The sequence below is a fragment of the Salvelinus namaycush genome, chromosome 15 (genome assembly GCF_016432855.1).
Source record: "Salvelinus namaycush isolate Seneca chromosome 15, SaNama_1.0, whole genome shotgun sequence".
Taxonomy (NCBI): Eukaryota; Metazoa; Chordata; class Actinopteri; order Salmoniformes; family Salmonidae; genus Salvelinus; species Salvelinus namaycush.
The window spans coordinates 17,556,145-17,659,722 of record NC_052321.1 but is presented as its reverse complement, the minus strand read 5'-3'; the positions used below and the strand labels follow the sequence as shown (position 1 = coordinate 17,659,722).

Sequence of the window (103,578 nt, the reverse complement as noted above, 5' to 3'; positions counted from 1 at the left end):
GGTACTCAGATCCAGACTCATTGCAGAGAACAAACTAATGTCCGTGGCGTGGCATAGCGTTTGGCCTAGTGTTTGGCCGGAGCAAGGAGTTCGGGTAGCCAGGCTAATGGATTTAAGGACTGACCATCCATAAGATTAAAATACAAATGTTCACCATGTTTTAAAGCTATACAGCGGTTGTGTACCATTACATTGTTAACAAACAACAGAGTAAAAAAAGCTTAATTTGGGTTTGGATGGGGTATGACATTCGAACTAAGGTCATCAGGCATTTATAAGTTCTATTCTTTAAGAATCAATGGGTATATATAATTAATTAAAAAGTCTGAAAATTGACGTAGTTATTGCAGATGGACCCTTTAAAGATTAGAATATTCCAATGCAGTTAGCCAAAAAAGATGACAAGATAGGTCACACATATATCTTCCAGGGTTGCTATAAACCACATGAGGTTGGTGGCACCTTAATTGGGGAGGATGGGCTCGTGGTAATGGCTGGAGCGAAATAAGTGAAATGGTATTAAATACATCAAACACATGGTTTCCATGTGTTTAATGCCATTCCATGTGCTCCGTTCCAGACATTATTATGAGCCATCCTCCCTTTAGCAGCCTCCACTGCTATAAACAGATATCCCACATTTCTGGTTAGTCCATAACTTGTTTCCTGCTTGTAGCAGGGCACGTTTACAGCAACACAATCTCACACTTAATTTGTGTAAATATGTACAAAAAGTATTTCAGCAGATTTTGTGCGTTTTTTGTTTGGCTTAATTCGTGTGAAAATACACACAATTTTGTGCGACTTAATTCGTAGAAAAATACATTTTGGGAGCAAACTTCAGAACAATCTTTTGAAAGTTATTGGATCAATGCATTTTGGGCAATGGTGTTCTACACTGCCTTTTTTGTGTCCCACATTTATTTATATCAAAAACAAAGATGTTAACAAGTCAATATTGTTAATGTCGTGGAAAATTCTAATCAAGTGAGAAAGACTTTGTCATTTCTTCCTCGATAACAATCCTGTCTCGGAGCTCTACGGACAATTCCTTTGACCTCATGGTTTGGTTTTTGCTCTGACATGCACTGTCAACTGTGGGACATTATATAGACAGGTGTGTGCCTTTCCAAATCATGTCCAATCCATTGAATTTACCACAGGTGGACTCGAATCAAGTTGTAGAAACATCTCAAGGACGATCGATGGAAACAGGATGCACACGAGATACATTTCGAGTCTCATAGCAAAGGGTATTTTTTTATTGTATTTTTTTTTAAATAAATTTGCAAAAATTTATAAAAACCTGTTTTCCCTTTATCGTTATGGGGTATGTAGATTGATGTGGGAAAAAATCAATAAAAATAGGTGAATAAGGCTGTAATGTAAAAAAAATTGGAAAACGTCAAGGGGTCCGAATACTTTCCGAATGCACTATATGTAACGCTCGTCGTTGGAATGAGGTGAGGACCAAAGCGCAGCGTGGTAAGTGTTCATCATTATATTTATTAAACATAGAACACTAAACAAAATAACAAAGGAGAACGAAACGCAACAGTTCTGTAAGGTGACATCCACTACACAGAAAATAATCACCCACAAAACACAATGAAAAACAGGCTACCCAAATATGGCTCCCAATCAGAGACAACGACAGACACCTGCCTCTGATTGAGAACCATACTAGGCCAAACACATAGAAAAGGACAATAGAACAAAACATAGAAAAAACAACATAGAATGCCCACCCTAACTCACGCCCTGACCAAACTAAAATAAAGACATAACAAAGGAACTAAGGTCAGAACGTGACACTATATATCAAATAACCTGACAATGATCCACATCATACGGGTAGACAAATAATGCAACTATTGCTACTCTAGGATGCAAACCAGATATATGAATCATTGTTGATCCATCCTGTTCTGATCTAATGATATGGATGTAGGATTTTCTACGGCCTAGAATTGAGGCCTTTCACAGACATGAAGGATGAAGCTAGGCCGCTCTTGGTTCTTATTGGCGAAGACTGAACTCAAGTTAAGGGTTATATATTAGACTCTCCGATACCACTTTGCCCAACATGCTATACCCCAGAGGTTGTAAATAAACCATTTTTAAGGTGATATAACTTGTATCATTATTATAGGGCTGTGAAACCCATTGCCGAATGGCCTTAGACCGAGCATTTCTTACTGAAAATTGCTGCTGACATTGAACATAGCTTAGGGTTAGGGTATTTAATTCATTTCAGACTCCCCGATACTACTTTGCCCAACATGCTATACCCCAGAGGTTGTAAATAAACCCTTTTTAAGGTGATTTAACTTGTATCATTATTATAGGGCTGTGAAACCCATAGCTGAATGGCCTCAGACTGAGCATTTCTCACCATTTATTTATGGAGAGCAATTTCTGTTTTATAACAGGTAGTGTCCATTTATTTACAGTAGTGTGTTGATTAATTATTGCTTCTTCTGTGGAAATACAGAATAAGTATAAAAATGCCAAATATACCAAAAGCTCATAATCATTACTGAAACATGCAAACTACAAACAATTAACCAGTTAAAGATAATGAATACATGACAACTAGACAACTTGATACAACAAGGGTTGTATAAAAATAAGAATTTGTTCTTAACTGACTTGCCTAGTTAAATAAAGGTAAAAAAAAAATATATATAAAAAGAAAATACAAATATTTTATTTGAAATAATTCATAGCAAAGCCAAGAGTTGGCGATAACATGAGTACAAACAAAGTGAGTGTGTGTATATGTAACAGTATAACTTTAAACCGTCCCCTCGCCCCGGGCGCGAACCAGGGACCCTCTGCACACATCAACAACAGTCACCCACGAAGCGTCGTTACCCATCGCTCCACAAAAGCCGCGGCCCTTGCAGAGCAAGGGGCAACACTACTAATAGGTTTCAGAGCAAGTGACGTAACTGATTGAAACGCTACTAGCGCGTACCCGCTAACTAGCTAGCCATTTCACATCCGTTACATATATGTGTGTAAGTGTTTGTGTGTATTATGGTGTGTATTACAATTTCCCATCATAAAAATGTATCCCCATTTCCCAATCATATATCTTCATCGATACCACAAAAAAAGCGCAAACAGAAACAGCTGTATTTTTCTCCAATCTGGAAACCCTCATATAATTCGACATAACCTTGTAAAAAATTGTTCCCGAAGTTTGCCCTCACCCAAATTATTTTCCTACAAATGAAGTCACACAAAAATGTGTGACTTTTCACATGAATTAAGCCACACAAAAATGCACAAATCTGCTGAAATTGTCAGACCCTGATCTGTTTCACCTGTCCATGTGATTGTCTCCACCCCCCTCCAGGTGGCGCCCATCTTCCCCATTATCCCCTGTGTATTTATACCTGTGTTCTCTGTTGGTCCGTTGCTAGTTCGGCTTGTTTGTCAAGTCAATCAGCTCCTGCTTTTCCCAGTCTCTCTTTTTCTCGCCCTCCTGGTTTTGACCCTTGCCTGACCACTCTGCCTGCCCCTGACTCTGCCTGCTGACCTGTACCTTTGCCCCACCTCTGGTTTACTGACCCCTGCCTGCCCTGACTTGTCTATTGCCTGCCCCTGTTGGAATATTAAACCAATTCCACGTGTCTGCATCTTGGTATTACCTTACCATATTTGCACGAATTGAGTGTGAGACTGTGTTGCAACATTTTACAGCAATCTTTTCTATAAGTCACATGATTTCATGAGAAAAAAATGGTGTGTGTGTAATGCAAGTCAAGGTGTCCTTGATGAATGTCAACAAGATGCATAATCAGCAATGTTAAAATAACTTTTTTAGTTAGGCTAAATCGGACCAAACTAGTTCATGCCCTAAAAGCAGACAATGTTCAAATGTAGTCCATGAAGAGGTATTAGGATTACTGTATGTGCACAGGTATTCTGCTGTACAATTTCAAACAGCATTAACTACACATTTGGTCAAAATTTAAGACCGAAATCAGGCTTTGTAGTATCCGTTTTATCTTGTGACCTAGTTCAATTATCTTCCGTTTCAGAGAAAATGGAGGGTCACATTTGAAGTAACTACAAAATCCAGGTAAAAACCAAGGCAAACAGCAGTGCAATGCAAAATTACTGCACTCTGGCTTTGTTGCACCGTGTTTGACTGCAGCTCGCCATGTTATTCTATCGGGCTCCGAGTTCAGGCGATCCCGATCACGACACACACCGTCACACACACCATGAGAAAGACAGTGATTCAGTTATCACCAGAATAAACAAGTTACAACCCAGCAGAAAAATTATGGTTGAACTCATATTGAAAAGCAAATACCCAGATAATAGTAAGAAATATGGCAAACAAAATATGTAAAAACTAGCTAGTCAAATATTTCTTAAAAGTATAAACATTCTCCGTGATGAAATAGTTCTTACCTTACGGGGAAAAGGCTTAAGGGTTACTTAAATACAACATTCAAAACATGAAATCATAACTACATAAAAAACATTGAATACAGTTGGAATGTAGTTAGAACTTTGTTTCCATCAAATAATTTACAAATACAACAAGAAAGTTTGATCAACACATTTTGCTTTTGCATTGCCCATATATTAATTTAAGGTCATACAATGGCAGAGTGCAGTAACAGTATTTTAGAGGTCAAAATGACTTCATAATAATATATTACATCAGTGTATCATCATTTATCTACCTACACCATTCTTGGCAGGACAGCAAAACAACTTTAAAAATATTTTTCGCAGTTTCGCTGTTTGTATAGTTACTGCTCTTTGCCTTTCTAGGGCAGTATAGGCCTACACTACGAGCTGAATAATTAATTAATTTGAATGCATTCATAATCAAGGCAGATGGTCATATAGACTATGGTAGGCCTACAGTAAACAGTTAGGTTGAAAGAAAGACAGTGGGGCTCATCACAATACAATGCCTGAGGCTAGTGATGCCCAGCTCGCTACCTGGATAGACACGAACATAGCCTCTTGCATTTAAATACACATGGTATGGAATCAGATCAAATCAACTTTAATTTGTCACGTGCTGAATACAGCAGGTTTAGACCTTACCGTGAAATGCTTACTTACAAGCCCTAAACCAACAATGCTGTTTTAAGAAAAATAAGTCTTAAGAAAATATTTACTAAATAAACTGAAGTGACATGCTATTAGGTACTATACTATTAGGTTACAATTTCTCCTACATTAATTCTGTCATCCTCAGAAAGTTGGAGTGGACTTTCAGTCCATTACTACAAGACTGGGTTTTTAAACTATTCACTGGATGTTTCTAAGAATTACATGTTAACTTTGAAGAGCATCCCTTGGGATTTTGGGTCTGAAAGAAGACTGCCAACATTTTCCCAAGGATGTTCCAAAGTATGTCCTGAAGTGTTTGAGGGTGTTTGTTTGGGTTCTGTTCCAGAAAATGAGAGGTTATTGAAATGACTCTAACATGTCAGGACTAGTTCCTATTATACTAGCCCATATTAGACTCCTCTTATCACCTATCAGCCACTCAGGAAATGCTGCAACAATGGGATTTACAGGAAAATGGCTGCATTATCTTCCCCTGCAAGCCCACATCCGGATATACAAAAGTGAAACCAGAGCATATTACGCCATAATAAACCATATGAAATGTTCATGAATGTTCCCCCTCTGTTCGAAATCAAATGTTATTTGTCACATGCGCCAAAAACAACAGGTGTAGACCTTACAGTGAAATGCTTACTTACGAGCCCTTAACTAACAATGAAGTTAAGAAAAAAAGTGTTAAGTATTTACTGAAATAAACTGAAGTAAAAAATAAAAAAATATAATTAACAAATAATTATGGAGCAACAATAAAATAACAGTAGCGTGTCTATATATAGGGGGTACAGGTACAGAGTCAATGTGCGGGGGCATCGGCTAGTTGAGGTAATATGTATACAACCGTTAAAAAGTTTGGGGTCACTTAGAAATGTTCTTGTTTTTGAAAGAAAAGCACATTTTTTGTAATTTCCCCCCCATTTTTTGTCCAGATTCATTAAATAGTACCCGCAAAACACCAGTCTCAATGTCAACAGTGAAGAGGCAACTCCGGGATGCTGGCCTTCTAGGCAGTTAGCAAACCATGCAACTGCATGCACTGAAAGACCAAAGCTCGACAATCTCTGCCTCATTATAGCATGATCAACTGTATCAAAAGCCTTAGCAAGATCAATAAAAAGAGACACAGTGCTGTTTTTTGAGCTTCAGTGATATAATTTAAAACCTTCATGGCTGCTGTAATTGTGCTATGCTTCTTCCTGGAGCCTGATTGGTACATTGATAAAATAGAGTAAGTATATAAAAACTCTTTTAGCTGTTCACTAACAAGGGTTTCAAGTATTTTTGCCAGGGGTGAGTGCTTTGAGATTAGCCTATAATTATTTAAAAGAGTTGGATCCCCCTTTTTAAAAGAGGTAGGACAAATGCTGATTTTCAGATCTTTGGAATTTCATTACATTCCAGGGTTAGATTGAACAGACATGTAAGTGGTTCAGCTATGAAATCAGCTGCCAGTTGTAAAAAGCAGGGAGCAAGAAGATCAGTACCTGCAGGCTTTCTCTGATCTAAGGATTTCAGGGCTTTATGTTCCTCCTGCACTGAGAATGGCAAAAAGCTAAACGTTTGACCAGCTCTCACTGGTTCATCCACACAGGGTTGTACAGAGACAGAGGACACTGAATCAAACAGCCTACCAGATGATACAAAGTGCTCATTGAAACAATTCAGCATTTCAGTTTTGTCATATACAGCAACAGTGTCCTTCAATACACACGACGGTAATTAATTAACATTACTCTTACCAGACAGACTTAATAGACTTCCAAAACGTTATAGGTTCATTCAGGTTATCAGTGGTAACAGACATAAAATATTCAGACTTGGCCTTCCTGAGAAGAAAATACCACTTGGAACTGCCTAAAAAGAAGCCAATCAGCATCAGAACATGATTTCCTTGCTTTAGCCCAGGCTATACTACGTTTATGATTACTACTATGGTGTTGAACGCTGAGCTGTAGTCAATGAATAGCATTCTCACATAGGTGTTCCTTTTGTCCAGGTGGGAAAGGGCAGTGTGAAGTGCAATAGAGATTGCATAATCTGTGGATCTGTTGGAACGGTATGCAATTTGGAGTGGGTCAAGGGTTTCTGGGATAATGGTGTTGATGTGAGCCATGACCAGCCTTTGAAAGCACTTCAGGGCTAAAGATGTGAGAGCTACGGGTCGGTAGTCATTTAGGCAGGTTACCTTGGTGTTCTTGGGCACAGGGACTAGGGTTGCAAAGGGTCGGAAACTTTCCGGTAAATGTTTTTTTTTACACATTTCTTTCTAATCTTTACAGGAAAATGCCACGGGCACTATCTGATGTGTGGAAACATTTCACTGCAGCTAATATAGAAGGAAAAGCTGTGTACATTTGCAAATACTGTGCCAAATCATATGTGAAGAATGCAACAAAGATGCAGAATCATCTGGCCAAGTGCATAAAGTTACCTCAGCGCTCACAACAAGCAACCTCTGACAAAAGTCCCTCTACTTCTGTTCGAGGTGAAAATTATGAATCAGGCTCATGGTCCTCCTGGAATCAGACGTTTTTTTTTACTCAATGGAGGAACGTAGTCATAGAAATGCTGATGAATGTCTTGCCCGAGCTGTGTATGCAACTGGTTCACCTCTGATGCGCACAGGCAATGTGTATTGGAAGAGATTTCTGAATGTTCTTCGCCCAGCATACACCCCTCCAACCATACATGCTTTATCTACTCATTTGCTGGATGCAGAGTTCAACAGAGTTCAAGTGAAGGTCAGGCAAATCATAGAGAAAGCAGACTGTATTGCAATCATCTCTGATGGGTGGTCGAATGTTCGTGGGCAAGGAATAATTAACAACATCATCTCCACCCCTCAACCAGTATTCTACAAGAGCACAGACACAAGGGATAACAGACACACCGGTCTCTACATTGCAGATGAGCTGAAGGCAGTCATCAATGACCTTGGACCACAGAAGGTATTTGCACTGGTGACAGACAATGCTGCGAGCATGAAGGCTGCTTGGTCTCAAGTGGAGGAGTCATACCCTCACATCACACCCATTGGCTGTGCTGCTCATGCACTGAATCTGTTCCTCAAGGACATCATGACACTGAAAACAATGGATACACTTTACAAGAGAGGCAAGGAAATGGTTAGGTATGTGAAGGGTCATCAAGTTATAGCAGCAATCTACCTCACCAAGCAAAGTGAGAAGAATAAGAGCACCACATTGAAGCTGCCCAGAAACACCCGTTGGGGTGGTGTTGTCATCATGTTTGACAGTCTCCTGGAGGGGAAGGAGTCACTCCAAGAAATGGCCATATCACAGTCTGCTGATATGGACAGCCCCATCAAGAGGATCCTCCTGGATGAGGTATTTTGGGAGAGAGTGGTAAGCAGCCTGAAACTCCTGAAACCTACTGCAGTAGCCATTGCACGGATTCAGGGAGACAATGCCATCCTGTCTGATGTTCAGACTCTGCTTGCAGATATAAGAGAAGAAATCCGTACTGCCCTGCCCACTTCACTGTTGCTCCAAGCAGAGGAAACTGAAGTTCTGAAATACATCAAAAAGCGTGAAGACATCTGCCTTCAAGCCCATACACGCCGCAGGGTACATGTTGGACCCCAAGTATGCTGACAAGAGCATCCTGTCTGGTGCAGAGATCAGTAAGGCCTATGGTGTCATCACTACCGTGTCTTGCCACCTTGGCCTGGATGAGGGCCAGGTTCTTGGCAGTCTGGCAAAGTACACTTCCAAGCAAGGGCTTTTGGATGGAGATGCAATATTGCAGTCGTGCCAACATATCTCATCAGCCATGCTTCCATCTTCCAAATCCCACCAACATCAGCCTCCTCAGAGCGCAACTGGTCCTTGTTTGGGAACACACACACCAAAGCATGCAACAGGCTGACCAATACAAAGGTTGAAAAATTGGTGGCCATCTGGGCAAATTTGAGGCTTTGAGCCTGACAACGAGCCATTCTCAACAAGGTTGGAAAGTGACAGTGAAGATGAGGTCTCAGAGTCTGATGTTCAAGAGGTGGACATTGAGGAGGTCCAGGGAGAAGACAAGGAAGCCTCAGAGGAAGACAGCCTAGAAACTAAAGCTTTGGTTATCATTTACAGATGTACAGTATTTTGAAAATGTTTTTGGGAGATGCGATACCAAACATGTTGGTATTACAGACTCGGTCAGGGAGAGGTTGAAAATGTCAGTGAAGACACTTGCCAGTTGGTCAGCGCATGCTCGGAGTACACGTCCTTGTAATCCTTCTGGCCCTGCGGCCCTGTGAATGTTGGCCTGTTTAAAGGTCTTACTCACATCGGCTACGTAGTGTGATCACACAGTCGTCCGGAACAGCTGATTCTCTCAGGCATGCTTCAGTGTTGCTTGCCTCGAAGCAAGCATAGAAGTTATTTAGCTCGTCTGGTAGGCTTGTGTCACTGGGTAGCTCGTGGCTGTGCTTCCCTTTGTGGTCCGTAATAGTTTGCAAGCCCTGCCACATTGGACGAGCGTCGGAGTCGGTGTTCTACAATTCAATCTTAGTCCTGTATTGACGCTTTGCCTGTTTGATGGTTCATCGGAGGGCATAGCGGGATTTCTTATAAGCGTCCAGGTTAGAGTCCTGCTCCTTGAAAGCGGCAGCTCTACCCTTTAGCTCAGTGCGGATGTTGCCTGTAATCCATGGCTTCTGGTTGTGGTATGTACGTATGGTCACTGTGGGGACGAGGTCATCAATGCACTTATTAATGATGCCAGTGACTGATGTGGTGTACTCCTCAATGCCATCGGAAGAATCCCAGAACTTATTCCAGTCTGTGCTAGCAAAACAGTCCTGTAGCTTAGCATCTGCGTCATCTGACCACTTCCTTATTGAGCGAGTCACTGGTACTTCCTGCTTTAGTTTTTGCTTGTAAGCAGGAATCAGGAGGATAGAGTTATGGTCAGATTTGCCAAATGGAGGGCGAGGGAGAGCTTTGTACACGTCTCTGTGTGTGGAGTAAAGGTGGTCTAGAGTTTTTCCCCCCTCTGGTTGCACATTTAACATGCTGGTAGAAATGAGGTTAAACGGATTCAAGTTTTCCTCCATTAAAGTCCCCGGCCACTAGGAGCGCCGCCTCTGGATGAGCATTTTCTTTTTTGCTTATGGCCTTATACAGCTTGTTAGTGCCATCTTAGTGCCAGCATCGGTTTGTGGTGGTAAATATACAGCTATGAAAAATATAGATGAAAACTCTTGGTAAATAGTATGGTCTACAGCTTATCATGTGAAACTCTACTTCAGGTGAGCAAAACCTTGAGACTTCCTTAATATTGGATTTCATGCACCAGCTATTATTTTCAAATGGACACAGACCGCCACCCCTTGTCTTACCGGAGGCAGCTGTTCTATCTTGCTGATGGATCAAAAACTCTGCCAGCTGTATGTTATCCATGTCGTTGTTCAGCCACGACTCGGTGAAACATAAGATATTACAGTTTTTAATATTCTGTTCGAAGGATAGTATTGATCGGAACTCATCCATTGTGTTATCCAATTATTGCACATTGGCTAATTGGACTGATGGTAGAGGGGGATTACTCACTCGCCGTCGGATCCTTACAAGGCACCCCGACCTACGTCCCTGATATCTCCGTCTCTTCTTCATGCGAATGACGGGGATTTGGGCCTTGTCGGGTGTCTGAAGAAAATCCTTCACGTCCGACTCATTAAAGAAAAAATCAGCGTCCAGTATGAGGTGAGTAATCACTGTCCTGATATCCAGAAGTTATTTTCGGTCATAAGAAATGGTGGCTTAATTTGTACTTATGTAAAAAATAAAAACACACACACACAATAGCACAATTGGTTATGAGCCCGTAAAACGTCAGCCATCTCTTCTGACGCCATCATTCTGTTACCCTTGTTTTACAGTTTTTTCAAATGTATGTTAATTAATATAATATATGCCATTTAGTAGACACTTTTATCCAATGCAACTTACAGTCATTTGGCAAACATTTCACGTTTCAAATGTATGTTAATATAATATATGCCATTTAGTAGACACTTTTATCCAATGCAACTTACAGTAATTTGGCAAACATTTCACGTTCAGGTCGTCCCTGGAATCGAAACCAATATCCTGGCATTGCAAGCGCCATCTTCTACCAACTACCATACTGTACCAGACTGGCCAATATAATATTACTATAATGGCCAGTCTGGTACGGTTTACATATAACACATTGACTCCAAAAAGTTTATTTATTTTTTCATTATTTTCTAAATTTTCATATAACAATATCTGAAACTGATCACATTAAAGTCAGGAAAACTATTTGAATATACCAAACTAAAAAACATATAATCAAAATGCTTGCAAAGGTCAATACCTACAATTTTATTTCACAATTATCATTCGAGTCCGTAATAAATTGTTTAGTGCACTTTAACTACACCTCCCATGATGCATTGTTTTCAGGAAGTGGATGCGTCAGAGTTGAAAGTTCAAAACGTCCAACCCAAATGCTACAACAACAAACATCTTCAGGACGTTGATATTACGTTTGTTTTGTTATTTTATTGTAAGAAATAAAGATAAAATGACAGGAAATAAGGCGAAAGACCTTTTGCAGATGGACCTGTATGGTCTACTGGGTATAGAAGGCACAGCGACGGCGAAAGAGGTGAGTGATAGCTAGCTAACTTGCTAAGATTCTAACTAGGCTAGCTAGCCAACGTTAGATTGCTTGCAAATTTTGACGCCTTGTAGCTTATGAGTAGTTTAGCTAGCTAGTTGCTTTGAAGTTGGTACAGTACAAATAAAATGTATTCGTTACATGCTTCGTAAAAAACAGGTGTAGACTACAGTGAAATGCTTACCTACGGGCCCTTCCCAACATTTCAGAGATATAAAATAGATAAATAATTGAAAGTAAAACACGTAACTACACGTTAATTATTATACACAATGAGTAAAACGATAACTTGGCTATATACACGGGGTTCCAGTACCGAGTCGATGTACGAGGTATATATGGTCATAAAACTAGGAATAAAGTGACAGATAATGAACAGTAGCAGCAGTCAAAAAAGTTTGTGCAAAAATGGGTCGGTCAATGCAGATAGTCTGGGGTAGCTGTTTGGTTAACTGTTTAGCAGTCTTATGGCTTGGGGTAGAAGCTGTTCAGAGTCCTGTTGGTTCCAGACTTGGTGCATCGGTACAACTTGCCCTGTGTGTTCTACGAGTAAAATATCTTCAAATGGCCACTAAGTGGCAGCATAGTACCATTCACAATTCTATGTAATTTAGTAGTCCTATGAATGATGACGTTTTTGATTCAGAGCAGTGGTGGAAAACGTACCCAATTGTCATACTTGAGTAAAAGTAAAGATATATTTTCTGTTAAGGTGACTCAAGTAACAGTGAAAGTCACGCAGTAAAATACTAATTGAGTAAAAGTCTAAAAGTATTTGGTTTTAAATATACTTAAGTATCACAAGTAAATGTAATGACTAAAATATACTTAAGTATCAAAAGTAAAATTAAAAATAATTACAAATCCTTTATATTAAGCAAAACAGACGGCACTATTTTATTATATAGATTTATTTACGGATATCCAGGGGCACACTCTAACACTTAGACATCATTTACAAATGAAGCATTTGTGTTTAGTGAGTTCGCCAGATCAGAGGCAGGGATGCTCTCTTGATAAGTGTGTGAATTGGACCATTTTCCTGTCCTGCTGAGCATTAATTATGTAACAAGTAATTTTGGGTGTCAGGGAAAATGTATGGAGTAAAAAGCACATTATTTTCTTTAGGAATGTATTAAAGTAAAATTTGTCAAAAATATACCCCAAAAAACGACTTAAGTAGTACTTTAAAGTATTTTTACTTAAGTACTTCACTCCACTGATTGGGATGCTGCAGGGATCTATTCATCCCGCCGATTCTGTTGCAAAACGTTTCTCAAACGGAAGCAAACGGAACAGGCAGGGACTTTTGATAGGGCTGCGGCGGTCATAAAATTTTGTCTGCAGGTTATTGTCATGCAAAAGACTACCGGTCTCACGGTAATTGACCTTTAATTAACAAAAACACGTTTAGCATCTTCAGGCCTCCACACATACTAGCCGCTGATGTCCACCTTTGGAACATCTGCATTTAAAAAAAGTCTAATCTATTTAATATAAATCCATTATTTATTTCAGTCAGATCTAAAGAAACATGATATAAAGAAAATGTATTTCAGAAGAACAGAAAGAGTTTGCCTACTGTAGGCCTATGTTATCTGGCTATGCTCCCATGCCATAGGCTGTAGGCTTGTTAATTTAGCTGACAAGATATGCTTATAAGTGCTATTATTTTATCAGATTAAATAGTAAAAAGAATATAAATTAATTTAGCTTATTAAAATAGAAAGGATATTTTTCCCTTTACAGAGCGAGTGCGCATATGAAGTGGCTATGTTGATAATTTGACACAGGTCCTATATGCTGGATTTTGAGTTATTTAGCAACTTTAGTTGTGAATTATACAAACCTTAGAATGCCTTAGAAATTAAAACGTATATGGGCTGCATAATGCGACTATAGCCTATTGATGATTTGAGAAAGTAGCAACAAAAGCTTGCACTCTGCTTGCCTCAGGCGGACAGCTGTTCTCTTATCAAGTGATCATATTTTCACCCATCAAACTATTCTCAATTTAATCTTGTCTTTACTAATATGTAAAATAAGTTTGATGGGGTTGAGGTCAGGACTCTGTGCAGGCCAGTCAAGTTCTACCACACTGATCTCGACAAACCATTTCTGCATGGACCTCGCTTTGTGCATGGGGACATTGTTATGCATGCTGAAACAGGAAAGGGCCATCCCAAACTGTTGCCACAAAGTTGGAAGCACAGAATCGTCTAGAATGTCATTGTATGCTGTAGCATTAAGATTTCCCTTCATTGGAACTAAGGGGCCTATCCCAAACCATGAAAAACAGCCCCAGACCATTATTCTTCCTCTACCAAACTTTACCATTGGCACTATGTATTCGGGCAGGTAGCGTTCTCCTGGCATCTGCCAAACCCAGATTTGTCCATCAGACTGCCAGATGGTGACGCGTTATTCATCACTCCAGATAACGCGTTTCCACTGCTCCAGAGTTCAATGGCGGTGAGCTTTACAGCACTCCAGTCGACGCCTGCATTGCACATTGTAATCTTGGCGCTTGTGTGCGGCTGCTCAGCCATAGAAACCCATTTCATGAAGCTCCTGACAAAGTTCTTGTGTTGACGTTGCTTCGAGGCAGTTTGGAACTAGGTAGTGAGTGTTGAAACCGAGGAAAGATGATTTTTACGCACTCTGTGCTTCAGCACTTGGTGGTCCCTTTCTGTGAGCTTGTGTGGCCTATCACTTCACTTCACAGCACCTACAGTTGACCGGGACAGCTCTAGTACAGCAGAAATTTTACAAACTTACTTGTTGGAAAGGTGGCATAATATGACGGTGCCATGTTGAAAGTCACTGAGCTCTTCAGTAAGGTCATTCTGCTGTCAAAACAAATTTGATTGGTCACCTACATGTGATTAGCAGATGTTATTGTGGGTGTAGCGAAATGCTTGTGCTTCTAGCTCCGACAGTGCAGTAATATCTAACAAGTAATATCTAACAAATTACACAACATATACCCTATACACACACATCTAAGTAGGAATGAATTAAGACTATATACATATGGACGAGCGATGTCAGAGCGGAACCGGACTAAGATACAGTTGAATAGAATACAGTATATACATATGCGATGAGTAATGCCAGACATGTAAACATTATTAAAGTGACTAGTGTTCCATTCCTTAAAGTGGCCAGTGATTTCTAGTGTATGCCTAATAGGCAGCAGCCTCTAATGTGCTAATGATGGCTGTTTAACAGTCTGATGGCCTTGATAGAAGCTGTTTTTCAGTCTCCTGGTCCCAGCTTTGATGCGCCTGTACTGACCTCGCCTTTTAGATGATAGCCAGGTGAACAGGCAGTGGCTCGGGTGGTTGATGTCCTTGATGATCTTTTTGGCCTTCCTGTGACATCGGGTGCTGTAGGTCTCCTGGAGGGTGAGTAGTTTCCCTCTGGTAATGCGTTGGTCAGACCACACAACCCTCTGGAGAGCCTTGCGGTTGCGGGGGGGGCAGTTGCCGTACCGGGCGGTGCAGTTGCCGTACCAGGCGGTGATACAGCCCGACAGGATGCTTTCAATTGTGCGTCTGTAAAAGTTTGAGGGTGTTAGGTGACAAGCCAAATTTCTTCAGCCTCCTGAGGTTGAAGAGGCTCTGTTGCACCTTCTTCACCACACTGTCTGTGTGGGTGGTCCATTTCAGTTTGTCAGTGATGTGTACGCCAAGGAACTTGAAGCTTTCCTTCTCCACTGCGGTCCCGTTGATGTAGATAGGGGGGTGCACCCTCTGCTGTTTCCTGAAGTCCACAATCATCTCCTTAGTTTTGTTGACGTTGAGTGAGAGGTTATTTTCCAGGCACCACACTCCCTGAGCCCTCACCTCCTCCCTGTAGGCTGTCTCGTCATTGTTGGTAATCAAGCCTACTACTGTTGTGTCATCTGCTAACTTGATGACTGAGTTAGAGGTGTGCTTGGCCACGCAGTCATGGTTGAACAGGGAGTACAGGAGGGGGCTGAGCACGCACCCTTGTGGGGCCCCAGTGTTGAGGATCAGCGGAGTGGAGGGGATGCTTCCTACCTTCACCACCTGGGGGTCGGCCCATCAGGAAGTCCAAGACCCAGTTGCACAGGGCCGGGTTCAGACCCAGGGCCTCAAGCTTAATGATGAGCTTGGAGGGTACTATGGTGTTGAATGCTGAGCTATAGTCAATAAACAGCATTCTTACATAGGTATTCCTCTTGTGCAGATGGAATAGGGCAGTTTGCAGAGTGATGGCGATTGCATCATCTGTGGATCTATTGGGGTGGTAAGAAAATCAAAGTGGGTCTAGGGTGGCAGGTAAGGTAGAGGTAATATGATCCTTGACTAGTCTCTCAAAGCACTTTGTGATGACAGAAGTGAGTGCTAGTCATTTAGTTCAGTTACCTTAGCTTTCTTGGGTACAATAACAATGGTGGCCATCTTGAAGCATGTGGGGACAACAGACTGGGATAGAGAGAGATTGAATATGTCCGTGAACACACCAGCCAGCTGGTCTGCACATGCTCTGAGGACACGGCTAGAGATGCCGTCTGGGCCAGCAGCCTTGCGAGGGTTTTACTCACGTCTGCCACGGAGAAGGAGAGCCCACAGTCCTTGGTATCAGGCCGCCTCGGTGGCACTGTGCTATCCTCAAAGCGTGCAAAGAATGTGTTTAGCCTGTCCGGAAGCAAGACGTCGACCTCGGCGACGTGGCTGGTTTTCCTTTTGTAGTCCGTGATTGTCTGTAGTCCCTGCCACATAGGTCTCGTGTCTGAGCCGTTGAATTGAGACTCCACTTTATCTCTATACTGACGTTTAGCTTGTTTGATTGCCTTGCGGAGTGAATAACTACACTGTTTATATTCTGCCATATTACCAGTCACCTTGCCATGGTTAAATGCAGTGGTTCATGATTTCCGTTTCGTGCGAATGCTACCATCTATTCACGGTTTCTGGTTAGGGTAGGTTTTAATTGTCACAGTAGGTACTACATCTTCAATACACTTCCTTATAAACTCAGTCACCGTATCCGTGTATGCGTCTAGATTATTTTCGCAAGCTACATGGGACATATCCCAGTCCACGTGATCAAAACAATTCTGAAGCGTGGATTCCGTTTGGTCAGACCAGTGTTGAATAGTTTGAAGCACGGGTACTTCCTGTTTGAGGTTCTGCCTATATGACGGGAGGAGCAAGATGGAGATGTGGTCAGATTTGCCGAAAGGAGGTCGGGGGAGGGCCTTGTAAGCATTCCGGAAGTTTAAATAGCAATGGTCGAGAGTCTTAGCAGCGCGAGTAGTACAGTCGATATGTTGATAGAGCTTCGGCAGCCTAGTCCTCAGATTTGCTTTGTTAAAATCCCCAGCTACAATAAATGCGTCCTCAGGATATGTGGTTTCCAGTTTGCATAAAGTCCAGTGAAGTTCTTTGAGGGCCGTTGAGGTGGGATGTCAACGGCCGTGGCAAAGTTTCCTGCAAAGTTTTCTAAGAGCTAGTCGCGAAGCTGCCATCTCCGTCGGCGCCATCTTCAAAGTTTGTCTATGGAGATTTCATGTCTGTGTGCTCGATTTTTATACACCTGTCAGCAACGGGTGTTGCAGAAATAGCCGAATCCACTAATTTGAATGGGTGTCCACATACTTTTCTATACAGTGGGGCAAAAAAGTATTTAGTCAGCCACCAATTGTGCAAGTTCTCCCACTTAAAAAGATGAGAGGCCTGTAATTTTCATCAAAGGTACACTTCAACTATGACAGACAAAATGAGAAAAACAATTCCAGAAAATCACATTGTAGGATTTTGTATTAATTTATTTGCAAATTATGGTGGAAAATAAGTATTTGGTCACCTACAAACAAGCAAGATTTCTGGCTCTCACAGACCTGTAACTTCTTCTTTAAGAGGCTCCTCTGTCCTCCACTCGTTACCTGTATTAATGGCACCTGTTTGAACTTGTTATCAGTATAAAAGACACCTGTCCACAAGCTCAAACAGTCACACTCCAAACTCCACTATGGCCAAGACCAAAGAGCTGTCAAAGGACACCAGAAACAAAATTGTAGACCTGCACCAGGCTGGGAAGACTGAATCTGCAATAGGTAAGCAGCTTGGTTTGAAGAAATCAACTGTGGGTGCAATTATTAGGAAATGGAAGACATACAAGACCACTGATAATCTCCCTCGATCTGGAGCTCCACGCAAGATCTCACCCCGTGGGGTCAAAATGATCACAAGAACGGTGAGCAAAAATCCCAGAACCACACGGGGGGACCTAGTGAATGACCTGCAGAGAGCTGGGACCAAAGTAACAAAGCCTACCATCAGTAACACACTACGCCGCCAGGGACTCAAATCCTGGAACTTAATTTCTTAATTGGATTTCAAAGTCCCATCCGCCCCAGAGGAGTATGTTGGGGAAGTTGGTGGTTGTGGCTTTGACAGAAAGAGTCCCCGAAATGGCGAGTCAAGTTCTGTGAGGTCTACTGATGGTCAGGATAGATAGTTTGCTGTAGTGTGTACACAAGTGAGTGTGTGGAGACTGGAAGGCCTTAAAAACAAGTGGTGAAATCTATGAATACAGCTACTTTGTCACAGTTGTTTTTGCCCAATGCTACACCAGCAGGACTGCTGTTTATCATTGAGAGAGGAAATACCCCTCCAGGAACATGTTAATGTGGGCTTACCACAACTTGTAAACCATTCCCTGACGTATCCCGGCTTCCTGTTACTCCTCCTGGTTTGAATGATCTGTCGTTATCTCTGGTATCGAAATTCCTCTCATTTTGGGTTGCTGATATTATAGCCAGGGAGCTGGAGTTGGTAGCTCGGAACCTGTTGTTTATGCACGTCACCGAGTGACTCGTTATCTGGACCCAGATTTGTAAAAAAACGTTCTCCCTAGAATTGGTATATTACCCGTAATGTTCTTCTGTTTGAGTGTCCCGTTTTCTGAGTGTTAGGAGAATATTCCATCAATGTCCCACCAAACATACACAGAACGTGGTTGCCATGTTCTCAGAATGTAACATATTTATGTTCTAGACACGTTTCATGGGAATGATGCAAGAACATTTCTGTGTATCAGTTGTCAGGACGTTGCCTGATGGTCCCAAAGACACGCCCCCCCCCCCCCCCAAAAAAAATATAACTACATATCACACCTTATTATCGTTGCCAAGCCCATCAAGACCCTGGTTGGTGAAACACTGATCCATTCAAAGCTTTTTTTTTGACTGTGCAAGGTTAGGGATATACACACACACACACACACACACACACACACACACACACACACACACACACACACACACACACACACACACACACACACAAACAGTGCTTTTAATATAGTCTTTTCAACTTACATATTTGACCCTTTGAGATGCATGATTACGTTGTGCATGTTAATTTATACAGTGTTGGTGGCCTGGGTTCGAGACCCGCTTGGGGAGTCACCATACTTTCACATTCTTAGCAATATACAGTACCAGTCAAAAGTTTGGACACACCTACACATTCAAGGGTTTTTCTTTATTTTTACTATTTTCTACATTGTAGAATAATAGTGATGACATCAAAACTATGAAATAACACATATGGAATCAAACTAATCAAAACATATTTTAGATTCTTCAAAGTAGCCACCCTTTGCCTTGATGACAGCTTTGCACACTCTTGGCATTCTCCCAACCAGCTTCATGAGGAATGCTTTTCCAACAGTCTTGAAGGAGTTCCTACATATGCTGAGTACTTGTTGGCTGCTTTTCCTTCACTCTGCAGTCCAACTCATCCCAAACCATCTCAATTGGGTTGAGGTCGGGTGATTGTGGAGGCCAGGTCATCTGACGCAGCACTCCTTATTGGTCAAATAGCCTTTACACAGCCTGGAGGTGTGTTTTGGGTCATTGTCCTGTTGATAAACAAATGATAGCCCCGCTAAGCGCAAACCAGATGGGATGGCGTATCGCTGCAGAATGCAAGTCTCTTATTCTTATTGGTGTCCCTTAGTAGTGGTTTCTATGCAGCAATTCGACCATGATTCATTCACCCAGTCTAATCTGAACAGTTGATGTTGAGATGTGTCTGTTACTTGAACTCTGTAAAGCATTTATTTGGGCTGCAATCTGAGTCAGAGGAGACTGCATGAATCAGGCCTTCGTGGTCGAATTGCTGCAAGGAAACCACTACTAAAGGACACCAATAAGAAGAAGATACTTGCTTGGGCCAAGAAACACGAGCAATGGACATTAGACCGGTGGTCCAAATTTTAGATTTTTGGTTCCAACTACTGTGTCTTTGTGAGACGCAGAGTAGGGGAACGGATGATCTCGGCATGTGTGATTCCCACCTTGAAGCATGGAGGAAGAGGTGTGATGGTGTGGGGGTGCTTTGCTGGTGACACTGTCTGTGATTTATTTAGAATTCAAGGCACACTTAACCAGCATGGCTACCACAGCATTCTGCAGTGATACGCCATCCCATCTGGTTTGCGCTTATTTGGACTACCATTTGTTTTTCAACAGGACAATGAACCAACACACCTCCAGGCTGTGTAAGGGCTATTTGACCAAGGGGAGTGATGGAGTGCTGCGTCAGATGACCTGGCAATCACCCGACCTCACCCGAATTGAGATGGTTTGGGATGAGTTGGACCGCAGAGTGAAGGAAAAGCAGCCAACAAGTGCTCAGCGTATGTGGGAACTCTTTCTGTCGGAAAAGCATTCCAGGTGAAGCTGATTGAGAGGATGCCAAGAGTGTGTAAGGGTGGCTACTTTGTAGAATCTAAAATATATTTTGTTGAACACTTTTTTGGTTACTACATGATTCCATATGTGTTTTTTTCATAATTTTGATGTCTTCACTATTATTCTACAATGTAGAAAATATGACATCACATCAGAAAATATTTATAGCTAAACTGGAATTACTGAGTGTACAAGTACAGATATCCACTAAAATCTTTACATAAATTAGATCATTAAAAACACGTTGAAATATAGCATTGGGCTGAATTAGCTAGCTAGCTTTCTTACCTAAAGAAGAATCGCCTTGTGGGAAGTCCTCCATGTTGCAATGTGGCTACCGGTTAGCTACCTGGAGATGTAAACATGTTGATCCAGCCTTCCGATTAGCTAGCCAATCACTGGCATTGTAACAAAAAGGCTGGCTATCATATTTGAGTAACATGGCATTGTAGATTTGCAAGCACACAGAGATCATTTCACGCAAGCACAGCTACATTTCGAGAGGGCGCAGGCAAGTATACCGAGAAATGGGAGATGCTGTGCTCTACACTTCATTTCTTGCTCTCAATTCCACTTTCTGGCCAATCAACATTTGTGTCCGAGCTCTCAACTATCTCTGTTCCTCAACATGATCCTCTGCACCCTTAAGATTTTTATCTGAACTTAGAACCCTCTCCACCCGCGCTCAACATTATTTTCCACGTTCTTGACATGCCCCCATGCGAACTTCGAATTGTGAGACTGAAATGACACCATAGTTTTCGCTCACAGGACTGCCACTGACTGGATGTTTTTTGTTTGTCGCACCATTCTTGGTAAACCCTAGACATTATCGTGCGTGAAAAGCCCAGGAGGGCAGCCGTTTCTGAGATACTGGATCGTTTTGCCCATTCTAGCATTCAATCGAACAGTAACTGAATGCTTAGACGCCTGTCTGCCTGCTTTATATAACAAGCCACAGCCACGTGACTCACTGTCTATAAGAGCGATCCATTTTCGTGAATGGGGTGGTGTACCTAATAAACAGTATGGTGAGTGTATAGTGCTAAGAATGTGACAGACTTCCCTAGCGTGTCTCGAACCCAGGCCACCAGCACCAATGACTAACGCCCGAACCACTTTCCCAATAAGGGATATCTCTAGAGCATGTGCTTATTAGGCCAGTATAGTTAGGCACTGTCCAGAAGAAACCCTAACCCCTCGTCCTTAGGCACTTGTGTAGATGTGAAACAACTTGATAGGTGTAAGCAATAGGGAAAATGCACTTTGAAGTGTACTTTTAACAGAGCTGAGATTTACTTAGGGAAATATTTTATTCATAATAGTGATTCAGGAGTATTATTAAAACAGGTTAATATGCCCCACCAACATTGGACAACTATACAGAATTCCCTTAAATTGCTGAAATAAGTGAATAAAATAGTCAGATTTAACTGATACCTTACACGGACATGGTGGCGTAGCAGGAAGTTCAGAGTACCATGAACCAAGAGGTTGTGAGTTCACATCCCAGGCGAGGACATGTTGAATAATAATTATTGATTAATTGAACATGCAAAATGCAATCATGTATATCAAAATGTGTAAAGTATGTAAATTGAAAACACTGTATATTAAGCACTGTGTGTGTGAGTATCAATAAACCTTGCCAACAGAAAAAGACTTATGAATGGATCATTGGTTCACCAATCAGGGCTTTTATTGGCTCGGCAACAGTAACAAGACGTGATGTGTGTATACATACATACTACCGTTCAAAAGTTTGGGGTCACTTAGAAATTTTGGTCCATTAAAATAACATCAAATTGATCAGAAATACAGTGTAGACATTGTTTATGTTGTAAATTACTATTGTAGCTGGAAACGGCTGATATTTAATGGAATATCTACATAAGTGTACAGAAGCCCATTATCGGCAACCATCACCTGTGTTCCAATGGCACGTTGTGTTAGCTAATCCAAGTTTATAATTTTAAAAGGCTAATTGGTCATTAGAAAACCCTTTTTAGCACAGCTGAAAACTGTTGTTTCTGATTAAAGAAGCAATAAAACTGGCCTTCTTTAGACTAGTTGAGCATCAGCATTTGTGGGTTTGATTACAGGCTCAAAAGGACCAGAAACAAAATAACTTTCTTCTGAAACCCATCAGTCTATTCTTGTTCTGAGAAATGAAGGCTATTCCATGTGAGAAATTGCCAAGAAACTGAAGATCTCGTACAACGCAGTGTACTACTCCCTTCTTAGAACAGCACAAACTGGCTCTAACCAGAATAGAAAGAGGAGTGCGAGGCCCCGGTGCGCAACTGAGCAAGAGGACAAGTACATTAGAGTGTCTAGTTTGAGAAACAGACGCCCCACAAGTCCTCAACTTGCAGCTTCATTAAATAGTACCCGCAAAACACCAGTCTCAACGTCAACAGTGAAGAGGCGACTCCGGGATGCTGGCCTTCTAGGCAGAGTTCCTCTGTCCAGTGTCTGTGTTCTTTTGCCCATCTTAATCTTTTTTATTTTTATTGGCCAGTCTGAGATATGGCTTTTTCTTTGCAACTCTGCCTAGAAGGCCAGCATCCCGGAGTCACCTCTTCACTGTTGACGTTGAGAGTAGTGTTTTGCGGGTACTATTTAATGAAGCTGCCATTTTGAGCCTGTAATCAAACCCACAAATGCTGATGATCCAGATACTCAACTAGTCTAAAGAAGGTTTTCAGCTGTGCTAACATAATTGCAAGCGGGTTTTCTAATGATCAATTAGCCTTTTAAAATCATAAACTTGGATTAGCTAACACAACATGCCATTGGAACACAGGAGTGATGGTTGCTGATAATGGGCCTCTGTACGCCTATGTAGATATTCCATTAAAAAACAGCTGTTTCCAGCTTCAATAGTCATTTACAACATTAACAATGTCTACACTGTATTTCTGATCAGTTTGATGTTATTTTAATTGACAAAAAAATAGATTTTCTTTCAAAAACAAGAATTTCTAAGTGACCCCAAACTTTTGAACGGTAGTGTATATTTTTTTATAAACATGCTTTTGCAAATTTCCCAAGAAACGTGTCTAGAATGTTAATATCTTATGTTATGAGAACATGGCAACCATGTTCTGTGTGTGTTTGGTTGGACATTGATGGAATATTCTCCTAACCCACAGAACTGGACACATGAATGTTCTTGCAATATTCCCATGAAACGTGTCTAGATTTATTAGGATCCCCGTTAGCCGACGCCAATGGCGACAGCTAGTTAATATCTTAAGTTCTGAGAACATGTTAACCACGTTCTGGGTAATTTAAATTGGACATTAAGGGAATGGTCTCTTGTAAACATTCCTAGCACATCACTGGAACATTCCTATGAAATTGTTAATTAATAATCTAATGTGACTCTTAAGGGAACATTCTCTAAAGTTGTGGGAATGTTCGTTGTTAGCTTGGGAGTTCCTTTTGCGCAGTTAAACAGGCTAGCTATCACTTTTCAGCCACATTGTCATGCATATCAGCAGGGATAAACAAGTGGCTGTTTTACTTACTAAGAGCAGAAGAAGGGAAAAGACTGGACACAGTTTAGGCACAATCAAATTCAATAAGATTTAGCTACTGTATGTGGCTTGCTGGTGCTATTTCTGTTGGCTAATAAAGCACAATATAGCGTGACTGTTTTATATGTGGACACAATCTAGCTGTCTGAGTTCTGTGCAGACATTCACCAGCAGAAGTCTTTGTGGACGTTATCATGACACGCAGCGATTGCATGTGGAGCTCATTCCTCTCATTCCTATCGCTCTTCGTGTCTGGCGCCCTGACTGCAGTAACGTTTGGGCTCCATGGCACAAACAGCTGTAACTCATGGTACTGTAGCGTAGCTAGCTGAAGGAGTGAGGGGGAATAGAGTGACACTTATCCTACCCTTGTGCTCTGCCGCCTGCATCCATGTAGAAGAAGACACTTTCCTTGGGTGGGTAACTCAGCTGGCCCTTGGCAGGCCCCACTCACGCTAATTGTATCACTGTCCCAAACAAATGTTCCTGTCAGGCGAGCATAGCTCAGTGCACATTTTGGGAGCTGAACTGCAATTATATCTTACTAGGCAGACGCACGCACGCACACACAGTTTCCACTCTATACCCCCATGCTCTGTAGCTCTTATCGTTTTGTTTAGTTTTTCCCTTGTACTCCTTCTCCTTCTTACCCTCCCTCTATCTTTTTCTTTAGCTGATAATTTCCTATAAAGGCCAGATAAGTGTAATTAAGGAGGATGGCCCCATGGCAAAGCAGGCAGCTACCTAATCAACCACCCATGTGGGTCCTGTTGGGGCCCTGCTGGGGCAGTGCTGTGGTTGCTGGGGCCAGTTGTCAGTTGTAATAGTCACCACAGACTGGGGTAATTAGGACAAGGTGTGGGCATGCAGTAAAGACTGTGGCAGGCAGCGGGTGGCAGAGAGTGCTTGATTTCATCAGGCACCAACCATTGGGCTACGGTGTGCCTGCTGGTACTGCAAGTAAAGAACAGTAGCCCACTGCTTAGGAGTGAGGGATGGGCTTGATTCTAGCTTGGGCCTCATTAGTCTTATGGTTCATTGGATCCTTTAAGAGGTCTTTCTCTCATAATTGATTTAGGATATCCAGCACTGGAAAAAACTGTAATGAGCGGTAGGCTCGTAGTTGGCACAGTTATTGACCCTCCTCATTCAGGGAGGACCTGTTACTCAATCTGAGATTTCTACTCTCACTTAGCACTGAATTAGCAAACTCTAAACTTGGATCCTGGTTCTACCTCAATTAGGGCTTGCGTGTTACTGCATTGATGGGAGCAATCATGTATTATTTAACTAAATTCCGAGCTGGGGGAGCAGTATTCATGTGCCAGCAGTAGATGAGGGATAGAGAGATGAGGCGGGGGGAGGTACGCATTCACCAAATGGGCTGTTATTAACACAGAGGGGATCTCTTCCTCCCCCTCCCCCAGGGAGGTGAGGTAGCCACTCTCGGAGGGATTTGATTGACTGGCAGTGTTACAATTTCTAGCGTGAATGCTTTTCAGCACAGCGGCCTTGTTGACTGGTTGCACTTGTTTAAGAGCTCTTTAGATGTCGAGACAGCTGGAGAAACCTACTTTGACCTTACACAATGACAGAGACACGTAATCCTATTAAATTGGTCTGATGATGGCAAAATCCGCTATGTGAGTTGAAGACACGACCTGACCTCTTCAGCTGGCCGGGTGTTTCTCTTGGGCAGTGGCAGTGCTGTGTAACTCAGGAGCTCCTCATGTCGCTCATCTCACTGCTCAACAGGACATCTGCCGCTGACTCACTCCTCGGCTGAGGCAATGTGCTGGCCATGTGCTGAACTCTGTGAAACAGATTATGATGAGAGGAGGGGGTGGTCCAGGAGAGGGGATGAGACAAAAAAAGGCAGCAGAGCAGAAAGTGACTGACTGATTAGTAGAGGAAAGGAAAGGGAATTGAGACTGGAAGTTAGAGCTGGGTGATATGGACGAAAATCTGTATCTCAATAAATTGTCTAAATTGATGAGATAATGATAAAGTGATGATAGAATAACTTTAAAAACATTAATTTGCATCTGTTTTTTAAATTGTATTATCCTTTAAACTACTACTAGTTTGACGGTTGTAGCCATCAATTGTCCCATTAACATCACCCACATTAGCAAACTTACTTAATTTCAAACTTCACATTTCTCTAGTATAGGCTACTTATTGTAATGAATGATATCAGCAAAAGGCCTGCGATAAGTGGTCGGTGTCGATAATTTTCAGTTTATCCCAGTTTCACTGGAAGTCCAGAGTCAGAGGAGAGGGTATAGGAGGCTGAGGGGGAAGTGTTGCTGCTTGAAATAGTTCCACAGAACTGCATATTACTGTATGTAGTACGCTCTCCTGAATGAAGGGCTGTAAGAATGTGTAGCTTCACAACGCCATCCTACTGAACTGGTTCAAAAGTCACCACTAGGAGAGAGACGCATGTATGCTGTTCACTCTGCCAGCTCTGCCCCCATCCACCCCTGGACTGAGGTCTTGTAGGCCTGTTGTAAGGCAGGTCCTCATCAGACATCACTGGCAACAACGACGCCTATGGGCACAAACCCACCGTCGCTGGACCAAACAGGACTGGCAAAAAGTGCTCTTCACTGACGAGTCGCGGTTTTGTCTCACCAGGGGTGATGGTCGGATTCGCGTTTTTCATCGAAGGAATGAACATTACACGAGGCCTATACTCTGGAGCGAGGTCGATTTGGAGGTGGAGGGTCCGTCATGGTCTTGGGCGGTGTGTCACAGCATCATTGGACTGAGCTTGTTGTCATTGCAAGCAATCTCAACGCTGTGCGTTACAGGGAAGACATCTTCTTCCCTCATGTGGTACCCTTCCTGTAGGCTCATCCTGACATGACCCTCCAGCATGACAATGCCACCAGCTGCTCGTTCTGTGCGTGATTTCCTGCAAGACAGGAATGTCAGTATTCTGCCATGGCCAGCGAAGAGCCCGGATCTCAATCCCATTGAGCATGTCTGGGACCTGTTGGATCGGAGGGTGAGGGCTAGGGCCATTTCCCCCAGAAATGTCCGGGAACTTGCAGGTGCCTTGGTGGAAGAGTGGGGTAACATCTCACAGCAAGAACTGGCAAATCTGGTGCAGTCCATGAGAAGGAGATGCACTGCAGTACTTAATGCAGCTGGTGGTCACACCTTATACTGACTGTTACTTTTGATTTTGACCCCCCCCTTTGTTCAGGGACACATTTTTCCATTTCTGTTAGTCACATGTCTGTGGAACTTGTTCAGTTTATGTCTGTGGAACTTGTTCAGTTTATGTCTGTTGTTGAATCTTGTCATGTTCATACAAATATTTACACATGTTAGGTTTGCTGAAAATAAATGCAGTTGACAGGGAGAGGACGTTTCCTTTTTTGCTGAGTTTATTACCATATCCTATTCAGTTCACTAACAGTCAGTCAGTTGGTCGGTCTGCACAGTATGTTCTGGCACATTCCTGTTACAATAGTGCAAAACAATAGACACACAGGGAAACGTTGTATTTGCCGGAGTAGATGGCATCCAATGCAAAAGTTCCAGGCGTGCAGAACAGAAAGGAGTCCCTGATCTATCCAGTTCCAATTGACGGGATCTGATTGATTGGCAGCAAGGGTGAGAGGAGGAGGTGAAAGCATGCAGAATGCTGGCAGGGCTGATTACTACTGGGGGCTGTATTGAGGATAGAGGAGTGGTTTGAAAAGCTGGGCACTCTGCACTTCCTGTCTCTTCAGAGAGCTGCTCTCTCTCAATGTGCCCTGCTTCCTCGTTGGTGGAGTAGACTTCGCCTAATGAAAAACATGTCATTAACTCGTGCAGAAGGGCCGAAGAAACGCGGTTAACATTCCAGAGAACAACAGAGTAAAAAAAAAAAAAAGGACTAAAACCTCACTTAAGATTGCAATGCTCCAAAGTATTGTTTTGTTTCCTAATTTGGTCGCTCATATTTTTAAATGTTTTGGCTTGAGACCCAAGATATGAATGGCTGCCTTCCCAATTTCGTGATGACAATGGCACGCTGTTTGCATGTTATTGTAACTTTTTTTCTGGCCCCAATGAAGCTAATCTCATCTTCTCCTGCTGACACAGTCCACATTTATCCTTCTTGAAAAAGCATTGTCAGCATAAAGGTGACAGCAGTCAAGTCAATCTTTATTTAAAGTACATTATCACAAGCACAGCGAAGGATGGGTGCAGATATTGTTAGGCCCCCCCAGTGAAACTGAACCTAAACTCCCTATCAACCACTGAACACTTTTTCACCCCCTGTAGTTTTATCAATCTTTTACTATTTTTATTATGTTTCCAGGGGACCATCATTTTTATGCACATTTACGTTTCGTGCCAGTGATGGCATGCAAAAGAGTAATTGGTGTTGGAGATATATTTCAGCGATTCTAGATTGCCAAGCTGCATACAGCGGTTTAGAATATTCAGGAAAAACAACCCTGTAGGCGTTATTTTGAAACAACAACAGTATACAGTCGCTACCACAAAGTCCAACCAAGCTGAAAAAAATAAAGAACTAACTGTATGCATCTACAAAAATATTCATCCACTCTAGGGACAGTTTTTTTTGGCTGGAGGTTATTGGACAAGGGTGACTTGTTTTTTGGCTGGAAAATTCACCACAGATCAACATTTTTATAGTTTCAATAGACTTCTGAACATAGTAGACTGGGACATAACAATGAGAATAGTAATGTGCTGACCTAAGTCCATGCATACTAAAAAAGTAAATACTCGATAACTCTGATTTCATTTTCCCGTTTTCTCCTGTAGATCAAGAAAGCCTACCGACAGAAAGCCTTGACATGCCATCCAGACAAGAACCCAGACAACCCAAAAGCAGGTTAGTGAAAAAGACATGGCACAAGTAAAGGTACAATGTCCACTTCTCCTCACCTTGTATGTCGTCTTTCTTCCTCTGTAGATGATTGTAAAACCTGAACACCATCACCACCAGCCACATCCATGATTCTGACCAGACGCACATTGAGAGAATAGCGTGTGTTCAGCGTCTTGTATTACTAGGAGGTTAACATGGATATTCATGTCCTGTGTGCAGTGTCCCTATCAACAGGGACCATGCTGAAGTCTCCTCTTTAAAGCCTCACCCTCAAGGTGTCAGCAAGCTTCAGTTCGGCTGGCGCCTAGCCAAGCTCAGCTAACCGAACGACTCGTTTCCTTGCAGACTCCCTTAAAAGACCTTGCCTTGAAAAACGAGAAAAAAGTGGAAATAATACTGTTTGTCCAGTTTCAGACGCCGTAGTCAGTATACACTTCCTCAAAATAGTCAGAATTAATAACTCAATAAATCTGTTATTAATCTTGACGTTTTTTGCCGAGGAGATCTTGGTCGCGCAATTTTGCATCCGACTAGGATGTTTCGTGCAATATTTCTCAAGTGAAAAAATGTGCATGAAGATGAGTTGTCTCTCATTGAATGACAACAAAGACTTAATTGAAGAATCCCTACCTTTTTATTTGTATATTTTTATTATTTAATTTGATTTAATTTAAAAAAATCTATATATATATATATTTTTTAATTTTATCCCCTTTTCTCCCCAATTTTCGTGGTATCCAATCGCTAGTAATTACTATCTTGTCTCATCGCTACAACTCCCGTACGGGCTCGGGAGAGACGAAGGTCGAAAGCCACGTGTCCTCCGAAGCACAACCCAACCAAACCGCACTGCTTCTTAACACAGCGCGCCTCCAACCCGGAAGCCAGCCGCACCAATGTGTCGGAGAAAACACCGTGCACCTGGCCCCCTTGGTTAGCGCGCACTGCGCCCGGCTCGCCACAGGAGTCGCTGGAGCGCGATGAGACAAGGATATCCCTACCGGCCAAACCCTCCCTAACCCGGACGACGCTAGGCCAATTGTGCGTCGCCCCACGGACCTCCCGGTCGCGGCCGGCTGCGACAGAGCCTGGGCGCGAACCCAGAGACTCTGGTGGCGCAGCTAGCACTGCGATGCAGTGCCCTAGACCACTGCGCCACCCGGGAGGCGAATCCCTACCTTTTGACCAATCGCCGACAAGGGGGCTTAGACTTTGGCTACCGACTTTGGGGTAGCACAATAAAAAATGTAGTGTGCCCGAACGGCTGAAAAACCCTTTGTCGAAGTCCAAAACGAGCAAAAACCACAAAATGTTGTCATAATATACAGTGCCTTCAGAAAGTATTCAGACCTCGACTTTTTCCACATTTTGTTAGGTTACAGCTTATTCTAAAATTGATTAAATTGTGTTTTCCCCTCATCAATCTACACACAATATCCCATAATATAAAAAAGAAAAACTGAAATATCACATTTACATAATTATTCAGACCCTTTACTCAGTACTTTGAAGCACCTTTGGCAGCAATTACAGCCTTGAGTCTTCTTGGGTATTACACTACAATCTGTATTTGGGGAGTTTCACCCATTCTTTGCTCCACAGCTATTTTCTGGTCTTTCCAGAGATGTTCGATCGGGTTCAAGTCCGGACTCAAGGACATGCAGAGACTTGTCCCGAAGCCACTCCTGCTTTGTCTTGGCTGTGTGCTTAGGGTCGTTGTCCTGTTGGAAGGTGAACCTTCGCCCCAGTCTGAGGTCCTGAGCACTCTGGAGCAGGTTTTCATCAAGGATCTCTCTGTACTTTGCTCCGTTCATCTTTCCCTTGATCCTGACTAGTCTCCCAGTCCCTGCTGCTGAAAAATGTCCCCAAAACATGATGCTGCCACCACCAATCTTTACCATAGGGATGGTGTCAAATTTCCTCCAGACGTGACGCTTGGCATTCAGGCCAATAGTTAAATCTTGGTTTCATCAGACCAGAGAATCTTGTTTCTCATGGTCTGAGTGTCTTTAGGTGACTTTTGGTAAACCCCAAGCGGGCAGTCATGTGCCTTCTACTGAGGAGTAGCTTCCATCTGGCCACTCTAACATAAAGGCCTGATTGGTGGAGTGCTGCAGAGATGGTTGTCCTTCTGGAAGGTTCCCCCATCTCCACAGAGGAACTCTGGAGCTCGGGTACTTGGTCACCTCCCTGACCAAGGCCCTTCTCCCCCGATTGCTCAGTTTGGCCGGGTGGTTGGTGGTTCCAAGCTTCTTCCATTTTAAGAATGATGGAGGCCACTGTGTTCTTGGGGACCTTCAATGCTGCAGACATTTTTTGGTACCCTTCCCCAGATCTGTGCCTCGACACGATCCTGTCTCTGAGCTCTACGGACAATTCCTTCGACCTCATGGCTTGGTTTTTGCTCTGACATGCACTGTCAAATGTGGGACCTTATATAGGCAGGCGTGTGCCTTTTCTAAATTATGTCCAATCAATTGAATTTACCACAGTTGGATTCCAAGTTGTAGAAACATCTCAAAGATGATCAATGGAAACAGGATGCATCTGAGCTCAATTTCGTGTCTCATAGCAAAGGGTCTGAATACTTATGTAAATAAGTTATTTGTGTTTTCTAAAAACCTGTTTATGCTTTGTCAGTATGGGATATTGTGTGTAGACTGCTGAGGATTTTTAAATGTATCCATTTTAGAATATGTCTAACAAAATGTTAGTCAAGGGTCTGAATACTTTCCGAAGGCACTTTATGCACAAACTGTTCCGAACTGTTTCATTTGGGAAGCATGCGGACGCCTTATCCCTTGACTAGACTACCTGGGGCGGCAGGTAGTCTAGAGGTTAGAGCGTTGGACTTGTAACTGAAAGGTTGCAAGACCGAATCCCCGAGCTGACAAGGTAAAATTCTGTCGTTCTGCCCCTGAACAAGGCAGTTAACCCACTGTTCCTAGGCTGTCATTGAAAATAAGAATTTGTTCTTAACTTACTTGCCTAGTTAAAGGTAAAATAAAAAACCCCTCTACAGTCTGCTCCCCTCTGTGCCATGCTGCCAGACAGGCCGGCCACAGGCCTCTACAGACTGGCTAAGCAGAGCAGAGCCTTCCCACAAGCCCTCCAGCCCCCTGGGCCAGTCCCAGCCAGACAGTGTGACCAGTATGTTTGGGACGATATCCAATATCACGATACTCGTTAGTTTTGTGACAAGGAAACAAAACACTTCGGATTTAACTTCTTTAGAAAAACAGCCCTAATGTTGGAAACAAACATCATTATGTTGTCATCCAAAGTCACATTTATTTTCCAAGCTATAGTACACTATTTTAAATACAGCAGGTTTTTAAAGGACCAAAAACTTTTTCATTTATGCCATGGAAGAAGTATCGCAATACTGGTATCGTCCCGGCCCTAATGACCACCGTTTCCCCTGTCAGCCCCCCTGGCCCATCGCGGCCTGTCACCAACAAACATGTCAACAATCAGTTTTGGAAATTTCTATATAATTCTGCGACAGGTGGAAAAAGGCCCATTTGTGAGGCATGTTTTCAAGTGAGGTTTGTGCGGTTGCTGGATTCCTTTTAACTCTTCCTGATTTAAGTAAGAAACGGGAAACAATGGGGTAATAGGGGACTGAGTGGCATAAAATCGCTCTGTAATGAGAAGTAGATGGTGAGGAATATGCACTTCCACATCACATGCAGTGATTTATCCACTCACATGAGAGGGTAAGAGCCCTGAGACTATAGCCCGAAGTGGGATGGGGGGGTGTTGAGTTGAGGTGGGGGTCATCTTCCATCCCCACCCCTATATGCACCCTCTGTGCTGTGACAGTCTGAGCTGCACAAGCCAATGATTCAGCTAGCTCTATTCCATGTGCGTAGGTAAGTTGACCCGTCCACTTGCAGCTCTCTAGAGCCTGCTGTTTATGCTGGTTTCCTCACAGGGAGTAAAAGTATATGCCCGTTAGATAGAAGAAGAAAAAAACTCCCATAAGTGAATGATTAAGCTGGAGCAGTAGAGTGCGGTAATGGGGCCGGTTATGGGCTGGGGGTTTGCGGTTCTGGGTCTGGGGCTGGAAGGTTGGATAGAGGCGAGCACCGGAGGTTTGCGTGGTACTCTTGATTGGCCCTGTGTCCCCTTAGGGCTCCCTAATGGGAGATGGATTGAGAGGCCCGGGTGGGTTTGTGGGAAAAGTGCGGGTGGATCATTAGAGGAACCCGATTTCGTGAGACTCCAGGCACCTTTTAATGCAGGAAATGTCTCCGTTTATCTCAGCCCGGGTCCCGCGTTGGCACAGAGACACCACACAGAGCACACGCCGGCTTGTTTCTTAACCCTGCCTCGTTTCCGTCCTTTCCTCCACACTCCACCAAGTCTCTTCCCTCCTGACCTCCCCCTGCGTGTTAGCAGCTCACTAAGATTGTATTGTTAGCCTTTGTTCCATTTGGTTGTTGTTTTTAAAGCTAACATTCTACACATACACTATGGTCCCCTCGCTCACATCTTACCATTACGTCCTCACTGAGCAGGAATTTGAGATTTGTATATGTTTCTATGTACTGGTAACTGACAAAATAAAGGAAACACCAACAAATTGTTTATATAGGGTGTTGTGCCGCCACAAGCTGCCAGACCACATTCATTGTGCCTTGGCGTAGATTCTACAAGTGTCTGGAACTCTATTGGAGGGATGCGACACCATTTTTTCCACGAGAAATTCCATAATTTGGTGTTTTGGTGATGGAAAATGCTGTCTCAGGCGCTGCTTCAGAATCTCCCATCACACACACAAGCACACACTTTAATCCCACTATGCTCCTTTGAGACGCCTCTTTCAAAGTCAATGAGCTCTCTTTTTCTATCCAGTAATGGGTAACTAGCCATTTTTATACATTACCCTAAGCATGATGGGATGTTAATTACTTAATTCATTCAGAAACCACACCTGTGTGGAAGCACGTGCTTTTACTCATTTACTCAAGTGTTTCCTTTATTTTGGTAGTTATCTGTAAGTACAGTGCAGTATGTATAAATGAACATAGAAAGCAAAACAATCACGTATAAAAAGGTGGCTTTTCGAAAGTGATTTATGACAGTGTCCTTGGTGTTTCCTCCCCAGCTGATCTCTTCCACCAGCTGTCCCAGGCCCTAGAGGTGCTGACTGATGCTGCTGCCAGGGTAAGACTTCTGTCCTTTCTGTCTGTCTGACACACACACACACACACACACACACACACATACACACACACACACACACACACACACACACTCTCCATACCACCACCAGACCCTCTTTCTCTCTTCTCTCCAACTGTTTATCACATCAAACTGTCCTCCTCTCCTCTGTCAGGCTGCTTACGATAAGATCTGCGCTGCCAAGAAACAAGCAGAGCAGAGAAACAACAAGCTAGATGCTAAGAGGAAGAAGATCAAGCTAGGTGATCAACCCTTCCCCTAAAAACACAAGACTGGCTATCAGGATGATGCTAACTGTGTGTGTGTGTTACTGTGTGTGTACGATTTCCACAGACTTGGAGGCCAGGGAACGCCAGGCGGAGGCACATAGTGCAGAGCAGTTCCAAAACACCAGAACACTAGAGGAGGAGGTAAGAAAGACGCAACTTCACAGCATCCTAGTTTCCTATTCTGACCCTAGAACAGATCATACAGGCACGGTTCACTTTCAATGTCAATAACTCAACCACACACATGGGCCTAGAGCAGTGAGGTGGATAAAACCATTCCAGGCATCCTGGAGAATGGATAAAGTAGAACCCTAACTCTGGAACGCTGCATCACACACAGTCAGCCCTAGAGTAGAGTAGAGAGAGAGTAGAGAGAGAGTAGAGAGAGAGTAGAGAGAGAGTAGAGAGAGAGTAGAGAGAGAGTAGAGAGAGAGTAGAGAGTAGAGAGTAGAGAGTAGAGAGAGAGAGAGAGGGAGAGAGAGAGAGAGAGAGAGAGAGAGACTACACTCAATCATAGGACCTACTGAATAGATGAGTCTTCAATAAAGACTTGAAGGTTGAGCCCGAGTCTGCGTCTCTCACATGGGTAGGCAGACCATTCCATAACAATGGAGCTCGATAGGAGAAAGCCCTGCCTCCAGCTGTTTGCTTAGAAATTCTAGGGACAATTAGGAGGCCTGCGTCTTCTGACCGTAGCGTACGTGTAGGTATGTACGGCAGGACCAAATCGGAAAGATAGGTAGGAGCAAGCCCATGTAATGCTTTGTAGGTTAGCAGTAAAACCTTGAAATCAGCCCTTGCCTTAACAGGAAGCCAGTGTAGAGGCTAGCACTTTAGTAATATGATCAACTTTTTTTGGTTCTAAATTCATTGCCATATCATTATTGATACACTTTGCTCGTGAAGTCAATGATAAATAAAAGGTTTGGGATGCTTTTCATTTGAGTCATGATGACTTGCACTCAACCTGTTAAATGCATGCAATTATGGACCATGTGTTGTGACTGGCTGACTGGGAGTGATCACCAGTGGGTGGCAGTATTCTATTCTCAGTATAGTAATGAGCTAGTGGCACTGCACATTGGCTGGTGTTACTGCAGTTCATATGGTCGTGGATTAATGTCCAACCAAGTAAAAGACCACGATCCTTAATAGGCATAGTAAAAGCACTGATTTTAAAGGACAAAACTGATCCTAGATCACTACGCCTACTCTGAGACACTTTGTGAATATTGGCCCAGAACCTATCCTTGAGAGAAGGATGTTCCTTGTTGTTAACCATGAGGTAATTGTCCTGTCAGATTGCCCGTCTGCGAGAGGAGGGCTCCAGGCAGCTGCGGGAGGAACAGAGGCTGATCAAAGAACAGATCCAGAGGGAGAGAGAAGCACAGCTCCACCACACAGGCACAGCAGACTACACAGCTACAGGTACACTACTCAACCACACCAGTCACTCAACATCGCAGTACATTTTACTACCTTGTTACCCACAGAGTCTGGATTACAATGTTCATTCTACTTCTATGGCTGGCACACTTACCATATAACCGTGTAACCGATGGTTATGGATGAAGACTGTCATGAAAATAAAATAACCATCATAACCGGGGAAAAAATGATAAAATCTATATTTTTGGAATGAATAGCTTACTGAAGACAGGACGTCCGAGCATTCGTGCCGTTGAGTCCGTTTCTGGAATAACATGGACTCTTATCAACATGATGAAACTTTGTTGCTCCTTGCTGAAACAAGCAAGGTGTTGTAGCAAATGATTAATAGAATGGGCTTGGAACCTCTCACCCTGGCAAGGGCCACCCACCAAAAAAGGCATTCCGTGACTAGGGCTGTTTCGGTGACCGTAATACCGCCACACCGGAGGTCACAAGTCATGAAGGCAGTCAAATTCCACATGACTGTTTAGTCACGGTAATTAGGCTTCTCCAAGCTCTGATGCTGCTGATGGTCATTGGTAGCCTACCAAACTTGCTAACTGCTTGGTACTCAGCACTCTATTGTCCCTCTAATCACTCTGACATCAACCCAAATGTAATATGAAATCTAATCAAACACTTCATGAGAGCCCATGAGCTCATGTTGCACAACATTTCTATAGGATATGTAATTGTGGGAGAAAACAGCGTGATGGCTGCTAATAAATAAACAAGGATCTCATCAGCTTTCTATAGGCTAGACCTACTATATATATTTCTCAACTTTCCTAATATTAAGCACGTTGCTTATATTAACAACATGAGTATAGCCTACCTGGCTGGCATGAAAATAAACCATGGGGAAAAGCTTCCTCCATTCACTATATAAGTGCATAGATGACATATTTTTTCCCCGCTGCCCCTGTTTCGATACAGGTGCATGATAATGGTAAATTCTAAATCAAAACAAATGTCACACATATATATATTGTTTAGTATATGTAAAGACTAGATTAAATCAAGAATAGTCTGATGGGTGACAATAATAGCCTATTACTTGTGAATGATATATTATCACTTGTGAATGATGCCCAGCATAAGAAACAAAGCCTTTTTTCCCCTTTTCTCTCCCCGAATAGTAGTCACACATCTCATGGAGCCTAGCACATAGGCCTATATTTTTTAATAAGGTTTGTATCACAACTAAAGTGGCCAAATAACTTAAGCAAATGAATCTGCTTTACAAAGGGTGTAGAGCCTAACTGGCATATATATATATATATAAGCAGCGTGTGAGTTTCAAGTTTGGGGAAGATCATTTTCACCATAAATGTTCCTTTTATAATAAAAGCATTACATGCATAATTGCATTTGTGGTCACTTTTGATAATGGTGTGTTCCGCTAATGGAACATTCCCGCTTATAGCCTACTGCGCTTATATTGTGATGAAATAGCCGAATAGTTTATCAACATTTTATGCTAAATGTTCTGATCTGTTTCATCAACCACATTGCATAAAAACGTTTTTGTTGATGCTAGTGGTTGTATTAATTTGGGATCTATCACATCCCACAACTGTCCCAGACTATGTTTGGAATATTTATTTCTTGCACAAAATAGAATAGTTCAACGTTTGTACTATGGGGGATAGTAGATTGACATAGGTTAGTGCTTTTGGTGTTCTTTAGGCCTACTCATCTTGTTGACTGACAAAAAGTAAATGTGGACAGTTCTTCCAATATCTTCAATATGCACCTCAGAATTGGATAAGGACGTGCACAGTTGTGTCCCCATGTGTCGGTTTTCACTTGTGATCGGGTCTTTCTCACAGACTACATGACAGAGAGCCATGTGAGTGAGAGACGTTTCTGATTGTGCAGCACACTCAGGGAAAAGGGCAAAATGCAGCACCCTGGGCCGCAAAAGGCATGGATTTTTTTAGGGTGCATTATGGCCACAAAGGGGATGCCGCCGTGAAATTCGAGGTATGATCAAGTGTTTGTCAAATTGAATGAGAGACTATTGGAGTGTGTACAGCCTGCGCAAAAAACTAAGCAGAGCTCATGCCTTTCAAGCAACTTTTTTCCAAATGTTTTTGCTATTTGAACGGGGTAAAAAAAAAAAAATGTATATATACAATTATTTAACTAGGCAAGTCAGTTTAAGAACAAATTCTTATTTGCAATGATGGCCTAGGAACAGTGGGGAAACTGCCGTGTTCAAGTGCAGAACGATATATATTTTTACCTTGTCAGCTCGGGGATTCGATCTAGAAACCTTTTGGTTACTAGTCCAACTCTCTCACCACTAAGCTACCTGCCATTAACCCCTTGAACGGCTATTACAGAGACCAAGGTCATTTGGCTGGCCAATTACTGTTCAATTCCATGACTATCACCGCCCTATCTACTACCTCTAATTATATGCTGTTGCACATGGTGCTGTCAATCAGACCCACTGCTAAGTCTGTCTACTGAACTAGGCCAGTCAACAGGGCAGTGAGCGGCCAGTTGGCCGGATAGTACACAGTACACAGCTCGTCTGGACAGAACAACAATGGCATGTTCTTTGACTTTTAATATGTTATGTTGCTTAGGAACACAACTGTTTGGACTATTTGTAGGAAAGGCCTATTTTTGTTCATTAGCAAAGAAATAACCTGGCTGCATAATACAGATCTGACTGACGCATATAGCGCTTCATCATCTGGTCCACAAGGTATCCTTTTACATCTTAATATCATATTCTCTCTTTTCATTTGGGGGAAAAAGATGCTTGTTCTGGGCTGGAGCCATGAGAAACCATGGATGGTCTAATAAAGGGTGATGGGAGTCAGCGTTGTGGGAGATGGGGTCTTGGCCTGGCCCCCCATTGCTGCTGCACATTAAGTCAGGCAAGTTCAGCACGTTGTCACTGAGATCTTCTCTGCTCACACGCTATTGGGCCTCTCCAGGCCTCTGCGGCGAGGCCTTCCTGGAACAACGCCCTGTTACAGCTCTGGAGGCACCCGGCAGGTCTGCAGGCTTGGGGTCGGGGCGAGTACAGTACTGTGGAGAGATGAACAACCCAAGACTGATCATGTATGACCTGCGGTGATGCGAGACAACCGATCCTGTCCGTTTCCCAACGGAGAGACAACAATGTCTTGACCACTGTGACAGAGCCCTCCCCGTCCTCGACCAACTGCACGTCTCATTCGTCTTTTGAGATTTTTCGTCTGCTTGAATGAATCATTTTTTCTTTGTCTTTCTCTCTCTCCCTTTCCTTTGCTGTCTTCCAGACGCAGCAGTTGGAAGCCATTCCAAGAGCAATGTGACCCCCAAATTAAAAGTAAGTTCTAATATTGCTTTTAGTCAGGGGATTGGAAGAGGGGTCAGTATTTAGGGTTGAGATTCTTGGCGAAGGAACAAGAGTGGGGGGAGGAGAGCGAGAAGAGTCTTCATACTGGTTTCCTCCTGAGGAATCTCTGAAGTGAGTGGCTCGAATCTCTTAAGGTATTTAATTTGTAAGTGGTTTATGATGGAAACCAAAACATTTGAGATCTAATGGAGAGTACATACACTCCTCCTCCTCCGCCCTGTTCCTCTCCTGTACTGTAGGCCATCGTCAGGAGTGCTGTAACTATGTAAAAAGAGGGTTATTATATTTCCTCTGGAAACTATTCAATTCCCATCTATTAAAGGAAACTGGGGATGTTAGCTAATGTGTTTCTGTATTTAATATTGTTAAAACCTCTGATACCCATCAAGAGCAGTGTATCCCCCAAAGAAGTTTGTGTGTTCAGTTAGGAAAACAAACGTCAGGGCTGAGTGTTGAGTCTGGCTACGGTATTAAACAAATTGTATTCACGTACTGTGCATGTGAATATTATTCCATACATTACTCTGAGGGGCAGTTGTATCTGTTAGCTGGTAACGCGCAATAATGTCAATATCAAAGTCAGACTTCAGTTAGTAATTTTGTTATAGAACAATATTGATAGATGTAAATGAATGACATCTGTGTCTTTTTTAAGCTACAACATTCAAGCGGTATTGTTCCTGGCCCTAGAGCGTTTTTCTTTCCCTCAGTATTCTAATACAATAGGCTCAATTCTGCCGATGTTATCAGTCCTTTATCTTTCAATCTGAGAGAAAAAAAAAATTGCTTCATATTTAGAAAATGTAATAATTTTCACTAATATTTTTGTATTTTATTTTGGGGTAGAATAAAGTCCAAAACTACTGGGGGACATTGACTCTTACGTTTCTAACGGTCCTCAAAGAGTAGATTTCAACAGTGCTATTTGGAAGTTGACCATACACCATTCTTGTCCTCCCCAGTGTGGGGAGAGTGAAATATGATCTCTGATTATGCATTGTTGTTTTTTGTGTGAGGGTATTTGTTTTTGTTCTTACATCTTTAGTTATTTGCGGCTTGCAAGCGTGGGTATTAAATGTACCAGAGCAGTTGGGTACTGCCAGGGAACTCCAATCTCTTAAAAGTGGTTTAGAATGCCAGTAACGTACACCGTAGCAACTTGCTGGAGCAGCCTGAACATTTGGGTATCACCCAAGATCTGCTCTGCCTTGTTAGAAGATTAATGTGGTACAAGGTTATCGTTGGGTAGAGGAGATTGGCCTTGGAAGGAGAAAGCACATTTTGGAAATAATTGTTAAAAAAAGGTGTGTAGGTGGGGGGGGGGGGCGGGGGGGATTCCCAGAAAGGCTCTCCCTGACAGTGAACAGAGTTCTGCTCTGGACCTGGTCCGGTCACTCGCTGCTTGCCATTTATAATTCTGCTCCATTAGTTAGCGAGATACGGTTTTGACACTGCTGAGAATGGAATTAACCTGTTATGTAACATCTTACTCAGAGAGCTAGACGCTTGGAAGAAGAACCATTTACAATTTAAATGCTGTAGAGTTAACTTTCAGCTGTCAGCCAACATTAGAGATCATGGCTTTATTACATGGTATTGGCTAGTAATGACCAAAGCTAACCAGGAGTTTGCTCAGAATAACTCTCACATATTTCTGTGTGATTGAGTGACCCTCCCATTAGCTGCGTGCCACACATATATGTCTAGCAGCAGGTGAGTCAGTCTGGTGTCTTCGGTCCAGATCCCAGTCTGACCTGTCTTAATTTTAGCCCTCCCCTAAGCACGTAAAGCTGACTGTAAATTGACTGCAGGTCTCCCAGGTGGTGGTGGTGGGTATGATCCAAGAGCTGAACAATGTCCCCCTGGAGCTCTGCTCTGCTCCTCGGCCTGGCACGGGCTCAGTCCTGCTTAATCTACGCTTGTCATCAGAACATAAATGTAAAAAACATTTCTCCTGGGGGCTGCAGGAGTGTGTGCTACACCACTGACTATAAATGAAGTATAACTGTAAGAAATCTAAGATATATCGTGAGCCCCGGATATATACCGTATATATCCAGTTCAGGGCTCCAGCTATGCATTTGGTTTGCGTACGTGCTAGCTAAGTGGCTAGATGTAAAGAGCAAGCTTATTGGTTACAGCAGAGATATTCAATCCCCTCTTGGATCAAGATCCCTGTTGCCCCAAAACAATTTTGTTTAAAAAAAATTGCGCCCCTTGTGTGCACTTCCGGTAATACCGTATACCCCGGTATGGTACAGAAACGATATAACAGTATGAAAATCTAGATACCGCCTATCCATAACCCAAAACTGGCAGCTGTGGGGAACATTAGTACAGACTCCATGTAAGTAGGATCCATAACCCAAGACTGGCAGCTTTGGAAAACATTAGTACAGACCCCATGTAAATAGGATCCATAACCCAAAACTGGCAGCTGTGGGGAACATTAGTACAGACTCCATGTAAGTAGGATCCATAACCCAAGACTGGCAGCTTTGGAAAACATTAGTAAAGACCCCATGTAAATAGGATTCATAACCCAAAACTGGCAGCTGTGGGGAACATTAGTACAGACTCCATGGAAGTAGGATCCATAACCCAAGACTGGCAGCTTTGGAAAACATTAGTACAGACTCCATGTAAGTAGGATCCATAACTCAAGACTGGCAGCTTTGGAAAACATTAGTAAAGACCCCATGTAAGTAGGATCCATAACCCAAGACTGGCAGCTTTGGGGAACATTAGTACAGACCCCATGTAAATAGGATTCATAACCCAAAACTGGCAGCTGTGGGGAACATTAGTACAGACCCCATGTAAGTAGGATCCATAACCCAAGACTGGCAGCTTTGGAAAACATTAGTACAAACCCCATGTAAGTAGGATCATAACCAAAGGTGGGTTATCTGTCTCTCTCGGTTTTTCTTTCCTAACTTTTTTTCTTCTCTCTTTTCAGTTGAAGTGGAAGTGTAAAAAAGAGGATGACACCAACGGCGGCTACTCTCAAGACTTTATTTTTAGCCTTCTATCAAAGGTGGGTGCCTTGAACGTGAATCACCAAGTATCACCATACGGCTATGATTCAAAAGGCCATCGCCATTAAGTTGGCACACAGTTATTTCTGAGAGCAACAGTTTCTCACACCTGCATCTCTTGGAAGGAGCTAAGACTCCTACTGTGTGTGTCCTATCAAATGTTCTTATTTGAATGTGTAATGTTGCAGAAGAGACACTGGTTATGTAATCATACTTGTAGAATATAGCTCTCAAGCTATGTCGTGTAAGACTGTCTGTGATGGCTTGTCTTCTGCTGCATCACATACCTGTATCTGTCTGTGATGGCTTGTCCCCTGCTGCATCACAGACCTGTATCTGTCTGTGAGGGCTTGTCCCCTGCTGCATCACAGACCTGTATCTGTCTGTGAGGGCTTGTCCCCTGCTGCATCACAGACCTGTATCTGTCTCCAACTCGCCTGTGATGAGAACTGCCTGGTGTCCAGCTCACTTTTGAGCTCTGCATGACATCAGTGTTTTATATGTTTTATTTTTCCCTTTATACAAGCCCCATTAAGTTTTGTAGCAGTGAAAGGGCTTAGGGCAATGCAGTGCCCTCTTAAAGTGGTGCACGCCATTGTTAGTGTCCCTGCTACTGGGCGGTTTTAGCAGTGCCAGGGGAGTCGCTAGGAAATGTGCTCTTCTCATGCAACCGTGTACCACCTCGAACTGCAACCAGCTAATGGGAGTTTTGGTGGGGCGTAGGTAGTGCAGGAATGAGGATAGGTCAAGTCCAAGTGTCACTGACGTCAAACGGAAGGAAAAAAATGTCAAACTTTGAATTTCTCCTCCGCACGCACTCAATGTACAGTCAGGCGTGGGAGGCTGGGTCAGAGGATTGTGGGAAAAGGAGTGTTGTTGTTTTTGCTAAAGTAAAGAGTGACATTTAAAAAAACAACTTAACGCTATTTGCAATGGCGAGCTTCTCCGATGAGTGGCAGGTAATGCTTGAGTAGGAGTAGCCGCCCATGTGTGGGAAAGGGGACTGTGTGTGTGTTTTGGACTCACACAACCTTACGTCTGCTCTGGAGGGGAGAAAAAATACATATTAAAATATTTGGATTTATGAAATAGGGGTCTACAGAGACTCCCGTTTGTCACTGTTGGCACGCTGTAGAGTGTCCACGTCCATTAGCATTCCTGGCCTGTCCTTTTCCCAGAGAAGCAGATTCCTGGTAATGGGATTCTCAGAGGCCTCCTTGCTGAGACTGCTCTCTAGAAGTGGGCTTAATGAGAGAGGCCCTGTATTTCAGGTGACATACTGTATCAGTCGTGGGCCCTGTCTCTTCTGCAGGCCTTTACCCAGAGGAGCCCAGCCTCCATCAACCTCAATCAGCCAAGAGCCTCTGTAATTATAAGTGCAGCTGAGAGAGATCAGCTTTTACTGCTGTCAGAGACCTAGTCCAAGTCCTGTCTCCACTCTCCAGCTCCTCTCTCTGTCTCTGTCTGTCTCTCCGTGTGTGTGTCAGAGGTCAGTGGTTGACCCAGGCTGGACTGTTCCTCCCCTGTACTCCCCTGCATCTGACGTACTGGCAGGCAGCTGGACAAGGGCCTTGGCTAATTTCAGTTTATACCAAAACATGTTTTATAGAGTTTTCTCACCACACATAGAGTAGACTTACTGAAGAAGTCCAGGATACTGTCTTGATACTTGGAACATGCTAAAAGTCGTTTATGTTGACGTGTCCCAGACATTTCTGTTAGAAATGTTGAGGTTGATATTTTTCTGGAAATTAATCATTAAAAAAAGTTAATGTCATTTTTAAAATCACATTTAGGGATGATATGTTTCTCATTCTCTCTAACAGTATGGGTCCCTCCCACTATCTCTCAAGGGACCAAATCACAGGATGTCCTACGTATAGTTGTTATTGTGTAACTTGAAAACTCAGCCATTACAAGTGTATACTCTAACATTGTCATTGGAGGTGGTGGTCCATAAACTGATGTGATACACTGTGGAATTTAAGCTTTAGAGTCCTGTCTGGTCATCTGTTGGGTTTTTCTTGCTGATTTAATGATGCCCATTTTTCTGGTTCTGTGTTCTACTTTGAGAATACATTGGGTACTAACTGTCTCTGTTTCTGTGGCTCTTTCAGTATGGCAACGTTTTAAATGTTCTCATATCAAGGAAGAAGAGAGGAAGTGCTGTGGTAGAATTTGAAACCGTAAAAGCAGCTGTAAGTATTCTGGTTCATAAATTATACACACATCTCATTTCCTATTGAAAAGTCACTGAAATCAATCAATACCCACCAGCTTTTACTGATTGGCCATTTTTTTACCATTTGGTTTGCACTGAGCATTATGCGTCTCAACAACTTCCCAGCCCAAGGCCCCTAGTTTTCCACACACATGATGACATTCTCATCATCTTGTAGTGTGTGTCTGTAACAGAACAGAGGAGTTGACAGAACAGAGTGTTCTGATGGGAACCAGGAGGATAGAAGGGCTGAGCCGCCTCATTGTTCAGACCACCTGAGTCCTCTGCCCCTTTGCTGTCACATGTTGTTTTGTTGTGGGCTCTGGTGCGATGTGTGGTTCCCCTCAACAGAACATTTCTGCTGTCCCCTGGGGAGCCAGACTCTGGGCCTGCAGTCGCCTTCTCGCTGTCTGGAGATCTCGGGGTCCCTACGCTGCTTGGGAGGGTTGGGGTATCTAAAGTTCACCCCACATGTGTGTTTCAAATGCACAAGGCAAAACCCCACACAATGGCTGGGGTGGAAGACACAACTAACTCTATAGAGCTGAGAGGAGTAGAGGTTGATGTAGCTCCATTAGTGGTGCTGGGGGAAAGAATGGCCTGTCAGCAGATCATGTCACACTAGGGTCTGACGTTACTCCGTTGTTTTTCTCCAGGAATTGGCATATAAGAACGAGAGTGGCCTTACAGCAAACCCACTGAAGATCTCTTGGCTTGAGGGACGACCTGAAGTCATCACCCCAGTGGTGTCGCAGGTTCAGCAAACATCTGGACAGTACTTCCCACCTAAACAGGTATGTAACCAGGGGCAACCGCCACCACAAGCAAGGCAACCTCTCCCCAATGTGCTTAGTCCTAATTCTCCTTCACTCCCATCAACGATAATGTAAGCCCTATGTTGCCAAATATCTCCACGTTGTTGGCTTCCAATCCAAATAACATTTCCTAAACACCATCCCGCAAAGAGAGGTATGTAAACTTCTGCGGTTTTATTTTTGTATCAGCGAGAAAATATTGCCCATGCACTCTCCTTGTCTGGCCCAGAAAAATGTGTTTGGTTAAATGGTCTTAGGTTTGTTTGGCTTGGAGAAGCAGTGTGTTGGCCCGGCGCTGGCCCGATCCTCTGGCCTGTCCCGCCTCTCATTAAGGCCTGACCCACCCGGGAGACCAATGGAATGCCTCACTCCATGAGAATCACACGGTAACCCAACACGACCAGCGTGCAGGCTGGCACGAGAGGGCTTTCTCTCTACCCAGAGTGGTACTCACCCCAGTCTGCCCACCTTTTTGCTAACCTCCTGGTTGGCTTTCATAACACGCATACTGGCAGTTTGGAGGCCTTTTCCAATCAGAGTAAGGTTGTAGCACAGTTGGGAAATGTAGGTGGACGATGAAGGTGATCTGAGTCAGTTTGAGGAGTACAGGAAGTTTCAGCTTCTCTCTGGTCATGAGCTAGACATGACTCGGTCTGTCTGTGTCCATAATCACCATTACTTAGTTTCACTGCTGTGGTCATTTAGGCCTAATAATAATAATAACGCTGACTTTGTTTATAAAGAGCTTTTCCATACATTTGGGCTCGGGTCTACATGGTTTTAGACCAGCAGACTTTCCCTCCCCAGAGATGAGGATAGACTGTTTCACCTCAGCACAGTAACTCAGGCCCCTCGTCAGGGTTAGCACGCCACGCAGGGTTCACAGCCCGGCCCGCGCATTGGGACTTGTCAGAGTAATGTTATTATGGTAACCGGTTTTACCGGTTAAAGCTATCTGACGCAGATTGCTTCATCTCTCGCAGAGCTTTTCAGGGCAGAGAACGAAAACAACATTTATGGCAGTGTAATTTTCACATTAGCCCTCAGTGAGAACGCTTCTCACTAAAGAGGCCCACATGACATAATGGGGATCCAGTGAATATTGGTAATATTGTCCCACATCTGGCCTGGGGTCAGTGGATACTGGGGAGAACCATGGAGGTCCTGGGCAGACTGTCTGGCCTGGGATCAGTGGATACCCCAGGCCATGTACTGTTATAATCTCCACCCGGCACAGCCAGAAGAGGCCTGCCCACCCCTCAGAGCCTGGTTCCTCTCTAGGTTTCTTCTTAGGTTCCTGCCTTTCTAGGGACTTTTTCCTAGCCACCGTGCTTCTACATCTGCATTGCTTGCTGTTTGGGGTTTTAGGCTGTGTTTCTGTATAGCACTTTGTGACATCAGCTGATGTAAGAAGGGCTTTATAAATACATTTGATTGATTGGGGAGAACCATGGTGGTCCTGGGGAGACTGTCTGGGATCCAGAACACTGCTTCTCCCTCTTTCTCCCTCTCTTTTTCACTCTGCTTCCTCTCCCTGTCTTTCTCCCTCTGCTGCCTCTTTCACCCTCCCCCTCATTTTCTCCTTTTCCCTCTCCCTCAGTGTGACCTGCTGCGATCACAGAGGAGCAGCAGTGCTGATACCTGTTTCTTTAACCTCCATCAATCCAGTCCCAGCAAAGCAGGGAACCCAGGGACGCACACGCCTGACTTCACACTATGCGCCACTCTGTTTAATAAGAGAATCTGCTTACACTGGTCTGGGACCTGCTGCTGCACCTGGGCCCCCAAGTCCCCACAGGCCCATGGAGGCCTCTAGTATCACACACTGTAGCAAAGTTGGAGAGACATGGATGAGCCCTGTTGTACTCCTGTGCTGAGTGATTCTCTAAGTTTGTGAATCAAATCAAACCATTTGTCATGTGCCGAATACAAGAGGTGTAGACCATACCGTGAAATGCTTACTTACAAGCCCTTAACCAACAGTGCAGAGAAGAGTTAAGAAAATATTTACCAAACAAAAGTATAACAATAACGAGGCTTTATACAGGGGGTACCGAGTCAGTGTGCGGGGGTACAGGTTAGTTGAGGTAATTTGTATATGTAGGTAGGGGTGAAGTGACGATGAAATAGATAATAATCAGCGAGTAGCTGAACAAATGGGGGGGGGGGTTAATGTAAATAATCCGGTGGCCATTTGATTAATTGTTCAGCAGTCTTCAGGCTTGGGGGTAGAAGCTGTTAAGGAGCCTTTTGGTCCTAGACTTGGCGCTCCGGTACCGCTTGCCATGCGGTGGCAGAGAAAACAGTCTATGACTTGGGTGACTGGAGTCTCTGATAATTTTATGGGCTTTCCTCTGACACCGCCTATTATATAGGTCCTGGATGGCAGGAAGCCTGGCCCCAGTGATGTACTGGGCCGTACGCACTACCCTCTGTATCGTCTTATGGTCAGATGCCGAGCAGTTGCCATACCAGGCGGTGATGCAACCAGTCAGGATACTCTCGACAGTGCAGCTGTAGAACTTTTTGATGATACAGGCCCTCTGTCAGACATGGGTGTGTTGGGTCAGGCGTTTCACCAGTAGGGACACCATGCAGAGACAATACTGTAGGGGTGGTGGTCCATTCACAACGTTCTTCTAAACATAAATAACCAAGCATGTCCCAGCCAGGCCATGGTGCAGAGATTTGCTACCCATGCTCCAGACTAAACTCCCTTGTATTTCGATAGGATCTAGTTTCACCTCCTGAGTGTGCTATGTTTTGTATCACTGCACTGTGCCATAATACATTATCATAATGAGAGGCTGTAAAATATGTATGGTAAATCATTCTGTGCTTGTGCTGTTTTTCAAACAGTCGGTCTCTGTTGACGTTTGATGTCAAGTTTTATTGAATGTCAGTGTGATGTACACAGTCAGCTGTGTGTCTGTTCCTGAAATACTGAGTGGATTACGTAATCTGTTAAGAACAGACTATACTGTCCCTACATAGATGGAATGGTGGTTTGCATGACAATGCGAAGTACATAGTTCAATTATGGTGGATGAGGTGTTCAAGCTGTCCCCCAGAACTCTTCACATTGCTGCCAGACTACAGGGATTCACACAGTGTCAATATGACTCATAGTTGTTAAGCCCTTACCTCCCAGAATCTCTTGAGTTTGGGGTCCACATCCAACCATCTGTATCCTCTCTATCAGAAGAACCTGTACCATAATCATGTCTTTGGAAGTCATAAATCATTGCATCCCCAATTTAGAACAATCGTTTAGCATATTGTCTTTTTAGAGTATTTATTCTGATAAAGACGTATCGCAATACTTGATACGACTTTGTTTATTTAATCTTTGAGGAAACTTAGACTTGGAGCCTGTCACAACATGAACCAGATGTAGCTTGTCATCTGTTCTGGGATGTTTTTTTCCATCATATCGGACCGGCTAGCTTCCTTCTGCTAAAGAAAGAGCACGCTCACCTAAAATAGCCCCCGAGTCTGTCTGGGTCCTGGGATGCTGCGCATAGTCCTACTACAGTTGGCAGCTGGCTGCAGCACTGTACTCTTTCTGGATGGAGATAACAACTCCTAGTGTTCTGACTTCCTGGAAGAGTCCGTTTAGCGAACAAAAGGACTAATGTAACAGATTGGTTAATTTACAGCTGTTGCCAGCTGTTATCGGCATCAATTCATTTAACTGGGCTTTAGCTTAGACGGGGAATAGAGAAAGTGGCGAGATAACTGGACTACCTTAACACGAGGTCTGGGCGCAATGGAGACCACTGCATTTTTCTTCATGGGACAGTTAGAAGGAGCAAAAGGCCATGTGAGACTGTTATTACATTGCTGACTCAGTGTTTTTCCTCTGTGGACTAAAGTTGAATTGAATCTCCTCAGACTTTTGTGCTCCTCTTCGATCTACTGTAACACATTGCATATGAACTTGATCAAATAGCTTGCTAGTTTTAATCAGCGGATGTTAAACTTTTGAGATCTTTTGATCTCAAAAGAAAAAAACCTCTTCTCAAGGTTTTACGATGCCCAAGTGTATCATGGATATCATGCGAAGCAGTACTATTGTGAGCTACCTTGGCCCTAAATGTGTTTTTAAATGGGGGAGAAATGTGTGAACCGGTGGCTCTGTAATGTGTCCTGACACAATGTAGAGTTCCATAAACAATATCAGTTTCAGAAACGGAATGTCTCGGTTGTCAAAACAATATTTCCACCCCCCAAAAATGTCAGATTTATTTTTATTTTTTATAAAAGCCTCTGTCTTTTGTAAGATGGCTTTTGTGGTATTCTGTATGATGGTGAGTTTGGAATTTGAGGGAAAAGTGGTACCAGATATGATGCGGTACCTCAGTTTAAAATGTTTTGCCAGTTGGCACTGTGCCAAGATAATTTGTCTTCCAATTACTCTTCTCACATCAGCCTTGTGAGTTTGGGCGCTTGTTGAGAATAAATTGATGTGACTTCTCGTGTGGAGGAGCCCAGTGCAGACGATGGGGTGTCGTACGGTCCAAGGACAGTCTGCGTGTGTGTGTGGGTGCTGTAGTTCTATCTCTGAGCTCTGTCTGGGACAGTGGGACATTAGTCCGGGTAAGTCTGGGTAAGAGGTCATGTAGATTTAGTCTCCAGGTTTGACAATGAAGTTATGGATGCTGATGAAGCATACAAGGTGGCCTTTCATAGGATTAGGTGAAAGGTGGGAAAGGAAGAGCCATCTTATCTGAGGTTTGACAAGAATAAGAAACCATAATGTATGGTCCTCCTTTCCTGTCCTGAGCAAATTATATCAAGACTCGTTAACTTAGAAAGCCAAGATGTCAATCTGATAAGGCCCAGGAAAACTGTCCGTTATAACGTTCCTTATGAATGGATTACTTGTTCTGCTGGTTCAGGATAAGTGAGGAATAAAGGTTGACTTCATCAAGCCCAACTTCATCTATTCAATAACCTTGCTGTGATGCAGGTGTGGTCAACACTGTGCATCATAACCATTCAGTACTTCCCTTAAGCTCCAGTTCATTGTAATAACAGTAACTTTCAAAGTGAAACCTGTGAATGAGTAGATGGTTGATTTGGCTTGGAATGTCTGTCTGTCTGTACGTGCCTTTGTGTAAGTATCTGACATGGACTACTTTACCTCCAGCTGTCTCATGTAATGTCAGGGTGTAATTTCTCTTCAAACAGTAAGTGTAAAGTGTAACAGACGGGGCTTTAATATGGCCTGTATGGCATCTCATGACTATTAGAAAACCAAACATACGTCAGTCCATCAAAGTGTGTAAGCAGTATTATACAAGCCATCTAAAATGTTGATGCGAACCACTGATCTTGGAATTTGACGAGAGTAAAAGAAGTTAGTGTACACACTGATCTAAAAGAGTGTTTCACAATGTGTCATTATTCTCATAAAACGTACAATATACTGAAAGCCATAATTCGTTTTACTGAAAGATGCACAAAACATATGCAGTACAGATGTACCCACAAACATCAGTGACTCCATTAGATTGTTAACATGCTATTGCTAACGCTGTTTAACTGTTTGTTAGCAGCAGGACACTCATGGCTAGTGAAGTTCTCTGTAACGCCTCAAGGATCCCTGGAATGTAACAGCTTTTAGCTTTGCCCCACCGCTTTCCTTTCCTGACAGCCCCCTGCTGTGGTGCTGGCTGTGACTCTCTTCCAGCTCCCCTTGCAGATGGGTAAGTGGGCCCAGGACTGGGGGTGGTGGGCGGCGCATCAGGCCCTGTTTGTTCAGCAGGTAGTGTTTAAACCCTCATCAGGAGCCTTGCTGGTAATGGATGGCTGTGGTCCTCAGCTTTCTTGGCTCCAGCAGCACGTGGAAGGATCACATTACCCCTCGCCACCTTCCCCTCTCGCGCCACTCACCAGAGCGAGGGACTCCGATTAACATTTTAAGAAAACGGCGCTGGGGTTTTGGGGCACGGACCTGTGGCCTGAGTTGCAGCCCACCAACCACTGGCTTTATTGGAAGCAGAGCTAAGTGTTTGTTTTCATTGTGTTGTTGGAAAAGAGAGACGGGGCTGCCTTCGTGCACCTTCAAGTGGGGCCTCTGAGATGCGTGCGGAAGAGAGATTGCCCTCCCCACACAACGGAATGGCAAAGACGCCAAGTCGTCACAGCTTCAGGACCTTGGAAAACTAAGCCCTCGTTCTTTTTTCTTTCTTTAACATAACATTCTTAAATCTAACAATCCCCTCGAGAGCTCTGTAGGAAGGAACTGGGTTTAAACTAAGGTGAAATAGCAGCCAACAGAAAATGCCCACTTTGAACAGCTTGAGATAAAAAAAAAGTGCTAAATTATTAACTAGACGATGTAACATTTTATCTAATGCTGCAACGGGTAATGCTAGAAGAACATGAACTTTGCCCTTTTAAAGCGTATGCAGTTTAACCCTTCAGAGGGAAGAATTCCAACGTTAACTCTTAAACATCACAATAGATAATATACACTCATACTGATTCTATTGCTGTATAATAGAAACAACAGATGGATATGATCAAAAAATGTTCAACAAATTAGCATATAACTCAAACATGACGTTCTGAAATGATAATCTACTGTAAATGAGAGAAGGGATAAGTTGAAACAGAAGTCCACGTACTGCCTCTTATTGTCCATGGTTTAGATCAGTGTTTCCTAACCTTTTTTGGTTACTGTACCCCAAATCACATTTTGATCTGACTGGAGAATCCACAAAGTACCCCCTCGTGCATTTTACCAGTAGGCCAATGGTCTTTTCAGTCTTCCCCACGTACCCCCTGTGGATAGCCCAAGTACCCCGAGGGGTATACTGTGCATTCAAAGTATTCAGACCCCTTGACTTTTTCCACATTTTGTTACGTTACACCCTTATTCTAAAATGGATTACATTTTTTTTTAAATGTCCTCATCAGTCTACACACAATACCCCATAATGACAAAGCGAAAACAGTTTTATAGATTTTTTGGGGATGGCAAATTTATTAAAAATGAAAAACCTATCTTATTCACAAGTATTCAGGCCCTTTGCTATGACACTCGAAATTGAGCTCCGGTGCATCCATGAGGTTGAAGGAATTATCCGTAGAGCTCAGAGACAGGGTGGTATCGAGGTACAGATCTGGGGAAGGCTACAACAAAAATTCTGCAGCTTTGAAGGTCCCCAAGAACACAGTGGCCTCCATCATTCTTAAATGGAAGAAGTTTGGAACCACCAAGACAGAGCTGGCCACAGTAAAAGGCATTGTGTGTTGGGGTATTGTGGGGTATTGTGTGTAAATTGAAGGGGGAACACGATTTAATCCATGTTAGAATAAGGCTGTAACGTAACAAAATGTGGGAAGAGTCAAGGGGTCTGAATACTTTCTGAAAGCACTACATACCCCAGGTTGGGAACCACTGTGTTAGATTACCTCACATGAAATGGAGGAGGATCTCTTTGTAGTTACAGTTCTGTCCACATCTCATCCATTACTTTTTGAGTCCATTGCATCTGATATAATTTAGCCACAGTCAGCTAATCCAAAGATTGAGATTATATCCCCATGGTGTTTCAAATGTTCTGACATTGTTTCTTTCAGTCAAGAGTTTTTTTTTTAATGTCAGCTGTTCATATCCTAGGACAGTTTTGAGTGTTCTAATGCCAGTCACATATAATTATGTCAGTGAAGTCTCTTGCTGAGGACCCATGTTTGTCTGGCTGTTCCTCTAATGGAGCCTGTCCATGACCTGCAGCACGTCGTCCAGGATGGAGGGGCCCAGGTCCAGGCTGAAGGAGAAGCTGTTGTCCACCTCATCCAGCTGCAGTGTGTCCTCATGGCAGGTCTGAGTGGAATCTCCATCCCTGCCAGAGCTCAGACTGCCTTGGCCAGGACTGTAGCTACTGACCATGACCCCGTGGCTGGGGCTAACACTGGCCTCGATCGACCCCTCGCCCTCCTCACTGTCCAGCATGGGCAAGGAGCTGTACTCCTTCTTCCTCTCGGAGGCGCTGTGGCTCAAGTGGGCCCTGGTCCACTCTGGGATCTTTAGGGCCTCGGCCTCACCCAGGTTAAGTCGTGGGGGTTTAGGTGGAGGGTAGCAGGCCAGGAAGAGGTTATGTTCGCTCTGAGAGCTGTGCAGTATCAGGCTGTGGCCCCCCTTCAGAAAGGACAGGTCCCCAAAGCTGTCACTGCTGGCATTGTTCCCGATGTGGGCAACGTGGCAGAAGTCGGCCAATGGGAGGCTGATCATGTTGACAGAGAGCACCTCCCTGCGCTTCTGGGTCCTAGACCAGCGGGCCGAGGCTGGCTTACGGCACAGAGACGTCTTCAGTGGCATCTTACCTGGTCCTGTTGATGTCCTTTGGTTCACTTCTGAGATTAAGCCTAAATGCAGTCTACCATCTTAGAAAAAATGCTCTGTTTTGGAAAAGATAAGAAAAAAAGATAAACAAAATCATTTATTTAAATAATTTCACTTTGAGGTTAGGTTCATGTCAGATCAAGTGGTTTCCCATCAAGAACATATCATATATCTCTGATCTAAATGTCCAGGTTTACTTTCATCATTCTGCAGCATACAGGATGTGTACTATTTGTTTCCCTCTGCTTTCCAACAACGGATGTAACCTTTGGATTATGTCAAGTTTGATGTGAAAAGGCAGCAGCTATTATTTAGAGAATGCACCTGCTCTGCTTGGTTTTGTATTAATACAATTCTTCAACATTTGGCTCCTGGGAAATAGTCCAACATGTGCTTTGAAGTGTTTGATTTTAAATGTTTACTTTTCAAATCCAGTTTATTCCCATAAATGCAGGTGTGGTCTGCTGAATGCACTAAAGGAATGTCTTAGCCTGATTCTGACTTTCAGTAACTGTGCACCAAATATGCACATTTTAGAGCAGACCCAACATCCTGTATAGAACTCGCCAGCTTGTAGTCCTAAGAAACGGAAATGAGTTAGCCATGGCTCGTTGGTCAAAGCCTATGTGGAAATTAATGTGTTTTTTTTCCCGTAGAGTTTTTGGATAAACGTCCAAATTAAGGTCTGAGGTTAGCACAGGCTTAGGAGATCTGATACGTTTTGTTCTATGAGATAATATCATTCAGTTAACACCACCTTTATGAATTATTAACCTTTTAAAGTGTTTTGTGTGAAGAGGCGACTCCGGGATGCTGGCCTTCTAGGCAGAGTTGCAAAGAAAAGGCCATATCTCAGACTGGCCAATAAAAATAATAGATTAAGATGGGCAAAGGAACACAGACACTGGACAGAGGAACTCTGCCTAGAAGGCCAGCATCCCGGAGTCGCCTCTTCACTGTTGACGTTGAGACTGGTGTTTTGCGGGTACTATTTAATGACGCTGCAAGTTGAGGACTTGTGAGGCGACACTCTAAACACTCTAATGTACTTGTCCTCTTGCTCAGTTGTGCACCAGGGCCTCCCACTCCTCTTCTATTCTGGTTAGAGCCAGTTTGCGCTGTTCTGTAAAGGGAGTAGTACACAGCGTTGTACGACATCTTCAGTTTCTTGGCAATTTCTCGCATGGAATAGCCTTCAGGCAACCACAACTACAGGCTTCACTCTTACTTTTAATCAAGAGTTATTTTACGAATGGGGTGGAATTTGCTACATGTTGAGACAAAACCCAGATTCTTTCAGACACAGTATGCAAATTCATCTTGTTTTATTTGTCTTTAACTATGGATCTGTTGAGCTGGTTTACTGGTCACAGACAGTTAGTCAGCCTTTCCTGTTTAACATGCTGGATCCAGAAGAGATCACATTCCACAACTCTTATTTGAGAGAGATGTGGCAATACCTGACATGATTTGTTATGATGTAGAATTTAACTGGAATATGACTTTCATATACTGTAACTGGTGTCAAACTGGTGTTGGTTTTGGTCATTTAGAAGTTAATCTGTACCGTTTCAATCTCAGTTAGCTGTAAATGTTGAGCCTTGAACAGCTACCACCCATTTAGAAAGCAAGGGCATAAAACCTTTTACATAAGACAACTGAACACACTGAGGAAAGTGTGGCTCTGAAAAGATTTTGTCCATTATAGTCCATGTAAGCTCTAGGCCCAAAGCGCAAAATAAAATGCTCCTTATTCTAATCTAGTTGAGTATGGTTCCAGTAACTTAGTCATTTTATTGAGTAACACAGAATGCAGTTCATCATCTCTGGCTTGTCAAATGGACAATCTCAGTGGTCTCTGTGATTTTACGGGCTCATAACAGCTTTGCCCAGATAATATCTGTGTTCGTGACTTGAAACACTCACTCTGTAAATTTGTAAGGCACTACAGCAAACATGTTTTGTTGGCCCATAAAGGTTTTACTGGCACTTTAGTAGCAGCGGGAGATGGGGAGAGTGTGGACACAACAGCATTCCTTTCCAAACATGTCAGTTGGACGAGGGCGTGTTAGAATTGTAGCGGTCAGGATCACACTAAGGAAACACTTATCTTCCAAGTCCAAATTAAAGAAGTAAAATCTGCTTTGTCAAGACCATTTACAGTTACTAAATAATCTTCCTCGTCAAACTGTCTTTAGCCGAACACGTTTGATGGAGACTGTCAAATGAGTTGGCCACCTGTCAAAATGGAAATGCCTAAAGTATATTCTCAAGAGCAGGTGTTGGTTAAGTCTCTTAAAACTAATACTTTTGATAGGTTGATCGATAGAGTTTGTAACAACATGTATGATAGATCTGTTAGCTCTTACCTGTACTGCTGTGTACACAGGGCATCTGTATCCCACACCCACACGTCTGTCTCTATCAGGAAGCCAGGCTAGGGCTGATACCTGTAGACCGTGACACTGTTTCTCCTGACATGATGGGGCTTGTTCAACTGCAGCGGGAGAAGCACAGTGAACAACCTTGAGAGAGCAAACTGGTGCCACTTCCCCAGAATATTCTCTAAATCCCGGATTTAACAGCCTAGCCACTCTTGTCTCTTACCTGAGTCTTATAATCCTTATCAGTAGAGACCCTGTCAGGTTTGTTGGTTGAGAAAGTGTCCTCTGTAAGTAACCCAGGTGAGGTGAGTGTAGAAGAGGGTTAAGACAGGCAGGTGGGGTTTTGTGTTTTTTCTCCCTACCTAACGGCAGAGAGAGTGTTTGCCCTCTGGTGATGTAACTCTTCCTGCTGTGTGAGTCTGAATCATGGGCGTAAATCCCGCTGGCTGCACCCACTACCTGAGGGAGAGGGCAGAACAGGAGCTGTCGGAGTCCCCACTGATTTACTGCTTGTAACACGGATGGAATTGAACTAGGGAAAGAGCACAGCACATTCCTCACACAGACAGGGCCACAGTGACGTGTGTGTGTGTGTGTGTGTGTGTGTGTGTGTGTGTGTGTGTGTGTGTGAGATAGAGGGGGGTTACTCACACTCCGATGGGGTTAACCGATCACTAATCTCCATGGCATTGTCTCTACTCTACTGATTTCCTGTGCTCTGTTAGCTTGTGTAAAGCCCCGGGGCCAACGTAGGCCATTCTGGCTGAGTGGAGGCCAATAGGCAGTGATATCGGAGGAAGCCACTGACTAGCATACAGATATCTATGTGTAGAATGGCTGAGTTGCACAAGATAACTTGTTGCAGTTCCAATTCTCATGCCTCCAGCTGCATGCTTGTTTTTGTTATTGGAATGTTGTAGGAATACTGTAGTCATAGTAGAATATGAATTGGCTTCTCAGTATTGCTAGCCTCCAGTCAATGCCACTATAGGCCCAAATGTAAATGTCTTGTAGTGTCTGTGTGTATTTTTGGCCTCCTTAGAAGTCTACTGTAGTGTTCTGTAATTTAACCATTAGGCTTATTGATAATCACTGTTTGTATGCTGTGTGTTTATGCTATTGACAGACTTACTTTTCCCTTCAGAGATAAAGCTTTAGCAGTGGCCAGAGGCCTACGTCCCACTCTGCTCAGCTTCTACTCTGCTCCAGGGTCTCTGAGATGAAACATCCTGTAAAACAACACATTTCACTGCACGTATCCAGTGTATGTGACAAAAATAATTATATATAGATAGATGGATATATACAGTGCCTTCGGAAAGTATTCACACCCCTTGACTTTTTCCACATTTTGTTACGTTATAGCCTTATTCTAAAATGGATAAAACAAACAAACAAATCCTCAGCAATCTACACACAATACCCCATAATGACAAAGCGAAAACTGTCCAACTCATCCCAAACCATTTCAATTGGGTTGAGTTTGTGTGATTGTGGAGGCCAGGTCATCTGATGCAGCACCATCACTCTCCTTTTTGGTCAAATAGCACTTACCCAGCCTGGAGGTGTTGGGTCATTGGCCTGTTGAAAAACAAATGATAGCGCAAACCAGATGGGATGGCGTATCGCTGCAGAATGCTGTGGTAGCCATGCTGGTTAAGTGTGCCTTGAATTCTAAATAAATCACTGACAGTGTCACCAGCAAAGAACCCCGACACCATCACACCTCCTCCATGCTTCACGGTGGGAACCACACATGCGGAGATCATCCGTTCATCCTACTCTGCATCTCATAAAGACACGGTGGTTGGAACCAAAAATCTCAAATTTGGACTCATGAGACCAAAGGACAGATTTCCACCGTTCTAATGTCCATTGCTAGTGTGTGTTGGTCCAAGCAAGTCTCTTCTTCTTATTGGTGTCCTTTAATAGTGGTTTCTTTGCAGCAATTCGACCATGAAGGCCTGATTTCACGCAGTCTCCTCTGAACAGTTGATGTTGAGATGTGTCTGTTACTTGAACTCTGAAGCATTTATTTGGGCTGCAATCTGAGGCTGGTAACTCTAATGAACGTATCCTCTGCAGCAGAGGTAACTCTGGGTATTCCTTTCCTGTGGCGGTCCTCATGAGAGCCTGTTTCATCATAGCACTTGATGGTTTTTGTGACTGCACGCACTTGAAGAAACTTTCAAAGTTCTTGACATTTTCTTGGTTGACTGACCTTCATGTCTTAAAGTAATGATGGACTGTTGTTTCTCTTTGCTTATTTGAGCTGTTCTTGCCATAATATGGACTTGGTCTTTTACCAAATAGGGCTATCTTCTGTATACCACCCCTACCTTGTCACAACACAACTGATAGGCTCAAACGCATTAAGAAGGAAATAAATTCCACAAATTAACTTTTAAGAAGGCACATCTGTTAATTGAAATGCATTCCAGGTGACTACCTCATGAAGCTGGTCGAGAGAATGGCAATAATGTGCAAAGCTGTCATCAAGGCAAAGGATGGCTACTTTGAAGAATCTCAAATATAAAATATATTTTCATTTGTTTAATACTTTATTGGTTACTACATGATTCCATATGTGCTATTTCATAGTTTTGATGTCTTCTCTATTATTCTACAATGTAGAAAATAGTCAAAGGAAGAAAAACCCTTGAATGATTATGTGTGTCCAAACTTTTGACTCGTACTGTATATACTGAATTTGGTCTCTAAGATTACTTTACTGATCAGATCTTTTAAAATGGCTCCAATAAACAAATTCCTGCCACCCTTCCTTCCCCATTCACTCCCTAACGCCAGAACAGACATTTACATTTACATTTAAGTCATTTAGCAGACGCTCTTATCCAGAGCGACTTACAAATTGGTGCATTCACCTTATGATATCCAGTGGACCTTTAACAGATGCAATTACTCACGCAAACGTACTAACTGCCTTATCATAACATTTATCCAAGACTGGAACTGAGCATTTCAATAACTCCCAATTCAGTATTTTTTTTTCTCCACCCCTACCCCATCCACTTTTGTTTTGTTGGGAAGCCATGGTTTCATGCTAGCAGACCGTCAAGGGAGAGGATAGCGTGCTTTATCTGTGGTGATGTGGTCACACAGGGCTAGGGTTGCATAATTCTGGGAACTTTCAATAAATTCCCTGGGGTTCCAGGAAACCTGGTTGGAGGTTTACAGATTTTCTGCTTGTTCCCTCCTGATTCTGGGATCCCCCAACCAAGATTTTGTGAATACCTGGGAATTTATTGAAAGTTACAGGAATTTTGCAACCCTACACAGAGCTCACCATTAGACCAGGGGTTTGAGGTGTGTTTATTCTCATGTTTGTGTTAGTACATTGTCCAGACTGGGGTGATTACATTGTCCCTTGACCCTGACCATAAGAGCAGCATGGGTGTCTGACTGCCTTCTTCTCCATCTCTCCCTTCTCAGAGCAGTGTTGGTACTGTGGTCTTTCTGGGACGACTATGTTCTCCCTCAAACCTAGGATGCTGCTTGTTTTTGTAATAGGAAAAAGTGCTTACAGATACTGCTTTGACTGGCTCTATAAAGCCAAATTGAGGCTTTTGTGGATATTCATTTGGGCCTTTTGTTGTGTGTTCTTGTCTTGTGAAACACAGACAGAGCAGTGTTTCACTGTGTTAAGATGTTTCCTCTCACATGGAATACACAGCAGTCCGGTTGTGGCCCTGATAGTGTATGATGAAGATCTGTACAGGATTGAAACAATGGATGCAAACCAGTGAAATCCATCACTAGACGGTGAGAGAGCCTGTGTCGTAACTGTCGCTCTACAATGATGAGTGAGTCAGATAGACAGTGATGAGCTTTGTGGCAGAGCTCCAACTGAAACTCACCTGACTGAATGGATAGACCTCTGTCCCTCAGGATAGGCAGTTTAGTTGCATCTGAAGAAGTTTAATTGTGTAACATGACAAAGTTCTCTTGTCTTCATGTATAGTTGTGGACCAAATTCCAGGGGTGGTCTTATACCATCCCATACATTTTACCTAGGCAATCTTAACAGATAAGTGATGTGAATTACATCATGTCCTCTAATAAAACAGTCTGTGTTCCATTTCAAATCCTTGTGTATTGTTATGATTGGAACACACACTGACTTCTTCCCCACTGTGAGATTTGTAGAAGTAATGCTTCATTGCCGTGTTTGCAGACTAGCAGACCAGACGTGTGCGTGTGCGCGTGCGTGCGTGCTGTTCTCCGTGGGAGGTCAGGGAAGTCTGAGAATGTTTACCTGCTTGTGTCTCCTGGCACTGAATTATTTGTAATTATGAAATGAAGGGTTTGATATTTAGGGTTCTTTGAACGTCTGGGCTCGGAAGTCAACAGTTTGTGGACTGCTGCATTCCAGTTGCTGTTTGTTCAGCACATTAAGCAGATAAGGAACCATAACACATGCTCAAAGCAGCAGTACAGACCTCTCATCAGGCGGCACACCAGACACACACAAACCACCAGCTTGTTCAGACTCACGCACACACACAGTAGAAATGTTTTATGTGTATTTGTACTTTAACCTTCGTTTCACTTAATTTTTTTGTCATGTCTCTTTTGGGATATTGAGGGTTTCAATTCTACATTCTTGCTGGTCCAGTGGCCCCAGTGTTTTAAAATCAAATCTGTTGCAATCAGAGGGCTTTTCCTGGAAGGCCCTGATGTGAAAGACATAATTCTGGTATTACAAAGATGGATTGTTGGATATTACATAGCTGAACAGCCCTCTCCCCCATCTCTCTGTCATAGAAACCCCCAACACATCCATCATACAGGGAAATGCCAGAGCACAGGGAGTTCACGTCTCAACTTCCATTTCTCTTTCATTTTGTTTATTTCCTTTACGGGTTTCCAAATGCACCCTCTCTATCCAGCAGGCTCAAATCCAGCCCTATACAGCCCCCCCCCCCCCCCCCCCCCCCCCAGAATCCAGTGCTGACTAGCTCTTCCTTCACATTTTACACTACTCACGGACCAGAGCTTTCACCTAGACACCAGTACCTCTTCATGTAGCTTACGACCACCTGTACACAGCTTACTCAGTCAGTTGTCACATGCTGCTAGAGTAGGTTTTAGTAGTTATTGCGTGGTTTGGCCCTGTCAAAGCTGTTAAACCTCATTCAGAGAAGTTAGGGACCTATTACATAAATACAGTATGTTCCTGTTTCTATAGGTTAGCTTTCCTTCTCAGGGAAAAGGGGCCTTTGCCTGTGAATGGCATCCATAAACCAGGTGTTCAGGACTAATTCTGGAAATTACTGAACAACACAGGAAGTAGACTTGGAGCCTATTTCAATAGCTGTTATTGCAGTATTATGAGTTAGTGTTTATTCCATCATTACAAAGATTCTGTCTGTAGACCAGGATCCTTTTGGTTCGTTTTGTCTGTCCTCAAAAAAATTATTGATCTTCTCCCATTTATAAAGCCTGAATTTACTCTTGTGAGGAATCTTAGTTTGGCTGTGGCATATGCGATCCTCCTGCCCAGTTTGTTTGAGTTAGCGGGAGCGTCTGGGCATACACTCGCACATATCACACACACCCCTAATGATCTCTAAATAAGTGTTTGGCTCCTATAAATCACCGGCTCCATAACCCACTGACACACGCACACACATGCACACACACTGCAGAGAAATGGCCCCTTGATTAGTTTCAACAGACTGCAGTACCATCTGTATTATTGTACCCTTTTTTTCTCTGTCTTAAAAAAAATAAAAAATCCACATCTAGACCTAGCAGTAATTTACCTGGACAACCACTATGGTTTGGTAGAAGTGCCGTAGTCTATAGGAGGAGCTGTTGTAAAGAAGATAGGTTTAAACGCTACGTGTGCACTATTTGTCTCAGACACCTTGGAGCAGACACCGTGCAGACCAGCTCCGTCTCAGGTTCATGACACATAATAGGCCTTCTTGACATCATCAGGTCCTCATAGCCCCCGGGAGACATACTTCTGTCATGAGCTGGGGAGAGAGCGATTTTATGAGGGGGAGCTGGAAGTCTCTCTCTCTCTCTCTCTTATCACCCCCATGCTAGCTGTGCATTGGCCATCTGACTGGGGATGTAGATAAAGGGCCTCATTGCCAAAATCTTGAACTATCCCTTTAAGGAAGGAATACAGTCCTTGTATGATCATTTGCCAGATCAGATACCACTTTTCAACAAAAGTGAGAGAACTGTGTGTAACTCAAGACACACACACACACAGTGACAGGTGGGGCTAATGTAGAGCAGATCTCCTGATCCCATCTGTCTGTGGGGGGAAATACTGTGCCTGGCCACCTGTAGCATAGCCTGCCGTCTCCTGTGGAGCACCCTGACTCACCGCCCTGCCTGGCGTATGGTGATGATGTTACGGCTGGCCTGGTGTCAGGTTGTAGCATGCTGTTGGGAGGCCCCGGGCCGTGAGTGATATCAGTGCTGTTAGTCAGCCCTGAGCGAGCGAACATGGAATGGAGCAGTGTGTGTGTGTATGTTTATGTCATCCTGCCTCTGTGCTGGCCTGGTCCTCTTTGTTGTGGGCCCCATTGTTTATCTTATGTGGTTTCCCTAGTCTCTCTCCAGCCCCTGGTGTGTTTATGGAGCAACACACACACACACAAACACACCTCCCCAAGTGTTTAGTTAGTCAGGGATGCACAGGCTAAGCGCGTACGTTGAGTGTGAGCCCACCAGACAAGGAAACGGCTCTCAGCTAGGGAGAACTGTGTCACTCTCCTTAGACCTCTGTTTGTGTTCAGAGCTCACTCCTACATGGGAAGTGAACCAATAGAATCTCTATTGACCTTACATGGGAAATAAATAGAGACATACAGTATCACTGTCCATATAAGCATTTCAGAGAATGGCCAGTAGAGGTCTGTGTGGAGTGAAGGTGTATGGTGGGTGGAAGGGGGGGACTGCATTCCCTCCGGCCCACAGTTACACCCTTTGTTTTATTTAATTGAAGATGCAACAGTTGTTTATTTACTAAAGTGAGCTTGCGTGATATTTCATGGTTACATCTTAGACAAGGACTTGATCTCACATTACTGGAATGATAATCACAGCTGTCTATCCAACAGCATGGAGAGGGAGCCTGCCTCCCCACGCCATCCCTCTTTTTTTCTCCTCCTCTCTTCCTTCCCCTCTCTCTCGTACACATGGGTGGATGCTGGAGTCCCAGTGATCTCTTCCAGATGGTTTACCTCACCGAGCCACTCTCTAACCCTCCGTCATTCTCTTCACTTTCTCTCTCTCCCCCTTTCTCTTCTGTGACCCACTCTGTCTCTCACACACTCACTTCTCTCCGCTCACTGTCTTGTTAGGGAGACACTTCCTTGGCACAGCAGACTTCCTCCATCTAATCCTATAAAACAGGTTTATTCTGTGGACACTCCGCCTCCCCCCTCCATTCAGGATTAGGGGCAGTGTGTGTGTCTGACTGACTGTGTGTGCACATGTATCAAATTGTATTTGTCACATCCGCCAAACACCACTGGTAAGCGTGTGTCTTTGCATACTTGTGTGTGTGTCAGCCCCTAGTGCTTACCATGCAGCCTAGTGCTTACCGTGCAGCCTAGTGCTTATCGTGCAGCCTAGTGCTTACTGTGTGTCTCTGTCTGTCTGTCTGTCTGTCTGTGAGAGACTGATCAACAACTACAGGAAGCATTTGGTTGGAGTCATTGCAGCTAAAGGTGGCACAACCAGTTATTGAGTGTAAGGGGACAAATACTTTTTTCACACAGGGGAACTGGATGTTGCATAATTTATTAAATAAATAAAATAAGTATCTTTTTGGGGGTAAACTCAGGTTTTGGTTGAAGATCTGATAACATTCAGTATCAAAAATAGAGATCAGAGAGGGGTCAAACTTTTTGGCACTGTATGCCTGTCCTCTCCTCCCTTCCCCTTACCTGTCCTCTCCTCCCTTCCCTCACCTCTCCTCTCTTCCCCCCACCCGTCCTGTCCTGTCCTCCCTCTCTTCCCCTCACCTGTCCTCTCCTCCCTTCCCCTCACCCATCCTGTCCTCCCCTCACCTGTCCTGTCCTCTCCTCCCTTCCCCTCACCTGTCCTCTCCTCCCTTCCCCTCCTCCCTTACCCCACCTGTCCTCTCCTCCCTTACCCTCACCTGTCCTCTCCTCCCTTCCCCTCCTCCCTTACCCCACCTGTCCTCTCCTCCCTTACCCTCACCTGTCCTCCTCCCTTACCATCACCTGTCCTCTCCTCCCTTACCCTCACCTGTCCTCTCCTCCCTTACCCTCACCTGTCCTCTCCTCCCTTACCCTCACCCGTCCTCTCCTCCCTTACCCTCACCCGTCCTGTCCACTCCTCCTTTCCCTTCACCTGTCCTCTCCTCCCTTCCCCTCACCTCTCCTCTCCTCCCCCTCACCCGTCCTCTCCTCTCTCTGGTCCTGTCCTGAAAAAAACAGACAGCAGTGACGGACAGTTATCATTTGGTCCATGCGCTGTTGCACACTTATGTCACATGTAGAGCTTGTTTTTGTATTTGCACTGTGTTATCCCATTATTAATGCAATGGCTTAGCATGGTTTGCTTCTTCATATGGACCGTTTTACACTGGTAACTAAGGTAAAGGTGGTGAAATGACTATGGTAAAAATCACAGGTTGTAAATGCTTTGTACCTGTCCTTTGTCTGCCTGCCTGTCCCTGTTGGTCTGACTGTTTGTCTACCCCTACAGGGCGCCCTGAGCAGTGAACGGGACTATGAAAGCGTGGTGCTGATGAATATGAGACAGGCATCAGAGAGACAGAGACTCATAGAGGAGATGCAGAGAGAGGACGAGGAGGATGCAGCATAGTACCAGCCCAGATCCAGTCTGACCCAGGCCAGGATTCAATCCAAGGTGTGTTTTCTGTAAGCGTGCGGTGCTTGACATTTGAAGGTAATTTCCGTTTGAGCTGACATCTGCACCCTATACCGTGAATGCGATCTCTGCGCTTCAATGTGCCTTTGAATGAATCCTGGCCCCAGACCGTCAGGCTCTTCCCAGCCACAACCCAACTACACTTTGCTATACACCTGATGCTTTAGTTTCATAAAGCACATCATCTGTGTTAAATAAAAAACAATTTTCTGTTGAATAAACATATTTTTTCAAAGAACGGGTTTCTGGTTTGTCATTTACTGAATTACTACCAGCTACTATTGTAATGTAAACTCAACCAGTGTACTTTTTCATCCAAACCACTTGTAAAACGAACAGGGGAACAAGAAGTTTATACTAACAAGGGATGTTATCATAACGTATTGCAAAAGACCCCAAAGAGATGGGCCATCCAACACTACTATACCACATCTAAATGATGCAATCATGTCATTTGCATCTGTCAGTATCACTTTCTCAAACTGTAAAACATTTGTTCATTACCCTATCTTTGCAGCAAAGAGACTGAGTCACTTCCCTTTAATGCAATTTGAAGTTGTCTTCCAACAGTGTAAACCACAGACCATGTGATCAGAGGATGGGTAAATCATGGCTATTACATTTTTAACTGTCAATCAGCCTGGGATGGGAGTGGTAGTACTGTAGGCATGTTTTTAAGGGAATGTTTGTGGGCCCACGTGATGAAAAGGGAATATACTCTAGAGGCCCTTTATTACAGCAGTGGTGGTTATGATGATTGTTTGAGTTTTGTATATCTAAGGCTTTGCATCAAATTACAGAGGCCTCATGTACTGTACAACTTCAAGGCTGTAACTTGATCTGAAGACTTTAGTACCACCCTGCACTGAACTTTTACATTGTAGTTAGCGTTCAAAATATGCCTATTCTAAGTGCGATTCACCCTTGTCTCCTTTGTCAAATCCTGTTTACTGGTTGTGCTATAATAAATACATCTGTTCCTTGAAAGTATCATGAAGAGATAATCTGATGACTAGTTGGTCATCCCAGTGAAAACAACTTAACTGAAGATCAAATGTACACGTCCCTTAAGTCGTTGGCATTCATGAAAGATATATTCATACAGTATCATGACCGTTCCTCTCTTGCCTGAATGTTGTGGTTTCAGATGAGTTTTCCCAATAGAGGCTGTTAAAGGAGTTGCTCATGGGGGAAGAGGTCTCCTGATGTCACAGCCGAATGCTGGGATGTCTGGTCCACTTCCATTTAGGACCTGACACACTGAGCTAGACTACAGTCACTCTGACGGAGAAACAAACATTTGTAACAGTGTCCTCTCTCCGTGGGACATCCAAAAACAAAATAGATGTATGTTGTCCCTCAGGGGACTATGGTATAATGTAGTCTCTATTCCTGGGGCTGTGTGAAGTTTCCTCCTGTCATCGTGTTATTTTGGAGACTCATAGCCAGCTGGTTGGTCCAACCCAGTGATCCATCTCCCCGGCACTCCCAGCCTGCCGCAGCTCTCTTACACAACGGCCAGCTGTGGTGTGGTGTGAGCCATCTTCTCCCTACACTTCTCGCCCCACACTCCTACTGCAATATACACTAATCAGATGGTTCTGTTTATGCATTTGGTGGACGGCCTGTCATACCCCTGAGAGAAAAAAGCTGAACATTGAGTCCAAATTACAAGAGGGAATACAATTACAGTTCCAGAAACACATCCTGACCGTGACCTGTGCCAGCGGATTGTGCTGCATGCAAATGAAACGGGAAGACGTGGCGTCCCAACAAAAGCCATCCAATCAACAGGAGAAGCCTCCGGCGGCATCTTCACAGCATCCTCTTCTTCCTCAGATCCTCTGTCCGTGTGGAAGCTGGCAGCTCCTCAGATGCCAGCAGAACCTGGAAGCGACCACAGTTGCGCACGCATGGAGAAATTAGGGGCCTTTTGATATTTGGGTGTAAATTGTGGCCAAGCCACGGCAGCAGGCCTGGCGAAGGCTTAGCCTCAGACAGGCGCTGGCAGCCCAGAGACTAATGAAACCACCCAGTAGCAGCAGAAGTGCTGGCTCACATGGTCTCCACCAGGCATGTCTGCAGCACACTCGTCACACTTACAGGACCCGACTAACTTCCCCCTATGTACTGAGGTCTCACTGGCCCATTTTGAGTCTAAAAACCACCTATATGCTGCAGACATGCCATATTTCCCCTCAACCTGAGGTCGGGAAGGCACAGTTCCAATGGCTTGTTTAGAGCTTCTTTTTTTTAAGAGAGCATGATGCTCATTTGTCCAACAAATGTAATGCTTACCATATTGTACTGACAGATGGCAGACAGGGAGATCAGACTTCCAACCTGTCCTTTTAAGTATACTCTACTTCCTTGAGTTGGGACATGCCACGGAACAAATTACATCAAATCACCTTTATTATAATTTCTTCACATGCATCTAATTATATTACCAATGATATGAAAACTAACATTCTCACTACATCAATAGCTCCCTTTTGCACCAACTTTTGACAGTTTTATCTGTCACTTATTTCTTAGTTATATGTACATATCTACCTCATAACCCTGTACATTGTCTCTGTACTGGTACCCCGTGTATATATCCAAGTTATTATTACTCATTGTGTATTTATTACGTGTTATTTTCTTTCTCTCTGCATTGTTGGGAATGGCCCATATTTAAGCAGTTCACTTAAATCTACATCTGTTTACAGAGCATGTGAGAAAATGGAATAGGATTCAGGGTAGAGGAATATTTGCATGCTAGTAAAAGTAATATTTGCTTGGCCTAAAGGCAATGTAAAACTTTGGAACTGATTCATCATCATACTCTTGACATTCAGATTCAGTTAGTAATGAAGTGAACTACATTCCATACTCATGGAAAATTAATCTTGAGGATTTGGTCATTTGTGCTGTAATCCTCTCTGGAATGTACTTTTCTTGACATCGTCCTATTTCCCTGAAGTCTGTAAACCCATTGCTATGATAGATTATGAACAAGCCACTACACACATTTGGTAGCTGCTCCATCACATTGGAGTGAGTTTGAAAGAGTACAAAAGATTTTGGACAAGTAGTGTCATTATACAAATTCACACATTTGCTAACGGGGCAAATAACGAGCTGGAGAATTGATCATTCAAAATTCAGTAATCTGCACCCATTGCTAAAAAAAATGGAAGACAAAGGACCATTACATCACAAAGAACAGTAGCAAAATGAATGTATAGAATCCATCCTTGATTTGTGATGTAATACGTACAATATAGGTTTTAGCTCTGGCTCCTCATTGGACAGAACACTACCACCACAACCTTGTGGCCCAAGACACACTATCAGTGTCATTGATCCACAGTCAGGTCACTCAGTCTCCTTGTGCATGCACCACACCAGCGTTTGTCCCACGCCTGTCATCGTCACCATGCGGAAGCCAATCTTCTCCAACTTGTCCAACACCAACCGCGGAGGTTCGTCCACGTGGTACTCCGAGCTGCAAGGGGCACAAAGTTTTGTTTTTTCTCAGATGTAAAATGTCAAACTCATTCTGTGAACTCTGTCAGGAATGCGAACACACGCAGGAGAACTCAGCTAAATGAGCCAGGATTGTGTTTATGTGATTATTCCCTGCACACCTTGGTTCATTTCCCAAAAGCACTTGTGGCAGATCCGCAATGACAACACTTCCCTGTTCTGTGTTCGATCAGCTCAGCTTGTCTGCTCCCAAACTACAGAGCAACAGCCTTTGTACCACTACTACACCATTCTTCTGTGGCTCAGAGGTTTGTCATAATCTTGGCTGTAAGGATGGAGACATACAATGAGATATGCTCAACACTCACAAATTGTTCCCCAGCATGGTGGTTTTCCTGGCTCCCAGGTAGTTCATTATTGCTGGGTCAGAGTATACATCTCCTACCATGGTTGGCCCAGTCTCCTGAAAAACAGATATTCAGGTGTGTGCACAAATGCTATACGCAGAGTGTACAAAACATTAACACATTACTAATATTGATACACAATATTAGGAAGGACCTTTCTTGATACACACAGGAAACTGTTGAGTGTGAAAAACCCAGCAGCGTTGCAGTTCTTGACACAAACCTGTGTACCTATTACCATACCCGCTCAAAGTCACTTAAATCTTTTGTCTTGCCCATTCACCCTCTGAATGGCACACACACACAATCCATGTCTCAATATTTAAAAATCATCCTTTAACCTGTCTCCTCCCCTTCATCTACACTGATTGAAGTGGAATTAACAAGTGACATCAATAAGGGATCATAGCTTTCACCTGGATTCACCTGGTCAGTTTGTCATGGAAAGAGTATCTGTTCTTAATGTTTTGTACACTCCGTTGCATTCTTGAAATAAACAAACCCCGAAAATATGCATGCCATGCCATCCACAATCTCGATAACAATTGACCAATTATGCACAGAAATAGGCCTACATACTTTATTTGACTGAGCAGTGAACATGTTTTTAATTTGGTGCACTGTAGAAAAAACGAGACGCGAGTTGCTTTGCACTAGTTCGAATTTGTATCGCTTCCATGTTTGCAAATGTTACAATGTTGCAAACATGGACATAGGTTTCAGCTATGTAATAAGCTACACGTCAAAATCGGCGACATTGTTGCAGAACCTTCCTTTACAAAATCTTTAGTTTCTATAACATTTCGACGCGCGCGTCAACCGCAAGGATGCAGTCTGTATGCTATGACGGGAAGAGGAATACTAACCAGCCGGATCTGAGTACTAACGAGTACATACGGCATCCTGGATCTCAACCGTTTAACGGGTAGTCCCCCGGGAATGGATGATAAGACAGTTACTTAACAGACACGACAGTGCCCTTTCCAAGTTTCACTCGCACTGACAGCTCACAACAGAATGCGGAAACACCCATCGCAATGGACCAATCATAGCTCTCTCAGCAACTTGTCAACAATGCTGGTGCATGCACAGTGCGCGTGCTTGTCCAATATTATAGTAAAAGAAAAAGCTATTCATTTAGGCACACAATATTGCTTATTTTACGCATCAAACTGGAAAGAATGTGAACATGTTTTATATTAAAGGCATATCTGATGTCATATGTATGGCTTTTTTGTCAGACCTATTAAAATCAGGGCCACTCATAAATGTAGCAGCACTATTTGTTTAAAGATTATACACTCCCCTCTATATGTATTTGGACAGTAAAACTAACCTTTTTAATTTGCCTCTATACTCCAGATTTTTTTGTGGATAAAATGTTACAAATGAGGCGAGAGTACAGAATGTCACCTTTATTTGAGGGTATTTTCATATCTGTTTTACCGCTTGGAAAGCACTTTATGCATATAGTCCCCCCATTTTAAGAAGTCATATGTATTTGGACTAGTTCACTTATAGTGTATTAAAGTAGTCAAAAGTTTAGTATTTGGTCCCATAATCCTTGCACACAATGACGTTATCAAGCTTGTGACTGCAAATTTGTTGGATGCATTTGCAGTTTTTGGTTGTGTTTCAGAGGATGTTTTGCCCGATAGGAACTAAATGGTGAATAATATATTGTCATTTTGGAGTCACTTTTATTGTAAGTAAGAATAGAAGATGTTTCTGAACACTTCTACATTAAGCTGGATGCTACCATGATTATGGATAATCATGAATGAATCATGAGAAAGTTAGAGGCACAAAGATCATACCTCACCCAAAATGCTAACCTTCCCTGTTATTGGTAATGGTGAGAGGTTAGCATGTTTTGTTTTAGTAATTTTCTCACTCATTATCCGGATTAATTTTTAATAGTGTTCAGAAACGTCTTATCTGCTCACTTAGAAAGAAAATGACTCCAGTCAACATTCACTATTCAGTTAAATTTGGGCAAATCATAACCCAAAACACTTTGGCTACTTTAATACACTATAAGTGAATTTCTCCAAATACATGGGGGGGTTGCTTTCATTTCTGAACAGTAAAACATATGTATGATAAATACCCTCAAAGAAAAGCTGACATGCTGTTGTTTTGCCTCATATTCATAATTTCATCTCAAATGTAAACTGTTGGAGTACAGAGCCAAAAGTAAAGAAAATGCTTTACTGTCCAATCACATATAGTGGGGAGTGTAGGTCGGTTTACATTTCATGCGGATGTTATCTGTGAAGTGAATTTAGGTGATGTTGAAATCAGAGAACCCAGGCTCTCCATTGCGTATAGTGGCCTGAACATTTGCCATGTTCATGGTTTTCTCGGTTCGGCTCAGGTTTATCTTTGAAATGGTACATTATGTCTACTGTGGTTTCAGCCAAAACACGGATGTGTAACAATCTTACATATGTGAAGAGCTTCTTTAGGCTACAAGTAAGTTATCTCGAATAACTAAAATAAAAACCTTGTCTGTCAAACTTGTAAGCGGTTGACAGAGTTCTTCTGTTTGTTTTTTCCCACCTCTGTCTCCCGTGATGATTTGCTTTGTTATATTGGGAAACATTCCATGGTCAAACACTCATTATCGCGATAGCCTACTTCAAAGATAGACTTTGCTGCTTTCAGTATCCCATCACTGTATTGATGAATGGTGACAGTATTTCCAGGTGCTAAATATGGGCTATTATGTTGCCTTTCCAGTTTTGTTACAAATTACTTTTAGATTCAATCTACATCACGTGTTAATACACAGTCCTATAGCATATACTGTAATTTTGTATGCATACAGAACTCAACCATATTTTTACAGTCTGGAACTATGATTTCCTTTTCTGAGATTTATTAATTTCCCTTTCAGTGCAGCAAAAACTAATTTGGATTAGTCTTTTGAGGCTGTAGGGGAAATGAAAGACATAACCCATATCCTAACAACAATGGAGGGGACATTGATTAAATCAGCAATATGAATGTAATGTCCTTTTGATGCCAAAGAGGACTTGACAGACAATCAGTTTGGCTTTGCATGTCATGCTCAGTGGGGCTGGTAATTTATAGTGTGATCACAGCTTGATATTGCTCTGATGGGAAGAGATATGGGAGTAAACCCGACCTTACTCATGGTACACAAAACCCATTCCATGCACTTTGATACAGCAGAGTTGCAGACAATTTGTTTATGTGTTTTGGAAGTTGTTATTGTGAAACACATACATACATTCAATTGATCAGATAACTAATTTTGGTTTCTGATTTTATGTGATTCTTGGAACTACATTTTATTAGCATGTGTCACTTGTATGGTACATCAAACCCAAATTATAACCTTGCTGTTAAATAACGACTGCCTTTCTCAAGCGTAATTTATGTCTTTATCAAATAATGTTTTCTACGCTGCATTACACAGTCATACAAACTCTAACAAGCTGATAAGTACAGGCTATGCGTTCCCATTGACACAGGTGGGAGGTTTGGTGAGAAGATTGCCACCTGCTGGCTTTGTAGACCAATGTCACCAGTAGGCTTCTTACCCACTCATCTGCACAAAGGAAGTTAAAAAAAATATTTAAAAACGTAAGGGTAGTTTCCCAGAAAGTGTCTTTTTCGTATTTTTATCGCCACCCAAAGAGCACAAGAGACCTGATTCAGGAAGGAAAACAGGAAACCAGTGGGGCTGTCGCTGCTGTACTCCAAAAACAAATGAAATACAACTTCTGCCAAAAACACTCTCTTAGAATGTATTCCTGGGGCCCTCGGAATGTCCTGTGGTCCTCTGAGGAACTTCCTGATCTAGCTCATCTGCTGTGCATTATTAGAGCCCCGGGTCACCTTTACAGTGACCTGGAGGGACAGCAGGGCTCATCCCTGGAGCAGCCTACCCAGCCACAGGAAGCAGTTTGCTGCTGTGACAAGGGCCTCTCCTTCACCTCACCACTGAGAATTAGTGATGAGGGGAGAGATACTATTTACTGTCTGAAGAGCACTTCCCCACAGACAGCAGTAAGAACACATACTGCCACATGATGGGAAATGCAAGGCTGCCCTTGACCCTGTCGGGCTTCAGCAACAGGGAGTTTAATTTATCAAAACAGCAGTAGCTCAGTCAATCTTTGAATACTACACACTCACACACACACATTCTCACTCACACACACTCAATTATTTTTTATTTGCTGAATGCACTGGAAATCCATATGCCACCTACAGTTCCAGTTTCTAAATATGTGCCTGTGCTATGGTCGCAAAACACACATTTATGTTTTCCACCACAAGAAAATACACCTCTGTCCTTTGCGGAAGTGTGATTTATACACAAGGCATTGCAATGATAATCGGTTGATTGTTGATTGTCTGCCGTTTTATAGTGTGCGGTTATTAGTATTGTATTGAATTAGCTAAACAGCCACTCATACCCAATTTATCATTAGATTGTTATCGCTATGTAAAATGATTGTAATAAATGCCTATTAGAATGCTCCTTCAGATTCCTGCTTTGCCTTGGACGATAAGACGTCTCCAAATGAAAAGTCAGAAGGATTAGATATAGGTAGCACTTCTATAGTTTCCGAACCTACCCTACAGACCTAACACAAAGGAATGTTGTTTCTTTCAGAAGCCTTCACTGATTATTGTTCACCAGTCTAGGAGACATGGAGGAATAGTACTCTTTTGTATAAGTTTAACAGTTCTCTTTAATTGATTTGCTTCATCCTGGCATCTTCCTTTGGACAGAGGTCCCAGCAACCCACACAAGGTATTGAGCAATGCATGAAGTCAATGGCTGAGGGATTTATTTGCTGTGAGGATCAGTGGGAGAGGACCAGAGACGAAGGTAACATACTAGAATTAGCTGCTAAAGCAATCTCTTTAAATCATGGATGTATAGTGTGGGCTGGATGAATTATGTTCTTACAGAAAGAGAAATCAAATAGTAAGCAATAAGTATCGAGCTGCCAGATCAGATATTCAGTTATGGTTGAATCAACTATGTTACCATGTCATTTCAACAACAAATATCTATGTGATGATGTTGAATCAACATGGAAAACTCATTGGGTTTGCAAAAAGTCATCAACGTAAGAGAATTTCATATTTACTTCACCCAACTTTTAACCTACATTTTTTGTTAATTTCACTTTTAATTCATGTTAGTTGACAACTCAAACAAGTGTTAATCAAAATGAAATGTTTAATTGACATCTGTGCCCAGTGGGGAGAGTATATAAGCAGGCAAACCTCCAGATGTATGGTGATACTCCCATAATTGGAGTAAAATAATGGACAACAATACTTAGGCTTATATTGACAGCTAATACATACTACAGTTGAAGTCGGAAGTTTACATACACCTTAGCCAAATACATTTAAACTCAGTTTTTTTTTTTTTTTTTTTTTTTTTTACAATTCCTGACATTTAATCCTAGTAAAAATGCCCTGTCTTAGGTCAGTTAGGATCACCACTTTATTTTAAGAATGTGAAATGTCAGAATAATAGTAGAGAGCTTTTATTTCTTTCATCACATTCCCAGTGGGTCAGAAGTTTACATACACTCAATTAGTATTTGGTAGCATTGCCTTTTAATTTGTTTAACTTGGGTCAAACGTTTCGGGTAGCCTTCCACAAGCTTCCCACAATAAGTTGGGTGAATTTTGGCCCATTCCTCCTGACAGCTTGTGTAACCGAGTCAGGTTTGTAGGCCTCCTTGCTCGCACACGCTTTTCCATTTCTGCCCACATATTTTCTATAGGATTGAGGTCAGGGCTTTGTGATGGCCACTCCAATACCTTGACTTTGTTGTTCTTAAGCCATTTTGCCACAAATTTGGACGTATGCTTGGGGTCATTGTCCATTTGGAAGACCCATTTGTGACCAAGCTCTAACTTCCTGACTGATGTCTTGAGATGTTGCTTCAATATATCCACATAATTTCACCCCCTCATGATGCCATCTATTTTGTGAAGTTCACCAGTCCCTCCTGCAGCAAAGCACACCCACAACATGATGCTGCCACCCCCATGCTACATGGTTGGGATGGTGTTCTTTGGCTTGCAAGCCTCCCCCTTTTTCCTCCAAACATAACGATGGTCATTATGGCCAAACAGTTCTATTTTTGTTTCATCAGACCAGAGGACATTTCTCCAAAAAGTACGATCTTTGTACCCATGTGCAGTTGCAAACCGTAGTCTGGATTTTTTTATGGCGGTTTTGGAGCAGTGGATTCTTCCTTGCTGAGCGCCCTTTCGGGTTATGTCGATATAGGACTCGTTCTACTGTGAATATAGATACTTTTGTACCCGTTTCCTCCAGAATCTTCACAAGGTCCTTTGCTGATGTTCTGGGATTGATTTGCACTTTTCGCACCAAAGTATGTTCATCTCTAGGAGACAGAACGCGTCTCCTTCCTGAGCAGTATGACGGCTGCGTGGTCCCATGGTGTTTATACTTGCGCACTATTGTTTGTACAGATGAACGTGGTCCCTTCAGGTGTATGGAAATTGCTTCCAAGGAAGAACCAGACTTGTGGAGGTCTACAGTTTTATTTCTGAGATCTTTGCTGATTTCTTTAGATTTTCCCATGATGTCAAGCAAGGTGGCACTGAGTTTGAAGGTAGGCCTTGAAGTTCATCCAGAGGTACACCTCCAATTGACTGAAATTATGTCAATTCGCCTATCAAAAGCCATGAAATCATTTTCTGGAATTTCCCAACCTGTTTAAAGGCACAGTCAACTTAGTGTATGTAAACTTCTGACCTACTGGAATTGTGATACAGTGAATTATAAGTGAAATAATCTGTCTGTAAACAATTGTTGGAAAAATTACTTGTGTCATGCACAAAGTAGATGTCCTAACCGACTTGCCAAAATTAGAAAAATTAGTTTTAATGACTCCAACCTAAGTGTATGTAAACTTCCGACTTCAACTGTATATACATTTTATATTAGTTTTCTATTCTTGTTTTTTTGATTTTATTTGTTTTTAGTCTCACCCTACAGCTACCCTCAACCACTCCCATTTATTTCTGAAAACCATCCAGTTTTGATTTCTAATTAAGTGATAATGCCTGAGAAGCCGGTGTTTGGAGGATATATTGTCCCAGTTGTTGTAAGGGAAGTCCCCCCCCAATTGTACAAAATAACATGGCAACTTATTGGCACCGAGCGGACCATATACACGATGGGATTGTGTGGGATTTCATATTACATCCGGCGCTGTTTCGTCCAAAGTTGATGGCAAATGCCATATTGTAAATGAGCTGTGTAACACCCCAAAAATCCTATAGTGGGCGAGTGTGTTCCATCTTAATTTTTCATAGGCTTACTGTAACGCAAGTCAAGACCCAAGAGTCATATTTTGAAATTTTGAAATATTGAAAGTTTTGGCAAAAACTTATCACCCCCTTAAAAAAGTGCTTTCTGGACCGTTTTTCGAAATTCTTTCGATTTTTATGTCAATTACACATGTGTAAGAACTGTATGAAAATACTTTTGTCAAATTTTATTAACATAATTTTTTTTACATTTTTATTTGGACTTAAGGAATATGTTTTGTGCATTTGGAATGTGATTTCTTAGGAAGTCAAACGTCAAAAGTCAAAAATGTCAAAAATTTGGAAAAAACGTATCACCCCCTTTAAAAAAGTGCTTTCTGGACCGTTTTTCGAAATTCTTTCGATTTTTATGTCAATTACACATGTGTAAGAACTGTATGAAAATACTTTTGTCAAATTTTATTAACATAATTTTTTGGACATTTTTATTTGGACTTAAGGAATATGTTTTGTGCATTTGGAATGTGATTTCATAGGAAGTCAAAAGTCAAAAGTCAAAAATGTCAAATATTTGGAAAAAATGTATCACCCCCTTTAAAAAAGTGCTTTCTGAACCGTTTTTTGAAATTCTTTCGATTTTTATGTCAATTACACATGTATAAGAACTGTATGAAAATACTTTAGTCACATTTTACTGTCATCATTTTTTATAAATGTTTACTTGTACTTAAGGAATATGTTTTATGCATTTGGAATGTGATTTCATAGGAAGTCAAAAGTCAAAAGTCAAAAGTTTCAAGTCAAAAATGTTAAAAATGTGGAAAAAACGTATATTCCATTTAAAAAAGTGCTTTCTGGACCGTTTTTTGAAATTCTTTCGATTTTTACGTCAATTACACATATATAAGAACTGTATGAAAATACTTTAGTCACATTTTACTATCATAATTTTTTATAAATGTTTACTTGTACTTAAGGAATATGTTTTGTGCATTTGTGCACACAAATTAGAAAAAACGTATCACCCCCCAAACCTCCATAAATCACTCAGGCCAGCACCCATTGATTTTTGGCCGTAGAATAGTGCTCCCAGAGCGGGTATGGAGGTCTGGATGCCCCTAAACGCAATTTCAACCATCTTGAAACATGGCACCTGGTAACCCCAAAAAAATACCAGGTGCACGAACAGTTTAGACTTGTGTGTGTGTGTGTGAGCTTTTCTTTGACATCTGTTTAGAGAAATGACTGATTTACACTTCATGAGGGTTGCCTAATCACACACTTAAAGTTTTGGAAAGATCTGACTTTTTTAACCCTTTGAAACAGCACCTATGACCCCATTTTAAGGCACTTCCGGTTGGCACAGGAAGCTATAAGTAAACACCTATCCTGATCGGGGTATGCTTTTACAGAATCCTGAGTTTTAAGTCTATACGTTAAGAACTGACTGATTTACACAGGGTTGAATGCACTATATATCACAAACTGCTGGTTGGGTAAAACACTTTTAGGGTGATTTTATCACTTCCGGTTGCTCCAGGAAGCTTAGAATCAACACAGGTAGACCTCATAGTGGCTTGATGGATTGTCATTGAAGACAGGTTCATAAGACATTCATAACCCACATAGGGTTTATTTAAAGAATGCACGTTACATTTGCATATGATTCAACAGTGAAAAACACCACATCATATTGCAAACATAACACACTGTTGAATCATATTGCAAACACACACTGTTATATTTGCAATATGATGTGTTGAATCATATTGCAAACATAACACACACTGTTACGTTTGCAATATGATGTGTTGGATCATATTGCAAACATAACACACACTGTTACATTTGCAATATGATGTGTTGAATCATATTGCAAACATAACACACACTGTTACGTTTGCAATATGATGTGTTGAATCATATTGCAAACATAACACACACTGTTACATTTGCAATATGATGTGTTGAATCATATTGCAAATCTAACGTGCATTTGCAATATGATGTGATGTTGAATCATATTGCAAATGTAACGTACATTCTCTTAAATACTTTAGAAATGCAAAAGTCAACGGTCTGATGACCTCAGGATGGCCGGGCAGTGATAGTGGTTCCTCTCCATCGCTCGTTGTGTTAAATTTCATCATGTCGCTTTTTGTGATGGTACCCCCCCGTTGAAACATATTGCAAATGTACAAAAGTCAAGTAGCAAGTCGGTGTCCATCAGTCAATTAGATATATTCAGACACCAAACTGATACCATCTGACACCAAACTCACTTTTACCAACTCCTTTAGAAGCCAACTATCACATATTTCAGAGCAGGCCCAAAATTCACAGCGCCTTCCATTTAAACCATAATAAAACAAATAATACGTAGTTATGTTCTAGCTGCGGGTCCAATATTCACATTATGTTTAGCCCTATGTGAGGCGACCTGGAATCCCAAGTTTCGGCTCGATAGGTCATTCGGTGCCCGAGCAAAACCCTAATTGGTAATGAAAATCCACTTTTTTCCATGCCTTGCTACGGGGTGCTTGAATGAGCAATCAAACAGGCTCGTTGGGGTCTGTCTCTATGGACCGAGCCGGTTTCAATGCACCTAGTCTTGAGACTCTGGGACTTTTCTAAATGTCGTCCGTTTCGTTGAGCTGAAAATGAATTGAAAACATAGCAAATACACGAGGCTGTTTATCGGTCTGAGAACCTTCTAGAGCCACATAACTCACCGTGCACAATCAACCTGAGGTCTAGAACAGGTTTGTAAATTTTCAGAACTCTAGGTCTGACGGTTCTTTAAAAGTTGGAACAAAAGTAACTACCACAGGCACTGTCTGCCTCTTAGCCCCTCAGTGTGTCCCTCCATCATTTCTGTTTGGGTGTGTAAATTTTTCTTTGAAATCTGATGGGACTAATGACTGATTTACAGTTCAGGAGGGTAGCCTAATCACAATTATGAAGTTTTGGAAAGATTTGACATTTTTAACCCTTCAAAACAGCCCATTTGACACCAATTATGGCACTTCCGGTTGGCACAGGAAGCTGAAAGTAAAGACATATACTCACTGGAGTATGCTGTTACAGAATCCTGAGTTTTAAGTCTATATGTTAAAAATTGACTGATTTACATAGGGCTGAATGCACTATTTCTCTCAAATTGCAGGGTGCTTATTGCAAACACTTTTAGGGTGATTTTAACCACTTCCGGTTGCTCCAGGAAGCTTAGAATCGACACAGGTAGACCTCATGGTGGCCTAATGGACTGTCATCAAAGACAGGTTCATAAGACATTCATAACCCACATAGGCTTCAGGTTGAATTTAGGGGAGCAGTCAATGTATTCCTATGGGGCGAAATGTCATTGTAAACTGTTTGATGTAAACACCTTCTTTTAACTGTGAAGGGTTAATGCCACAAGGTCAAAGTTAGGCTTGCACAGATCGGGAGGACCTTAAGAACATTCCTGAGGTGAAATTGTGTTTCTAACCTTAACGGTTCTCTCTCTGTCTCCCAAAAGCAAATAAAATTGACATTGAGGTCAAAAGGTCATTCGTGTCCGTTCTCTTGTAACGGTCGCTGCTCTCAGACCGAGTGAGCTACGGTCAAGCGGGGCATCTCGTTGAACTCGGCACGGCCTAGGGATAATGGGAATGCCATTGCCGGCTTTGTGTGTCTTTAAGCACCGTACTTTTTCACTCCATCATTGCTTTGTGTGTGTGTTTTTGTGTGAGAGAGAGCTTTCCTTTGACATCTGCTTAGAGAAATGACTGATTTACAGTTCATGAGGCTTGTCTAATCACACAAATGAAGTTTTGAAAAGTTCTGACCTTTTTAACCCTTCGAAACAGCACCATGAAACCATTTTAAGGCACTTCCGGTTGGCACAGGAAGCTATAGGTAAACACATATCTTGACTGGGGTATGCTGTTACAGAATCCTGAGTTTTAAGTCTATACGTTAAGAATTGACTGATCTACATAGGGTTGAATGCAGTGATTTTCAAAATTGCAAGTCATGTATATCTGGACACTTTTTAGGGTGATTTTAACCACTTCCGGTTGCTCCAGGTAGCTTAAAATCAACACAGGTAGACCTCATAGTAGCCTGATGGATTGTTATCAAAGACAGGTTCATAAGACATTCATAACCCACATAGGCTTCAGGTTGAATTTAGAGGAGCAGTCAATGTATTCCTATGGGGCGAAATGTCATTGTAAAATGTTTGATGTAAACGCCTTCTTTTAACTGTGAAGGGTTAATGCCACAAGGTCAAGGTTAGGCTTGCACAGATCGGGAGGACCTTAGGATTGTTCCTGAGGTGAAATTGTGCTTCTAACCTTAACGGTTCTCTCTCTGTGTCCCAAAAGCAAATGAAATTGACATTGAGGTCAAAAGGTCATTCGTGTCCGTTCTCTTGTAACGGTCGCTGCGCTCAGACCGAGCGAGCTACGGTCAAGCGGGGCATCCCGTTGAACTCGGCACGGCCTGGAGAATATGGCGATGTCATTTTAGTGGTGATTTCAGAATGCTATTTTGGTGCATTCATGGAAGGCGCTGTGAATTTTGGGCCTGCTCTGAAATATGTGATAGTTGGCTTCTAAAGGAGTTGTAAAAAGTGAGTTTGGAGTCAGATGGTATCAGTTTGGTGTCTGAAAATATCCAATTGACTGATGGACACTTGCTAGTTGACTTTTGTTGACACTTGCTAGTTGACTTGCTAGTCGACTTTTGTACATTTGCAATATGTTTCAACGGGGAGGTACCATGAGGAAAAAGCGACATGATGAAATTTCACGCAACGAGCGTTGGAGAGGAACCACTATCACTGCCCGGCCATCCTGAGGTCATCAGGACGTTGACTTTTGTATTTCTAAAGTATTTAAAGAATGCACGTTACATTTGCAATATGATTCAACATCACATCATATTGCAAATCTAACGTGCATTTGCAATATGATGTGATGTTGAATCATATTGCAAATGTAACGTACATTCTCTTAAATACTTTAGAAATGCAAAAGTCAACGGTCTGATGACCTCAGGATGGCCGGGCAGTGATAGTGGTTCCTCTCCATCGCTCGTTTCGTGAAATTTCATCATGTCGCTTTTTCCTCATGGTACCTCCCCGTTGAAACATATTGCAAATGTACAAAAGTCAACGAGCAAGTCAGTGTCCATCAGTCAAATAGATATTTTCAGACACCAAACTGATACCATCTGACTCCAAACTCACTTTTTCCAACTCCTTTAGAAGCCAACTATAACATATTTCAGAGCAGGCCCAAAATTCACAGCGCCTTCTATTTAAACCATAATAAAACAAATAATACGTAGTTATGTTCTAGCTGCGGGTCCAGTTCACACATTATGTTTAGCCCTATGTGAAGCGACCTCGAATCCCAAGTTTCGGCTCGATAGGTCATTCGGTGCCCGAGCAAAACCCTAATTGGTAATGAAATGCCACTTTTTTCATTGCCTTGCTACGGGGTCCTTGAATGAGCAATCAAACAGGCTCGTTGGGGTCTGTCTCTATGGGCCGAGCCGGTTTCAACGCACCTAGTCTTGAGACTCTGGGACTTTTCTAAATGTCGTCCGTTTCGTTGAGGTCAAAATGAATTGAAAACATGGCAAATACACGATGCTTTTTATCGATCCGAGAACCTTCTAGAGCCATATAATTCACCGTGCACAATCGACCTGAGGTCTAGAACAGGTTTGTAAATTTTCAGAACTCTAGGTCTGACGGTTCTTTAAAAGTTGGAACAAAAGTAACTACTGCAGGCACTGTCTGCCTCTTAGCCCCTCAGTGTGTCTCTCCATCATTTCTGTGTCGGTGTGTATTTTTTATTTTTGAAATCTGATGGGATGAAGGACTGATTTACAGTTCATGAGGGTTGTCTATTCACATATATGAAGTTTTGGAAAGATTTGACATTTTTAACCCTTCGAAACAGCCCATTTGACACCAGTTATGGCACTTCCGGTTGTCACAGGAAGCTATAAATAAACACATATCATCACTGGAGTAGGCTGTTACAGAATCCTGAGTTTTAAGTCTGTATGTTAAAAATTGACTGATTTACATAGGGCTGAATGCACTATTTCTCTCAAACTGCAGGTTGGCTATGGCAAACACTTTTAGGGTGATTTAACCACTTCCGGTTGCTCCAGGAAGCTTAGAATCGACACAGGTAGACCTCATGGTGGCCTGATGGACTGACATCAAAGACAGGTTCATAAGACATTCATAACCCACATAGGCTTCAGGTTGAATTGAGAGGTGCAGTCAATGTATTCCTATGGGGCGACATGTCATTGTAAATTGTTTGATTTAAACACCAGCTTTTAACTGTTAAGGGTTAATGCCACAAGGTCAAGGTTAGGCTTGCACAGATCGGGAGGACCTTAAGAACATTCCTGAGGTGAAATTGTACTTCTAACCTTAACGGTTCTCTCTCTGTCTCCCAAAAGCAAATCAAATTGACATGAGGTCAAAAGGTCATTCGTGTCCGTTCTCTTGTAACGGTCGCTGCGCTCAGACCGAGTGAGCTACGGTCAAGCGGGGCATCTCGTTGAACTCGGCACGGCCTGGAGATAATAGTCATGCCATTGCAGGCTTTGTGTGTCTTTAAGCACCGTACTTTTTCACTCCATCCTTCCTTTTTGTGTGTGTGTGTTTGTGTGAGAGAGCTTTTCTTTGACATCTGTTGGGAAAAATGACTGATTACAGTTCATGAGGGTTGTCTAATCACACAAGTGAAGTTTTGAAAAGATCTGACCTTTATTACCCTTCAAACCTGACCCTATGCACCATTTTAAGGTACTTCCAGTTGACATAGGAAGCTGAAAGTGAACACATACCCTCCTTGGGATAGGCTCTTATATAATATTGAGCTTTAAGTCTTTATGTTAAGAACTGACTTATTTAAAGAGGGTTAAATGAGTGTGTGTTATTTCATAAAATCATATAAAATCACAGGATTCTCGCAGAGCTTCGAGACCCACTTTAAAAATGTTCGTGTGAACAAACTGCAACTGGATCTGTGAATTTTTTGAAAAAAAAATTCCTCTTCGTGAACATCACCAAATGGACAATGTACGATTTCTCTTAAATTACGATAGATAAACGGCTGGTTCTTTTTATCCTGACACCGTATGCTTATGTACTTTGACATGAAGCGGTCAAATTAGCACCCTACTTGCGTTTTAACCCTTTAATCCCAGAAAAATGGCCATAACTCAAAAAGCGCAGAGGCCTCGACGCCATCTTGTTCGGGGCCAACTTCCCTTTACTCCAAACCTACGCTCGCCGAGTTTCGTCTTCGAAATATTTTCCGTTTAGGAGAAAAGGCCGCGCTCGTTTGCCCCGTGTTCGTGCGCCTGCAATATGATTTATTTGCCCCCTTGTGGGAATTTTCGAGAATGCGGAGTCCAAGTCAAAAATTTGTTATTTTTATAAAACGGTGACCGAACGTCCGAGACGTTTTTTTGAGTGACTTCCTGAAAGAGCTCTCCGCCGCCCACGGCCCGACGCCGTCCGCGATTTTCTGCGACGTATTAAGACGTCAGGTAAGGGACCGTACATTTGCAATGGGACTTTCTTCACTAACCATACGGCTCCCGTCCCAGACTTCCCTTAAGGTATGTTAAGCTCGAGACGAAGTCAATATATCCTCCAAAAACTGGCTTTGAAGGCATTATCACTTTTATACAACAGGTTACTAACATATTCAAATAGTGATTTATATATTTTAATTAAAAACTTTATTTTGATGAATTATTTTTACAATTTCATCCTTCCACAAGATATAGTCCCGATATGAATCTAGGGTTGCCACCCAAGTCGGCTGGTCGTTCGTTCTATTGGTTCGGTTGCTAGAGATGCGACCCAGTCATTCAGTCTTTTTGTTCTGTATCTATGGATGCGACCTAGTAGTTAGTTCTAAATGTACCATTACCATACTGGCTGGCAACGTTCTTATCCCTTGCTTGTTATCTAGCCAACTAATAACAGCAAAGTAGCTGCATTTGCATTTGTTTAAGCTGTTTTCTCGTGACATTTATTTGGATACATCCGTAACAATGAGCTAATGATGCACGATTTCGCCTGGCATGGAAAATGTGCTCACTCGTCAGGACACTGTTGTTCAGAGGAGCTAGCCAACAACACAGCTAACACAATCCCTTAAAACTGAAGCTGGAAAGACAGCAAACTTGCTGCACTTCGTTTAGTTTTACCTCTTTGCAATTGACATTTCTTTGTATATATCCATAAAAATGATGGCAGCTGATTCATGATTTCTGAGAAACGCTGCCTGTCTGTCTCCTCCCGATTCCCGACATGTTCATTACCATGAGACAGCTGGAGATCGAATTTGAATATTGAAACAATGTTGGAGAGACAGACAGCAAGGTTCTTCCAAATCTCCGCTGTTGAAAACAAAATGTTAGTCTAAAAGAAATGTGAGATAATGTCTAGATGCTTTTTATAGTGGAGATCAAGATTATAAAGTGCCTGGCTGAGCTGATGAAACAGTGGATTGCGCAGTCAGATGGAACAGAGTAAATAGGCATTTTAAGATCATACATTTAAGATTTTGCTGGTGGTAACTTGTGGAATAGACACCGTCTGGAATGTGGTTTTAACCAATCGACATTTGGGATTATACCCGTTGTATAATAGCATATATTTTCAACTGTGCTCTAATGTTTCACAAAAGTTCTGAACCTTTCTATTCTCATAGTTTCTACAGATTGTAAATGAAAGATTAATATTTTTACTAGAAGTATTATTAAATTATTGATAGATTGACTATGGCTTTTCAAGTCACCCAGCAGTTCTTTTTGCAGAGTTAGCTCCAGGTAAATGTTGCAATTCTTGAACATTCCATATGCAGCCAAAAACAAGCTGCATATGGGCAGTACCAAAACAAGTGATCTAATGATTCTGTCTCTTCGCAGCAAATGTGGATGTTGTATCCCCCATATACATGCAGTGCCTTCAGAAAGTATTTAGACCCCTTGACTTTTTGTTACATTATAGCCTTATTCTAAAAATATATTTAAAAAAGAATCCTCAGCAATCTATGTACAATACCCCATAATGACAAAGTGAAAACAGGTTTTTTGAATTTTTGCTAATTTATACCTGACAGAGCTTGAGAGGATCTGCTGAGAAGAATGGGAGAAAGTACCCAAATACAGGTGTGCCATACCCAAGAAGACTCAAGGCTGTAGTCGCTGTCAAAGGTGTTTCAACAAAGTACTGAGAAAAGGGTCTGAATATTTATTAGCAAAAATGTCTAAAAACCTGTTTTTGCTTTGTCATTATGGGGTATTGTGTGCAGATTGATGAGGAAAAAAATACAATTTAATCAATTTTAGAATAAGGCTGTAACATAACAAAATGTGGAAAAGGTCAATGGGTCTGAATACTTTCCGAATGCACTGTAACATTCTATTGGTTGCAATAATTTTGTATAATAATTTAAATGGAAAAACTACATTTTGAATCCGGCGTTGTTTTGTGTATCAGTTCCATGTGCCATGGAATCGGCACATGAGAATTTTTTTTGTCCTTAAATTAAACTGATATACTTTTTCATTTATCATAATTTTCTTTAACCAATTTTGGTCTTTAATATAGGGCCAACAGGCAAGTTCCTTACCTTCTTCCACTTCCACTTGCCTCTTCCATTTTTGTCGTAATGCTGCCATCAGTTGGTTGTAATTTTGGATAGAGGAGACATTTCCATATATTTTTGTTAGCTGCATGTGTGACATAACTCCGCCAGTGATACTTATGATATCATTAATTAACAAAGCTTAAACCATAAAAAATGATATATATTTTTTAATGAATTAGTATATTTGAGTTTAACCATAACATTTGAGTTCGCGGCCCCAGCTCTGGGTGTAGTTAATCCGACCCTCTCTGCCGAGTCATCGCTATTTTACCTGCTGTTGTTGTGTTAGCTGATTAGCTGTTGTTGTCTCACCTGTTGTCTTAGCTAGCTCTCCCAATCAATACCTGCGATTACTTTATGCCTCGCTGTATGTCTCTCTCAAATGTCAATATGCCTTGTATACTGTTGTTCAGGTTAGTTATCATTGTTTTAGTTTACAATGGAGCCCCTAGTTCCACTCTTCGTACCTCTGACACCTCCTTTGTCCCACCTCCCACACATGCGGTGACCTCACCCATTATAACCAGCATGTCCAGAGATACAATCTCTCTTATCATCACCCGGTGCCTGGGCTTACCTCCGCTGTACCCGCACCCCACCATACCCCTGTCTGCACATTATGCCCTGAATCTATTCTACCACGCCCAGAAATCTGCTCCTTTTATTTTGTCCCCAACGCTCTAGGCGACCAGTTTTGATAGCCTTTAGCCGCACCCTCATCCTACTCCTCCTCTGTTCCTCGGGTGATGTGGAGGTAAACCCAGGCACTGCATGTCCCCAGGCACCCTCATTTGTTGACTTCTGTGATCGAAAAAGCCTTGGTTTCATGCATGTCAACATCAGAAGCCTCCTCCCTAAGTTTGTTTTACTCACTGCTTTAGCACACTCTGCCAACCCTGATGTCCTTGCCGTGTCTGAATCCTGGCTTAGGAAGGCCACCAAAAATTCTGAGATTTCCATACCCAACTATAACATTTTCCGTCAAGATAGAACTGCCAAAGGGGGAGGAGTTGCAATCTACTGCAGAGATAGCCTGCAAAGTAATGTCATACTTTCCAGGTCCATACCCAAACAGTTCGAACTTCTAATTTTAAAAATTAATCTCTCCAGAAATAAGTCTCTCACTGTTGCCGCCTGCTACCGACCCCCTCAGCTCCCAGCTGTGCCTTGGACACCATTTGTGAATTGATCGCCCCCCATCTAGCTTCAGAGTTTGTTCTGTTAGGTGACCTAAACTGGGATATGCTTAACACCCCGGCAGTCCTACAATCTAAGCTAGATGCCCTCAATCTCACACAAATCATCAAGGAACCCACCAGGTACAACCCTAAATCCGGAAACATGGGCACCCTCATAGACATTATCCTGACCAACTTGCCCTCCACATACACCTCTGCTGTCTTCAATCAGGATCTCAGCGATCACTGCCTCATTGCTTGTATCCGCTACGGGTCCGCGGTCAAACGACCGCCCCTCATCACTGTCAAACGCTCCCTAAAACACTTCTGCGAGCAAGCCGTTCTAATTGACCTGGCCCGGGTATCCTGGAAGGATATTGACCTCATCCCGTCAGTTGAGGATGCCTGGTCATTCTTTAAAAGTAACTTCCTCACCATCTTAGATAAGCATGCCCCGTTCACAAAATGCAGAACTAAGAATAGATATAGCCCTTGGTTCACTCCAGACCTGACTGCCCTCGACCAGCACAATAACATCCTGTGGCGTACTGCAATAGCATCGAATAGTCCCCGCGATATGCAACTGTTCAGGGAAGTCCGGAACCAATACACACAGTCAGTCAGGAAAGCAAAGGCTAGCTTTTTCAAGCAGAAATTTGCATCCTGTAGCTCTAACTCCAAAAAGTTCTGGGACACTGTAAAGTCCATGGAGAACAAGAGCACCTCCTCCAAGCTGCCCACTGCACTGAGGCTAGGTAACACGGTCACCACCGATAAATCCATGATAATCGAAAACTTCAACAAGCATTTCTCAACGGCTGGCCATGCCTTCCACCTGGCTACTCCAACCTCGGCTAACAGCTCCGCCCCCCCCGCAGCTACTCGCCCAAGCGTCCCCAGCTTCCTTTTACCCAAATCCAGATAGCAGATGTTCTGAAAGAGCTGCAAAACCTGGACCCATACAAATCAGCTGGGCTTGACAATCTAGACCCTCTATTTCTGAAACTATCCGCCGCCATTGTCGCAACCCCTATTACCAGCCTGTTCAACCTCTCTTTCATATCGTCTGAGATCCCCAAGGATTGGAAAGCTGCCGCGGTCATCCCCCTCTTCAAAGGGGGAGACACCCTGGACCCAAACAGTTACAGACCTATATCCATCCTGCCCTGCCTATCTAAGGTCTTCGAAAGCTAAGTTAATAAACAGATCACTGACCATCTCGAATCCCACCGTACATTCTCCGTTGTGCAATCCGGTTTCCGAGCCGGTCACGGGTGCACCTCACGCCACGCTCAAGGTACTAAACGATATCATAACCGCCATCGATAAAAGACAGTACTGTGCAGCTGTCTTCATCGACCTGGCCAAGGCTTTCGACTCTGTCAATCACCATATTCTTATCGGCAGACTCAGTAGCGTCGGTTTTTCTGATGACTGCCTTGCCTGGTTCATCAACTACTTTGCAGACAGAGTTCAGTGTGTCAAATCGGAGGGCATGTTGTCCGGTACTTGGCAGTCTCTATGGGGGTACCACAGGGTTCAATTCTCGGGCCGACTCTTTTCTCTGTATATATCAATGATGTTGCTCTTGCTGCGGGCGATTCCCTGATCCACCTCTACGCAGACGACACCATTCTGTATACTTCTGGCCCTTCCTTGGACACTGTGATATCTAACCTCCAAACGAGCTTCAATGGCATACAACACTCCTTCCTTGGCCTCCAACTGCTCTTAAACGCTAGTAAAACCAAATGCATGCTTTTCAACCGTTCGCTGCCTGCACCCGCCTGCCCGACTAGCATCACCACCCTGGACGGTTCCGACCTAGAATATGTGGACATCTATAAATACCTAGGTGTCTGGCTAGACTGTAAACTCTCCTTCCAGACTCATATTAAACATCTCCAATCCAAAATCAAATCAAGAATCGGCTTTCTATTTCGCAACAAAGCCTCCTTCACTCACGCCGCCAAACTTACCTTAGTAAAACTGACTATCCTACCGATCCTCGACTTCTGCGATGTCATCTACAAAATAGCTTCCAATACTCTACTCAGCAAACTAGATGCAGTTTATCATAGTGCCATCCGTTTTGTTACTAAAACACCTTATACCACCCACCACTGCGACCTGTATGCTCTAGTCGGCTGGCCCTCGCTACATATTTGTCGCCAGACCCACTGGCTCCAGGTCATCTATAAGTCCATGCTAGGTAAAGCTCCGCCTTATCTCAGTTCACTGGTCACGATAACAACACCCACCCGTAGCACGCGCTCCAGCAGGTATATCTCACTGATCATCCCAAAAGCCAACATCTCATTTGGCCGCCTTTCCTTCCAGTTCTCTGCTGCCTGTGACTGGAACGAATTGCAAAAATCGCTGAAGCTGGAGACTTTTATTTCCCTCACCAACTTTAAACATCTGCTATCTGAGCAGCTAACCGATCGCTGCAGCTGTACATAGTCCATCTGTAAACAGCCCACCCAATTTACCTACCTCATCCCCTTACTGTTTTTATTTATTTACTTTTCTGCTCTTTTGCACACCAGTATCTCTACTTGCACATGATCATCTGATGATTTATCACTCCAGTGTTAATCTGTGTCACGTTCCTGACCTGTTTTCCTTGTTTTTGTATGTGTTTAGTTGGTCAGGGCGTGAGTTGGGGTGGGCATTCTATGTTATGTGTTTCTATGTTGGGTTAAATGTGTTGCCTGATATGGTTCTCAATTAGAGGCAGGTGTTTGACGTTTCCTCTGATTGAGAACCATATTAAGGTAGGCTGTTCTCACTGTTTGTTTGTGGGTGATTGTTCCTGTGTCTGTGTCTGTCGCACCACACGGGACTGTTTCGTGTTCGTTCGTTTGGTTAGTCTGTTCCTGTTCTTCGTGTTATATTGTAAGTTCTCAAGTTCAGGTCTGTCTACGTCGTTTTGTTGTTTTGTAATTTTTCAAAGTGTTTTTTCGTGTTAGTCTTGTCTTTAAATAAATTCATTCATGTATTCATCTACCGCTGCGTTTTGGTCCGATCCCTACTCCTTCTCCTCATCCGAGGAGGAGGAATTAGACAGCCGTTACAATCTGCTAAATTGTAATTATTCGCTCCTATGGCCTATTTATTGCCTACCTCCTCATGCCTTTCGCACACAATGTATATAGACTATTTTTTTCCCCCTACTGTGTTATTGACTTGTTTATTGTTTACTCCATGTGTAACTCTGTGTTGTTGTTTGTTCACACTGCTATGCTTTATCTTGGCCAGGTCGCAGTTGTAATTGAGAACTTGTTCTCAACTAGCCTACCTGGTTAAATAAAGGTGAAATAAAAAATAAATAAAAATAAAAATTTGTTGTAATATGTGTTCTGTCTTTTCTGGTGAATTAAACTGAATTTGCAACCAGCTTTCTATAGTTTGTTAAAAAAAAATAGCGAGAGAGATTGGAGATTATTTCATTTTCAAATAACCGAACGTGAGGGGTTGTGATCTGAATAAATGGGAAAAGGACATCTTTGAACATGGGGTGAGACATTTTTACTAATATGTTGGAACACCAATTTCGGATTTAAGTAACATTTTTGTATGACTGAAGCCTTTAGTGAGAGGTTCAATGCTTTAATATTTAACCATGTCAGCCCTACGAATTCATATTCATTATATAAATAGGTCAGTTTAATGTTGTTCCAAATAAAGAGGAATATTTTTTGCTCATATTTTTTTTTACAAACAAGTCATTCGGTGTAGGCAGGGCCATAAGTAAATAGATAAACTGGGATATGACTAAAGAATAAATCAGGGTGATTTTGACACAAATAGGCAGGTATTTACTTTTCCATGGTAGCAAGATCTTATTTATTAAAATGTATTGTATTGAGAGTTTCTTTCTTTCGGGATATGAATACTGAGTATGTGCACTTCACCGTCAGACCATTTTATTGGTAAAATACACGGTAATGTAAAAGTATTTTTTGTGATCCGTTAGGTAATATCATAGTTTGGTTGTAATTCAAAGAGGTTAGATAAATTACTTAGATCCTCTATGAGGTTGTGCAGGGATCCAAATTGTGGATTTAACAGAACATGAGTCGTCAGCGTACAATGACACCTTTGTTTTTAAGCCCCGGATTTCTAGCCCCTTGATGTTATTGTTGAATCTGATTTCAATACCTAACATTTCGATGGCCATGATAAATAGATATGCTTATAGTGAACAACCTTGTTTCACGCTACTGTCTTTCCTTAAACCCCACATCGCGTTAGTGTCTGCTTGATTCAGTGGTTGTTATAATTCATAACTAAAAGTAAGCTCATTGTAGCTGTGATATAAATGAATTGATACTTGATGGCATGGGAAAATCAGTTTATTTAGATTGCTTCTGCTTACTTCGCAAAGCCTCAGAGTGAGTGTCCAACTGCTTTAATTTGAACCACACTGAAGTGGAGAGATGAGAAAGAGTGGTGAACTTTATACTGTACAGTGACAGCATTGCTTTAAAAAAATCTGACCAATAACCAGTGTGTGTATAAGTGTGTGTGCCTGTGTGTGTGTGGTTCTCTTCAGGCCTGCGCCACAATCCATGTGCTGTCCAGTGGTTCCTCCTACCCGGCATGTGGAGCGACTCTGAGAGGAGATTAATCCTTGACCTTATTTCTGCTCATACACACATAATATGCACATACACTGAGTGTACAAAACATTAAGAACACCTTCCTAATATTGAGTTGCACACCACCATTTTGCCATCAGAACAGCCTCAATTCATCGGGGCATGGACTCTACAAAGTGTCGAAAGCTTTCCATAGGGATGCTGACCCATGTTGACTCCAATGCTTCCCACAGTTGTGTCAAGTTGGCTGGATGTCCTTTGGGTGGTGGACCTTTCTTGATACACATCGGAAACTGTTGGGCGTGAAAAACCCAGCAGCGTTGCAGTTCTTGACACAAACCGGTGTGCCTGGAACCTACTACCATACCCCGTTCAAGGGCACTTAAGTATTTTGTCTTGCCCATTCACCATCTGAATGGCACATATACACAATCTGTCTCAATTGTCTCAAGGCTTAAAAATCCTTCTTTAACCTGTCTCCTCCCCTTCATCTACACTGATTGAAGTGGATTTAACAAGTGACCTCAATAAAGGATCATAGCTTTCACCTAGATTCACCTGGTCAGTTTATGTCATGGAAAGAGCAGGTGTCCTTAATATTTTGTACACTCAGTGTACACTCAGTGTACATCAGTGGCGGTCGGTGTAGTTTAAGATGAGGGAGGATGATACTTTTTTTAATGAACATGGTATTATTTCTATTACAGCATATTGGATGACTGGCATTCATATTCCATTCACCCAGTTCAATGTAACATCGATAAGTTTAGGCTACTACATGATACTCTAATTATCCCTATACCCATCATGAGGTTGCTACAACCTGGCCTTTGAATGAAAGTTTACAACGTAGGTGCACAGGTCAAGAGAATTTTTAGTAATTAAGGTGACAGACAGTGACACATTCAATACCGCCTTGCAAACTCTTGCCTGCATCTAGCTGATCTAGGGTGTAATCATTAGTCCAACAGTTGCAAATTAGTTTAGTAGAGTTTTTATTGGATAAATTCAGGTATGTTTATCCCCACTTCGTTTTCCCTTCACTTGTGGACTTCAGTGCACAACACATCAGCCGTCTGTGACCAGGCGATAAAACCTTTCCAAGCCAAACCTTCATATCATGACCATTAACCGCTACACACAGCCTACCTCATCAACATACTAGAACTAATATGTTAGTAAACTCATGCAGTACAGTTTACAGTCAGAAAGCAGTTTAGCAGTTACACCGGCAGGCCAGTGGCAATAAGTTAGTAAAACCAAAAGCTTACCTTCACTTTGAAGAGTTCCACGTGTTGGATGGCCATAGCCAGCTAGCTAACATAACATCCCTCTTTGTTTGAGCTGGGTGTTTGAGTAGGCTAGACTAGCTAGCTGAATTCAGTAGCTAAGAGAAATTGAAAGTTTCGCTACAAAGATACAGTCTGGCCACGACCAGATTCAAACCATTTGAGCTCCTCCCTTCCATCCACCGTATGGCCTGACCAATCAGCGTCCTCTTATAATCTGTGGGGGTGGTTTAATTGATCATGACAACGAGAAGCGCATGTACTGTGCGCAGAAGTAAAACATTTAGCAGCAGTTACATTATTAGAGGGCATAACTTTATTGAAAGAACAGCAAATAACTGCATTGAAGTCTTTTCTCAAAGGAGAAGATGTTTTCGCTCTTTTCATGACTGAGGTTCGCCAAAGAGCCTGATTTACCAGATGGCTCCGCTGGTAGTCAAAAAAATGGGAAGGATCTAGTGTCGCCGTTGGTCGCCGTCATGGAGTTTCACGTGACATACACATGGTAATATAACAAAAAATCTGCCTAACATTACAACGTTACGGACAGTAATGGACAGTATGGTGACTTCTGTTTGCAAGTCCATAACTATGGATGTTATTGTTGCAGTATACTTTCTGATCTAGACTCTTATATTGGATCTTATTTTCTTTCAACCAGGGGAGAGGGGGCAGAAGGGGAGCAAGTCAGAGAGAGTTTTGCAAAGTTGGGAGAAGTCCGATCCATTGCCAAAGAGGGTGAGTAAACATTGTCTTGTCACCGAATAAAACCAGTGTCAGTTCATATCCTGGGCCTATATTCATAAAGCATCTTAGAGTAGTGCTGATCGAGGATCAGGTCCCCCCTGTTTGTAACTTCCTAAATATGGGCCATGGTAATTTTCACTTCCTTCCTAACCCTATCCTGTTGCACTTAAATTCAAGAGGAAGCCTAACCAGCTGATTTCCCATAATTGAACAGGACAATATCTTTGTCATGCTGGGTTGAGAGCCTCTAGGTCTGTGTGAGTGTTACAAACTGGCTTATAGCCCATAACAAAGAGGGAGATAAAGAAATGACAAACATATTTATGAAATAAAGTAAACTATATCCAAGTAACAATGGTGTGTGTAGTCATTAGTGTAAGTGAGTCGATGCATGCGTAGATGATGATAATGAGGGGTGTTGGGAGGTGCCAAAACAAATTAACACAAACCCCAAAATGCAACAACAAAAATCAACAGTGTGTCTGCATGGGAGTGTCTCCTCAATGTATGGGGGGAAAGGTGTATTTATCCCCGGGACACACCCGAGCCCAGGTGTGTCCCATTTCGCTGACGACCCTTCCGGCTCCGCCCACCGACATCATTTTAAGGAAAACAAGAGTAAAGAGAGAATTCGGCAGACAGAGTGGGAGGGTCATCACAGTGAGGGATATGAAAGAACACATTTATGTGCACTTTTGATATGAATGGTGTTAGCTAAGATGATGGATGAAGCAATTTCGTATATATGCTTCGCACATACACCCCTGTAAAGACATCTGTTAACACAGCATTGTGTCTATAATATTTTTAGAAAACATCCGAAATGACGCAGGTTTTCCTTTGATAACTTTAGGCTATTATAATGGCTAATATTACCGATGAATTGGTACATGTATTTGTCATTCAGGTACACCAGTGTTGGCGCTGACATCAGTGCTTATGTTGTCAACAACCTTCCAGTTTTCAGATTACAACATGCAAGGGAATTTCTGCACATCATCAGTGAAATATTTTATTGTTGGGGGGGGTGGAATTAAGAATATATAAATACTTGGGCGAGCAATGTCAGAGCGGCATAGACTAAGATACAGTAGAATAGGATAGAATACAGTATATACATATGAGATGACTAATGCAAAATATGTAAACATTATTAAAGTGGCTAGTGTTTCGTTATTAAAGTGGCCAGTGATGATTTCAAGTCTATGTATATAGTGATGGCTATTTAACAGTCTGATGGCCTAGAGATAGAAGCTGTTTTTCAGTCTCTCGGTCCCAGCTTTGATGCATCTGTACTGACCTCGCCTTCTGGATGATAGCGGGGTGAACAGGCAGTGGCTCGGGTGGTTGTTGTCCTTGATGATCTTTTTGGCCTTCCTGTGACATCGGGTGCTGTAGGTGTCCTGGAGGACAGGTAGTTTGCCCCCGGTGATGCGTTGGGCAGACCGCACCACCCTCTGGTGAGCCCTGCGGTTGCGGGCAGTGCAGTTGCCGTTCCAGGCAGTGATACAGCCAGACAGGATGCTCTCAATTGTGCATCTGTAAAAGTTTGTGTGGGTTTTAGGTGCCAAGCCAAATTTCTTCAGCCTTCTGAGGTTGGTGAGGCGCTGCACCATTTCAGTTTGTCAGTGATGTGTATGCAGTGATGTGTATCCACCTTCTCCACTGCAGTCCAGTCGATGTGGATAGGGGGGTGCTTCCTCTGCTGTTTCCTCAAGTCCACGATCAGCTCCTTTGTTTTGTTGACGTTAGGTGAGAGGTTATTTTCTTGGCACTACACTCCCTAGGCCCTCACCTCCTCCCTGTAGGCTGCCTCGTCATTGTTGGTAATCAGGCCTACATCAGTCTGCAAACTTGATTGAGTTGGAGGCGTGCGTGGCCACGCAGTCATGGGTAAACAGGGAGTACAAGAGGGGGCTGCGCACGCATCCTTGTGGGGCCCCAGTGTTGAGGATCAGCAAAGTGGAGGTTGCTTTTCCTACCTTCATCACCTTGGGGGCGGCCCGTCAGGAAGTCCAGGACCCAGTTGCACAGGGCGGGGTTCAGACCCAGAGCCTCGAGCTTAATGATGAGCTTGGAGTGTACTATGGTGTTGAATGCTGAGCTACAGTCAATGAACAGCATTCTTACATTATTTGCTTTCTTGGGTACAGGAACAACAGTGGACAGTTAGTTAAATGATTGCTCAGAAATGACACTTTGTTACTATCTGTATGTTGTTACTTGTACAAGTGCAACTGATTAAAACGGTCATAACTGTTGCTCAAAACTGTCGGTGGTGTTTTATTTCAACTGTTAACATTATGGATTTTCTTCAAATGATGAATTGATCAAGAAGCATAAATCACAGTAGACAACAAATTGTAACAAATTGTTACAGTAGACAACAGAACAATAATACATGGAAAGTTAAAGGCAGATAAAAGTTGTACTGATAAATACAGATCAATGACAAATATTTACAGTGACAACATTAGTTGATTTAGCCTACTCCTGCTCTTTAACCTCAACATTTCCCTCCTTCACTGCATCCTACATGTTGGACACGAAGAAGCCATAGCAGAGTCTTGCCTCAGTATGTTGTTTGTTGTGGTCCCAAACGGAATCCGTTTACCGTTAAAGAACCAAACAGAATGAATCGGGGTGGGAGCTACCTGAATTTGTCCAATTGTTTGCGTTTTTTGTTTGGAGTAAATGGTTTGTTGCAAAATGTTTTGGAAAAGACTCAACATTTTGCAACAGAATTGGAGTGGTGACACCCCTGGTTTTCTCTGGCACTGAATCTACCACCAAGTCATTATGTTTTTTCTCATGGTTCTTATTTTGCTTTGCTGTATGTGTAGACATTTCAGAAACCTGGCATACGGCATGGAAGATGATCCCTCTATAGAGGTTGGCCCCTGGACCTATTTCTGATGCAGGTTGCAATGTCAGTGATGTCACCAAACATGACGAATCTGTCCACGATTTCTGACACAGAGGCATGCAGACAGCTCCCTCACAGCAGGTGAACCGCTACTGATGTGGGCTAATTGAGTGACTGACATAACAAGAGAAACAGTATACTTGTAATGAACACGATGGGAGACAGAGCTGGTTTTAAGCACAGAGCGCAGCAGGTGTTTATTTGTAAAGGACCACAGGAGGAGGCAGGTAGCTGGGTCCAGGGGCAGGTAGAAGGTCATACACAGGGGTCCTAAAAGGCAACAGTACAGGCAGGGAAAAGGCTAGTAAAGTCATCCAGGAGATCAGGCAATAGGTTGATAACAGGAAATCTGATAGGCTAAGGTACAGGCTAAGGTACAGGCAGTGAATAAGCAAAAGGCATCGTTAGTGAGGCATGCAAAAACTATCATACACGGGAGGATTAAATTACGTGAAAGAAAAGACCTCCGAATAGAAGTGTGTCACAAAACAAACAACACCTCACAATGATGGGGTGCAAAGAACTGAACTAAATTGTGTGTGATATTGACATACAGGTGTGTGAACAGGTGATCAGAATTCAGGTGAGTGGGATCTGGACAGTGAGCTGCTTTCAAGGGATCTATGTGTTTGAGAGTGAGTTGGAAGCAGACGTTACAGTTCCCCCTCCACAGGCAGCTCTTGACGGCCTAGGAAGCTGAGCAGGGGGACTCCCCCGCGGATGTGGAGCTGGGCGGTCAGGACAGCTACGGTCGAAAGTCAGGATCATGTCCTGGGCGGGGACCCAGGACCGTTCTTTGGGTCTGTACCCCTCCCAATCCACCAGGTAGTGGATGCGACCACCCAGGTACTTGGAGTCAAGGAGGGCTTGGACGGAATAAGCCGGTGCACCGCCGACGTCAAACAGAGGGGGTGCGCCGAGGTGCGCCACTGGAGGATGAAGAGGGCTGTACCTCACAGGCTTGAGAAGGGACACATGGAAGGATGAGGAGATCTGGTAATGGAGGGGCAACTGGAGATGGTAGGTGACCAGATTGATGCAGTATGTTATTTTGAAGGGACCAATGAACCGGGGACTGAATATTTTGCAAGGGTCACGAATCCGGATGTCCCAGGTAGAGAGCCACACACGTTGCACAGGGTGGAAGAGTGGAGTAGGTTGGCGACGCCAGTCAGCAAACCGTTTCTGGGAGAGGGAAGCTTGATGTAGCTGCCGATGTGCGGTCTCCCAAACCTGCTCACTCCGTCGAAACCACTCATTGACAGCAGGCACAGTTCCGGGCTCTGTCTCCCATAGGAACACGGGGGGGGGGGGGGGGGGGGGATCCGAGGACACACTGAAAAGGAGTGAGATGGAGTGAGGAATGCACCAGGGAGTTCTGTGCGTATTCGGCCCAGGCTAGATAGCGACTCCACTCGTGTGGTTGGTGGGTGCAGTGTTGGCGAAGGTACTTCCCTATTTCCTGATTCAGGCGTTTCGTCTGCCCATTGGTTTGGGGATGGTATCTGGAGGATAGGCTGATGGAGACCCCCCAGTCGGTCGCAGAAAGCTCGCCACTCCCTGGAGACGAACTGGGGTCCCCGATCCGAAACGATGTCTACCGGGATCCCATACAGACAAAACACCTGTTGGAACATGCACTCGGCCATTTCCATGGCATTAGGTAGATGCAGAAGGAGGATGAGTTGGCACATCTTGGAGAACCGGTCCACTACAACTAAAATAGTAGTGAAGCCCGAAGAGTCTGGCAGATCAGTGAGGAAATCCATGGCGATGTGGGACCATGGTCTGTGTGGTGTGGGTAAAGGCTCGAGCTTACCGGTAGGTAGTTGTCAAGGGCTCTTTGCCCATGCACGGACAGGACAGGAATGTACGTAATCTCGGATGTCTGCTGTTAGGGTCGACCACCATTAGTTGGGTTCTGACGGATGCCGGAATGTAGGTCTTGCCCTAAGGGGGTTGTGGTATAGGGCCTCTTGGACGGCTGCTTGGATTTCCCACTGTATGGGTCCCACGACACAAGACGGAGGCAGGATGGTCTCGGGAGCAGGGTTAGAGGAAAGGGAGTCAAACAGACGGGATAAGGAATCAGCCTTCACATTTTTCTTGCCAGGCAGATAGGTTGTGGTGAAATTGAAGCGGGTGAAGAAGAGTGCCCAGCAAGCCTGTCTGGGGTTGAGCTTCTTAGCACTTCTTAAGTACTCCAAATTGCAGTGGTCGGTAAGGACAAGGAATGGGTGATGAGCTCCCTCTAACCAGTGGCGCCACTCTTTGATAGCCAGCTTAATTGCGAGGAGCTCTCGGTTCCCGGCATCATAGTTCCTCTCAGCGTGTGACAGTTTCTTGGAAAAGAAGCCACATGGGTATAATTTGGGAGGTGTCCCTACCCGCTGAGAGAGAACCCCTCCTACGCCAACCTCAGATGCATCAACCTCCAGAACAAAAGGAAGGGTAGGATCTGGCTGCCTAAGGATGGGTGCAGAGGTGAAGATGTGTTTCAAGGTCTCAAATGCAGTAAGGGCGGTGTCGGTCCATTGGAGGGTACAGATTTTTTGACTGGTGAGAGCTGAGAGAGGAGCGGTGTTGCTGCTGCAGTTTCGGATGAACCGGCGGTAGTAATTGGAAAATCCTAGGAAACATTGTAGTTCCTTTACGGTGGTAGGTTTGGGCCAGTTAAGCACGGCCGTGACTTTGCCTTCGTCCACCCCTCCTGGTGTTAACACAAAACCTAGGAAGGTTACCGTAGTAACATGAAAGGCGCTCTTCTCAGCCTTGACAAAGATGGTGGTCCTGTAGCCGTTGGAGGACCTGTTGCACATGCTGTACGTGTTCTGCAATGGCGTGAGAGTAGATCAAGATATTGTCAATGTACATGATGAGGAACTGGTTGATCATGTCCCTGAAAACTTAATTCATGAAGGACTGGAAGACTGCAGGAGTATTGGTGAGACCGTAGGGCATAACCAAGTATTTGTAGTGACCCCTAGCGGTGATGAACGCCGTCTTCCACTAATCCCCACTTCGGATACGGACCAGGTTGTAAGCACTACGTAGGTCCAGTTTGGAGTAGATGGTAGCCTGTCCAACTTGTTCTAGTGCGGCCGAATCAGAGGAAGAGGGAAGCAAATCTTTTTTTTATTTTTTATTTTTTATTTTTTAAAATCAATTTTATCCCATTTTCTCCCCAATTTTCGTGGTATCCAATCGCTAGTAATTACTATCTTGTCTCATCGCTACAACTCCCGTACGGGCTCGGGAGAGACGAAGGTCGAAAGCCATGCGTCCTCCGAAGCACAACCCAACCAAGCCGCACTGCTTCTTAACACAGCGCGCCTCCAACCCGGAAGCCAGCCGCACCAATGTGTCGGAGGAAACACCGTGTACCTGGCCCCCTTGGTTAGCGCGCACTGCGCCCGGCCCGCCACAGGAGTCGCTGGAGCGCGATGAGACAAGGATATCCCTACCGGCCAAACCCTCCCTAACCCGGACGACGCTATGCCAATTGTGCGTCGCCCCACGGACCTTCCGGTCGCGGCCGGCTGCGACAGAGCCTGGGCGCGAACCCAGAGACTCTGGTGGTGCAGCTAGCACTGCGATGCAGTGCCCTAGACTGCGCCACCCGGGAGGCCCGAGGGAAGCGATTCTTGATCGTAAGGTCGGTAATCTATGCAGGGACGGAGATTACCATTCTTTTTTTCCCACATAAAATAAACTGCATGCAGCCGGAGACATGGATGGACGGATGAATCCTATGTCGAGGGCCTCTTCTATAGAGGTGGCTCAACAGGGTAGATTGAAGCAGTTCTTAAAACAGGCGGGAGACCATGACAGCAGTTCCCCTTGCCGCCAGGAGGTGGCAGGGTCGTGATGGCTTAGCCAGGGGTGACCCGAGGAGAAGGGGTTCTTTAGACGAAGACAACACCATTAACTGAATGACCTCAGAGTGAAGGAGGCCAATCTTAAGGGTGATACTTTCGGTCATGCGAGTCACCAGACCAGTTCTGAGGTGTTGTCCGTCCAGCACATTAATCCTAAAGGGAGGATTAACAGCAATTAGTTTAACTCTTATTAACTGTTGTGCCAATTGTTCATCAATGAAATTACCTGCGGCCCGAGTCCACTAGTACCTCCACAAACTGAGTGACCCCATTAGCAGAAAGAAGAGCCGGGATACCAAACTGCCTTTTGGTAATATTCATAAACAGAGGTGCTTACCAGGGCGTATGTGGTGGGGTTGTGGTCACCCCTTTGTGGGGGAGGGGGCGAATCGGACAGCTATTGAGTAGGTGGTTACTCTCTCCATAATAAAGGCACAGGTTTTCACGTAATCTCCAATGTCTCTCGGCAGGCGTGAGAGGGGCTGAGTTGTATGGGTGGCCGAGTTGTATGGGTTCGGGGCTAATAGACCGTGGTGGACGAGAGAAGGGTGTGGAAGACTCGCAGCCCATGGGGGACTGTATAGGTCTGCGTTCCACCAGTAGGTTGCCAATGGATATCGACATCCGGATGTTTTGGTTTATGGCCATTAAATCTCCTCTGCAGGCCAGTTCGGTCTGTAACTCCCGATTAAGACCCCTCCGGTAGACAAGGAGAGCTGGTTCACTCCATCCACTGCCGGCAGCCATGGTAAGGAACTCAGGGGCATACTCAGTGGTGGAGCAACGGCCCTGTCGCAGCTCACATAACGTGTGACGACCTGAAACTGAATGGTCAAACACCTCCTTGAAGAGGGCGTGGAAACGTGATTGAGGACAGATCAGAACTTTGAGCGGCCCACAGGGCTGTGACCCAATCCAGAGCTTGGGAGATAACAAAGTCCACCCTGTCTTTGTCAGAGGTGAAGTCAGCGGGGTGATGGTCTATGTACAGGTTACATTGCATGAGAAATCCTTGACATTTCCCTGGGGAGCCGTCGTATTTTTTAGGCATGGATTTGGGGGGAGATGAACGAGAGTAGACTGTGGCACCTGATATCGGGCTAGACGTAGCTGCAGCTCCGCTGAATCCATCTGTTGTTTTTGGTGAGGTATTCTGTAATGAACACGATGAGAGACAGAGAGCTGGTTTCAAGCGCAGGGCACAGCAGGTGTTTATTTGTAAAGGACCACAGGAGGAGGCAGGTAGCTGGGTCCAGGGGCAGGCAGAAGGTCATACACAGAGGGTCCAAAAAGGCAACAGTACAGGCAGGGAAAAGGCTAGTAAAGTCGTCCGGGAGATCAGGCAATAGGTTGATAACAGGAAATCTGATAGGCTAAAGTACAGGCAGGGAATAGGCAAAAGGCATCGTTAGTGAGGCAGGCAAAAACTATCATACACAGGAGGACTAATACGGGAAAAACAGAGCTCCAAATAGAAGTGTGTCACAAAACAAACAATACCTCACAATGATGGGGTGCAAAGAACTGAACTAAATAGTGTGTGATAATGACATACAGATGTGTGAACAGGTGATCAAAATTCAGGTGAATGGGATCTGGAGAGTGAGCTGCATTCAGGGGATCTATGTGTTGGAGAGTGTGAGTTGGAAGCAGACATTAAAATACTTTTCTACTATATAACCCTCAACAGTAAGTTCAGACCCTGACTGAGTTCCTAAAAAAATGTAATAATAATAATATATACAGTATTTATACCTATTCTTTTTTTATGTAAATTTTTTTGGGTCGGGGGCCCTACGGGACCAATTACGTCGCATATGCTTAGGGAAATAATGTCAGTTTTCATAACGGTATTGGAAATAATGGCTGGCTTACCTACTGTATTTGGAGAACTGGTGAAGGTGTATAGTATCATTCTCTTCCTTCAGAATCTGTTCCCTCAGTATTCTGTGCCTATGTCTGACCACGAGTCTGGTCTGCATTCAGCAGGATTAATTATCAACAGTCTGCTGGCCCGAGGTGGTTCTGGATGCTTCTGAGAGCACAGAGCACTGCTAAGATCCTCTTTATTATTTAAACACAACAGTCCCAGCAACCACTTCCTACTAATTCATTAGTTTTTATTTCCCCTCAAAAGTACAGAATGAGGGAGTTGCTTCGCAGAAGGCAATTATTAAACAGAAAGGACACATTTTAAAGCAAGACAGATTTTTTGCAATGATATTTTGAAAAAAAGGGTGAAATTAAACAAACAATAGGCCAAGCACTTATGGACAAGTACACATTTCTCTTTCCTTAATTGCCTTAAAATCACAGGAAATGTTTATTTAAAGGCTTTATTAGGAACAGTTGGTTTCCTTGAAGGCTAGGAAGTGGACTCAGTCTGTCCTCCACATTTGACAGTTGAGGATTGTGAATGGGTGTTAGTATAATACATTTAACAAGCTGATTAGCCTAAAGTACCTCTTCAACACCTCAGCAGGCCCAAGAGGAGATAAAAAACAAGTGCCACTAAGTGGTGAAGTCTTTATTCAAAGTTACTTAGCCACCACAGGATATTGGCTTTGGGCTTCAGTTTGTTGAAGAGAGGAAAACATTGCTTCTCAGAGGAAGCCTTTGATTCAGGAAATACCAGGGAGCACATGACCGTTTGACAGGTGTGTGTTGACTTTGGGAAACGGTCCAGGCCTCTCAGCCCCTTGGTGAAGTTCTGACCCTGTAGCGCTCTAGTTTAGCTTCTCCTCCATCAAGGAGCAGATGAGACAGAGGGACAGAGGAGGAAGCCGGTCAACCTGGACACATAAAGTGCTGGGGTTAACATCATGGTTTTTATTACGGTGCAGCATTCGGTTGTTGTTTATGAACAACCCTGCAGAGTTAATCTGTTCAGTGTATCGTCTCTGGATAGAAAATAGACACTCTTAAACAACAACAACAACAATCTGTAGAAAAACCCATAGCGACAGCTTGATTTTGTTAAACGTATAACAACAACAAGACAGCAAAATAGTTGTCCAGATACCCGCCCTTCCACAGCACAGGAAGCAGGGAGAGGTCCAATGGTTTACAGTAAAATATAGCTGGCTGGCCACTATGTCCAACACTTGAGAGTATGTGAGGTGTTTTTACATGATGCCATTTTGGACAACAGCTGGAGCAGCTCTGCTCCAACACAGCGTGAGAAGAGGAACAGTAGTTTG

General features: G+C 43.2%; 4 protein-coding genes across 4 annotated transcripts; 1 reads left to right on the top strand and 3 right to left on the bottom strand.

Moving 5' to 3' along the window:
• The first annotated feature begins 11,578 nt into the window (after nucleotides 1-11,578).
• On the top strand, nucleotides 11,579-65,104 carry LOC120060239 (dnaJ homolog subfamily C member 17-like). Its single transcript, XM_039009402.1, has 11 exons — nucleotides 11,579-11,757; nucleotides 28,840-28,909; nucleotides 34,020-34,078; nucleotides 34,251-34,338; nucleotides 34,430-34,506; nucleotides 35,667-35,793; nucleotides 39,078-39,127; nucleotides 42,117-42,194; nucleotides 44,313-44,393; nucleotides 45,073-45,210; nucleotides 64,693-65,104. The coding sequence occupies exons 1-11, from the start codon at nucleotides 11,674-11,676 to the stop codon at nucleotides 64,810-64,812; spliced, it is 972 nt and encodes a 323-aa protein (XP_038865330.1). The 5' UTR covers nucleotides 11,579-11,673; the 3' UTR covers nucleotides 64,813-65,104.
• LOC120060240 (cdc42 effector protein 3-like) lies at nucleotides 52,371-56,472 on the bottom strand. Its single transcript, XM_039009403.1, has 3 exons — nucleotides 56,195-56,472; nucleotides 55,957-56,084; nucleotides 52,371-53,643 (listed from the first exon to the last, which is right to left on the bottom strand). Exon 3 carries the CDS (start codon nucleotides 53,561-53,563, stop codon nucleotides 52,952-52,954), a length of 612 nt encoding a protein of 203 aa, XP_038865331.1. The 5' UTR covers nucleotides 53,564-53,643; nucleotides 55,957-56,084; nucleotides 56,195-56,472; the 3' UTR covers nucleotides 52,371-52,951.
• Nucleotides 65,105-67,271: 2,167 nt separating the features above from the next.
• On the bottom strand, nucleotides 67,272-69,758 carry LOC120059852 (GTP cyclohydrolase 1 feedback regulatory protein). Its single transcript, XM_039008902.1, has 3 exons — nucleotides 69,626-69,758; nucleotides 68,721-68,815; nucleotides 67,272-68,371 (listed from the first exon to the last, which is right to left on the bottom strand). The coding sequence occupies exons 1-3, from the start codon at nucleotides 69,659-69,661 to the stop codon at nucleotides 68,242-68,244; spliced, it is 261 nt and encodes an 86-aa protein (XP_038864830.1). The 5' UTR covers nucleotides 69,662-69,758; the 3' UTR covers nucleotides 67,272-68,241.
• A 30,286-nt stretch (nucleotides 69,759-100,044) lies between these two features.
• On the bottom strand, nucleotides 100,045-101,568 carry LOC120059851. Its single transcript, XM_039008900.1, has 2 exons — nucleotides 100,716-101,568; nucleotides 100,045-100,531 (listed from the first exon to the last, which is right to left on the bottom strand). Exons 1-2 carry the CDS (start codon nucleotides 101,123-101,125, stop codon nucleotides 100,306-100,308), a joined length of 636 nt encoding a protein of 211 aa, XP_038864828.1. The 5' UTR covers nucleotides 101,126-101,568; the 3' UTR covers nucleotides 100,045-100,305.
• Between the last annotated feature and the right edge of the window lie 2,010 nt (nucleotides 101,569-103,578).

What these genes read in the sequence shown, in the direction of transcription:
- LOC120059852 (XM_039008902.1), bottom strand. Translation starts at nt 69,661, where the DNA reads ATGCCGTATGTACTCGTTAGTACTCAGATCCGGCTG. An exon ending in TTAGTACTCAGATCCGGCTG is followed by an intron (nt 68,816 to 69,625) that starts GTTAGTATTCCT and finishes TCTGTTTTTCAG; the next exon opens with GAGACTGGGCCAACCATGGT. An exon ending in ACCATGCTGGGGAACAATTT is followed by an intron (nt 68,372 to 68,720) that starts GTGAGTGTTGAG and finishes TGCCCCTTGCAG; the next exon opens with CTCGGAGTACCACGTGGACG.
- LOC120060240 (XM_039009403.1), bottom strand. Translation starts at nt 53,563, where the DNA reads ATGCCACTGAAGACGTCTCTGTGCCGTAAGCCAGCCTCGGCCCGCTGG.
- LOC120059851 (XM_039008900.1), bottom strand. Translation starts at nt 101,125, where the DNA reads ATGGCTGCCGGCAGTGGATGGAGTGAACCAGCTCTCCTTGTCTACCGG. An exon ending in ACCCCACCACATACGCCCTG is followed by an intron (nt 100,532 to 100,715) that starts GTAAGCACCTCT and finishes TCCTCCCTTTAG; the next exon opens with GATTAATGTGCTGGACGGAC.
- LOC120060239 (XM_039009402.1), top strand. Translation starts at nt 11,674, where the DNA reads ATGACAGGAAATAAGGCGAAAGACCTTTTGCAGATGGACCTGTATGGT. An exon ending in TGACTGATGCTGCTGCCAGG is followed by an intron (nt 34,079 to 34,250) that starts GTAAGACTTCTG and finishes CTCCTCTGTCAG; the next exon opens with GCTGCTTACGATAAGATCTG. An exon ending in GAGGAAGAAGATCAAGCTAG is followed by an intron (nt 34,339 to 34,429) that starts GTGATCAACCCT and finishes CGATTTCCACAG; the next exon opens with ACTTGGAGGCCAGGGAACGC.